The sequence below is a fragment of the Coffea arabica genome, chromosome 2e (assembly GCF_036785885.1).
Source record: "Coffea arabica cultivar ET-39 chromosome 2e, Coffea Arabica ET-39 HiFi, whole genome shotgun sequence".
Lineage (NCBI taxonomy): Eukaryota > Viridiplantae > Streptophyta > Magnoliopsida > Gentianales > Rubiaceae > Coffea > Coffea arabica.
Window position 1 is genome coordinate 68305291 of NC_092313.1, and position 114386 is coordinate 68419676.

A 114386-nucleotide genomic window follows, 5' to 3' on the forward strand; every position below is an offset into this window, starting at 1 on the left:
ACTTATTGACCATATTTATCACTTAACTATATAAAATCAAGTAAAGAAAAGAAATTTCATTAAATATGCAAAGAAATAGGCATAATTTTCTCCACTTCACAAGATATATTTTCCTACAAATGCAAAATTATAATCACATAATAGTCATTTCCAAGTTAAATGAGAAAAGAAGTTTCCAAATCATATATATTTATCTCAAATGTAGAAGGAATTTGAACTACTAATGGTATGGAACTTTGTTACCCCTTTGGATGAAATTTAAAATTTAAAATTTTTGGGGCAAATTTGCAATTTTGGACAAGATGTTAGAAAAATTTTGAATTTTAACACAAGTCCAATATTTGCAACTAATAAGTCAATCACATACAATATATATAATCTCAATTCTCCCCCCACACTTAACATACACATTGTCCTCAATGTGTAAAAAGGAAAATTAAGATAAAGAAAGTAATACTCCCCTATGATGTGATTGAGTATGAAGCTTCAAGGTACGTTGTTCGCCTTTCTTCATCGCTTCATGAGTTCCATTTGGATAACCATTACTAATAATAATCGAAACATAGAAAATAAGAAACAAAAGTGATAACAAAGGCTTAATAAAACAAAACGGCGATCCGTAATTTCAAACCTTTGTTTTGGTGATGTACCTATATAAAATATACAATAAGCAACTCAAGGTACAAGAAAATATATGAGGAAAAGAAGAAAAAGAGAATCAAGGTTTTTTTTTTTTTTTTTTTTTTTCAAAAAAAAAAAAAAAAAAAGTGCTCAGAAAACGTGACTTATCAAAACGCGCCACCAAGCCGCGTTTTGTGAAGTCGCGTTTCTTCACATATCTTGCAGGATCGAAAACGCGGCTATGCTTAAAAACGCGACTTCATGTCGCGTTTCTGAAGGCGCGTTTTCAATTTTTGATCAGGCTGGAAAACGCGAATTGGTAGAAAACGCGACTTCCTGTCGCGTTTTGAAGGCGCGTTTTCTTCAGTATAGGCGCAGAATTGAAAACGCGATTATGAAAAACGCGATTCTAAGGCGCGTTTTCAGCCCAAATGCGTTTTCTTCTGCGAAATTTTTGCAGAAAGCCAACTTTGAAAAATTACCATTGGTATCCCAACACTCAAAATGCATCATAGATCATTTGTTTGTTAAAATACTCAATACATGCACATGTAAAATGATCAAAACATGCATTTTAACCCCTTCTAACGAATCAAAAACAACAATTACTCAAATCGAGGGGTTGAGTTTCTTGATCAAACTTTGCCTTTTTCACCTCATTTGGTCACTTTTGCTTCCATTTCCAATACCTACAAATGAAAAATAACAAAATAACTCAAACACATACTTTAAACATAAAATCACCCCAAAATAACATAAACTTAAACAAACATTGGGTTGCCTCCCAATAAGCGCTTCTTTAAAGTCAATAGCTTGACTATTTCATCTCATTTTTCAAGGAGGCTTAGTTAACGAATAATCCACCATTTTAGGCCGTGGTGGATCATTAAAAGGTGGCTTTATCGTGAAAGCCACATAATCTAATGATGTGAGAAATGGAAGTGGCTTACCTATTCCAAGTGTTTCATAAATATTACCTTGAAAATACACCACTTGAGAACTTACCAACGGGAATGCCATGAGAGTATCTTGGGCAGCAATACCCTTAGAACCTATACTTTCAATGCACTCCTCAAGAGGGGTGAAAAATGAGTCATTAAAACTCACCTCTTGGGGCTCAAAATTAGTTCCAAAAATATTATCTTGTGAAATGGATATTTGCTCATTAAAACACAATTGAAATTCATCATTTTCATCCAAATGCAATCCATTTTCACATACAACATTCCTACCATTCATGCTAGGATCATTTTGCAAATTTTTAGAGGAAATAACTTCACACAATGCATTCAATTTCTCTTGTATTCTACTAAAGTGAGAAGTCAGTTCATCTATTCTCTCTTCAACCCTATCAAAACGGTTGGAAGTTGCATTAGCTAATTTTTCTAAAGCTAACTCCCAAAAAGGCTTAGAATCATTAGCTACCATTTCAATTGCCAACTCCCAAGATGATTTTGATTCATATTGGACACATTCAGGTTGGTAATCGTAAAAATATGAGGAATTATTATAAGTACATTGATTATCCCAACCATACACAGGAGAATTGTTCCAATTAGCACTATATTGATCAAAACAAGGATTGTAATGCTCTAATTCATCATAATAATCCACATTTTGTACTTGTATACATGTATTAGTAGCATGATAATCTCCACACAAGTCACAAATCACATGATAAGAATTAAAAACATTTGCATTCCTCATTTGTTCAATTTCCTGCACAATTTTGTCCATTTGAACTTGTAGCATCATAACATCAAATTCAGCCTTTAAGCACCTTATACCATCTTCAAAAGACATACCTTCAGTAATTTCTTGATTACCTCTGTTGAAGGAGCTTTGCACTTGGTAACCATCCATTGCCAAACTTTCATTTCTCAAGCTTTGTCCTCCCAATTCACCTAACCTTCTCATTACCTAAAATTGCTTTTAAACAACCTCAAAAGCAAAATTAGTAAGAAAAATAGGTAATGAAACACATACACATAAAATATAAAAATAACAGAAAATAACATTCACATTATAACTAATATTATGTCTAAACTAATAAAGTTGCTCTTCACACCGATATTGCCAAATCTTCCCCGGCAACGGCGCCAAAAACTTGACGTGCGCGGGGTATACATATAATATTAAGCTCATCCCAATCAAGTTTTACATTTATAAATTCCTAAATACCCCACACGCGATTTATCGCAAGTATACGAATCGTGAGCGAGTATAGGGTATTAAGGGTCGATCCCACAGGGAAGAATGCAATTACCGATGTTTTCAAACTCCTTTATTATTTAGACTACCACAAATATAAAATTTAAGAAAATAACACTAGAAAGCTCCTAGAGATATGGAATTCCTTACTACTCTTGCAAATGAGATTATCGGTTAAGTGAATGCTATTATCTTGATTAGTTATGGCGTAATTTCCTAATGTATGTGAAACCTACTTTCGTAGTGAATCAACTATACTTGTAATTAAGCCATACCTACTCTCGTGGTTATGAAATTAACTACAAGTTCATTTCTTCTATGAAATTACATGAAACAAGTCACTTAAGCCGCATAGGTGCACCTCTACTTTCGTGAGTGTACTCCCTAGGCTTATCACTTCTTTGAACTAGTGTTAAATTCCAATTTTCATTGCAAACTTAACACCTTAAGATTATCATAATTAATGGCCAGTTAATCATGATTAGATAACCAAAAGTGATAAATAGCTTGCTCAAAATAATATGACCAAATAACCAAATAAACATCATTAACAAAATATAGCAAGTTCAACCATAACTCTAGGCATAAACTTTAACTAAACATAATAAAAACACAAAGCCAACTTGTATTATAATTAAACATGAAATCCAATAAAAGAGAGAAAGTAGTAGAAGAGATATCACCCTTGTCACATGAGATCGACCTCTTCATCTTTGCTCCTCCAATCTTCATCCAAATCTAACTACAAATACAAGATAGATAAACTACTCTACCTATACTATACTAATGAACCAAGGAAACTCTAGTGAAAACTACATGTCTGGTGAGTTTCTCTAGCCTTCTCCCCAGTTATCTTGAATCCTGCAAGTCCATGGCTATATATAGATGAATGCAATCAGGAAATGAGGCTTGAAACATCCCTTTTACAGCTGCTAATTGATTGTCATACGTTCAACCATAGCTGTAAATTGTTGAAGGAGAAAACAGGTTGTACCAGCAGCTATTTCTGACCAGAATCTGGCTACTTCAACTGCTATTTTCTCTATGATGACGGCTAAATTAGCTCTTGTGAAAAACATAGAAGTTGTAGCCCATTGAAATAGCTGTCCAATGCCTCAAGAATCATCCAATTTAGAGCTGTCTAGACCGAGATATGATAAAAATACCACTGACTGGTCAATTCCGCGTTTTCAGCTCTCAGCAGCAGACTTTTACTTCTGTATTTTGACATTTTGACCATGAAAACAGCCGAATTGGACTTTGATGTCTTCATACCAAATGCAGATATATCTCTTAGCTTCAAAATGGTACCAAGATCACCTTGATCCGATCATTGTAGCTCCTGATATAGTCAAAATACGAAAATGTGTCTGAGTTGTCAAAGCTGACTTTTCTTGATTTTTGTCCTCAAATTGCATTTCTTCCTTTTACACTTCATATTTTATTTTCCCCACTTTAATCCATCTTCAATCATCCAAATATCTTCTCAATGCACTTCATTTGATGATTGAATCATTAAACCTACAAAATATGAAGTTTTTACCATAAAAATCAATAGAAATGCAATTTTCACACTTTAACCACAAAATGCATATTTTCATTAGAATCTTAGTTAATTATTTATAAAACTAAATAAAACACACCAAAACTAATTAATAAAGCACACTAAAAATACGTAAAATATACTCTTATCAGTTGGCTAAGTCCAAGTCCTATTATATATGTGATTCTTTAGTCGGTACGGACTTTTAAGTCCTTAGATAATTGGAAACCGGTGGTCTACATATTTGTAATAGTAGTCGTGGCGTGTGTGCTGAGAGTGGAAAGAAATAAAGAAGTTGTTGCCTACTCCACTTCGTTTCTTGCCGTCGCAAGTTTTTTTTTTTTTAATTTTCCGCTACCAAGATTATCAATTGTGTGATTCGTTTGTATTATTCATCCTGTGTGTTATTTTCTGACAAAGTGGTATTAGAGCTTTGCATGAAATCTTGAGAAATTGAAACATGGATCCAAATTATTTGCAAAATTATCACGTTTTTATCTTTGATAGTAAAAACGATTTTAAAACTTGGAGGATGATAATGGAGAATTTTTTCAAAATTATTGGAATTTGGGATATTATCGAAACAGGATACACTAAACCGACTGCAGGCACCGAATCATCAAGCGATGCATTTAAAGAATTAGAAAGGAATAGACAACTGAATTGCAAGGCATTGTTCTATCTCAACACTCAAGTCCAATTGCATGGAGCCAAAAAATTCATACATGCAAAGTTGGCAAAGGAGGGTTGGACAATTTTGGTGAACTCAAATCGGGGCGCTGCTAACGTGAGAAGAATCAGATTGTAGGAACTCAAAAGACAATTTGAGTTGACCCAGATGAAACCCATGGAGTCAGTTAAAGATTTTATTGGCACAATTAAAGAAATTGTCAATGATATGGAATCCAATGGTGAGAATTTGGAAGAAATTAGAGTTGTTGAAAAAGTCTTGTGATCTCTAACTGCCAAATTTCTCACCAAGAAGACGGTCCTTGAAGCCACAAAGGACCTTGATAAATTGTCACTTGCTGAATTGGAAGGTGAATTGCTGACGTATGACATGTCCCTGAATCAGTAGCCATCAGATACAGTAGAAGATGTGTTATAAGCATAGTTATTAAACCCGGCCCGGAGAGGAATCCGGTGAAAGAGGTGGGTTAACGGGTTACTGGTTCAACCAGTGGGTAAGTGGTCCAACCGGTGGGTCACTAAATATATTTAAATATTATGTCTCATAATTTTTTATGCCATAATAAATATTCAGTTAGTCTTATTTATCATAAAATCATTAATTCTTATAAGAATTAACAATCTAAATTTAATTAGTAATCTACCAAATTTCAAGTATAAAATTTTATCTAAGTGTAATTATCTAGTTTATTTATTAATTTTAAGTGCAAAAGTTTATTAACAATGATATTTGCCTTGAAAAGGAATTGTGTATTATGTTATTTTTTAAGTTAATTTCACAATTTATAGAGTTTGGGGAATAATAAAATGTTATTAAAAGATTCCAAATAAATTTTGTTTTGAGAAATAAAATAAGAATAAAAGTCTAATATATAATATAAAAGGACAAAATAATAAACATGTGGGTTGTTGGTCCAATGGTGATTGTAGTCCATTAACATGCATAAAATTTTTCATGTGGACAGAGTTTCTCATAAAAATCGGCCGGTTCACAGGGTCTACCGGTTGAACCGTCGGTCCGTTAAAAAGTCAACGGATTCAATGCATAAACGATCTAACTCATAACTCGGCCCGGCTCAATTGCCGGTTGACCGGTTGAAACGCCGGGCCGGGCCGAGTTTAATAACTATGGTTATAAGCCAAGGTGGATCATCCAAAAGGAAAAGATAACGTGAATTGTACGAACGCAAATCAAAGGGGCAAGAATTTTGAAGGCAGAGAATGTGGAGGTAGAGGTAACTTTCGTGGTCGTGGTAGAGGTAATCATTCTTACCAGCCCAAAAATAATTCTAATAGGAATCAGCAAAATAATCAACAGCAGAATCAAAGAAATAATTTTCAAAGGCGTGATAGATCCAATATCCAATGTTATAATTGTGGTAAAGTTGATAATTATCAGAATGAATGTTAGTCTAATAAAGAGGTGTAGGCTAAAGTGGCTGAAAATAGTGGTGATAGACAGGAGACTTTGTTGTTTTCTAGTTTTGTAACTGAAGAGTCTACGAAGAGTAGTAATCATATGTGTGGTAAAAAGGAGGTGTTTTCTAACTTGGATGAATCTTTTCGTACATTGGTGAAATTTAAAAATAACGAAAGGGTGCCTGTTCTTGGGAAAAGGAAAATTAGAATTATCTTGCAAGATGGATTTTCAAATTATATATCTGATATTTTCTATGTGCCAAGTTTATATAATAATTTATTGAGTTTGGGGTAACTGTTTGAGAAAAGTTATGAACTACATTTTAAATATGGTGATGGCACTATAAATGATGAAAAATTGGGATTAATTGCCAAGGTAAAAATGAACCGCAGTCATTTGTGGTCTCTTTCTCTTAATTGTGGTGATTTACCTTGCTTTAATTTCATGACTCTTTATGATTCTTGACTATGGCATATGTGTTTTTGGGCATTTGAATTTTGGGAGTTTGAAATTTCTTGCAAGAAAGAAATTGATTATTGGGCTACCTTGTGTTGATTTTTCTAACAAGAAGTGTGAGTCTTGTATTTTGGAAAAGAAGTACAGGGATCCTTTTTCAAAAGGCAAAGCTTGGAGGGCTAATCGATCACTTGAACTGATTCATTCAGATTTATGCACAGTTGAAGTTCCTTCCAATGGTAGTAATGAGTATTTTATTACTTTCATTGATGATTTCAGCAAGAAGACATGGGTGTATTTTTTGAGAAATAAATCTGATGCATGTGATGTGTTTAAAAAGTTCAAGTATTATCTAGAGAAGCAGAGTGGTTACTTTATTAAAATTTTAAGAACTGACAGAGGCACAACGTATCTTGTTTGTGATGATTATTTGGTGAAAAATAGTATAAAACATCAATTGACAGTCAGATATACACCTCAGCAGAATGGTGTCACAGAAAGGAAGAATAGGATTGTGATGGACATGGTAAGATCTATGATGCACTCCAAAGGTATTCCTAAATCCTTTTGGGTAGAAGCAGTATCTTGTGCTATTTATGTTTTAAACAGGTGTCCTACTAGATGCAATTTGAGGAAAACCCCACAAGAGGTTTGGACTATTATGAAATCAAATATTTCTCACTTCAAAGTATTTTGCTGTCTTGCATATGTACATATTCCAGATCATTTGAGGAAGAAATTGGATGACAAAACAGAGAAGTGTATTTTTATTGGTTATAATCATGAGACTAAGGGGTATAAATTGTTCAATTCAGACACAGAAAAAGTGATTGTTAGTAGGGATGTGACTTTCGATGAACATAGAGTTTGGGATTGGTCCAGGAAAGATCTTGAGATATTGTCAAAATATCCATCTATTTCTCTAGTTATGGGAGCAAGTTCCATTAAGCAACCAATAGAGCCAGTTGTGTAGTCTTATGGTGATCTCTCAACTTCTACTATGTAGGTTGAGATATCCAGTTGGCCACAGAGAGAATGTTGCATGCCACGCCGATTTGATGATTATATTATTGGTAGAGATGATGATTTATTTGATGAAGATATTGTAAATTTTGCTCTTTTTGCAGATTATGATACTGTCTCATTTAATGAAACTGTCAAAGATGATCATTGGATTCGTGCAATGGATGAAGAAATTTATACTATTGAGAAAAATGATACATGGGAGTTGACCACCATCCCACCTGAAAAAAAACCAATTGGAGTGAAAATAGGTATATAAGTCCAAGTACAAGCCAACAGGAGAGGTGGATCGCTTCAAAGTGAGATTAGTTGTCAAAGGTTATAAGCAAAAGGTAAGTATTGATTATTTTAAAATTTTTGCACCAGTTGCTAGACTTGATACTGTTCGTATAATTGTCTCACTTGTTGCCAATAATTGCTGAAAAATTCATCAAATGGATGTGAAATTTGTTTTCTTAAATGACTTTCTTGAAGAAGGGGTATATATTGAGCAACCTACAAGTTATGTTAGAAAGGGTCAAGAAGACGAAATTTATAGATTGAAGAAGGCGTTATATGGGTTGAAACAAGCTCCTAGAACTTGGTATACTCGCGTCGATGCTTATTTTGTTGAGCATAATTTTCTGAGATGTCCATATGAGCATATTTAGTACATCAAATTCAACCCTGGAGAAGATGTTTTTATTGTATGTATATATGTGGATGACTTAATATTTACAGGCAACAATCCCAAACTAATTTCTGAATTTAGGGAGGCCATGATCATTCAGTTGAAGAAAAGCTGAAATTGACCATAGTGGCACTTGTGATTTTGTTGATGCTACCTATTTCAAGAACTTGGTAGGAAGTCTCAGGTACTTGACTTCTACAAGGCCTGACATTACTTATGGAGTTGGTTTGATTAGTAGATTTATGGAATCTCCATGCCAATTCCACTTGCAAGCTGCTAAGAGAATTTTGAAATATGTTCAAGCTACGCAGTCTGACTGTATATTTTACTCATCTTCACATGGTAGCAACCTTATTGGATATACTGACATTGATTGGGTTGGTGATACAATACAAAGGAGGAGTACTTCTGGTTATGCATTTTATTTGGGATTTGGTGTATTTTCTTGGTTTTCAAAGAAACAATAGGTGATTGTTTTGTCCACAACAGAAGCAGAATACATGGCAGCTGCGAGTAGCGCTACTCAAGCACTTTGGTTGAGTAGAATGCTTGGATTTTTATAACACAAGCAAAATGGTCCTACCAAAATATTTTGTTATAACATGCCCACTATATTGAGTTGACAAAAAATTCAGCTTTTCATGGGCGCGGCAAACATATTGATACTGAGTGTTATTTTATTCGTGAGTTGGTTCAAGATCAAGAGATTGTCATTGATTATTGCAAAAGTGAAAATCAAGTAGCTGACATTCTGACAAAATTACTCTAGTTGGAGATGTTCATGAGGTTGAAAAATATGCTTGGCATAATTAAGTTTGAAGACCTTGGCTCAAGGGAGGCAATGTTGGATGTTAAAACCAAGTTCTTATTCTTAATTGATTTCCGTTAGTTTATGGTTTCTTTATAAGTATTAGGTTGGTCCAAGTTTCCGAGTCCAAGTCCTACTGTATATGTGATTCTTTAGTCGGTACGGACTTTAAGTCCTTAGATAATTGGAAACCAGGTGGTCTATATATTTGTAATAGTAGTCGTGACGTGTGTGCTGAGAATGGAAAATAAATAAAGAAGTTGTTGCCTCCTCCACTTCGTTTCTTGCTCTGTCGCAAGTTTTTTTTTTATTTTCCACTGCCAAGACTATCGATTGTATGGTTCGTTTGTACTATTTATCCTATGGGTTATTTTCTTACAACCCTCCTTTATCTCCCATCTGGAGTCTAATTGCTCCTGCTTCTTTACATATGTTTGTTCTTTTGATCATGGCAAGAGCAATTTCGATTTTTGAGAGACCGCTTGTAGGGGCTGGCCTCAATATGTTATGGGTTCCTAACAGAATTCTGGGCATGTATAGTTGCTTTAGGATCACTTGTCTAGAGGAAAATATTGCACCATTGAAGTTTTTATTCAGTGCAGGTGGGTGAACAATTATCGGTTAGACTATGTTAGAACCAACTGCCATAGCTATCTAATGGTTTAACTTAACTAACACCCCCTGTAAATATTGAAAATTTTGATTTAATAGTTTGGCTTTATACTGCATTCTGTTAACTGTATCTCTCCCAAATTAGTTAAACCAGAGTCTGGTTATAAGCTCCAACTAGCGAATCAGCAGTTATAGTCGAATAAACTACTTTCAACTCAATTATACCAGTTCAGAGCAGTTTTTAGTCATTAATTACTATTTTTTTGTCACAAACTACACCTTTTATTAAGATAAGGAAAAGGAAATTACAAATGGAGGTAATCCATTGTAGTACAGAACCGCAAACAAGCAGTAATCCTAACACAGGTAGCTAGACACTTTCACCTATTTATCAAACGCAACAAACGGCAAACTCTACTGCAGGACAAGTTCTCATGATTCCTTTGGATACCTTTTCGAGTGGCACAAGCCCCCTCTACTGTTGCACATCCTTCACAATGGCCTTGCTTACATGCACAACATGATTCACCAAGATTTGCTAATGGATTGATTTGTTCCTTCCTTTCCAAACATGTTAAACAAAGGCAGCTAAGGCCAACCTAGTCCTGCAAACTTGTGCTACATTGCATGAACAAGATACAATTCAAACTCTAGCAACCTCGAAAATATGCTATAAGCTCTGAGACTGATGAAATGGACAAGCAAAAAAAAAAAAGAAAAAGAAAAATGATTAGCTGACACCTCAACTAGATGACACAACACATAACCCTAATTAGTAGCAATTAAGGTTCTATTTCCTCAAATCTTCCCTTGTACGTTGTTATTCCATTTAGAAAATTAGAACCTAAAAGAAGATTTCAAAATCAGAAGCAAATAAAAAACAATTCCAACGAAAATACATAGTTGTTTTCAGCACAACTATGTGGAATTTCATTTAGTCTTTGTTCAACTATAAACAACCTTCTTATTATTCTGATAGTTAATAGTGTATTATTGAATTATATATGCTTCTTGTTCTTATGTAAAATCAACAAGTTTCTTTTAAGACGACTTTTATACATCCTCGGTGGAATGGTCAATCTTGGAAAGGTATGTAAGCACAAATTTCGTTGTCTAAAATAAAAGACAAAGAAACTTGCACAAATATCAAATTTACTAAATCAAATAATAAGTGGATTACAATCTCTGAAAATTCTTGAATCAAAGAAATTAATTCCCTGATTCTTCTCTTCAAATAACTTTAACCAAAGGGCCGAAAAGGCTTGTTCTCCGATCAAAAGAGTGTTTCCTACAGTTTCGGTGTAAAAAACGAATGATTTGATGATGGCGTTAAATACTCGAAACTTTAAGTCTTCAACATCAATGGCAGGAAGATTTATTTGGCTTGATTTGGACTTGGATTTGAGGAAGAAAGCTCTTGAGAGAATTTGACAGAGTTTTTCCGGAAGTTAGGAATTTTTTTAAATGTTCTTTTGCCTTGAGAGAAGACCTTTATTTATAGCCAAAATATGTAGGTTAAGTTTTCAAGAAAACCCTCAGAACCTTCCTGCATTTTGGGTAACTTGTGACTCAAGAAACCCATTTAACTTGGGTTTAAATAGTGGTCGGTCCAAATAGTTCATTGCGAATTAATGAAATAATTAATTCACTTCAATTTAAATAGACACCACAAATTTGATTTGATAGACCATATAACATTGGCCCAATTTGTCAGTCCAAAACATGATGGACTTCTATAATTTAATTTAATTTAATCAAGATCAATTTAATTTAAATAAATCTTGACCAAATAAACTAAATAAATTTTCTTTGTCTACAAATGCCCTCACTTTAAGACTTGGTGAGGCATTGCTTGACAATTGCCAAGGCGAAACTTGAAGTATTAGTCTTGATTTTTTTTTTGAGAGCAACTTGGATTTCCCGTCGACACCAAATCCAATATTTGAATTGCTAACTCCAGAATGAAGCATCAATAGGAAGTCTAATATTGCAATTGCTAGTCACATGCACGAACTTCCTATTGTATTAAGCATATCTTCTTTTGGAAACCGAACCCAAGTTGCTAAAATTGAAGTTGTATCATTGCAAGGACTTAGTAATTGCCAAAACTAATTTCATTGTCCGAATGGTTGCCTCGTTGATCTTTTGGAATTCCAAATGTCCTAAGAGACTAGGCACGGGCATTGGAAACTAAAAACTTCTGAACAACTTCGGAAATGGAGAGAAAAAAAAAATTAATGCTCCACTTTCTAAAATCACTCAAATGCTTAAAGTAACCGGCAATGCTTTGAAAATAAGGAATGGAAACATCCAATTGGGTATCACTGCAGCAAGTTGGCAATTGCTAAAATAAACAACTGGACACTTCCAACTCTTGGAACCACATTTGTCATGTCACAATGCCCGATCCTTGCAACTTCCAAATGAAATTTGATTTCCTTCTTTTTTTGTGCATGGTTTGAGCTTTGTAAAGGAAACAAATTAGTTCTCCACCTTCATTATGCTGAAGTTGTTGAATTCCAAGGAGAGAAGGAACAAACCAAGCATACGTAGGTAACAACTCGATTTCAATCCTCCCAACAACTTGGTGTTAATTGCCCTTAACTTCAAAAAGATTTTCGTTATAGTGTATCTTTGTACAAGATAAAACGAGGGGCATGACGGCGGATGTTAGCTTTTCTACATTACTCCCTAGGTAACTTTTGATACTTGAGATAATTAATGAGGGGTCGTCTCCAATCTTTTTTGTCAATTTCGTAAGTTGAAACTACATGAGCATCACTTTCTTCAATATCTTCATCATCAAATAGTGGTGGAACCACCCACTTTTGGTATACACGAAATTGTATATCATGATTTGGCACGGTAAGTAAAGAGGCAAGTACAACCAATGCGTCAGTTTGCTTATTTTCTCTTCTAGGGACATGGTTAATGTTTGCATCTTCAAGCTGCCTTATGAGTTGCATTGCATACTTGTGATATGAAATTAATTCGGACTTTTTGACTTCATAACTTCCCAAGAGTTGGTTAACTACTAATTGCGAGTCACCATAGATTTGAAACTCCAATTGTTTCATGTCAACAGCTATTTCAAATTCGAGTATGAGAGTTTGGTACTCAGCGATATTGTTTGAACAATATTAGTTTAGAGTAAAAGAGTATAGCAAAACCACTCCATCAGGAGTTATGAATACAATATCAACTTCAACTCCATGACGATGAGCAGTACCATCAAAATACATTTTTCATGGTGAGCGAATCTCAATAAGGAGTACATTCTCATCTGGTAGATCATCACTCAACTCTCATTCAGCAGGTATTGGGTAATCAGCAAGAAAATCTGTCAGTATTTGACCTTTTACAACCTTTTGAGGTACATAAGTAATTTCGAATTGTTGTAAGTGTAGATACCATCTGACTAGACGGTTGGATAGTACTGGTCTACTCATCACATATTTTATGGGATTCACCCTAGAAATGAGTCTTACACTATGTGTTTGAAAGTAGTGTTTTAACTTCTGTATTGCAAAAATAAGAGTTAAACACAACTTTTCAATCGGTGAATAGTTTAATTCGTTAGGAGTCATCATTCTGTTTAAATAATAAAGGGCAAACTCTTTTCCTTCATTATTTTCTTATGCCAGTAATGCCCCCACTAAGCATTCTTGGGCACCAATGTAGAGGAGTAATGGCTTTCCATGAATAGGTGCAGCCAAGACAGGTGCTTTCGTAAAATAAGATTTAATACTATTGAATGCATTACTGCATGACTCATCCTACTGAAACGGCACACTTTTCTTCATAAGGCCACTAAATGGTTGACACCTTCCTGCCGCATTTGAGATAAACCTCTGTAAGTAAGCTAACCGCTCTTGAAGACTTTTTAATTCATGAATATCACGAGATTCAGCCATCCGTAATATAGCATCAATTTTGGCTCTGTCAATTTCAATACCTCGACGGCGAATCACAAAATCAAGAAATTTTTTTGATGTGACTCCAAATGCACATTTGAGGGGATTCATTTTGAGTTGATACCTTCTCAATCGATTAAAGACTTGTTTCAAATCCTCCAAGTGATTATTTTTTTTCTTTGATTTAACAACTAAATCATTCATATAACATTCGATATTTTTATAAAGCATGTCGTCAAAGATATTTTGCATTGCTCTTTAGTATGGGACTCCAGTATTTTTAAGATCAAAGGGCATTACTTTATATCAATAAATACCTTTAAAAGTACGAAATACAGTGAGTTTTTTATTCTCAAGTGCCAGTTGAATTTGATTGTATCCAGAAGATCCATCCATAAATGACAAAACTTCATATCCAGTAGTTGCATCAATCATGAGTTCAGTGATAGGTAAAGAAAAATTATCTTTAGGACAAGTATTGTTAAGATCCCTGAAATTGAAACAGATGCAAATCTACCCGTTCTTCTTTCGTATAGGCACGATACTTGAAATCCATGTGGGATATTTAACTTCACGAATAAACCCAGGTTCAATGAGTTTATTGATTTCAATTTCGATCAAGGGAACCAGATCGGGTCTAAATCGCTGTTGTACCTGCTTTATAGGCCGAGCTCTCTTTTTAACAACCAAATGATAGATGGCCACTTTTGGGTCTAGACCTGACATTTTTTTATAAGTTCAAACAAAAACATTTCGATACTCTCGCAAGAGCTCAACATATGCCTTCTCTTCATCAGGACTTAATAAAGCACTTACATATATTAGACGTGGGTCTTCTGAATTATCAAGATTTATCTCTTTTAGATTATCTACAGTGGCCTTAATGCCTTCTTCAAATTCAAGTGGAACATCTTCAGCATCTTCTTTTTCTCCAGGAGAGTCGACATTAAATATAGTTATATGATTGTATGAAGCAACACTATCTTCATCATTTTCTTTTGGTCTTGTGCATACCACAGTATGTTCCCTAACCTTTAGTTCAGTCCCACACTTTATTACAAGACTTGTATATCTTCTCATTCTTGAGGGAATAATACTACCAAATTTATGAGGACATTCAGAGGGCTCTTCAAAAATTTTCAATGACTTTGTCATTCTCTCTTTACTCCTATGAGAGTTTTGAGGATTTTGCCTATTTTGTGGTCCCAATCTCTTAAAAATAGATATCCGTGGAGCTTTATTTTCGTTTTCATGAAAAACTTGAAATTTATCGGTTATTTGAGAAGACTCGTCCCCTACAGCAATATATTGGCTACTAACTCTATTGATTTTTATGCGAATTGGTGCAAGGGAAGAATAGTCAAGACCAAATTTGAGATTTTCAATAGCATATTCTTTTTCTTTCAACATCTTTTGGGTAGGATTCAACTCATGAATCATGCCACTAGTAACTTGAGAGGGTGAGATATTTAACACCACAGATTCTTTGAAATCATATCCAACCTTAGTGAGAAATTTATACACAATAGGATCAAAACCTTCTTTGATTCTTGACTTTGGTATGATGTCTTGCTTAATTTCAAATTCTTTACTTGTAAAGTTAGACCTTTTAAGTAAAGTAGACGGTACCTTCTTAGCCTCAAAATTAGCCACAAGAAGAGTCAAACCTTTTAGAATTTCGTGTTGAATTGAAGATGACTATCCTTATTCCAATTTTGACTTAGAATTGTAGCAAAAGACAACTGATTCATTTTTTGACAATGAAACATCAGTTTTTCATAAACTTTCTCTTTTGATTTTGGAATCATTACTTTCTCCCCAACGCTTGAAGATTTGGGGTTGTGGATTTTAACCATAGATAAAGGTTACTCAGAGTCATCCTTCACATTGTACTTTTGGATGTAAAATTTGGTATCAGCAATATACGTTTTCGTTTCAGTGAAAGGATTATTATCGATTTTCACACTTCTTGCCATTTCATTTCGACAATATTTGAAACATTGATGAATAATTGAAGGTACAACTCCATTTTCATGAATCCAGGGCCTTTCCAACAGTACATTGTATGTTGTTTTAACATCTATCACATACATAGTGCTCTGGACGACATATCATCAATGATTATTTTCAAATTTAGTGATTCAAGAGCTCTTTGCCCTCCTTGATTAAAGTCTTAAATTATCAGTCGGCTATTGGAGAGTTCATCAATAGGGATGTCAAGTTCCTTCAAAATTTTTAAAGGAAGAATATTGACCGCGGAACCCCCATCTATCAAAATTCTATTCACATTTTACTCTTTTCCATAACCTGTCACAAACAACGGACGGTTATGCGGTGTTTACCCAAGTAACAAGTCTTCACTAGTGAAAGTGATATTTGTGACATTCGCCTCTTCATTGCCAGTAGGCGTACGAGTTATCTTACAGGGAGATTCGCGAGTATTATCCTTTTATTCTACAATATCATCTACTTGCGTCGTGTGACTTGCGACCATATCAACATCAAAAAATTCTTTAGGCATAAATTCTTTTAGAGTGATAGGAGTTCGCGACTTTTGCTTGAAAACTTGATTTTTTTAAAAATTACGATAATTATCGCTTTTCTTCATATCCTTCTCTTTCCCCTTTCAGACCATTATACTTCTTGTTAAGGCCTTATTCACCTTATTAGATGGATGGGATTTTTACCTCCTTCTTCGCGTGACTAAAGTCCATCCTTCATCATACCCATCAGGTTGTAAGGTTTTCTCATTTTCATATGCATGTTCTTGAAGAGTTGAAAGAGCAACTTTTTTTCCGACTTCTATGGGATCAAATGATCCAAATTGAATTATTGGCAATACAGGTACCATGACCTTTTCAACTCCCTTGACAATCCTTTTAATCTCCATGGACTGCAAGGAATCAATGGATGTTTGATTTACACTTGTCTTGTTTTTTCAAGAAGAATTTTTCCTTGTCTCACCAACTCCATTACTTCGTCTTTGAAAACAAAGCATTTTTTAATAGGATGCCCAACCAAGCGGTGATACTTACAATAATTCGGATCATCAATGTTCCTGGCTTCGTTAGGTTGTTTCATCTTAAGAAGCATGATCAAATTTATACTTAACAGATCGTCAAGCATACCAGGGACATCAGAATCAAGAAAATGGTACTCTTTGTCTTGTATCTGCTTAAGAGTCAGTTTCATCTTTCCTTGCTCTTGATGCGTATTGATTTTGTTGTCTTCTTTCTTGGTAGTTTTGGGAACAATCTTAAAAGGTGTTATACTTGTAGTCATGGCCTCCTTCTTTTTATTTTTGACTGGTGGCTTGCCCTCTTTCCTCACTTTTTATCTCTCCTTAACCTTGCGAGGGTCAGGAACTGGCGGTTCTTGTCCATCAAGATTAATCTCCACCTTTTGAATTTTTGTGGATAATTCATCAAATATTTCTGGTTACACACCTTGCAAGATATATCTGAGTCCTCAGTGCATACCTTGAATACACATCTCTTGTTGAAAATTCAGAAATTCGATCCTTGCAATTTAAACTGAGATTCCTCCAGCGATCGATAAAATCAATGACAGATTCATTCCTCCATTGCCGTGTATTAGAGAATTCAGTCATACTGACAGTTTTCTTTATGCTATAGAAGTGGTTAAGAAATTCATGTTCTAACTGCTCCCAACTGTCAATGGTGCCAGGCTCCAGCTTTGTGTACCAATCAAAGGCATTACCCTTCAGTGAGAGAACAAATTGCTTAACAAGTAAATCACCGAGAGTGTTTGGATAGTGAAATTATCTCAAATATTATTTTGCTTGCATCATAAACACATTTTCCAACCCACCTTTTTATATTTTCAATTATCTTTTTATCTCACATACATCACATCACAAAAAGTATTACAGTAATTATTTCAAATAATACTCTATCCAAACAAACCCACCATGAGTGCCAGCATTGTTACAAGTTTTCACAAAGTGTGCAATATGTTGTTTAGAATTGGCATTGCCATCAAATTGTTGAAATTTTGGAGGTTGATATCCCACAGGCATCTTCGAACTTTTCATTCTTGCGGTGTATGGTTTGGTATAACCGCTATACGACTTGATACTTCCCCCAATCTTGTCTTTGATTGTACCTTCGATAAATTCCTTTAAATTCCTTTAAATTATCGACATGAATGATGCCATCAGGGGAGATTGAAAACTCCTTCAATGTTTGTGGCTTGGCGTCCTCTTTTTCCTTCTTCCTTGATAATGAGTCACCTTCATCTTGCATTTTGGATTTCGATTTGGACATGCTAAGGCTATTTTTCACCATAGCCATTAGTTTGATCATCTTGGCGTCTTGACCTTGCGTATGCACTACTAACCCTTCGACAATTTTAGCTAAATTCGAAATTTGATCTTCCATAGTTGTGGTGCTAGTCATCATGACGGGCATCACCACAGAGGTAGCTGAATTATTTGAACTATCAACAGATTCATCATGGACTCTTTTCTTGTTGGGAAGCATCTCCAGGTTTGTTTCTTCAATCACAGCATTCGCCTTAGCCTTCTCTGCTGATTTCTTGGCCTTACTCCTCGTTATGGGTGCAGTGTTTCGCATTTCTTGAGTTGTTGGGATACCAGCAGCTACGCTTTTAGAAGCGAAGTTCATCTTCTTGGATTTCATTGACTTTTGAAATAGATAAGTTGTTGGAAGAAAAGAGATGAGAGATAGATATGATCCCACTGGACGTGCCAGAAATTTGTAAACACAAAATTCGTTGCCTAAAATAAAAGACAAAGAAACTTGCACAAATATCAAATTTATTAAATCAAATAATAATTGGGTTACAATTTCTGAAAATTCTTGAATCAAAGAAATTAATCCCCTGATTCTTCTCTTCAAATAACTTTAACCAAAGGGTCGAAAAGGCTTGTTCTCCGATCAAAAGAGTGTTTCCTACAGTTTCGATGTAAAAAATGAATGATTTGATGATAGCGTTAAATACTCGAAACTTTAAGTCTTCAACATCAATGGCAGGAGGATTTATTTGGCTTGATTTGGACTTGGATTTGAGGAAGAAAGCTCTTGAGAGAATTTGACAGAGTTTTTCCGGGAGTTAGAAATTTTTTTAAATGTTCTTTTGCCTTGAGAGAAGACCTTTATTTATAGCCAAAATATGTAGATCAAGTTTTCAAGAAAACCCTCAGAACCTTCCTGCATTTTGGGTAACTTGTGACTCAAGAAATTCATTTAACTTGGATTTAAATAGTGGTCGGTCCAAATAGTTCATTGCGAATTAATGAAATAATTAATTCATTTCAATTTAAATGGACACCACAAATTTGATTTGATAGGCCATATAACATTGGCCCAATTTGTCAGTCCAAAACATGATGGACTTCTATAATTTAATTTAATTTAATCAAGATCAATTTAATTTAAATAAATCTTGACCAAAGAAACTAAATAAATTTTCTTTGTCTACAAATGCCCCCACTTCAAGACTTGGTGAGGCATTGCTTGACAATTGCCAAGGCGAGACTTGAAGTATTAGTCTTGATTTTTTTTTGAGAGCAACTTGGATTTCCCGTCGACACCAAATCCAATATTTGAATTGCCAACTCCAAAATGAAGCATCAATAGGAAGTTTAATATTGCAATTGCTAGTCACATGTACGAACTTCCTATTGTATTAAGCATATCTTCTTTAGGAAACCAAACCCAAGTTGCTAAAATTGAAGTTGTATCATTGCAAGGACTTAGTAATTGCCAAAACCAATTTCATTGTCCAAATGGTTGCCTCGTTGATCTTTTGGAATTCCAAATGTCCTAAGAGACTAGCCACGGGCATTGGAAACTAAAAACTTCTGAACAACTTCGGAAATGGAGAGAAAAAAAAAATTAATGCTCCACTTTCTAAAATCACTCAAATGCTTAAAGTAACCGGCAATGCTTTGAAAATAAGGAATGGAAACATCCAATTGGGTATCACTGCAGCAAGTTGGCAATTGCTAAAATAAACAACTGGACACTTCCAACTTTTGGAACCACATTTGTCATGTCACAATGCCCAATCCTTGCAACTTCCAAATGAAATTTGATTTCTTTTTTTTTTTTGGTGCATGGTTTGAGCTTTATAAAGGAGACAAATTAGTTCTCCACCTTCATTATGCTGAAGTCGTTGAATTCCAAGGAGAGAAGGAACAAACTAAGCATACGCAGGTAACAACTCGATTTCAATCCTCCCAACAACTTGACGTTAATTGCCCTTAACTTCAAAAAGAGATTGTCAAGTTACTTGCATGTTATGTGACTTTGTCAAATTCCTTTGGTGATTATTGTTGGACAAGGCCTTGCTCATCATAAGATTGAATGGAAGCTCTTGCTTTCATTGAGAATCAAGTCTTTTCCAAACCTTGAATGTCCTCGAAGTTTCCATGGTATAATCTTGCATTCTAGTTGTTTATCAAATTGGGTCAATGAATCACTTTACAATAGCATAGCTACCTGTATTCATGATTTCTAGAGGTCCAAAGTTTTCTTTTTAAGTGATAAACCTTGTTGGACCCGTTAATTTGAACATAATAAAACCCATCTTGCTGCATATTCACATTGTTTTCACCAACGCCATTGGGTAAGGCTACTTCCCAGATGGTTTCTTCATGCCATTATTTGGTTAATAATTGTTCCAATTCTAAGACCGCTCAAGCTTTTATTGTTGTTTTACATGCAAAATATCATTCCTTGTTTCAAACCACAATATATAGAACCAGGCCAAGTCCATGGTCCCCTTTTGTTTTAATACAATTCCATGCCGATTTAGTTGGTAGCTAACATGAAGTGCCCACCAACACATGTCATGCATCACGACTTTATTTCAAATGCTCCCTTCTTATGAAATAAAGCAAATTTTATTGTTGAAAAAAAAACTTGTTTAGGTTGCACCTTGTATTGATATCTATCATTCAAGGCAAATTGATACCCTCTCCTCTTTTATATTTATATATTTTAGTTTGCAAACAAAGCTGCATCTTTTCCTGAATAGTGGCTGTGATTCTACAATCGAGGATTTCATCACTTGGAGTACTTAGGTAATTCACCTACTCCATGGCTTTTACTTCTTGTCGATGCCGATTTCTCTCTTCATTTTTTTTTGCATAATGTGAAAGGAATATTCCTTGTCACAAACATATATGGTGGACACTCAATTTGAAGAAGGTGCAACCACTAACTCCCACGAGAGTCATATTACAGCTTAAGGAGTACAATGAAGAAGGTACGATCAAAATTTAAAGAAGGTGCAATCGCAAACTCCCACGAGAGCCATATTATGGCTTGAGGAGTACATCAAGAAGTGGAGACCAAAATTTAAAGAAGATGCAACCGTAAACTCCCATGAGAGCCTATCATGGCTTGAGGAGTATAAAGAGGATGGTGCAGCCAAAATTTAAAAAAGGTGCAACCGCAAACTCTCTCAAAAGCTTATCATAGCTTGAGGAGTACCAAGAAGATGGCGCAACCAAAATTTGAAGAAAGTGCAACCGCAAACTCCCACAAGAGCCTATTATGGCTTGAGGAGTACAAAGAAGGAGGCGCGATTACCCACTTCAATAAGAGCTTACCAAAGCTCGAGAAACCCTTTTACTATTTTCGACCATGCCATTTTAACCAACTTTCCTTTTTCTTGCTTTTGTTGCAGGTTGATCTTGATGCAATGGTGATGTTCAAAGAAGTCATATCTTCAAACGAAAAGTATCTCCTTATCGCCAACAGTCATGATGACTCTGGTGACAAAGAAACGAAGTTATTGGTGTATCCCTCCATACAAGGAACTTACTCTAGTAAGTGGCCTTCTCACCAGTACCCAGAATTAAAGAACTGGTCACTCGATGATGGCAAGAAAATTCACTCTTTGAATCCCTTATTCATAATAAGGAGTCAAGAACAATTCCCTTTCAAACCCTTGGCAGGCGAATCCTAGACGGAGATGCACCCTGAGGTCCTTCCTTGAATCTTGGTAGTGAATTTAGGCCTTGTTTGGCAGACAAGTTTTTTGTCAAATTTGTCTGTTACAAGTTTTTTAAAAACTTTAACTACAGTAACCTTAAAAAAAATTTTAAAATTTTTAAACCATACATTTCAAAATATTCAAAAAAACACACACTTCAAAAAAAAATTTTAAATTTCTACAGTAAAGTTTTAGACAAACACCCAAAAAATTTACTTGTTAAACAGGGCCTTAGTTATATCGAGAATTATTGGGAGTGGTTGGAGGATATACTCGGAAGGAGCAAACAAGTGCTCCGTGAAATCACTTGTTTGATTCCTTATATAATTCATTTTTCACATACGATAGAAATTCTCATGTACTTAGAGCATTTTGTGAGGCATGGTGTCCAGACACTAATACCTTGCATGCGTCCGTTGGGGAATTATCTCTTTTCCTTTGGGATCTGTACAAATTAGGAGGACTCCCAATTATCGGAGGCATTTATGACGAGGCGATTCCATGTCCAGCAGAGTTAACTGGAGTCAATGAAAAGAAATTAAGGCATATTTCGCAGAGTTGTGAGTATTTGTTTGCGGCCTTCCACCATTTTCAACATGGAGGAACCAACAAATATAGGATTTCAGCTAGCCAATGGATTAACTTCTGATTTAAAGGCAAAACAAGGTATTCAAAACCCAAGTAGAGAAGGATAAAGAGGGCATCTCGTGCTCAAACGACCCAAAATCCGGATGGAGAGATTGGACAACAACTCAAATTTTCAAATCAAGACAACGGCGTATTTGATACCATCGGAGTCAAATCTCACTCACAAGAAGAGACTTATCTCGCAGTATTTATATTTTGTTGGCTCTATGTCTTTCCTTTACCAGATGAAGATTTCCATTATATTAGACCATCTACTTTCAAAATGGCTAGTATGATGGGCGCCAGACGTAAGACTTGCCTTGCGGTGCCTGTCTTGTTAAGTATCTACCGCGGGTTCAATAAAATCTCAAATTCGTCTATCCCAGGATATGCTCGTGCATCTTTTCTAGTGCACTACGTGTATGCTTGGCTAGCGAGTTATTTCTCTGCCCATTATTTGACTCCGAATATCATGTCTGGACCAATAATGACCAATTATTCTGGAGAGGGTGGCGTGCGATTTTTTGATGAAAATGCTGCTCGCGACCTCATTCATCAAGGAGACAAGGTGACTTGGGGATCAACTTCCCTTGTGAAGAATCAAAATGAATTTTTTGTTAATGACGGCAAGTTAGCGAACCCAGAACTGAGTTATTTCGTAAGCGCCTGGCCGAATTACTTGATCTTGCATGTTGATGGGAATTTTCTTATTAAGCTATATAGTCCATATAGGTTCGCGCAAAAATTCGGGTTTTATCAAGTTCCCCCACAGGAACTTGGAGCAGATGTTCGTTTCACAAATTATAACTTGAGTCGGATACTTTGGCGCACTGCTATTCGCAGTAAAACAGAATCAAAAGTGCTTTTTCCTAGCTATCCCTTGAATGCTAGCAAACATACATCTTCAGGTTTTCAAACATAGTGGTCGATGGTGCATGATGACTATCTCCTCAAAAGATGTGATACTTTGATTAAAAGTGTCCAATCAAATAGGGATAGAAGAAATCAAAGGGAAAGGAACTTACAAACCTGAATGATCCTGAACTTGCAAACTTGAATGATCTTTCCAAAGTTGTCAAAAATCTTGAGACAAAGTGATAAGTGACTAATTTACGTAATAATTGTATGATATTTTATATTATTTTTAGTCACTTTATTATATTATTGGTAGAATATGAATCATTTTGGCTATAATTGGTGAAAAATGCTTTTAAGTGATTAAATGAGGTTTTTATCATTTTTTACTTGGATTTTGTGTATTTTGACAGTTTTGACACATTTTCGTATTTCGGCTATAACTTGAGCTACAATGATCAGTTTGGGATGATTCTTGAACCCATTTGAAGATAAGAGATAGATCTACAACTTTGGTGAAGACATCTGAATCCAGTTTGAAGGTTTTCCAGGTCAAAAGGCCGAAGTACAGAGTCAATTGCTATTGGTCGAAACTGGAACAAGGCATGGAGCAGGCAAGGGTATTTCAGTCATATCTCAGCCTACACAGATCCAAATGAGGTGATTCTTGATGCATTAGAAAGATAACTCAAAAGGCTACAACTTTCGTGTTTTAGACATGAGCTGGTTCAGCCTCTAACATCAAGAAAAGATTGGTTGAAGTTGGGCAAAAAATAAAGCAAGTGATCCACACTCGGATCCACTATTCATCCGAACCTTCGGTTGTTTCTGGGTTAGTGGATCCGAGCTCGGATCCATACGGATCCGAGGTACTGTAGCAGAACTTGTATATTAACTAAACTTGGAATCAAATACAAAAGATAAAGAGTTTGGAAGGAATACAACCCTTGTCACATGAGCTTTCTTCCTTGCCTTCTTCATCCTCCATCTTCATCCTAATCTAGATAATAAACAAGAATGGAAAAGCTACACTACTCTATACTAAGCTAAACTAACACTAGGGAGATGAAAGAGCTACATTTCTGCAACTTCCCGCTTCTCCCGTATGTCTCTCTCTATTTTTCTGCTATGAACTCCAATCTCTCTTTTTGCAATGAATTTGGCTATTTAATGATGAAAGGTGGTCAAGAAATGAGGATTACATCTCCCTTTTACAGCTGGGAATGTTTCTCACATGTATAGCATCCAATGTGAGTTGGTGGGGGTGAAATTGAGTTTTACGCGTACAGAGCAGCCTTTTCTGACCACAATCCGGCCAGGAATCCGGCCACAAATCCGGCCAAATTCAGGCCGGATTGCTACAGTAAATCTGGGCTGCTACAGTGATCCGAGCTGCTACAGTACCTCGGATCCGTATGGATCCGAGCTCGGATCCACTAACCCAGAAACAACCGAAGGTTCGGATGAATAGTGGATCCGAGTGTGGATCACTTGCTTTGTTTTTTGCCCAACTTCAACCAATCTTTTCTTGATGTTAGAGGCTGAACCAGCTCATGTCTAAAACACGAAAGTTGTAGCCTTTTGAGTTATCTTTCTAATGCATCAAGAATCACCTCATTTGGATCTGTGTAGGCTGAGATATGACTGAAATACCCTTGCCTGCTCCATGCCTTGTTCCAGTTTCGACCAATAGCAATTGACTCTGTACTTCGGCCTTTTGACCTGGAAAACCTTCAAACTGGATTCAGATGTCTTCACCAAAGTTGTAGATCTATCTCTTATCTTCAAATGGGTTCAAGAATCATCCCAATCCGATCATTGTAGCTCAAGTTATAGCCGAAATACGAAAATGTGTCAAAACTGTCAAAATACACAAAATCCAAGTAAAAAATGATGAAAACCTCATTTAATCACTTAAAAGCATTTTTCACCAATTATAGCCAAAATGATTCATATTCTACCAATAATATAATAAAGTGACTAAAAATAATATAAAATATCATACAATTATTACGTAAATTAGTCACTTATCACAAAGCGGCAAATCACCCAGGCTGTGAGAAGTGAGGAGAAAGTTTTGAAGAGCTTAAGCACAAGATTGCTACTCCTGAAATCTTAACTTCTAATGAAGAATCTCCGAAGGGTATTTCATTTCGTCTTCCTTCAATAATCGTAAAGGCCACTGATCACGAGTCTCGCAATTCCAATGAAAGAAGGAGAGCAACCCCATTGTTGAGAAGAATGAGCAATCTACCAGCACGGACCAACATTGAAAACGCAAGAGATATAAGGTAATAACTCTCCCTTTGGACGATATTGCATTAGACCCTAAGGAGTTCTTTAAAGACATCCAGGATATATGTGTGCCTGGTATAAGTCATACCACTATTGTAAGAACTCTTCTTGCCTTTTCAAGTTTGGCATTTGAGATTTAACTAATTTTATATTCATGATTTGTCTCATAACATCTTTCTTGTAGTTGAATGATCAAGACTTGATTTTTGTTGATGATGAGGAATCAAGCCAAGCATCTGTTGAAGGACCCACTGCATTTGAACTTTTGACAAAACAAGTGGTCAATTCTACCCAACAAAAGGATATTAGTGAAAACTCCAAAAAAACAGTAGATGATAAAAACATGATTCAGGAAATCCTGCCACAGAGGGAAGAACATACGACCCCACCAAAGAAAAAGAAACTCAAATTTTTTGATTCACCCTCGTGGTCAAAGGAATCTCAAGCGTCTGAATTTTGTTCCCAAACTGTAATTTCAACATGTCGTCGAGACTACATTCAAATGCTATGGAATAACTTGAAAGTGATGATATCCCAAACAGCCTTGGAACGCATGCCTGCTCTTGAGACGAAAGAAAATGAAATTATGGAGGAAATGCGAAGTTTCAATGTTATGGATATCTCAAACTTGCAAAGTCTTTTAAAAGTTTTCTTTGCAAATGCAACTCGTTACATCGTAGTGAAGTCTTCTCTCTCTAATAAAATTTCGGTTGAATCACATAATGAATTGTTTTCTACAACCACCAGCATCTTAGGGATGCTCAGAATAAGGAGAAACAACAAGCAGAAAAGATCTCAACGCACAGGTTGAAACTTAAGGAGATTGACCGCGAGAAAGTAGAGTTAAGGAAACGGCTTGAGTCCTTGGATACCCACAGGAAGGAGATACTTTCATTGCTACGAAAGAAGCAAGATGAGTTTACCCGAATTCAAGGCAGGATGGTCGACTTACGAAATGAAATTCGAAAGATTGAGGATTCCCCGCCTTTACTTGCTGAGGAGAGTCAAACCTTAGACAAGATGCAAGCATTACTTGAAAGTAATCGCAAAGAGCTATCGCCATTTGAACTCTAGGATCAGTTGCAATCTTTACTTTGTTACAAGTTTCATCTATTGTTAATCGCCCGAAGCATGTAGCCATGGGCATGAATATTTCATAATGAACTTGATTTTTTTTATAACATTCTTGTAGATGTCCTTTATTTTTCCTTATTCTTTCAATAGCCACCATTTTAGACTATCAACTGCAATATAAACGATTCCATCTTTGCATAATCTTGATCATACTTGAGAAGATAACTGCTCAAATAATATGATAATTTGAACAACACATTTTCAAGTGTATGTCGCAAAATAAGTTGAGCTGTCCTAAAGAGGAACATTTTTTTTTTCACAAAAGAATCATCAGGGTAAAGAATTTAGTTTTATCGGGTTGTAACTAAACTTAGAAGTTACCCTTTAAACTGCCTAGTATCCCAAAAGAGAATCAAGTCACACGTAGTTCCTACCATTCACAATTTAGACTCTTGCGGGTCAGGAGTATCCATTTGTTTATCACCTTAGATTTGGTGGAGTGTTTTAGCAGTTTAACCACGTGCTACACTATTGGTGGTTGCCGTCCACAGTTTTAACTCATGCGGGTTAGGAGCAACATGCAGTTTAGACTCATGCGTCAGGGAGTACTTTTTTTTTTATGGCATGTATAATTTCATGAATTTTCCATTTATAGGGCCAACTTTTACGCCATCTTTGTTCACTAATTTATACGCGCCATTTGTGTAAACTTTTCGAACAACATATGACCCATCCCATTTGGAGACAAATTTGTCTTTGGTACGATGAGTCATAACTATTGGCCTTCGAACTGCGAGCACCATATCACCAATTTGAAAGGAACGGCGCTGAACTTTCCTATTGAAAGCTCTAGAAAGGCGAGATTGATAGCATTCATGATTTTGCTAGGCTTCCAATCTCTTTTCATCTAAAACTTCTAATTCTTCAAGGTGCAGACGAACATTTTCTTCCTCCGTGAGTCCTTCTTGGATAGCAATTCTCAGAGAAGGAATTTGTTACTCAAGAGGCAGAATAACTTCTACACCATAGACTAAGGTATATGGTGTGACTTGCGTTGGAGTTCGATATGTGGTGCGATAGGTCCAAAGAGTTTCGCCTATCTTTTTAAATCTTTTTTTGATTTAGTCACCACTTTTTCAACAAGTTACACAAAGTTTTGTTAAATGCTTCTGCGAGACCGTTGGCGGGGGCATTATACATGAAGGACTTGCGTTGTTTGAATTTGAATTTCTCACACAGCTTGTCCATTAAGCTATTGGAGAAAGACTTTCCATTATCAGTGATAATGTATCGGGGAATTCCATAACGGTAAATAATATTCACACGAATGAAATTCACCACATCTTCTTTTCTAACTTGTCTGAGTGGTACAGCTTCAGTCCATTTAGAGAAGTAGTCGGTTGCAACTAATATATATAAACGTTAACTGGATAACTTTGGTAATGGCCTCACAACATCAAGACCTTAAGCATAAAAAGGTCAAGAAGCAATAGTCGGGTGTAATAGCTCGGGTGGTTGATGAATGTAATTTGCATGAAATTGACAAACTTGACACCTTTGAGTATGTTCCATGCAATCCTTGACCATAGTAGGCCAATAATAGCCCATCCTTTTAATCCAAAAATATAATTTGGGATCGGATTGATGAGCTCCGCATATTCCAGAATGTGTTTCGTGCATTGCCCGATATGCCTCATCTTCGCTCAGACAGCGCAAGAATACACTTTCAAATGATTTTCGGTAGTGTATCTTTGTACAAGATAAAACGTTTGTCTACAAGGTACATCCTAGTTAGTGACCAAACTCATGTTGGTTACGATTTAAGGAAGGAAGGGAGCAAATCAAAGGAAGCATCAATCACCTTGGAACATATGGTCAAGAAAATAGGGTCGTAAATTTTGACCTTCCCTGGTCTTGTTGAACAACAATTATGTATCTATTCATAGAGCTAGAATTCGTAACATCCTTGCCTACAAAAAGGGAACTAATGTTCCCAATCTCAACATACCTGCATAACCAATTCATAAATCCATTATTTGCATACATTTATGTTATTATTTTGCTTAGCTTTTGTTGTGGGTTTGTCAACTTATATATTTTCTATGGTCCTCATGAAAACAAGTTGAAAGATTGAATTGAGAAGATATTGAGAAAATTTGAGGATACTATTGTGGAAGTTATCAAGATATGATTAGATATATCATTGGGCACTTATCATGTGATTACACCTTGGCCAATCAAACAAGATCCCATTTACAATCCAACTTAACTTTGAAACGAAATTTGGTGTGAATTGGAGAGATTTTCTTTATCAAATATCTTATCTCCTAAGTTTTGACCTTGATAGGTTATCATTAATATCATTTTTCTTTTTTGTGTTTTCTTCTCTAGAAGATGAGTGGCTAGTTTTCTAGTTCAATTCAAGGAGAACAACTTTCGTCTCCATCATCGATTTTCAAAAGCATCGAATTTGAGAAGTATGGCTCGTTATTTGTAATTCCTTTATATTCAATTATTTATTTCATCTTTGTTCGATTCTAATGCAATTGATTATTATTTTTCGCTTGTTGAATTAGTTGTGGGATTGTAGACATGCTTTCTAGCTTCTTCTAATCTATAATTGTTGTTAGGGATTAGAACAAGAAACAGAGTGAATTAATTTGATTGTCAGACAAGTTAAATAATTATTTAGACTTTTGAATGGTTGCATGGATTAAATTTACAATATCTAATGCTATTATTGAATGAATGAGAATTGCTTTTCAACATTGAAATTGCTTGGTAATAAAAAAAAAATTGACCAGAAGCTTCTTCTATGTAATTTGAGTATTGAATGTCTCAATATTCCTTAGTTTTAAGGGCAATCAGATTTATTTACTTGAATTGAAAGGATGTCAGCAAAGTCTGTAGAGAGGATGCTTAACTTTTGAATAAATTATTTTAAATTGATTAGTTTCTTTAATATTTTAGAACTTGTTTATTAAATTTTTAATTCAAACCCCCCCTTTTCTTTTCTGATTACAATTTCCTGTAAGACATTTAAAGTTAAATTTTTCTTCAGTTCCACCTGGTTTTCATCATTGTATTACAAAATTTTCTTTGTTGTGATTGAGGAGTCAATATTATTTTTGGAGGTTTTGACAGTCGACCGCGAACCTATTGTACGGATTCAAATACTAAAGGTGAGAGTCCAAAATCAATTGAGAACTGATTCAAATACTAGAGGATGAGAGTCCAAAATCAATTGAGAACAACTTGTTGGGTAAACTTGATTTGTTAGAAATTGCTTTAGGCTCTAAAGAAGTTCTTGAAATTTAGATTTGTTTTGAAATTGATAATAATGGCAGTCTTATAGTATCTATTAGAAATAAATCTATAGGATGGATCACCAACAGTAATGTTGTGAAAAGGTTGTCAAAGGAAGAAATTTACAATCACGCAAAAGGACTTGAGTAGTGAGGCCAAGGATGCAATTTTCAGAAATAATAGATGTTTTTGAAGGAAATTTTATATATAAGTTTGGAAGGAAGGAGGTGTCTTGGTTCCATGTTTGCCGCACAATCCTCAGCAAATTATGCATCTGCAAGAAGATTAATTTGCTCTATCACTTTCCAATTCAATTGATCAAAAATTAGATATCATGGTGACTTCAGTATTTTGCTCTGTTGGTATTTGATAGCCTTAGAGCATGCAAACTGTTCAGAGCAATTGGCATCATTTATGGCTCACTTGTGTCCATGGTTCAAAGTCGTGGTCTTGGTCAAAATTGTGGTCGTCACTATTTCATATCGATTGAAGTGGAATCATCACAATCGTGGCGAGATGCATATTTAGTATAAAAACTATTTGCAAAAAATACATATATTATGTCTTACACAATCATTCTTTATTGTTTAGTAACAAATATATTTTTAACTCATTTTAGAGCATATTGATGTCCACTACTTAAATATTTTTGTGGGTCTCCCAAATATCACCAAATAAAGATTTGTCAGAAGTTTTAAATTTTTCTCCCTTCTTGTTAACTCTACAATGTTCATTTGATATTTTAATAATTATTATGAATCTCAAACCACTTTAATTATTGAGCAAGTATATTATTGTGTGCGCCATGTAGATGTAATCAAAATTGCAAGAGAACTCATAAATATATTTTAAAACATTTAAGGGTCATAACACAATATTTAAAAAGTTTAGTTTCCGTAGTCAATTCTTTTGTATATCTTGCTTCTGTTCTAATTTAATTATTGTTTTTTCATAGATATTCTACTTTAATTATGGGGGATTCAAAAATTCAATTAATTCAAATTTTGACATGGTACTATGTGAAATGCAGAATGATATTAACATAAAATTTAATTTTATTTATGTTTAACCCTGTATATCTCTAATCTTTATAGCATTCACCACAATTAAGATCTGCTTATCAATAAATAATCCAGTAATGCATTGTAATACATTTGGATTTTTAAGGTTTTTTTTTATACATATTTCATCCTTAATTCAGCATTTTTTTTCTTTTTTGTGATTGTGTAAAAATTATATTAAATATCTTAAACCATGGAAGGGTCATGACCAGTAGTGGAGGAGAACGAGAAGCCCATAATATTTGTCATGCTCATGGTTGGGGTGCACACAAACCAAACTAAGTCAAGTTTTGGCTTAATCGAGTTGAATCAAGTTTTGGTCTAATCGAATTGAGTCTCAACTTAGTTTTATGAATCTCGACGAGCTCAAAATGTAAAGCTCGAACTTGAGCTCGACTCAAATTAACTTAAAAAACTAAAAAATGATTATTTTATTTTTTAAAAAAATTAGTAAAATAATAATTTTTCTTAACAAATAATAAAATATTAGGGATATAGATGTAATTTTACTATATATATATATATATAATCAAACTGGCTCACGAGCTAACGAGTTAAATATCTTTGAACTCGAGTCGAGTTTGGACTCGAGTTGCTCATGCAGCCCTGCTCATGGCATTGAAGATTGTCGATGTAGGCTTGAAACCCAGTTGGAATGTGAAACTCTCATCCTTGTCCATGACTCTTCCTGGAGAAAACCTGGAATTAATGGTCATCCCCTTGTACCATTTGGGAGACCAGTCTCTCCTCCAACTCAGAGCCTTTTTGTTTTGATTAATGGTGTTGTGTATTTATTGATGTGATGCCACGTTTATGATCCTACAATTTTGATTTCGTTTGATCTCCGCAAGGAGGAGTTCGGGTCCGGTCAATCAAACCATCCCAGGATCCCTTGGTTTTGCTCAACCAGCTTGATTGGGTACTCGGTACAATTCATGGGATGCTCAGCGCTGTCAGGTCCTACTATAACTTGTGTTCCTTGAAACATTCTGTTTTATGCACTAGAAGATGATGATGGCGATTCCTGGAGGAGCTATGCTCTTTCCTTGCCCATTCCGCCTGAAAATCTAGTTGGAGGATCAGCACCACGTTGGGTGGCATTCCCATCTGGCAATCTCCCCAATGGCTAGATACCATTGCCCTCCTTATCCTGCATCTGAAGTCTGATTGCTTCTTTACACGTGTTTATTCTTATTATCATTGCAAAAGCAGTGTTGAGAGACTGCTCGGAGGGGGTGACCTCAACATGTTATCGGGTTCTGACAGAATTCTGGGCATGTATAGTTGCCTTAGGATCACCTGTCTAGAGGAAAATATTGCACCATTGGAGGTTTTATTCAGTACAGGTGGATGAACAATTATTGTTAGTACCTCCTGCCATAATTATCTGATTGTTGTAACTTAACTAAAGCCCCTGTAAATATTGAAAATTTTGATTTTAACACTTTGGCTTTATATGCATTCTTTTCACTGTATCTCTTCCAAATTAGTTTAAGCAGAGTTTGGCTATAAGCTCAAACTTGCGAATCAGCAGATATAGTCTAATAAACTACTGTCAGCTCAATTATACCGGTTCAGAGCAGTTTTGAGTTACTAATTACGTTTTGTTTCATCGCAAACAAGAAGTTTTATTAAGAGAAGCAAGAGGAAATTACAAATAGAGGTAATCCATAGTAATACAAAACTGCAAACGTGCAGGAATCCGACATAGCACAGCTAGCTACACACATTCACCTATTTATCATCACAGCAAACGGCAAACTCTACTGCAGGACCATAGACAAGTTCTCATGATTCCTTCGGATACTTTTCTGAGCAGCGCAAGCCCCATCTACTGTTGTTCATCCTTCACATTGGCCTTACATACACAACATTTGTTCATCCTTCACCAAGATTTGCTAATGGATTTATTTTTTCCTTCCTTTCCAAACACGTTAAACTGAAGCACCTAAGGCCAACCTCGTCCTGTAAACTTCTGCTGCATTCCATAAACAAGATATCACTCAAACTTTAGCAACCTCGAAAATACGCTATAAGCTCTGAATCTTCTCCCAAAAGACTGATGAAATGGACAAGCAAAAAAATAAGTAAAGGAAATGATTAGCGGACCCCTCGACTAGATGACACAGCGCATATCCCAAATTAGTAGCAATTGAGGCCCCGTTTGCTAAAATCTTTCCTTGCATGTCGTTATTCCATTCAGAAAACTAGAACTTAAAGAAGACTTCATGACGGAGCAAATAAAAAACAACTCCGACGAAAATACATATAGTTGTTTTTGGCAGAACTATGTGAAATTTCTTTTAGTCTTTGTTCAACTATAAATAATCTTCTTATTATTCTGAAAGCTAATAGTGTATTATTGTATATGTGATCTTGTTCTTATGTAAAATCAACAGGTTTCTTTTAAGACGACTTTTATGCGTCCGCGGTGGAATGGTCAATCTTGGGAAGCTACATCCTATTTAGTGACCAAACTGATAATGGTTAGGATTTAGGAAGAAAGGGAACAAATCAGAGGAAGCATCAATTATCAATTACCTTGGAACGTATGGTCAAGAAAATAGGGTTGCAATTTCTGACCTTCCCTGGTCTTGTTAAACAACAATTATGTATCTATTCATCATTATCATTATCATTACTGTATAAAAAGTATGATGAGTTTTGACAATAAGGAGTGTGAGTGTAAGCATATTTTGATTTTAGTTTTTGTTATGCCTAAATTACCTTCATGTCTTTTAATTAAAGTTATTGCATTTTAGTCATGACACTAACAAGAAAAAACGAAATGTTTCAATAAATTGCATCTCAAAAATGTTGGTAATTAAAATTAAAAACTACCCACTTACAACTATATTCACCAATCATTTTCTTCATCTTCAATTATTGTATGTGTTAAAATTATCTTCAATTATTATATTCTTTTGCATGGTAATTAAAGCTAACCATATTTTATACACATATTGGTTTAGAAGAAAATCACAATTAATAAGAAGACAAAAAGTTATAAACAATTAATGATCAAACTAAAATGTTAAATTGATGATTAAATTCACTATGTTATATCATATTGATTAATAAAACTTCAAAAAAATTATCAATAATTATAAAAATATAACAGAAAAGATTTACAATGACTGAAATTGATAAAAATTTGTAAATGTTGGTAATTAAAATTAAAAATTGCTCACTTACAACTATATTCACCAGTCATTTTCTTCATATCCAATTATTGTATGTGTTAAAATTATCTCTAATTATTATATTCGTGTGTGTGATAATTAAAGCTAACTGTATTTTATATACATATTGATTTAGAAGAAAATCACAATTAATAAGAAGATAAAAGGTTACAAACAATTAATGAGAAAACAAAAGGTTAAATTGATGATGAAATTCACCATATTATGTCATATTGTCTAAGAAAACTTCAAAAAAAATTTAATAATTATAAAAAAAATATAATAGAAAAGGATTACAACTATTGAAATTGATAAAAATTTGTTATATCCAAATCATAATGTTTTAGTATGTATTTTGCCTAGGTTTTGTTTTTTGCACTGGTTTGACACAACATAGAAAATCTTCTCTTCTTATTGTCACAACCCAAGTAAAATATGCAATAACTTAGTTTAAATATGATAATCTTCCATCTTCAAAGTTCAATAAACTTTTAATTATTTTGTATATAATAAACATTTTCTACAACCAACAATTGCTTAATTTTGTTTATTATATGGCTTCTTAGTCACTATTATACCAACAACTTAATTTAATTATGATAATTTTTCATCTTCAGAGTTTTTATAATTGTAGAATGCACAATAAACTTTTAATTGCTTTGTACACAATAAACATTTTTTACAATTACCAATTACTTAATTTTGTTCGTTATATAGTTTTTTAGTTTATATTATGCCCATAATCAAAGTTTGGCACAAAAATTTAATATATTAAAAATTTTATACCTTAAAAAAAAATTTCACATGCAAGTCACGTGAGTTATTACTTGTAGAACTAGAATTCGTAATATCCTTCGCCCATTAGTGACTAAAGTGTCTACGAAATTGTAAAATATAGCCAACATTTCCAAACTATGTTTTAGTAACATATCGAACCAACCAAGACCTGACTTCTATATAGCTATCACTATCAGGTTTAATATTCCAACAAACATTCCCACCATCTGTGGTGGATACAATCTGGGTTATCCACTTCTTCAAAATTCAAACCCCGCGCGCAGAAGAATAAAATGCAAAGGAATAAGAAGAGAAATCAAAAGGCGCTTTTCCTTACACGAGCCCGCAGGGTAATTGCCCACCATAAACTCCACATAACTTTGGAAGAGAGGTATAATAATTGCCAGTGCAATCAAGTCTAGAATTCTAGAATGCGGTGCACAATCTTTTAAACAGGTTCTAATTGACAGTAAAAAACTTGAATAATTTTGTTATAGGGATGTAATTTTTAATTACTGCTCACATGGGTTGTGTCAAAATTACGTATATAAGACAATGGTCTCTACCCTTGTCCAATAACTCCTAAACACTTACCAACGTAAGTTGGTTCAATTGGTAAGAACAAAACACTTTCCAACAATAGATCGTGTATTCGCATTTCACTGTCGATGTAAGGACTGTATTAGTGGACGATCTGTAAGAACTTCTTTAAGCGATCTATAGTTTCGAATAAGGTATGCCCTAACCCATAATAGTAATTGGAGGCAAACCCATTCAATCCTAAACAACTTTGACTTGCCATCTAAATTTTTTTTCCGCTATTGTATTGTCTGGAAGAACCGAGTATGTTTCTGAGGCACAGACATTGAGCTGATTCATACATTTCTTGCATTTGAAAACTTTTTAAAGTTGTACTCTTTTATGCATAATTTTAGATGCATTTGTCTTCTGGTCTCCACACACTTGGAATACAATATGCATGGTAAAGAATAAAAGTAGAAACCCACTTTCGAAGAAAATATCTATTGATAATACTTGAATTGTTACGTAAATACTGGGGCTCATAATAAATATGAAAAGTTTAATACTAAGTGTTGTTTGCTAATCCAAATACAAGCATAGAGGGATGAAGATATGCATATCACCTTTTAAACTAAGTTTTTTTTTTTAATTTAAGAAAACTACCAAGGGAAAGAATTATGAATTTTAGAAGCTTGATAAGAGGCCGGGTACACTGAGCAGCTAACAGTCTTATTGAAAAAACATTAATACTTATAAGAATTAAATAAATTGATCGCATTTATAGACCCTATTTTTGGGTCCAAGACCATACCCATGCTTTCCCTAATCTTTATGTCTACAAAAAATCTAGGAACAATATCATAGTAGATGAGTTTTTCTGCACAATATCATGTGATGCAACTATTAGTAGATATTTTCTCACAATCTATAAGCATTCTAGTATAGATTAACGGTCATCTTGTGATCAAAATAAGAGTACTCACATGAGTTAGGTGATACATGTTGATTTAAGAGGGTAATTAAGATAATTCTTGCAACCTAATTGATTACAGGAGTGGTGAAATTCTTGTGACTTAATCGATTACATATTGAATTATTGACTACTTTGCATTTCTGTTTATTGGTAATTACTAATTAGGCTACGAAAAACCGATATATACTAGCTGAATTTTACCATCACAAAGTCAATGTAAGATCATCTATTTTTTGTACTACATTATATTACACATAGTATCTATATTTAGTTTTCTTCAATTACTAATAACAAAACCACATCCAATTTCGTCATAAGCCATCAAGTTTCCTTTGAAAAAAAGGATTGAAATGATTTGAAAAAAAAAATAATTTGCTTCACAAATCCCAATCATCTTTTTATCTTCCCAATCACTTTTTATCTGACATATATCACACCACAAAAAGTGCTACAGTAATTATTTCAAATAAATCATTCAAGTAAATTCTTATCCAAACAAACTCACTATAACTCATGAACCGTTTATCTGTGGCATTAGCATTTGGCTTCACAACTCGCATAGCTCAGTTCGAATTCTCGATATCACTATCTAATACTAAATTCAATGCCAATTCCATTTATCATATAAAAGTAAAGAAAACTTGAGTTGAACCAAACTAATTCGATTTATTAAAAAATTAAAGAGCACATGAAAAATTAAATAAACATGATACTTGACATAAATATAAAAGTGAGATTAAATTGCCATCAAAAAATGACATCGAAAATCTCTATGTGCTCATAGCCTGGTTATTGCAATTGCAGGAAATGTGGTTCGAACGTCGTTAGACTTGGAGTTGACTGGTTTCACCCTAGAATTTTCTGATGTTTTCGGGTCATGTGTTCACATTAAACAGCAATGGATAGGGTTTGGATAAGATTAACATCGAACACATGACGCCAAGCCAGTGACGTTTCTTCCATTGGGCAAAGGCTTTGCCCAATTTTTTCCAAATTCTATGTGCCAATGCGATATGCATTGACTTAAGACTTTGACTGACACTTTTCCAACCGGAATTTGACCCTACAAATGTGATAGTAACTCCTTTGACGGGACGCGGGGACAGCAGTATCGTTCTTATTCTTATCAAGAAACAGTGGCGGAGTTATGGGAGAAAAGGTTTCAGTGGATGTATAATTAAAAATAAAGGCCTGCTTGGCACTTGAATTTTTTATCAAGTTTATCTGTTACAAGTCTTTTAAAAATTTTAATTACAGTAATTTAAAAAAAAATTTCAAAATTTTTAAACTATATATTTCAAAATATTCAAAAATTTATACACTTCAAAAAAAATTTTAAAAAACTTTTACAGTAAGTTACAGTAAAATTTTAGATAAAGACCCGAAGAACTCACTTGCCAAACAGGGTCAAAGTTCTCTGGTTTGATAAACATTACTGTCAATAATTAAACAAATAGTGAATAATATCAAGTAGTTACACAAATAAAATTAGTGAGACCACATTGATAAATTAGTGAGATCTTTTAAAAATTCTATGCCTAAAAATAGATCTGCCACTACTAGTACCAGCATTTTTACGTGAAGGTACATACTTCCCCATTGTCGAATGAATAGATCTGCCACTACCAGCACTTTTTTATGGTAAGAAATAATTTGGATGCTTTTGGCTCCGATCATCACCACGAGTCAATGTATAATTTCAGAATCATATGTAACTTACAAAGATTCTTATAAATCGCCCATTAATACAATTCTCACGTCGATAGAAAAATCCAAATACATAATTTTCTGTGAGCAAGTGACTCATTCTTGCCAACTAAATCGACTTGTGTTGGCGCAACTACTAGTACCTCACAAGCAAAAGTTAAGAAACCCCAAAGCAAGAGCCACCACCCCAACAAGACACCATGTGCATAGTGATCCACTCATAAAAATCAAAACTGAGGAGGTTTTGTTTACTTAGTCCCGTTATAATAAAGTTAGCTTCATGCACATCTTTCTTCCATATGGAAAGCTAAAACATATAAAGTGACAATTGTCACCCAAGCAAATAAACAACAATTGAAAGGAAATTTCGTTACACCGATTGCTTGTTTGAAGCACTGCTAGCCAGACTTCTCTGCTGGTCTTTTTCTACTCAGAATATACGAATAACACGTTCTGGAGAAAATGATGCATGTGTAATGCCACTTTCCAAAATTGTTTTCTTCTCCAATTAAACTTAGAAAAAGACCAAACTCAGACTTCTATGTGGCTACTTAAATTTGGAATTCCGGTGCAAATAGCGTAATTTACCTGCTATATTCAATTTTGGTCATTAACTTGCAAATCCTTTTCGGACGATACCATGCATCTACGGATTTATGACATGATTAACTATGTACCGCAGCTACTATACTTTTAAGTAAGTAATTATACTCCGCCATTAGCCGGCTAAAAAGAATTTAAAAGGTGAGTAGACAAACATAAAAGTACTTTTCAACTTAATTAATAGAAGTAATACAAGCTTTGGAAAACTAATGGCAATACTAATATAATAAGGTACGTGAAAGCAGAAGCTAGCTACCAATATGGAAGTCACCAACGATGATAACCAATTACTAAAAGACAAGGCTTTCTAGAAATTATTTTCAACAAAAACTACATGTATTAGAAAAGCCTGGGATGTAGGAGAGAAATTATTTTCTAGTAAGTTTCATTAAAATTTTAGACAAACACCTAAAAAACTCATTTGCTAAATAGGGGGTTTATTTTTAGTTTTTTTACCAGTACTTGTGTTAATGTAGGAGAGAAATAAGACTAGATTACAGTACGACTATAGCATTCAAATGACATCTAAAGGTAGAAATATTCAGGTAAAATTAAAACAAAATTTTAGAAGCCTAGGAGTGCAACTCTTCCAATAACTGTTCCATGCATAACTGTTGCAGGGACAAATAACAAGACACTTGAGAAGAATAAGGTTCCGTTTGATAAAACTGAATCTGAATTCTGAAGTTTGAATTCTAAAATCTGAATACTGAAACAATTAATTTGCTGAATTTTAAGCACTGAAAAGAAATATATGACTGTTTGAATTTTAATGTTAAATCTATTTATACTATTTGATAAATATTTATAACTGAATGTTTAATAAGTTTAATTTGACAATTTTGTCCTTATATCTTTTCAGTCAAAAAAGAAATAGAACCTACAATTTAATTAGCTTAAAATTGTTAGGTATGAAAATAACAATATTTATTTTTAAATCAAATTAATATAAAAAATGAAATATATTATATGAGGAGTATGGAGAAGAAGTGAAAGTCATTAAAAAGGGAGAAAAGAGAAATAGAAAATCGTTAGATAGAAAATATCAAGTTGTTTAATTAGATAAGAATTTTGAATACAATTAACAAATAATGGTAGATTTGGTAAATAAGATAAAATAGTTAAAGTAATTTTATTGATTATTATCAGAATTAAGCATTCAGTTAGGATTCTTGTGCTAAAAATAATACACACAAGTTCAGCACTTCTTAACAAGTTCAGTTGATGGATTTTCATTTATCAAACACTAAAAACATCTGAATGTCTGAAAAGTTTCAGTTTTAACACTTTTTTATATTATCAAACAGACCCTAAGTCGTTCTTTCGAATATCTTTCAAACCTTGGGTTTTAGGTTCAAATTTTAGATTATTTGGAATTAGAATTTTTGTTACACTTGATTTTGTTGTATAGTGTTCATTATCGTAGTAAAGGGTACATAGAAATGCTGTATTTTTGGCTTACATTGGTTAGCGTAGTTGTTAGCCTTTAACTTCAGGTCCAAGATTCTTGGGAAAAACAATTATTTTAGTTCTTTACACAAAAATCAGAAACAAATTGAAGTACCCTACGGCACCATGGCTGCGGTCCACTTAAAATACACAACGTCCATTCACTAAATTCAAAGTTTTCTAAGTATAGTCTAAAATATCGGAGTTATATATATATATAAATCCCCAAAAATGCAAAGATTTCCAGCTCCCTAGTCAACATTTTTTGTGTCTTACATTTTTCTAACGTTTGGAAAACCTTGAAGTAGTACTCATAGCATACTTTTAGATGCATTTGTGTTGTCCTCTCCACACTCATGGGTTAGAATATGAACTGGTAAGGAATAAAAGTAGAAGCACAATTTCAAATAAGTTTTCCATCTATGGTACTTGAATTGTAATGTAAATAGTGGGTCTTATCCTAAATATGAAAAGTTTACTGTTAAGTATTGTTTGCTGATCCACATACTAGTATAGGGAGATGAAGATCTGCATATGACACCTTAGAAAAACAAATAAATGCACATATCTAAGTCATGATCAACCGACATTAAATTTAAGAATTGAGGGAGGAAAAGTACGAATTACAGAAGCTTGATAAGAGGCTAGTAGTAGTACAATGAGTGTTACTGAAAAACATTAATCATAATAAGAATTAAATAAATTGATCGCATTTGTTAGGCTACGAAAAAGTGGATAAATTTACCTCCACGAAGTCAATACAAGCTCCATTCCGTTGTTGAACCATACTATATTGCACATATTGTATTCTATATATCCAGCATCAAGACTTTCTTTGTTAGTTGCAAATTTAAATAAAACAACCATGTCTAGCTTACAAAACGAAAAACAAAAAGGAACAAAATACCACCTCTTAATTTTATCATAAGCCACCAAGTTTCCTGCAAAAGAAAAAAAAAAAACTATCTATAACTCATGAACCCTTTATCTGGTTCGCAAAACTTTTGGTTTGGACATCTTTAGACTTGTAGTTGACTGGTTTGAGAGACAACACCATGGAATTTCCGATGTTTACTGGTCATATACTCGCGTTATTCAGCAATGGATAACATTAAGACCACTGAAGATATGACGTGAACTCAATGACGTTTTCAAAATTTGGGCATATATAGGCCAGTTTTTCCAAATTCGATGTTGCCATTCTGTTTGGATGGGAGTGTTTTTAAAAAACTAGTTTTTGAAATACAATAAAAACTTTTAAAAAGTACTTTAAAAGGTAATCTAAAAATTAGTTTAAATTTTTTTAAAATTTTTAAAAATATCTCAAAATATATTCTAGAAACTCTTCTACTCTTAAATATCCCAAAATATTTTTTGAAAATATCTCAAAATATAATCTAAAAACTCTGCTACAGTAAAATTTTTCAAAAACACTCCCAAAAACAGCTAGGATGGTTTTGTTTGCATGGTGTCCTTATACTAAAGTTAGCTTCATGCACATCTTTCTTCCATATGAAAAAATCATCGCATTGGATAGTAAATTATTTGAGATAATTTTATGAAAAAATATCGTAACATTTTTTGATGTGATGTATATTAAATAAAAAGATGTTTGAAAAATGTATTGATGATGCAAATAAGTTAGTGTGTGTAAATAAGATGAAAACAATATGTAATCCAAACATATTTTTTACAGACTCCTAAAAATAGCGATCCAAATGGGATTGCAAAGTGATCATCGTCACTTGAGAAAATAAACAACAACTTGAACGAAATTTCCACAACAATGCTTTTGGAATCACTTCCTGTCTGAAGCACGACTTGTCTGAATTTTCTGTTTGTCTTGTCAAATCACAATACATGAATAACGTTCCGATGAAAATGACGCATGTATATGTTATGCGTGTAGCTCTATTGGTGGTTTGACAGGTTTTATGAGCAACTTTCATATTCTCTCTTTTATCATGGAAAGTTAATAATAGATAATGACCAAACTCTGCCGTCTCTTTTTTTTAAACGTTTTTGGGGTACAATAAACGACTGGGCTCATGTGATCATGCCGGTTTTATAGAATGAACAAGTCAAAAGCAATCAACACTAATTAAAGTTAAAATTTGTAATTGACTTTCTGATTTGTTAACCCCCATAAGTCAAAAGCAATGTACATGAATATTACGAGATTTTGAGAATACAAGAACAAGAATCACTGCTGATGTTAACCCTGTGACGTCCATGAGATCGCAAAGGCAGTCAAAATTTCAAACATGTGTTTTCTTCTCCAATTAAACTTAGAAAAGAAAAAAAAAACTTTCCCAAAACTCCTTTGTCAAATTGTGAAATGATGCAAAAGCAAACGCGTCCAACGTGGAAGTCACCAACGAGTGTAACCACATACATTGGTGAGATTAGGAATTTGGGTCGTCTCCAATGGATTTTCTCTTCATTCTTCATAATGCACATTTAAATGAAAATATGTGTTTTCATTTATTAGAAAGGGATATGATCATTTTAAATTTGACTAATTCTAACCTATATTAATAAATGAAAATATGTATCGTGCTTTTAGATATCGGCTGCAGGAAATGGAGAGAGCATCCATTAGAGAAGAGGCAAATCCTCAGATTAGTAGTTAGCCCTTTAACTTCAGGTCCTAAATTAAGTTGTTGTGGGAAATAATTATATTTCTCTTAAATTTAGTCTCTTTTTTTAAACACAAGAAGTCAAAAATGAATTGAGGTGTTGTGATCTCGATTTGGACGCTACTTTTGTCTAACATTTGTCTAACTCCAAACTCAATTCAACAGAATGAATCATCATGAAAATTTGTATCCTTACCTTCACGACACTGCACAAGACTTTTACCACATCAAACTTCTCTTACATGACTTGCTAACTCACAAAAATTTCATCATCCTAATTCGCTTCTACCTGGTACTAACAAGCTTAAAAAGAGCTCCACAAGGCTAGAAATTAATATTGAGGTCCGAATTACACATTAGGGATTTGAAGCTGGAATCCCAGGCTTGAAGTCAAATTTTGCAAGATAGAATAGATGTTACCATATCATTTCGTAAAAAAAAAGAAAAAAGAATAGATGTTACCAAAAAATATTAAGTGAATGTCAATAAAAACCTTAGGTAGTCCACAATACTAATACCATACCCTCAAAATAGATATGGTTCACCAACTAAAATCAAAATCTTCTACTACATATCTACTACACCATTAAATATTAATGCTAGAATGCTATCTGCTCAACTTAGGTAAGGTCTACCCACCAAATTCAAATTCTTGTAAGCATAGTCCACATGTCTACAGTATAGAAGCTATTTCTTGTGTTCAATCCTATTTACATGCCTAATTTTGATGTCCAACATAACAACATTTTCAAACTATTATCTGTATACATGTAGCGTACCCCAGTTAATCCTTGGTTAGTTCTATCTAGGTATCTAACTTAATTAGATGCTATCTACTATTGATCCCTTACATAAAATCAATATCTTGCCAAACATCTTCCATCATATGTCGTTTAGTATAGAATTTTTTTAACAAAATTAGTTTATTAAACCCGAGTCTAGGCAAACGTCTTCCATCGAGATTCCTTGAAAACTCCAACCAATTACGGAATTGGTCATTAAATTAGTCTTTTAGTAGTATTAGAACTAGTAATCATATTCTTCTAATTATATATTAGGATGAAGAAGCAATTGGTTGTTCAACAACAAGACCAAGACCAAGACCAGGCAAGCATGCAATGTCTTCAACGCCATTGCAGAACTATGGCCAATAATTTCACGAACCAATTCAAACATCGAACAACCAACATCTGACTTCTGCAGGGCTAGCTACCAGCTTCGAAACTGCAAGGAACATATCCCATTATCCACTTCTTCAAACCCTACAAGCCCCACCCTAAAATATACAGAGGAACGAGAAAGAGAAAGCCAATTTCCAAATGGCGTTATCTCATTAATCACATTACCGTCTTCTCCACGTATCTCATTAAACAACTTTGACTTGACTGCTGACTCGCGGCCCCACATATATCAACTTTGTTTTCCCATCTAATTGCCCGAAACCGAGTGCTGGTCTTATTTATGCTTTTCGATGCATTTGGCTTGTGGCCTCCACACTCCTCTTGGAGTACAATATGAATGGGAAAGGAAGAAAAGTAGAAGCAGAACATGATACTTGACTTGTAAATGTAACGTGGACAATGGGGTCTTCTCGTAAATACCAACTGTTTAATATTTGGTAGGGTTTGATGAATGTGACAGAAATATGAGTACAGGGGGGACGAATATATGCAAAAGAAAATTACTAAGCTGGAAAAGGATGACTTTTAGAAGCTCGAGAAGAGGCCAGTACTAACCTGGCAAAGTACCTCTAAGTCTTATTAGATACACATTCTTAATAACAAGAAGATGGAGCCAATTAACAAATTGATGGCATAATTTATATCCAATTTTTGGGTGTAAATAAACAATAAAAAAAAGATTTTTCTAACAAATACTCAGTGACCACTCGTTAGTATAACTAAATTATATTTAACTGAAATACACATAATCACGGTTATTACATTTCTACATTTAAATATTTTTCCAAATGACTAGTTGCAAATTTTTGTTAGTGCAAATAGCAAATGATGGTTGCAAATTTTTGTATATATTTTCACCATTAGATACATAATGCATAATTCGAATTTGAATGTGAAACTCAAATTTTGCATATGTGTCGTATATCCAACCGTAATAGTGTATATACTGTTAGTGTATATGAGATTTAATCTAATGTTAATATTGTGTCAAAAATCATTACTTTGGCAAGAAATTTTCTACTCTGACAATATCACCACACGAAATATATAACCCAAGTAATGGACTTATAATTACAAGATATTAAGGATTTCGGTGACAAGATATTCATATATTAATAATAGCATAATATCTTAATAATAAATTTAGCTTTATAATTGAAGCAAATAAACAACAACTCGAACGAAATTTCTATTGCAATTCTTTCGATACCAGTTCTTGTTTGAAGCACAACTTGTCTGAATTTTCTGATAGTCTTTTCCACTCAAAATATATATCATGTTGCTTTATGTACACGCAATTGGGCAGGTTTCATTCATGTGACCAAACTTTTATAATCATCAATGGCTTTATCTTGCAAAGGTAACCATAAATAATGATCAAACTCTTGTCTTGTGTTTTTTGGTACAATACAATACAACGACCAGACTTATATTGTCTTTAAAGAAATGGAATCTTTTGTAATTGATTGTTGACTTGTATCAAAAGAAATTACCATAGCAAATGATACCCTGTCCTTCTCCTATCAAACATTTTATGAGAATATGAGATCATATGAAAAAAATTGCTGATGTCAACCTGATGACGTTCGTATGATTGCAAAAGCATCCAATACGTCTAAAGAGTCATTTCTGTGTTTCAACTTTTCAAAAATCCACCCTTCAGACAGACTTCTCTGTCACTATCAAAATTTGGAATTCCAATGCCCATAGCGTATTTTGTCTGCTATATTTGATTTTGGTGGACGAGGGGCCTGGGCGGTTGTCAGAGACAACCGTCCCAGGCAGTTCACGGCCTGGATGAGGTCTCAAAAATTTGTGCGGCTCAAATCACGTCTTGTAACTTGATTTTCACGCCGTGTGGGATCCACAAAAATATTGTTCTATTGTTACTTGCCGTTGTTTCATTGTTACACCTTATACAGATGATGTTACACCATGTACAAATGGTGTTACACCTTCCGAAGCGGTTGTCAGAACAACCGCTCCAGCCCCGCGTCCGATTTTGGTCATTTACTGGCAAACCCTTTTTGCACGATTGCAGTGAATCTGTATCTAAAAGCATTTGACATGATTAACGATGTGCCACGGATCCAATGCTTTTAGAGTAGGACGCGGGGCTGGAGCGGTTGTCAGAACAACCGCTCCGGAAGGTGTAACACCATTTGTACATGGTGTAACATCATCTGTACAAGGTGTAACAATAGAACAACAGCGAGTAAAATAGAACAACATTTTTGTGGATCCCACACGGCGTGAAAATCGAGTTACAAAACGTGATCTGAGCCGCACAAATTTTTGAGGCCTCATCCAGGCCGTGAACTGCCTGGGACAACCGTCCAGGCCCCTCGTCCTTTAGAGTACCGCAATGTGGACTTGCTTTAGGGAAGTAAACTCCACCATTATTAGCCCCCCTAAAAAGTTGAAATGAGTAGACGAGCATAAATTTTTTTTAAGATTAATTAATAAAGCTAAAAGCAAGCTTTTACAAAATAATGGTAGTACTAATAATTATAATAAGGTTCGTGAAAGCAAAAAATGGCTACCTACACGGGAGTCACGAGAGATAATGACCACTTAATTATACGACAACGCAATAGGGAAATTTCGACGAATGAAAACCACATGCATGCAGGGCCTTTCATTAGGGGTGGACGTACCTAAAGTTTAGGCACATGCAAAGAGAATGAGCAAGGACAGTAAAGCCTCCATAAATTGATAAACTCTATCAAATAATAATTTTTCTCAGTCCTGACTTGGGCTAACAAGTTAATTATATGAGTTGGATAAAATAATAAGATAATAATATTAATATTTTTTGAAAACCTTAAATAACTATTTGGTGCCAATCATAGTATAAATTAATAATTCACTAAAATTACACATCATATTTTCCTAAAATATGAGTCTACTATTAATTTGTGAATGCCTTTTAGATGGAAAGCCATCGTTTAACGTTTAACAGTGAGACAAAAGAGAGAACTTTATGTTTATTTATTATAAAAAGAGTTCCTTGTCATTTATATACATAATATTGTTAATATGATTCATTGTGTGCATTTAATAAAATGGCAGTGGGCATCTATCATTTAGTATTCCTCCTCTTGATAACAGAAAAATGATATTAGTTACATACGTACATTGAAGATATTAATAAAATTAAATTGTACTTGTAAATCAAGTAGATATGGATTGGTTTATATTTCTTAGATTTTTAGACCCCTTTTAATAATAGAACATTAGTTGATTAAATGAGTATTTTTTGAATTGTAAGTATATTCAATAAATTAATAATTAATTTATCGATTAATTAATACCTCCTTAAATTAATAGAGTTTGTATATATAGTCCAAGATTATTAATTTATAGAGATTTTACTGTACTTTAACCGTATTAAATTACAATAAATGGTTAAGAAAAGTGCGCGAGGATAAACAATAGCCTGTTAAGGACAATTCATGAGTCATGACACTCAATAGATGTTGGTCGTCACATTAACTACCTTATATATATCAAGTATTCCAGAAATAAACCACGAAATTTTGCAGTGCTTTATCTGCATAATAGGGGGCAAAAATCGACACATTTGGTAACTTTCTCATGCGTTGGGATAAAAAACATCCGAACCCACATGAATATCTCTATGTATAAAGTTTGAGTAGGTTTGGTGTTAAAAAGAAGTGTCATTATTTACTTTTTTAAATATATCCTTCCAATATTCACTATTATCTTTTTTTTTTTTTTTTTGACAAACGATAACTTCATATATATATATATATATCTATCACCCCTTGAAAATTCAAGAGTTAATTACAAAAAGGGGTAACTACCCCCATATCTTTCCTAACTAGACTTGAGAGCCAAACTGGGAAAGAACCTTCCCATTCAAAATCTCTAGTTGCCTTAACTGCAAACTGTGCTAATGCATGGCTACATTGATTCACCATTCTAGGTACAAAAGTGAACGTGCAGCTTTCAAAGTTTCCTTTCTGAACGTCAATGTCATCCAGGATTGTTTGGAGACTACAATCCTGTCCATTGTCCATGTTAATGAGGCTCACTACATGCTTGCAGTCAGATTGGACTTCTATAGTTGTCCATCCTGCAATCTGAGCCATTTCAAGCGCCCCCCTGATTGCTAGAGCTTCTTCAGTGGCTGCAATTCCTTTCCTCCTCGCAGTAATTCCTTTTGCTCTCACTACTTCTCCGCGCCAGTTCCTTGCAATGATTCCAAGACCTGATCTGACCATTTTAGCCGAGATGGCAGCGTCCGTATTGATCCTTATAGTTCCTTCCTTTGGAGGTTCCCAACGCTGCTGGATTAGTGTTGCCTTTTCTAAATCAGGATTTGAACCCCTGTCTGACTCCATTGCTGCCTCATACTCGATCCATTCCTGTTGTGCCTTTTCAACAATATTTTTTGCATCAGTTATCTCCTGCTGGAAAGTAACCTTGTTTCTTGCTTTCCAGATTTGCCATAATATGTTTGCTGTAAGTTGGATTCTGCCCACACCTTCAGACTTTTTTGCTGCTTGCAACACCGCCTCCCACCATCTCCACAGGTTGCCTTGAAGATTAGCTAGCCCTTCCCACCGAACAGGTGCAATCTTCCATATTACTTGCGCTGTTGGGCAGGTAAAGAAGATATGCTCGATAGTTTCCATGTCCTCCCCACAACATTGACAAACTTTGTTCCCTATGCCAAACCTTTTATAGAGAGCATCTTTAGTGGCCAAACCATTTTGTAGACATCTCCATAGGAAATGTTTCAATTTCAGCTTAATGTTTAGGCTCCACAAGGTTTTCCAAACTGTATGCTTTCTTATTTCCCAACTGGTTTCCGGATCAGGTGCTGGCCTTTGATTTGTTACCTCCATTTCCTCCTTGGCAATCACATATCCAGTCTTCACCGTGTAGATTCCAGACTTGCTGTGTTTCCAGAATAATCTATCCTTCCTGTTATACAAACTAAGAGGGATATTAGAAATCTGGTTTACTACATCATCATTAAACCAAAGCTGCAAACGACCAATGTTCCACTTCCCTCCCTCTATAAGCTCATTAACAATATTCACTATTATCTACTCACATCTTATCTATTAAACTTCCCACTCTCACATAACTCCCACAACAACCAACACGCACAAACACATACACATACCCCCATTTTTTTTTAAGGATTAATCTTTCCTACACTTAAAATCTATCACCCTTTTTCCTTTTTACCTAGTATTAAGAAACCTAAAAGAGTACATAAAAAAGAAAAAAAAAACTTAAAAGAGCTCCTATAAAGCTAAAAATTTTGAGATCCTAACTTTGCAGTAGGGCTTAGAAGTTGAATCTTACACTGGAACTCAAATTTTGTGAAGATAGAAGAGGGTATTAGTAAAAAATAACGAGTAAATGTCAAGAAATATATAGGTGTTAAATTCAGCTCGGACATCAACCTGGCAAGGCCAATTATTTAACGAGGTAGTAGTCCAGTCGTGGATTCATCAGTTGAATCGATGGCTAAATAATACAATAAAATATATATATCCAAATTTAAAAAATATATTTATAATTACAGAATTGGGGTAAAAATGGTAGTTGGATTGACCTATATTTAAGATTTTGTCGATTGAACCGATAGGTCATTCAACAAGTTACTTTTTTATTCCGTCCAACTACTAACCTAGCCTGACTGCGTAGCTAATTTATGGTATTATTAACCGGTTAAACTCCCCAGTTAGAACGGGGTTAATAAATATGAAGAAAAGCTTTAACAAGTTAGTCCAGGTCAAAGTAGGTATCGTTCCCCCACTAAATTCAAAATCTTCTAATACATAACTACTACCATAACATGAATGCTAGAATGCTATTTGCTCAACATGGATAAGTTCCACCCACAAAATTAAAAATCAACATGACATACTATTGAGAATGAGGAAAATGGGTTCTTTCGTTTTCCGTGTTGACTAGGGCTGCAAACGAGCCGAGTCGAGTCGAACTTTGAGCTAATCGAGCCGAGTCTCGACTAAATTTTACCAAGCTCGAGCTCGAGCTCGAGCTCGACGAGCCGGCAAATTTCGAGCTCGAGCTCGACTCGAATCAAGTCGAGCCGAGCTCGAGCTCGAGCTCGAGTTCGAAAAAAAATAAAAAATAATTATTTTATTTTTTAAAAAATAAATAAAATAATATTTTTTTCTTAATAAATAATAAAATATTAAGGATATATACGTAATTTTACTATGAAAATAAAAAATAAAAAAATATATATATATAATATACGTAATTTTATTATTAAATAAAAATAAAAAAAAATATATATATATATACCCAAGCTCGCAAGCCGGCTCGCGAGCTAACGAGCTTAATATTCTGAGCTCGAGCTCGAGCTCGAGTTTGACTCGAGCCGGCTCGAGCTCGACTCGACCTCGATTAATATCGAGCTCGACTCGAGCTTGACTCGAGCCGCTCGCGAGCGGCTCGATTCGTATGCAGCCCTAGTGTTGACACAGTTCAGGTTCAGGTTCGAATCGAAATCGAACTAGAATTGGACCAACCTCTTATTGAATCAGAATAATAATTAAATGTAGAGAACCGAAACTATCACTAAAACTTTGGTTAAATGTTCTCATTTAGGTTCTTAAAAAAAATTAGAGTTTGAATCAGAACGACAATTTTGTGAAAGTCATAACTCCTGAATCGTGACATTTAATAAAAGTTTGTGATCATATTACCTATAATATATATAGCTAATATTCGATGAATAGAAGTTGATCGTCATATTATCTAGGATACATATAGTCAATATCCAGCGGATAAATTACGAAATTTCATAGTGCTTAAGTGCATAGAAGGAAAAAAAAAAAAAGAAAAGAAAACATTGACGTACACTTGGCAACTTCAACATACTGTGGGTGTTCAAAACCCGCATGAATAAATTAGTTAATTAAATCTGCGTCTGGTGGGAAGTGGCCAAACTTGTTCTTCAAGATTTCGCAAACGCCAACCGAAATGATTTCCTTCTAGGGTCGAGAGAATGCGTGGAAATACAGAATTGGTCACGAGTCACCGCCTTAAGTATAATTAGTTTAAATATTTGAAAACGCAATTGCAAATGTTTCAAAAAAGGGGAAATTGCCCGGAAATTCACTCAATTAACGCGCGAGGGCTAAAACAACTGACTGGATAATGCGGTCGTGCTCTATATATATCTCAGACGATCGTGATGATTTCTGATTCCTTGATGGGAGTGAAGGGAGGAAGGGAGGGAGAGCGAAAGGTAGAGAGTTACTGGGAAATTGTTTGGCTGTTAGTTTGTTAGACAAGGAGAGAAGCAATGGGGGGATGCTTTTCTGATGTGAAAGGAGGGCAACAAGCTGTCGGAGGAGGCGGAATTGTGGGCCACCCAGGGGCCCAGGGCGTTCGTGGTGCTGGAAGCGCCGCCGGGCCCGCCGCCTCTGGGCTCAATGATGCTGTGGAATTTTTCTTCCAGACTAAAGGTGTCCAAGCCCTTAGCACGCAACTCGAGGTCTGTCTAGTACAATTAATCTTAAAAAAAAAAAAAGTGGTCAACATAGGAGCAATAAACTAAGCCCCTGTTCAGAATTGAATTGTCTCTGTTAAACGTTGTACTTACACGAATTGTTTACGCTGTCTGACTTTTCAAATTGTCTACAGTATGTATATATTGGTCTTTTATTTTTTGTTTTCATTTGTTTCTAATATTTGAGTTTTTCTTTATGGTATGCATACTTTGTTTTAGAATTCTTTTCAAGAATTTTGAATTATGCTGACTAGTATGCAAGGTACACTTTAATTTCAAGGATTCAAGATGAGAAAAAAGATTAAAAAAAAAAGGGGTTTCAGGAATGAGTATGATTTTGGAGATACAAGTAAGCACTTGTCAAAAGTGAAGATTCTCGCATTCAATAGACTAATGTGAAAGAAAAAACTAAGATCTCACTGATATTTGAGATGGAAAGTAAGACAGAGGATGATAAGTCGATTATTAGTGAGCTAGAAAATCATGATACAAATTTGAGAGAGAGAGATATGATAGTCATGAGAGTTTTACTTTTAACTTTTTTAACTTGTTGAAAGTGAAAAATTTTGTGTGCAATAGACTAATGTGATTAAGTTAATCTATCTGTGGAAAATAAACAATGGCCTCCATCAAAGGGCATAGTAAAAAACGTTTGCTGCCCTAATTTAATTCCATTATTGTGGGCTAGTAGGAGGATGCCTTGTGATTGCTCCAACTGAATTGTAGTGCTATAAGTTGATTACTCACTCCATCCTCATCAAATCCTTAGAAGTTTAACTTGGGGTTTATTGGAAGAGTTTACCTTTTGTTTGATTCTGGTGACAAATTGTAAAATATTTTGGTATATTAACTTGTTCCTTAATTGTCTTGAAGAAAGGCCACCAGAACAGGAGTTTCTTTTGTTCTTGTGTGCTGAAAAATCAAGGGTAAACTTAAGTCTTCAACTACTTTATAAATTGTGCTGAAAACAAAGCAAAAAAGTGGATTAAGATCATAATTGTTGATTTTATACTGCTGTTCAGCCATACATAAGGACAACAGAAGAATATGGTGTATTCCATATCATGCTAAGTTGTTTTCTTAGTTATGTATTTTGTCAGCAGTATCTTCTTCATATTTGTGCAACCCGACAGTGAATTCTGGTAGTAAATCTGATTTATGATCTTTTATCATGTTTCAAAAAATTACAGTATTGCCTTTATAAATATGCAAAAATGGAATGGGATGGAATCTGTTGGATTATCATCTAGAGTACATGAGAATGTAGGAAACTGTTCCCTGTTTATCCTTTAGAGTTAAGGATATTACCCTATGGTGGGATACATGAAGGGTTAATCATATATTGGGCTATATTGGACACTTTCATGTGATAAGTTTACCTGCCGATGGTTCAATTGATATTGACATCTTGTTTTGACATGCATATTACCACCAGCAACTTACTTGTCGACAGTTGAAGTATCACAATAAGTAACCTTACAGTATTCATAATTTAGTTGAGTATGGACTGATAGTAATTATTGTCATTGCTTCGTTAAACGCAACCAAATATGTTTCTCTTCCTTCCGTAAAATGAAACAAAGGGAGACAAAGTGGTAGTGATTCTTGAGTTTTTATGGTGATTAGAAAATTTGTCAAGTGTACCATGGCGGGCATCCACTTCTCAGCTAAATGTGGCCCATGTTCTGCTGTTGACTTATATGGCATGCTTAGGCATTGTTCTAAGGCCTTGTCTGGCACTGTGGATTGGCCTGGAATTGATCAATAATGTATTTTGATCTAAAGTTAGGTTATTCACCTAAAAGGAGTGGATTGTTTAGTCTTGAAAAGATGGTGATTATTTTGACTTTGAAGTTGTCCAACGATTGAAAAGTGTCTTAATCTATAAGAACTAGCATATATCTGGCGAGGAAACATTATAAATCTGATTCCCGATTGGTTAAAGCAATTCGAATCCATAAAAATGGTAATTTTGCAAATTATTAATACACAATGTGCTATTTGTACATGTGGTAATCGTTGAAAAACTGCTGCCTTAACATCGTTGATACCGACTAATTCTGAATATTTTGTTGGAAATAGATTTTGCATTGAATTGATATGTAAAGTGATATTTAGATCTTGCTATATATGTTGCATACTTTAAATTATTTAGTTATGAAATTTCTAGTACTTCTTGAAAAAGGGTAAAAGTCAAGTCACTCTAGATTGACAAAAAGTTTTACAAGTCACTAGAAAATGGAATAGGACTTATCTTTCGCATAACGTTTGGTGAAACTTATCCAGGGTCTTGTTCCTTTTTCCATTCCTGTGAACCATGCGACGCCGGAGGTTTTTGCTGGAGATGAATATTGGATTTTTGAAATAATGGGTCAATTTAGTTAATTTTCCCCTTATTAAGCAGTTGCAGAAAGTTATCTCATACTGGATTTCCAGTTGGGCCAATGTCTGTCTTGCTGACAGTAGAAAAAGAATGCTTACCAAAAATATATTCTTGTTTGCACTGGTTTCAGTATGTAGAAATATATGTCTTGCAGTGGAAACCTTATTTTTTCTGAAGAGACATGCTATTGCCATAAAAACTAATATTCCTTAGAAAGTGGCCATAGAACTGATGGTGGTCCTTATGTTGTGGGGCCATAAATCATGCAACGTTGATGACCATCTATCATACGATGCGGTTTCTTCCAGCATTATTATCATAAAATATGCTTGCTTCTGAAAACTCATCCTTTTTCTAGCATGGTTCAACATTAAAAGTAGCTTTCCTTCAGAAAAGACAGGACATCTACCTTTTATATAATCTGGAAAAGTATTGCAGTTACTAGTACTTGGTAGTTAAGCAATGGACTCATGAAAAAATTATAGGGGTTTATAATGCATGGGTTTGAAAGGTGACTACAATTTTTAGACTGTTGAAAATACAACAAATTCAGATGATCAATGTATTTTTCTGAATTTGGAATGCGTCTGCTGACAATAGGAAAAATACAACAGTTGGAAGTTGATTTTTGTATAGATTTATACGCAAACATATCTGAACCAGTTCTCTCTCCATATAAATATCATTCTTGTTTGTATTTAAGTTTTGTTTATAGAAGGATCCTATTTGATTTTGTTGTCCATCACGTAGACTGTGGTTTAAATGAGAGTTTGTCACCTGCAGTTATGTTTGTCAGCTTCAAAGTTGCGTGATCGTGATATTATCTCAAAGGTTCGTACATCATATTGAGTTTGGCCATGTAAATCTCTCTCTCTCTCTCTGTGTACATGTGTTTGTCTGTTTGCATGGTGTACATGTACATATATGTATATGTATTTCGTTGGTCATCAATTTTCCTCTGGGTCTAAATAATCAAGAGGCCATTATTTGTATACCCACCTAAACTGTAGAGTAACAAGTAATTAGTCTGGTTATACATTTAAATTTGGTCTCATGTTTTATGGATTTCTATGTAAGTCCATTTATTGCTTTGGCTTTCCTGGGTTTAAAATTTGAGACTGACTGTTGAAGATAAAAGAGTTTGGGAAGTTTTCTTATCAAGTACTTCTCTGGCTATGTAAATAGTTTTCCTCGGAAGTTACTGAAACCCGCTCTACTTCTTGTCATGTGGAAATTTTGTAAAATAGGGAAAGAGTCTGGATTTAGGAATTTCAAACTTTGGGATTTTAGAGCTGCAACATTACCATTTTCTCGAGTTAGTTTCAAGATCTTTGTGTTTTCAAGACCTTCATTTCATTCTGCTCCATCACCGATAAGTCAGTATTTGCAGTCAGCATTCAGACCTTATTGGCATCTTAGCTGGTGCTCTAGAACTGTAATCTTGATTAGTTGGCTATCAAAATCTTGGTCTTGCAAACTTAAGGATCTTACAAGTGAATGTTGTTTTCTACCTGGCAACAGAGCGATCCAATGGCTGTGGTTTATGCAAAGAAAAGGAATGGAACCCTTGAAGAACTTGGTCGAACAGAAGTGATTATGAATAATCTGGAACCTGCTTGGATTCAAAAAATCAGTGTCAATTATCAATTTGAGATTGTTCAGCCATTGATGTAAGCTTTTGTACAACCTCTTATTTGCTTCCTTTTGTGCTCATAGCATCTTGACTATCTTTTGTCACCCCTTGCAGCTTTCATGTTTATGACATTGATTCGCAATACCACAATTTACCTGTGAAGGTATGCTATGCTGTACTATCTGCTCTCGATGCAGTTCTTCTACAATTTTGTTTTTGGGTTGGGACTTGTCATTTGCCATATTTGCAATACACAGAGATGATATTTTGTGCTCAATAAATGTCTTGAGTTGTAGTCATTGATCCTTGATTTTTATTTGTTAATTGTTGAGTTAGTTTTTGGATTGTACAGCTACCCCTGAAAGATTGGTAAAGCTAATGATTTTGAAGAAATTATGCAGTTCCGATACTCCACTTACTGTGAGATTTTCACCATACTGAAAAAATGTGGGATTTTTCTGAATCACTGATACTGTTTGATCACTAGTAAAGAACAGAATAGTTCAACTTTTCATGCAATCAATAAGTAGTGTTCAATGCTGTACATCAAGCTTAAGGATTGAACGTGTTTGAATGATGTTTCTTTAGATTGAGATAGCATTCAATTTGGTTCATGAAATTTTGGAGCTTTTAAGCTTCAGATCTGTATGGAAGCTTATGCGGATCTTTGTCGTTGCAAACTTGCAGAACTTGAACTTGAAGGATCAAGATTTTCTTGGTGAAGCTAGTTGTGTTCTCTCTGAGGTGGGTTACTTGCATTTTGTTGACAACTGTAACACATTAGTGTTGCTGCAGACATAGTTAATGTGGTAGTCTATTTTGGGTTGGTGAATTGTGTTAGTACCTGGAAATAAGTGTCTTTTACTGTTGTGCTTGGGAATGATGCAGTCTTTACCCTTCTCCAATGCAACATTAAGGTGGGTGCCGGGGAATGGGTGGAGCGGCCTGTGTGCACACTATAAGTTATAACTGTTAGAAATCCTCGTAGACTTGATGCTGATTTTGAGTTTTATGCTCAGTTTCTACTTTTGAATTTTTTGCCATCCATAGTCTTATTCTAAACTGTTCGGTTCCAAGTTTAAGGATTGGTAATCTATATAGTTGGTAAATTCTCCTTTAAATCTCCATTCTCAATATTTTTTCTGATTAGTCCTATTAGAGAACTCCATTTTTGGAATGTTAGCCATAAGTTAAGATTATAGGGAATTAGCTAGCATAAAAAGTATTGGAAACAAAAGAGATGAAGATTGAAGTATCCTCAAATATATACAAAAAGTCTGAAGATAGTAGATTGGATTATTTTCTTGCTTTAATGCATTATGAAGTTTTTAACTGTTGCTCCAATGCGCCATGTATTAGCGAACTTGAAATGGAGATGGCATTGACTTTTTCTGATAAGAGACATTATGAAATTGGATTGCTTCATCCTTTTCGTTGTTGATACAGTCTATAATGTTGGGTTTTTATGGTTCCAGATAGTAGATTGGATTATTTTCTTGATTTTATATGATATGAAGTCTTTTTATTGTTGCTCCAATGCTTCATATATCAGCGAACTTGAAATGGAGATGGCATTGTCTTTTTCTGATAATGGACGCTATGAAATTGGATTGCTTCATCCTTTTCATTAACGATACAGTCTATAATGTTGAGTTTTTGTGGTTTCAGATTGTTACTAAAAGAAACAGAACTTTGACCTTGAATCTTCACAATCGAGATGGTCATGGCTTGAAAAACTTGGGTACTCTTACTGTCCAAGCAGAAGAAACTGTAGCTTCAAGGACTGCTGTGGAGATGACTTTTCGTTGTTATCATCTTGATAACAAGGATCTGTTTTCTAAAAGTGTTATATGGATTTTGTAAATATCAATTGTGATGAACTTTGAATCTATTTCAACTTTATTTTTACCTCAATCTTATTTTACTGTTTTCAGGATCCTTTTCTTAGAATCTCTAGGATTGCTGAGAGTGGGGGTTCCATTCCAATTTGCAAGACAGAAGTCATAAACAACAACTTGAATCCAGTCTGGAAACCGCTGTGTCTAACCATGCAACAATACATGAGCAAGGTAGTTTCCTGCTCGCTGTTTGCCGAATCAAGGGTCCGTTTGTTTGCCTATAGAATGTTTTCCCCTAGAAAATATGATTGCTGAAATCATTTTCTTGACAATATTTGGTTTTTCCAATATTTTATAATGTGTGGTTGACTTTTTGATAATAATTTCTTCACAACTAGTGATATGCCAGTACTATTTCCACCACCTTTTAACCACTACCACCCAAAAGACAATCGAAATTATTTTTGTATGCATTCATAATCATAGAAGGCCCAGGAATGATTCTAAGAAGTATTGAATAAGATATGTACCCAACAAGATGCCACCAATTGATCCAAGCAAATTCAATGCCTTACTGGAGTTCCCTCCCTCAAATCCATGAAGCCATAGATGGATTTCTTTGTCTCCACCTATATGTAAGAAGAGAGAGGAAGAGGAATAAGTAAATGTGTGTTAGAGATGAGAGAGGAAAAGGAAGCGATGAATTAGTGTGTTTGAGAGAGGATGAATAATTAAAGAGGAAGAGCCACTTAGAAGGTAAGCTTTTTGTTTCGGAAGAGGAATTAGTGTTGGTCTGGAAACTTCTTCAGTGAAAGCTTTATGTAATTGTTTTTATCTGATTGGGTAAAACCTTTTTCTTTCTGGAAAAATTTCCTGACATATCATGCAGCCTAATACCCAAATAAAGGGAAAATATTTCCTGGGAAATGTTTTCCAGCAAAACAAACTTGAGATTAAATAGAGGGAAAGAAAAATCAGGGAGGAGGTTACAAGAATGATAAATTAGGAAGATATATGAAGCTAGAATCGGAGAAAATGGACCCAGGCTAGATTGGAGAAGTCATAGACACAGGAACAAATGAAGTTACAGCACGGATAACCCCCATATTTAACATTTGCATGCACTCTATATATATTAATAAAGATCTGCATTGCAGGATAACCCGTTGATCATTGAGTGTTTTGATTTCAACAGCAGTGGCAATCATGTCCTCATTGGGTAATTTCACTTTTCTCATTCCACTTTTTTGGTACTCTATTTTATGATTTCTAATGTTCCATTATTTTATCCTCAATGGTTCTGCTTAATGTTCAATGTTCATTTTTCCTCCTTCCACCTGTTCCTCTTGAGTCATAACTATTGACATAACTTCAAATCTTAACAGGAAACTGCAAAAAACAGTGGCAGAGCTGGAACACCTTCACAAAACTAGATCTGGTGTAAATCTTGTTTTACCTCCATCTCATTTGCGGCGAGTTGAAAAGGTTTAATTATCTCCTCTATGCATGAGTTATCGGTGCTTTATGGATCTGTTTCCATTAGCCAATGGATATGACCTTTGTCTTGTGTGTATGTCTCTGTCATCCATCATCTCATGCATGTTTTTTATATCCAATCTTCTTGCATTACCTATTTGTAGATTACTGAAGGTCAGCTGTTTGTGGATGGGTATGTTGAGAAGCAACTATACAGTTTCCTTGATTACATTTCGAGTGGGTTTGAGCTTAATTTCATGGTTGCAGTTGACTTTACTGGTAAGTAATCTTAAACCCTTTTTAGGCCTTTAACAATTTGGTTATATCTTTCTTATTTGGTCAATCTCCACATATTTCTATTTAAGTCTACTGTTCCTCTTTTAACTTCCTTTTTATTCAGCTTCAAATGGAAATCCTCACAATTCAGACTCCTTGCATTATATTGATCCTTCAGGGCGCCTGAATGCTTACCAGCAGGTAAAGCTGGTCTTACCTCTCTCTTAACTTCCTTATACATTACCGGTCATCTCTTCTGTTGTGCTTTTTAGAATATCTGAAATTTTCTAAATTAACCATATACTTAAAAACTTCACTTGTATTAAGTAGATGGATGATGACATAAATTGGACGTATATATTGGCCATAATTTTCTAAAACTTATTATATTGTTGCCAGGAAATTAATTGGATCAGTTCACAAAGCTAACATAATGCCCTTAGTTGTGTGCACGTGTTTCAGTTTCCTGTGTCTGCATTTATGACTTATCTGGAAGTAGCTGAAAATTTTATGAAATGCAATCCTCTTTTTCTTGTACTTCAGATGTTAAAAGCTTATAGTTGAATTATTAACTGAAAATCATTACAGGCTATAATGGAGGTTGGGGAAGTTATACAGTTTTACGACTCTGATAGACGCTTTCCAGCTTGGGGTTTTGGTGCAAGAACAATTGGTGGTTCAGTGTCCCATTGTTTCAACTTGAACGGAATCCCTACTGATTCTGTGGTAACAATCTCTTTTATAGTTACTATTTATCTGAAAACATCTTGTGCGTTATCCATATCACTTGATTCCATTTGCAGTGCTTCCTGCATTCAGTTATCTTTATCTTGGATTGGCTGATAAGCAACAGAAAATTATTTTATGCTAGCGTTTGATTATTTAATTTCAAAAGGCCCTCACAATTATGTGATCTTAGATGGTACAATTCACTTTCAAGTTACTAGAGAGACAGATAACTGTGATTGTATTCCTGATGTTCTATTTGATGATGGTCCCATGACCCGCAATCACTTTTTGTAGACACACATTTTGGCTAAGACCAGTGATACAGGCCTTAGGAATGGGTTACAGACATTAGTACATATCTAAAACTCCTTAACAATGATTACTGATGAGCATATTCATGGTTTATTTCTTTTTGACTATCAAAAGATGGATGAGAGATAATGTCTATTATTAAAATGTCAATATCTTTTGTCAGCGCAATTTGCTCACACAGTGTTGATATTTTGGGGAAGTCATAACCCTGGAACTTTAAATGTTATAAATTTCAGGGTCTAGAATATTGGTATTATTAGTCGCTTCTTCAGCATATCCACCTATGCCAGGACAAATAAGCTCAAGCAAGAAGTAATATAAATTCTTTTGCCAAATTAATCAAATAAGTTATGAAAGCAGCCGAGGGAATTAAATATTAGTTTAAAAATTCTCCCATGTTATGATGTTTTGCCATTCTAATTTGGGTAACGGAATTCACTTCTCTCTCACATCAATTTCTCCATTGCACGTTAGCCGGAACGTTGATTAGATTGAAAAAAATGTTTGATTCAAACAGGGACACCAGCAGAGTAAAATTGTAGTAGCTTGAGGATTTTTCTCCCGCTTATTTAAGAGTATCAGAATTAAATGAGATCCCCTATTGCACTTAATCCTTGTCGTTGTATTGTTGGGTATACCACTTGACCAATTGAGAAGTCAAGGAGATGCCATTGAAATTGACTATATTTATGCCAACTTTGCATATGTTTTGTCCATCTATTAATATTAAAATATGAATTTTTTGTTAATTAAATTTTGAATTCTGTGGCAGTGGTTTCATTTGATTGGTATTCTTTATTGTAGGTTACTGGTATAGAAGGCATTATGGCTGGTTATTCAAGTACGCTGTATAATGTCACCCTTTCTGGGCCCACATTGTTTGGTCCAGTTATTAACAAGGCTGCAGAAATTGCTGGTGGCTCCCTCTCTGTCAACCAGAACAAGTATTTCATCTTGCTAATTATAACGGTATGCAAAATAAATAGTTGACGTTTACTGTCTTTGCAGCATAGTTTCATGCTTTGCTCCTGAAATCTGGCAAATTTTGCTTTCTTGTAGGATGGAGTCGTAAGTGACATCCAAGAAACTAAAGACGCTTTGGTCAGGGCATCTGACCTGCCACTTTCCATCCTTATTGTTGGAGTTGGCGGAGCAGATTTTACGCAAATGGAGGTACATTCTTACTGTAATAATTTTATAACTTTTTTAGCTGGAATTTGACTAGGTCCATGTAACGAGTTTGCATGTGAAAAAAAAAAATCATTTCATTTGGCAGGTCCTTGATGCTGATGATGGACACCGATTAGAGAGTTCAACTGGAAGGGTAGCTACCCGTGACATAGTTCAGTTTGTTCCTATGCGTGAAGTACACCGTAAGTGCTTGTTCACTTGCTTTATATTAGGATATGGTTCTTTTCTAATAGAAAGACCACTTGTTATGTAAATATACCTATTCTTCTTCTGGCGGTAATTTTAGTGGTTATTTTGCATCTTTTGGTAGGGATTCAACACCTCGAATTTCTAGCTTTTATATTAACAATTTAGTTGACATAGGACAATTGCGATGGAACTACCCTATTACAAGATAACTTGTTATTGCCTGTTAGAACTGGCCAAGCTCTTATAGGCATCTAGTCACTTGGCTGTTGTTAATTAGCTCGTGGATTTCATTTCATTGAATGTTGAACTTTTTACTCTGCATGGTTCCTTTCTTCAGTTACTGTGTTTTTTGCTTCATTTTTTTTTTCGGGTGGGGCCCGGGGGGGTGTTGGGGTGTTTGTGACAGCCTATCAATGGACTGTGAACTGTTGATCCAAGTCTCCAGATTGTCGAGAAAGCTTATGGTTAGAAACTAGTTTATCTTTTACTCGCTTTCAGTTTGTAGTTGGTGGATTCAAAAGGCACTAAAAATCTTGAACTTGGTGGAGAATTTTGTAGTTGGATTTGGTGGAGACTTTTGTAGTTGGATCATGCTCAAGTTGTTTAAGCTAATTGAAGTGGTATGGTTTATAAGTGCTTTACTTAAGACACTGAGAACTTATTAAGAAACGAGATGCATGGTAGCAAGGGAATGTTATGACCATCTTGAGGATATACTTGGTCCTTAGTCTGAAGTAGTCTGAAGTTCTGGTTTTGGCTTGATAAATGGATTGCATGCAAGATGAGTTAAGATTGAATATGGGTTCTGATGCCTGAAGACTGACTGAAAAGTATATGTACACTAAGAGGAATAAAGGATATTGAAAGAGGCACAATATTTTTGGTACTTGGAGAACTTGAATGATTTCACAAATTAATCATTTTCGTACTGTGTCTAGTACTTACAGTGAAACTATTCTAATTCTCCATTCTCATTGTCTGCAGAAGTAATTCTAACCTTTGAAATGTTAACGACTACCGTGTAATATATGATCACAGATTTATTCAAAGTTACTAGTAGACTCTTGACCAATAATTAAGAAGTTGGACTAAATACCTAATTGCAATTATTGCCTCAAATACTTACTAAACACAATGTGATCAGGAGTGTAAACTATGGTCGCGACAATAGTTATAGGTGCCTTGAAGGTTTGTTGTAAAATCCAATCCCCTCGATTAGTTCCACTGCCCTCTTCAAGTTCTTGAACATCTTCAAGGAACCCTCTCTGAAGCTGGAGCCTGTTTTTGAAGATTCTTCTCTTATTTACTCTTCCTGGACCTCTGACTGGTTCACAGTTGGCATTGCATTGATTGTCATCATTAACCATGAAGCTATTTAAATTTCTATTTATGAAGTTATATATTAAGTGGAAGACAGGCTGTAGAAATAATCAACTTCCAGCAAGATTGTCTCGTGTCATGAATGGATTTTTGGGAGTTAAGTTGCCAAGTGTTAATGAGAATTACAACCAACGTTAATATAAATTGTGTTGAAGATCTTGGAGATGGATTGGTGGAGTGCATGTTGTTTAAAATGACAAATGCAATGCTTTTATAGAGCAGCATAGGTCTCTGATTAAATTCTGCTTTAAGAAGTTAGTTTTAAGTTGTTGGCAGCTTCAGCACAATTTAAAATCTCTTTGCTTGTCAATCTTTCCTTGTGTTTTTCCCCCTTCACTTGCTTTCCTCTACCTAATGTATGACCTGATATTTGGCTAACTTTGTGTAGGTGGAGAGATATCAGTTGTTCAGGCTCTCCTGGAAGAACTACCTGGACAGTTCCTGAGTTACATGCGTAGCAGGGATATCAAACCTCACTTTCCTGATATGGTTCATGCTTCAGGCCGGGGAACCCTTTATGGGGTTTGAACTATTAAAATGCTCAAAAGTTGCTTAACATGTAATCTTCTAGGATTTTAATCTAACAGAAATTTCAGAATGTAAATATCTAGGGAGAAAGAGCAGAGCAAAAATAGATGTTTTTTTCGGTGGCAGAAATATGTCAATTCTTTGATTCTGTTGGTCTTCCTCAAGTACATATGAGTAGGTAGTAGAGTATGGATGTCTGTCCCCATCTAAATTTGTTTACAAGCAAGTGCAATGTCTTATAGCATAAACCTTTCTACATTATTTATTGGTTTGAGACGTGAATATATCTAGTAAAGAACTTAAAATACTGCTGGGAAAGGGGTTTGCAAGTTGAGCCCTGGCGCTAGATCATTATCCAGCATGGTGTCTTCGCCAGAACCTGATTCCTGATATGCTGTGGTCTAGGTACCTATCTGTTTTCATTCACTTAAATTTTAGGACACAGGTATTATCCCAAAAAGATCAGAAGAGAGAGCTTTTTTAGCGTGAACTTCGCTGGATTATTGATGTCTGCCATGCTATCTGTTCTACCATTTTAAAGGATCACAGAGACACTTGAACAAACGATAACAGTAGATGAACATTACATCAATATTTTCTGCGTTTCTAGGGGTTGGGATGATGTAAGAGGGTAGGAAATTTAATTTCTGTGTGTGTGTGTGTGTGTGTGTTTTTTTTTGTTCTGTTTGCAGCATGAACTAATCTTTCCAAGTTAATTAAAATTATGCAATGTTTTCCCTTAGAAATAAGACTTATAGAAGATGTTCTCAGATTCTTCTCCGATCGAGTTGTTAATGCAAGGATGATAGCAAAATGATCATGGAAAGTAAGATCCAAAAGACCTAATTGGATGACATTACCAAACTTTTCAGGCATCTTCTTTCTGGCGTTTCGGAACTTCTGCACTGCAAATTAATTGGAGGAAGTAACTGATAGTTTAGAGATAGAGACTACCACAAATTCGCAAGTTAATTACTTCTGAACATTTAGCTTACTCGTTGGTTGAATCTGGAACACGAAACAACTCGATAGAGAGTCGATGTTTTGCAGATTCATTCCACCTTAGATGGTAGAAATGCTATACGATTTGCTGACCAAAGTACCATAGTTGATGTCTTTTACTGCTGCTAATCAATTCTTCGAAAACATAAATGTCTGGAAAACAATGTTAAGTATGAAGTAGGGGGTTTTGTCCAATGATATTTGTAAAACAAGTTTCCAATAAAATTGAGCCCAATCGATTCTAACAATGAACGGAAAGGGAAAAAATACTTTTTGCCTTTTCTTTTTGGTATTTGCTTGGACCTGCAGAGTCCTAAACTGCACCTCCTGGTGCCAAAAAGAATACACACTGTCCTGGCAATATGATGTTGATATGCGGTCGATTAAGGAATTGAATTTTCACATTTTCCGCGTGGATTTCTCTGTAACAAAGAAAAGCATTTGCGGATCAATATGGGTGACGGCAATATTCTCAAATATGCGGCTCAGGTAAATCAGATCACATTTACTATAGTTTGCAGTAATATCTTAAATCTCTAGTCCAAACAAGACAAATTCTGAACTTGTAATCTGAAATTGTTCATTGTGAGACATTTTACCCCCACCTCTCTTCATGACAAACCGACAGATTACGGTGACCATTTTAAGTTTCCCTATGCCAGAAAAGTGAGCTCTTTACATTCTTTTTGCCCGTTCAGGCATCAACAAACCTGATACTGCAGAATTCAGTAACAGAAATGCAGCTCGCATCACAATGCAGCATAATCCTATCAATGATGCCTGCGGCGATCCTTCTCCCTCGATGAATAAGAACTGTGGTACTCGCGATCTACAACAGATGAAATGCAACTCAAAAAAGGTCTACTATAGCAACAGTTTGCCCAAGAAAAATCATCAGATAACTGATTTACTTACCTCGAGAAGAGTGATGTTTCGATTTCTCCCCATGCCCTGAAGTGCGAGGGGAAAATATCAAATGACGAGTCATTCATTTTCACTAAGACAGAAAAGTGGCAAAGAGATTGCAAATCTGCAAATATACTAAAAGATACTTACCTTTGTCCCTTGAGCGATGACTCCTGTCCTTAATTTTATCCCTGTCTCTCTCACTGTCCTGTCTTTCCCTTTCTCTTTCCCGTTCCCGTTCTCGTTCCCGATCAGATTCCCTTCCCCTATCACGGTCCCGGGATTTCACTCTCTCCTTCTCCTTGCTGCGATCCCTGTCCCTTTCATTCTTGTCCCTTTCCTCACTTGCCTCTGTTTTATGCTCGGACATTGATTTTGAAAGAGGTTCTTCTCTTGACTCTCCATCGATAGGCAAGCTTCTAGATTCCCCATCACTTTTCTTCGAGTCATTTAATTTGTCTGAAGCACCTTTGGATTGTGCATCCTTGCCTGATTCTTGATTGGCTCCAGTAGATGTCCCCCTGGGGCTGGTATTATTATCATTTGCAGGTGGGACACTCAAGGATCCTTCCTGCATTTAACAAAGAATAAATCAATTCATACATTTATAATGCTACACGATACACATTTGACTGATTGAACCACAGTAAAAACTAAAATTTAAAAACACAAAACATGCATGCCTAAGCATAGCAAAACAGAGAAAACTAACCCTTGGTGGCTGAGGCGATAAATCCCATGATTTGTTAGATGTTGTAAACGACCCTCCATCCTTGCATACAGGAATGTACTGTGCCTTGGGAAGGCTATACAAGTGGGCAAGTACTCTGCAAACCTCATCTATCCCAGATTTGTCTGCATCAAATGCCTTCCACCAAGGAGGATTCTCAGGTAGGGGTACCTGAAACCTACGAGCTGCTGCATAAACAACTCCACAAGCCACGACTTCACTTTTGAATCTCACACACAAAGTAGTTCGCAAGCTGCTCGAAGATGCATAAGCAATGCAGGAAACTATCAGAAGAGAGAGATGCACAGAAAACCATGAAGTCATATCCCATATCCCATACAAAGCAAGTGAACCCAACTTCTAGTTCTTTAGAAAGTAAATAGAATACTGAGATAAATTCAATATTCACTATTCAACCAAGACATCAAGCTTTTAAATTTTCATAAGGAAATGCAATAGCTAAAAGTGTTGCTAGAAAATGGCAAATGTCATCAAGGCAATTGATATAAACTTCTGAATACCATTGAATTTATATTCCTTAGTGAAAATTTCTGAATCCTTGCTAGCACACTTGAAGGTAGGACTTGGAAATATTGCAGTTATTTGGGTCAAATCTGTCTTATCTTAAAGCTTGATACCTATCCCAAGTTTTAACAACCCAAGTTATGTATGCCAAGACCAAATATGTCCTAAGTCTCTCAAAGTCCTAGACCACGTCCAAGGTCCAAGATAAAGCTCAGGTTTCAAGCCTGTATCCAAGACCAAATATCAGATATAATGTTTGACAAAGTCCAACTTAATGACTGATAAAACCCCATAACTAATAATGAGATGAATGAGAAACTCATGTCACCTTAAATCAGACATCTCTGTAATATTTTAATAAATCTGCAGGAGGAGACGGTTTGAGATCTGCCTGCAATAGAGGCTGTTTTAAAAGATGTTGAAGCACCTAATTCCTGAACTGGTCTTTTGGTATTACCTTTAAGTGATATCCCATCAGTAGGTCATTTAACTTACCCTTCTACTTCTGTCACTGACACATCTTTTGAGCGCCGTTCTAGTCTTTTTTCTCCTTATGCTGTGGTAAGTACTTAAGCTTTCTACATTATATTATCCAAAAGCTTCTACAGCTAGATGGCGGCCCTAGCGAAAAACAACATATAATAATTCCTGCGGAGAAATTCCAAAATTACTCAAACCCTATTTGTGCTTCCAAATTTCAAACCCCCCCCCTCCCCCCATTGATTAGTTCATCCTTTGTTTATTTTACAAAATCTACATCATCTATCCCATGTGCTGCATCCCAGATCTACAAGCAGAAACAAATGAAAATTCATTAATTAAATGTCAATCTTAATCTTTAAGAACTAAAGTTTTACTTGACACATGAATTTCTTAATTGCAGATTTACTGGCCAAGTGAGAAACACAAAGAAAATCCAAGTGCTTGACATCAAGGTCACATGAACAAGCATACTGGAGACCAAAACTACCATACTTTAGCAACAACTCAACCGTACAAGGGAAGACATCAACTTAATCACTTCCTTTCTCAATAAAATGTACCGTGCAAAGAATCTGTTCATCAAGAGGAAAATGTTGTTTTTCGAAAGCTGAAAAATTCAAGCTCTAGTCTTGGAATCACTCTTTCAAATTCCCTGCATCTAAGAATGAAATCACAAAAGACATACGTGCAAAAAGCTTGATGTTTAGCTCCATTGATAAAGATCAAACATGTTTCCAAATATGAAGACCCCCCTTATGTTCAATGTGAAGCTATAGCTTAATGCTTTTCTGAGATTAGAGATAATTCTTTTTTGCTATTATTTCTATTGACACTTTCAGGTTTAGAGAATGAATACTATACACATTGAAACACTTCCGCATTGTTTAAGTTCATGAAGCTTGCAAGATCAGAAAAATTGCACACCTCCTAAGACTATAGTTCAGTTAAAATTCAGACGACCACGTGGCAACACACACACACACACACACAAAATGGCAGAGCTGAATGTTTCTCAGAATTCAGAGACATCCAAGATATTGGAAAAAAGCATCTAGTTGGTATCAAAATCGTTGTTAAGGGATGCAAATGGGCTAATGAGCTGCCAAATTTTGCCATTTTGCTACACTAAATTATGTAAGTCTCCACGTTCAAATTCAACCAACAACACAGCATATCAGTGCATTAGGTAACCCTTTTTTTCAACATTGGTTAGACTTGTCTTGAATTACGAAGTAGATTGTCCTTACAAAGTAATACCACTTAGCAACAGGAATTAATTTCAGGTTGATCTTTACCTATCATTTGCCAGATTCCAAGCTTCTTGACTCAGTTCAGGTGTTTCAAGCACCCGTAGGTAATTCGATATGAATTTGTGTGGATGCTCCACGTGGCAGATGAAGCCCATCTCCTTCAAAAGATGTCTTTCTGTTCTAACCAAATCTGCCTTCAACTCCACATATTTCTGTCCTCCATAAAAGAAAAAAAGAGACCCAAGAAAGTATGAATAAGAAAGGGAACTTTGTTTAATGGACATCACCAATATCCTTAAAGATGAGTCAAATTCACAATCACCGTGTAAAAGAACTAATAAGTCAAAAAGTGTCCTAACCTTCAAAGACGTATCCAGATGCTCAATTGGCAGGTTCTCCCTTCTACATTCCATACGATGAAAAACAACGAGGACTTGTCTCGCTTTCCTAGGGCTTTCCTCAAGCTTTGAAGCAAGCCAGACGCAGCTCGCAGCAACCCTCTGACAATTCACAAATAAAGCCATTGTATCATCATAAACAAACATTGCTGCCCATCTAGATAAACTTAAGAAAGTAAAATATGAAGAACCGAAGTTGGATGGGATAAGAAGATGGAAAAATACCTTCACGTTGAAACGAGCAAATGTTTTTTTACAATAAAACCGGTGGAATAAAACTTGGCCAGTTGCCATGACAGCCTGAGGTCTGGAAACAACCAAATGAAGGAAAACCAAAAATCCAAAAGCAACAAGAAAGAACCTCAAAAAAAAAAAAACTTTATCAGAACCAAGAATTTTCCAAAAACTATATCTAGGAGATCCATAGTAGTTTACCATCCACAATCTCATATTTGAACAGAACCAAATAAAAGTAGCATAGCATTAAAATGAAATTAAAACTGAAAGAAAAAAGATAAAAAAAAAAAAAGAGGCAAAGAAAGGATACAATCTGAGCAAAATCCCGCTCTCCTGGATGAGATCACAACCATAGATTCGTAATGTAGTTTCAGTAGCTATATCGATCCCATCCTTCCTAGAAGGCGAATTTTCTAGTTGCTCATCAGTTAAGTAAAATGTGTCGATGGCTGTGTAAATCATGGCTGATCAACACCTTCAGGAAAAACCCTTAACAACCTGCTGCAGCGAACCCAATTGAATGCTTCATATTTCAATCATAAACTATTCTCTCTAGTAAAGAACCAACATTTCCATCGACCCCTACACAAAAGTACTTGTATATATCAACCATGAAATCGACTTCTGGTCCTACCCCTACTAAATTGGCAATCCTACACTACTCCAAAAAGTTAATCAAAATGCAATAATTCAACAAATTAACTAAATTAAGCATACCCAACTTCCTACTTAATTAAGCGATAACTCTAAAAAAATAATCAAAAAGTAATAATTCAACAAATTCATTAAATTAAGCATATCCTTGATAACTGAAAAGAAAATTTTAAAAAATTTAAAAAAAAAAAAAAAAAGGATATGAAGAGATGAAACTTACTACTAGTAAGCAAACTGGAACGGCCGCGGAGGAGTGGAACCGGTGGCCACGTTAATAAGAGAAGAACGACGTCGGATGGGACACTTGGAGAAGAGGGGTCTCTGGTGCCGGCGAGGGATTTAGAAATTTTGGAGGCATCGGACGTTGAAACCGTTTTCTTCTTGTTTCAGACGGGCCACAAACTACATCCAACTATTAGGCATACCAACCCGACCCGTGTAAGGGATAAAAAAGGATTAATATGTGCGACTACTACTCTAATATTTTTTTTTTTTTAATGTCAACATAACTACATGTGTGATGTGTAGTTTTGACTTTGAGAGGGGAAAAGAAAGCTAGATATCCACTTAGTAGTGCATTTTGTGGAGAATTCTTTCTTGTATTAGTAGAGTTCATATTGATCTAGGCCATTTGAACATGAATTTTTAAATTGATAAGATATTTTGTGACTATTTGAAAAGAAAATTGCCAAAGGAAGAATATGTAGAAAGGTAGGTAAGCAATTGATTGTGTATTAATAGATTATTTGCAAAACAAAATTAACTAATATAGCAAAAGAGTAAGAATATAGAGGTAGAGAACAAAGAGTGCAAACCTTTCTATATAGTATGGATAAAATTAATTATAAAATATAGAGTAAATTGTTTAGTCGACCCTAAACTATTACTTTTGTACACTTTTGGTTTCTAAACTATAATATACAACTTCTAAATGTTTAAATATGGGTGTAAACAAATATAATCAAATCGAACACTTTAATGTTCAAACTTGTTTGATTATTTTAACGAGTTCGAATTTTTGTCCAATTTTGGCTTGTTTATTTACCAAATTGAGCTTGAACGAGTTTTTTTATCCAACTTGAATGTTATCGAACATAAAATTCTGCTCAAATTTGGGTTTGCTAATTGGAAAATGAAGTTCGAACAAACTCTTACCAAGCTAAGTTCGATTTGAGTATCGAGTAGTTTGGTTCATCTTTCAGTGTTAAATGTTTAAACAAGAAAAATGTGTAAATTTAAAAAAAAAAAAGGAAGAAAAAAAAGAAGTTAATGTGCAAATTATAATAATGAAACTACATGTAGTCCCTTGTATTCTACATTCTTGAAAAGGGCATCGAGTTAGCCATGCAGAAAATAGGGCATTCCCATATACGAGGCCAGACAAAGTAATCTGCACCAAGTTGGACATAGATCCTCTAGAAATCAACCTTCAATGAGAATTTGAATGCCATCCCATAAATGTGAATCATCTGATATAAGTCAATCCATGTATAGACAAAGGTACATTTCCCAACAGAAGGAAAGAATAAAAGTACATTTTCAAGAAGAGGTTATGGCGAAAAGATAAGGTCTCTTGTAATATATCAGAGAGGACGTATACAACAAAAAACGCAATTAGTCATAAGAGTCTAACAAGTATAAGAAGCAGAGGCACCTAGTCAAGAATTCATGAAGTATCTCCTTGTAAACTGAGTTGCTGTCAGATAACTAGGAGGACAAACTAAAGTATTGCATGCCAAAAATTAAACAACTAATTATTTGGAGGGCAAGTGCTATCTTGTTGCATGGGAACACAGATGTGCTATGAATACCTTTTTCCAAATGCTCAATCCATATCATCATTCTTTTTACCTTAAAGTGAGCTGTCAAAGCTGCAATAGGGCATTGAGTACCATGTAGCAAAAGGGACCTATATTACAACATGACAGATCGCATAGACAAGGTAAAACCCCATATGACCTTCCATTTAGATTGTTCTCCGGGAGTAAAGGTCATCCAGGAAGCATAAGAGCTAAGAATAGCTAGCAAGCCACCTCCACCAGAAGTTGAAGGGATTACTAGCGCAACTTTGATTTCCTTTACGAAAATGACTTTCTTGTTGAATAAGGAAAAGTTATCCCACATACATTGTGGAAGAAGCTTTTATTATAGTATATGTTATTCTGAAGAGCCTCCACTTCTTCTAGGCAAGATCTCCTGAATATGGCCTCCCATTTGCTCTGCGGAAGTTTCTTTTCAAGGCTGAGTTCACTAAACTTTCTTTAAGGGCCGCCTCGCTTGCCTTTGCCTCAAGTAGCTTCCTCTACCTGTTTAAGTACTCTTGCCACTCAAAAGAGAAGAAAGTTTAATAGTTCTTGATAGAGAATATTTGAATTGTTTGTTCACTGTTCAATAATCCTTGTTTAGATGCATAGCTCATAACATACATGCATAGTGTTCTGATCTACGATTTAAATTTTTCCATCTTATAGTAGTTGTTAAATAATAAAAAAAAAACCTCCAATAGAGATCCAACAGGACAAGCATCATGCCGCAAGCGCGTACCCAATTTCACATGGTTTATGAAGCTGCCTAAGTTGTAAAATTTTTCTCCAGCACCAGCAAGCGGCATTTGGAATTTTAACTGCCCACTTTGATCAGTTCATTATGAATCAGGTGGTATCCAAGGAATCCTTGTTTTAACAAAGTGACGATTGATTAAACCTCGAAGAAAGAGGTTTCAAATATAAGATAACTAGTGTTGTATTTATATTAATCTTTCCGTGCTACAATAATCTGAGATCTAGATAATATCGATTCACGTAAACAAATATATAGATTATTGATCCCTGAAAGCGAATTTGCAAAAGGATAATCCGAAATACACACAGTGGAAGATATACAGTAGGTAACTGGGAGGGATCGTGCTGCAGTAATGACAAGTCACCTCACGGAATACTAAAATAATGTTAGTTACCAGTAGTTGTCTAAGTTATTCACCTTTAGCGACAATTTTGGTCCTTTAGCATCTTTTCTGATTCCATTAAAATAATGATTATAAATTTTGCGTATTTTTTTTAACTAAAATGGTAAGTTTGTTCACTAAACTAGAAACTTTAATCATTCATCAAATTTACCAATTTATTTGTAAAACTTACCATTTTTTAACAAAAGCTTACCATTTTTTGAATTAAACTTACTAATTATAATTATTGTAACTTTCTTAAGTAAAATGGTAAGTTTGTGAAAGAAAGTAGTAAGTTTGGACAATTCACCAATTTACCATTTTATTTGTAAAACTTACCGTTATGTCAATTAAACTTACTAATTATAATTGTTGTAACTTAAGTAAAATGATAAGTTTGTGAAATAAAGTAGTAAGTTTGTATAATTCACCAATTTACCATTTTATTTGTAAAACCTACCATTTTTCAACAAAAAACTTACCATTATTTGAATTAAACTTACTAATTATAATTGTTGTAACTTAAGTAAAATGGTAAGTTGTGAAATAAAGTAGTAAGTTTGTACAATTCACCAATTTACCATTTTATTTGTAAAACTTACCATTTTTCAACAAAAACTTACCATTATTTGAATTAAACTTACTAATTATAATTGTTGTAACTTAAGTAAAATGATAAGTTTGTGAAATAAAGTAGTAAGTTTGTATAATTCACCAATTTACCATTTTATTTGTTAAACCTACCATTTTTCAACAAAAAACTTACCATTATTTGAATTAAACTTACTAATTGTAATTGTTGTAACTTTCTTCAGTAAAATGGTAAGTTTGAACAATTCACCAATTTATCATTTTATTCGTAAAACTTACCATTTTTCAACAAAAACTTACTATGATTTGAATTAAACTTATTAATTATAAAGTAGTAAGCTTCGTTGGAGAAGTAGTAACGTTCCATATTTAAAGAGTAAACTTCATATCACACTTATAATTTACCAACTTTATTACCAAAGTTACCATATTACTACCTGATGTTACTTTGAATATTAGAAATCTGAATGAACAATAGTGTAATTGTCACTAAAGATACCAATCTTGGATGTGAGAACCACTATTAACCAATTGTACTAATATTTTAATGTAAAATATTCACAAGTTACGGTAACGATCGGCACTGGTGCGTTATCCGGACAAATTACTCTTTAAAAAAAATAGTACAAAATGAATAACTCAATGTTAATTTATCATTTTCATGCGAGGACAAAAGTACATCTGCAAACCTAGCTAATCCGAATATTTCCGGCTTGGTTTACATGTAATAATGCAGTAATTATTTGGAATGAATACGACATAGGAGGACCAAGAAGCTAGCAGAAGATCGCATCAGGGAGGACAGCGACTAATTAATGCAGCTTGAGTCGATCCAAGAGGGGCTTCTCGTGAAGTCTGGTCACACGTTGTACATTCACGTATTCCATGTACTTCATCGGACCATATGCTGCCGGAGCTTCACGCAGCAGCGGCGCGGCTGGGGTGACAATTGTATCAGGTGACGGACCATTCGGCACCACTAAGGTAATTCTAGTCTTTTCGTTGTTCACAACCGCTCTGTGCCACACACTCTTGTGCTTCCCGTTGCTCAATATCTAGTAAATTAAGTTCATGCATCCTTAGTTTTTTCATATATTAGGGTAATTTTCAGTCAATCTTAATCAAACAGCCCAGAAAAATATCAACCCTGCTCAGTAAAACTTGAATAGCATACCTCGAGCTGATCGGCAGCGTTGACGAAAATGGAGTTGGGAAGGGCATTAACGTGGAACCACTGGCCTTTGTGTTGTATCTCAAGGCCTCCAACTCCATTTTGCAGAAGAAAGGTCAAAAGGCCATGATCTGTGTGAGGTGGTATGCCTATTGCCAATTCAGGTTGAGGACAGGGTGGATAGTAATTTGCAGCGAAGATTTGGGTGCCATGATCCAAGTCCATGGCTTTCTGGATCTTGTCTTTTTCCATGCCCAAGCTTTTTGATACTCCTTGGAGTAATTTGCTAGCCAAATCTCTGGTTCTTTGTGAATACTCCGATATAAGATCCCTAGAATATAATCAGGGTCAAAGAGAAAGCGATTGGAACCTTTCATAAGAAAAGAAAGGAAAATGTAAGGCTTAGATCACTTGGTATATACTCCTATTGTTTTTAACGAAGCATGGGGAAACAAAAATTTATACCATATTACATTGTGTTGCAAGTGATTTACATTCAGTTGAATTGAACAAAACTAATTTGGGGAACCATCTGTGCCCCAAGTGATTGGAACCTTTCGTAAAATAGATTCACACACATTATTAATTTATTACTAAAGATAAAAGCTCATGTAAAATTTCTTTTTAATTCTTTGTGAATGTCTTAAGAGAATTAGGGGCAAGAACAGTGGTTGCAGGTAACAACCGTCTCTGAAGGTTAAGGACTAAGATTCAGTAAAAGAAAAAAAAAAGAAAATGTAAAATTTAGATCATTTGGTATACATTATTCTCAACGTTGTGTGTGAAATTCACTAAAATTTATACTGTATTTACATTGCGTCGCAAATGATTTACATTCAGTTGAATTGAACAAAACTATTTCGGGAACCGTCCGTGCCCCAAGTTTATCTGAAGAATATGGTTCAATGGAATAAACAAAGCATTCATGTTTTTATACTATTCAAAAACCTGATTTATAACTGATCATCTAGAAGATTGGTATTGCTTTAGTGTTTAAATATTGGCTTATGATCTAATTATTGCATTTTAAGAAATTTACAATGCTTGTTGCCTTCAAAGTATATTTGGAAGTCAAATACGTGGCCTTGTAATAACAAACTTCCTTCCTATCCTACCAAATTTTTTTACCTTTGTGGCAGAACAAGAAAAGAATTGCAAAATATTGGTGACAATATTGGAAAGGGAGAAAATATTATCGCTACCTGAACTCTTGGGGTTTATCAGGACAGTAGAGCTCTGGATGCACAAAGAACCTTAGATAATCTCTCCAGAAGAGGACTGTTTGGTTGGATTTATCGTGGATTGTGCTGCCAGACCTGACCGTGACAGGATACAGGGGATTTGTGGTTTCAAACTTAAGCTTCGCCTCCTCCGGCATATCGAAAAACTCATTACACACGTTAAACAATGCGTACGTTGATTAGGTTTTCCGGTATGCCATGGTTTACCGCCTGCATGCATACATTCGCTATCATCCGATCACATGCATATACTACTGGAGAAGTGATACACTAAGTGATTAATTAGTACCAAGTGAAAAACACGGTGTCTGTATACTTAAATTTTTTCAGATAATATTTCCCTTGTATTATAAACACATTTTCCAACCCACTTTTTTATATTCTCAACTACATTTTTATCTCATATACATCATATCACAAAAAAAAGTGATACAATAATTATTCTAAATAATATTTCAAATAATACTCTATCCAAACAATTAGTTGCATTAGTCAATACAGATCCTTGTTGGGGTTTTTACATATATTTTGCTCTTAGAAAAGGTTTAAGGTGAAGAAGAATACCGAGTGTGGTTAAATAGGTAAACATTATTTTACTTGCTTCATAAATTCATTTTCTAATCATCTTTGTATATTTTTATGATATTTTTATCTCACATACATCACATCACAAAAAAACTTATAGTAATTATTCTAATTCAAAGGGTGTACAGTAATGCACTCCTTTGATCTAGACGTGGAATCCTCTCTTTCTAGTCCTCCGTTCACCAAATTGCATCCTGGTGAGGAGGATCGACAAGAACATTGAGGATTGAACCCGCTCTCATTCTAAAGCGAAGAATAAAACAAAAGAAACTCTTATACTTAACTAGTTTGCATTGGTTAGATTGTATAGATTCAATTCTCGAGTAGAATAGCATGTTTGCTAACTCTACCAGTTCATCAAGAAAGGACAAAAGAAAAGTGTACCATGAAGAAGCCCCATTCCTCACAGGCTTTTCCAAGGTCGTCGATGACTTTGGCACGTTCATCAGGATTGGATGAGCTGAGCAAGGAAAAATCAATGACAGGAAGTGCAACTTCAGGGCCTGCTACAATGGATTTTTAGCTATCTTTGAAGTGTGCATAATCAGAAGGGAGGGATTTGAGGTCTTGTGATTGGACAAGTGCTTTAACGCTTGTCATTTGGATGAATTTGCAAGTAAATACTATATTGCTCAAAGTTAAACTCTAAAGCTGAGAAGCCCTAAACTAAGCAAACTAAGCAGTGGAATGAATGGTGCTGGTAAAAAACATGGGCTGTGTCTCAATTTATATAGAGAGGCAAACAAACAAAACTCAGGTCTCAAAATTGGACAAAAATATTCAAAAGGGTTTGAAGCAAAATCGTTTAAACAATTTGTTTCTCCCCACTGCCAACCAATCTTAGCATCAAGGACGAGACTGCTTTCATTTCTTTCTTGATTAATTAGTTTATTTATGCTAATAGGGAACACTAGAATTGACTTTTCCTTCCTAAAGCAGATAAGAGAGTATCAGATGGCTATCTTTTTCTGTTGACTAAAATCACAACAATCTTTTTCGAGATTAATATTTAGCAAAAGATTTTGTGTCGTTAGTTGCCACATTTGGAATTTTAGATACGAAAGTGCATTATAATACTAACTTCACTTTTACGTGGCTTTACTAAATAGTCCCACCAATTATTTTTCTTTTTCGATAGGTTGTAGGCTGGCATGAGAATATAGTAGAACAAACATATGTGCTAATAATCAAGTGAGAATTGTATGTGCTATTTTATTGATAGAAGTGGAAGCCATGTAAGGAACGTTTTCTTTTAATCTTTTCTACACTGTCAGCGGTGGATGAATAATAATTATGTAAAATTTAAAGTTCAAATTCAACTTTTACACACATATTATAAATTCAATGATGATAATATATGCACTATCAGTTTATATAAGGTATACTCTTTAAAAAAAAGGGGCAGATCAAAACATTTTTTAAGGTACACATGACTCCTGATAACGAATATTTTTAGGTTATTTTGGATATAACGCCAAATGACAAGATGTTCAAGGAGCATTCATTTCTTCACTGAATCATTACCATTTGTCACATTGTAGCGTACATCTGCTCATATATCAAATCTACGTGCTTATATTTCAAGTGGCCTAGCTATTTGGATCAGGGCTTCTACTGTTACTAATAGTGATAGTGTCGTACAAAATAGATACAAACTCAATAAATATATAATTCCGCCTGGATTAATTATTTTTAGAGGTATTTTTAAAATATTTTACTATAATAATATATATGAAAAATATTTTATTGTAAATATTTTTTATGATATTTTTGAAAATGTTTTGGAATATATATTTAAATATTTTTAAAATTAAATTTTTGTGATACCTTTTAAAAATTACTATCACCGCCCATCACCTTTTCCCTTCTTCTCCTCCCTCCTCCCCCTCCCTCTTCCTCCTCCCTTCTCTTTCTTCCTCCTCCTCCGCTCCTCCGTCTCTTTCCTCCTCCCTTCCTCCCTTCCCTTCCCCTCCCTTTCCCTTGAAAGGAGAGCGGTGGGGTGTGGAGATAAGGGAGGAGGGGAGAAGGAAGAGGGAGGAAAAGGAAAGAGAAGGAAAAAGGAGGAGGTAGAGGAAGGGAGAGGAAAAAGGAGAAAGAGAGGATGATGGCGGTGGGGGTAGGGATGGTGATGATAGGTGGTGATAATAGATGGAAGAAAAAAATAGAGTAGATTTTATTTTTTATTTCTTTATATATTTGAAATTATTTTTGATATACTATATGGGTGTGGTGTTTTTGGAATTATTCTTATTTGTATATTATTATAATATTATATATAATAAAATTTGTTTTTAAAAAAATGAGAAATCCAAACAGAGCCAACACTAAAACAACAAGAGTGTAGACACTAACACAACAAGATAAAATATAACAATTTTTTTTATACACTGAAATTTGCACTGTGCATTCAATCTCCTCTATCCAATTTCACAACTCCTCATCTACCACCGTCAGCTATTCTCTGAAGTCACTACTGTGGCTACAGAGGATGTGGATCCCAAATTCCCAATTAATTGAACCTCATCGCGCGTGACATAACAACACCTTTTGTTTTAAAATTAATAACACAATAAACAGTCAATTCAAGTTTTATCCAGCTAGCTTAGGTCAAAAAGATTGATACGAATATTCTGTCTCACTCTCTACTCCACTATTTATCCCACTTTTGATGATTATATCATCATATCTTCTTTATAAATGTCATATTTTAATTCTATTTTTTTTCTTTTAAGTTCCGAAAACTATTAATAGGATAATACATGACATTCAACAAATTAGAAAGTCAAAATTCACAGGAAAATAAATTTTTTTGTAAATTTTCTACTATAGTTTTTATTTTTCTATTATATATTATCTTTTTAAACTGTTGTATTTTATTTTATTTTTACTTTGTTAAGAGTTATTTGAATTTAAGTAAACAAAAAAGAATAAAAAATATAGTGTTCATGAATAAAAAAAATATAGTGGTGAAATAGGGAATGAGATAGAAGACGGAAAAAATACCATAATTTTAAGTCAGCAACAATGTACGATGTGGCAATTTGGGACTTAGGATAGGAATGATTGTCAGATCAACCGTCCCTGAACGATATAACACTATCTTTATAAATTACAACTTCTTGTACATCATTATATATAATGAAGGTGTAATATTTTGTCTGTGAATCTCGTATATAATAGTTACTTATGTGTTATAAAGTTTTATAAGTAATTCATGTAGAGTTACAAACTCTTTAAAAAAAGTTACATCCCAAGTCCGGTAATTTGACTGACTGCTGCAGCCTGCAAAGTCGTGACTTCCTAGATGAATCAGAATTTCCTCCGCAGAAAAAGGGTGCCGTTTGTGCCTTAAGAAAATTAACGGCATTCTATATATAATATAATAATCACCATTGTTGAAGAAGTGTCACCGGTCCAAGCCCGCGTGAATTATGAGAGACATGCCAGAGAACTAGTTACCACATGTGTTTTTTTTTTTTTTGGTTATAAATCACAAGTATATGCATATATTTATGATTTGCAACTAATTCTATTCAAATAGAATCAAGTTCCTTACCATGAAAAAACTTTCTCAATATTATTCCTTTCATTTTTATGGATTTCAAACCCAAAACCTCGTGGTAAAAGATAGAAACCCATTTCACCGGCGCCAACATCCTTTGGTGTTAGCCCATGGTTTTGACTTTTACAGTCGGCTGACTCAATTGGTGTTAGCATAAGGTTTTAACTTTTAGACTTAGTTGGTAGCTGATGCTACCGGATAGATTTATTTGAACTTGGAAATCTTACATGAATAATTTGGAAATGATAAGTCAATCCTTAAGACGAATTGTTAGAAATTTATGACTATAGAGCAATATTTCGTTTGATTAAATATTTTGATATCGCCAATTTATAAACTATCCACATAAATAGATTTAAGAACATACAAAAGCAAAAAAAATTGTATCGGATTGTAAATTTAGCACTCACCGCCAATTTTTTTTTATTTTTATTTTTTGTCTATATTCACCATCTACATCTACTCTTACTCCTATTCTAATCTATACTAAAGGAGTGACCCAACAGGATCACAAAAAATCGATGAAAACTGAACCACCATCAAATCATATGAGTATAAGAGACACCCATAAGAGAATTTAAGAGAAACCACGTTAAGTTGCAACTTTTGTTGATGGGAAACAAGGTTTGAATCCTTGAACTCCCACCTCACAAAGACATCTGATAGCCAACAACTTACCACCGCCAATTCCTCTGATCAATTTTAGTTCAATTGATTTCCATCATGTCTTTAGAGATGGTAATGTCCCTGCTGACACTTCAGCAAAATCAGGAATTCAAACTACCACTATTATTTTGATGGAGAAAGCTCCAGACTTTGTAATGCCAGCCAATTTTGGCTGATACATCAGCTTATTAATAAAATGTTTTATTAGTTTAAACCCAAAAAAAAAAAAAATCTTAGCCACTAGAAAAAGGGCACTAAGTTGTGAGTCTAATCTAATTATATATTTCTACCTGTATTATCAAGTCTTACCAAATTGTCAATCTATTCTAAATATACTATATTAGTAGAATTTTTCCTACCAAGTGTGGGTGCTAGTTATAATTTGAACAGTACAGCATAATATTTGAGTAACCTATAACTTGAGACTGGCAAGATAGATTCATGTTAGAGGTCATACATCAAGATACTACTGTTCTCAAAAGATCATTCATATGCAAAAACAAAGTTCATACCTTTGGTATTTCAATCCCATTAACAAACCGTCCGGAAACTATGAAGTGTAAAACAGTTAAAAGATGAAAGATGTGAATATTCATGCAATACCTCTCTATCTTGTTCAACAAAAAATTTAAATTTCAAATTCAAATTTTACATAATTATCATTCATCCAATACTGACAGTGTGTGTAAGGAAGATGAATCCCAAAATAAATTCATAGAATACCATTTCAGCTTCCAATTTGGAAAAGCAAGAATTTGAGAAGAAATCACCAGAAACTGATGATAAATTAGCCCTTTAATCCCCTCATCATCCATCCTTCTCGCCTCTCAAAACCAAACGACAAGGCTGGATTTTCTTCTCAAGTTCAGCAGACGGTTGGCACTGCACCACATCATCCACTGTGGTTTCACTGCTTATTCAGACAAATTACTCTTATCTATCACCTCCACATTAGTTGCTACATATGACTGCTCTCTTTTTAAATCTTGGAAAGAATGTGTAACGAGTAAAAACTCCTAATAGCAGTTCCCTGTAATATAGAGTAGACACTAAGCCATGGTACCGAAACTACTAGTAGCCCCTTCCACTCTATATATTCTGAAAAAGCACATTTAAGTTGGCCATGCAGAAAATAGACCATTCACATACAGGAGGCCAAACAAAGTAATCTGCACCAAGTTGGACATAAATCTTCTAGAAATCTACCTTCAATGAGTATTAGAATGCCTTCCCATTAGTGTGATGAAGCGTCTGAGAGAAGTCAATCCATCCATAGACAAGATACAATCCCATCAGAGGGAAAGAATGACTGTTAATTATCAAAGAGGTTATGGCGAACAGATAAGGTTTCCATAACTAGATATATCAGAAAGGACGCATACAACCAAAAAAATCAAGTTGTCATAGAGTCATAATAACAAGTATAAGAAGCAGAGGCACCTAGTCAAGAATTCATGAAGTATCTCCTCGTAAAACTGAGCAGCTGTCACACAACTAGGAACACTAACTAGAGTATTGCCTACCGGAAATTGGAGAACAACTGCAGTATTGGGAGAGCGAGTTCTATCTTCCTTTGGTCATTCTAGTATCTTCATTCCAAGCCACCAGTAGAAGTGACGCGCGTTGCATGGGAATGCTCATGTGCTATGAATACCTTTATCCAATTGCTCAACCCATTTCATTCTTTTTACCTTAAAGTGAGCTATCAAAGCTGCAACAGGGACAACGAGTCCCATGTAGCATAGCGACTTAGATTACACCATGACAGATAGGTTAAAAAGGGTAAAAACCCAAATGACCTTGAATTTAGATTGTTCTCCAGGAGTAAAGGTCATCCAGGACGCATAAGAGCTAAGAATAGTTAGCAGGCCACCTCATCCAGAAATTCAAGGGATTACTAACGCAATTTTGATTTCTTTTGTGAAAATGACTTTCTTGTTGAATAAGGAAAAATTATCTCATATAAATTGTGGAGGAAGCCTTTATCATAAATGTTATTTTGAACAACCTCCACCTCTTCTAGACGAGATCTCCTGAATATGGCCTTCAATTTGCTCTGCGGAAGCTTCTTATCAAGGCTCAGTTCAACTAAACTTTCTTTAAGGGCTGCCTCACTTGCCTTTGCCTCAAGCAGCTTCCTCTGCCAGCTTAAATACTCTTTCCACTTAAATGTCTGCAATTCATATTGACCAGCAAAAGAATACAAGTTTTACAATCTATGCAGCAGCAATATCACATCAGGAGCTACCAAGACAGATAATATTGTACCCGTCTCTAACAGAAAAGCTAAAACTTTGAGGTTGTTTAGCAGCAACAAACTGTATTCCCTGTTTGGACGTCTCATTTCTATGGTTAAAACATTTAATTTTATTTCTCTTGCATGAAAACTGTTTTAACTAATTAATATCGTTCAGGGGCTACACTTAGCAATGCCTAAATTAACTTGTATAACAATGTCAAACTGTGGGCCAAATGAACAAAACAAAATTGTAAGTATATAACCCCAATGAAAAGAAGCCAGACCTCATTTGTTGTGGTGTTTGTGATGCATAATTTAGCATGGTATCCAAAGAAACCAGATAGTAGTAGAGAAACAATGGCTAGAAACGCCATGATAAGTATTTGTGTATTGTAGGAGCTGAGCAACCACTGCATGAAGACAATAAAGAAACACCATCTTAGAGCATTTTAGTGAGAAGAAATGCTTGCTTAAACACAAATCATATACCAGAAAAGGTAGTAAAAGAAGATGAAATACATTAAAGACCGTGAGAACAACAACCAAGCAAAAATCACAAGACTGATTTCAGAAACACAGTATTTTCTTAACTAGTGCCACAGAAAGGAAAGCAAGACCACACCTAATAGCAAAACCTGAAATGCAACTAAACAGCAGGGATAACACAATTATATTTTCACTCAATCACCAGCCAATCAGAATCAGCTCAAACTTTAAAACTTATAAGAACAAAGTTTGCAGAACCAGTTTTAAAGCAAATGCAAAGGTGAACCACTCTAAAAAAGCATAAAGCCACACATGAATTTGTTGTTTTATCTTTTTTAGTTGAACCAAGATGAGATAAGAAACCACCCACTGTGTGTGTGTGCGCGCATGCATGCGCAAAAAGATACCCCTTTCTAATAGAAGCAAGTAAATTTAAGAATATCTAGAGCCAAGAACACATGGCTTTTGCAGCAAGGAATTAAGATTGCTAGTAAATCAGATTTAAAAGAAAACAATTAACACTCCTTGGTAAAAGTCCAAACACTACTAGAAGTCCTATTTCCTATATCAATACATTCAGTTATTGAGTTCATAACCATATCATCCAGCCAAAAATCCAGAATAGTGAAAGGCATTTCTCGTCTTACACACACTAGCAGGAGATAAACAATTTTATTCATTATTCTGCATCTCTTTCACACAATAGCTTTAAACAAAGATCAATTTCAGACCTCTATCACTAAGTTTCCAAAGATGAGCATGAATTATCTGGCTATGAAAGAGGAAAGCCAAATTGAGAGGTTCTGTATTTGGCCTTACCTTAAAGTTCGTAGACTAAATTATGTATCCAAATTCGATGAAATTGAAATACAAACCAACTCTTGCTTGATCCAACTTAAAACATCCAGAACTATAAATAATTGATATTTTCACAAACTTATAACACATCAAGCATCCTTTGAGTCAAATGTAATCCACCAAAATATCTTTCTCAAAGAAAAGCTTCTGCTCATTCATTTTTTGAAGCTACAACTTCTCCATAAAAGTTCTAACTTTGAGAGCCTTTTACCTTTTTGTACCCCACTTATTATCTCAAAAAAAGCATTTAAATTGTAGTTCTTAAATGAAAATCATGAATCCCACATGCTCAATCCACCAGAACTAAATGGGGCTAGTTCAGAGGTCAAGTCAATTACAGATGGACTCATCATTCCTGAAAATCTATCGTTCTGCTCTCATAAAAAAACCATCTTCATTGCCTTTTCGCTTAGCTTTCTCAGAATCTAGACAAACAGAGGAAGAATACTACACCAACAACCACAATTTCAGAACAGAATTGTTGCAAGCATTCTTGTTACAGCATTGCATAACCTATCCCCATGTCTCCAACTACTTCTTCATTCCATTGGTAAAGTTACAAGAACAGAATCTGTTATTTTGAAACCAAAATGGTCAACTAAGATCAACACCACCAGATTATTTCATTCTTTTAGACCATTAACAGGTACATGGCAACCATATGCACAACTCAAATGTTGCCATCAACTTATATTATTTAACAAAATGATCAGAAATAGGATTCGTTTCAGCTTTTTCTGGTAACATTAGATACATGCTACATGTTCATTAAGTTATCGTCAAGAAAACCATTTGCTAGACTTATGTGATGTCTCACTGCGTAAGCATGAAAAATTAAATGAACAGGGCCAAACCTATAAATCCAGCAAAACTGGCAAGTATTGAGATTTAGATTAATCAGAGAGGAGAAAAATTAGTAAAGTAATCTGTATAAGGAGCTTACCTGTACCACATGTGGAGCCAAGCTTCTGAATGAATTTGCAATCCCATAATACACTACAGCAAGAAAAGACAGATTACATTTGTTGTACTTTGATATGCAAATCAACACAATGAGAAACAGAATGGAAACACATCCAGTTAACCTGTCAATATATGTATCACTTGTAGTTCTTTCAGCCGACCAGCAAGAAGAAACAAAATTGCAATCACTCCATAAACACAAAGAAGAAAGTGCCTGCAAAAGCTCTGAATGAACATTACAAAAGAATTTACTGAAGAAAAGCATTACCTACAATCCATTGAAAACCATATGGGAACCCCTATCTTGTATGCATTACCATATAGTCCAACTTTCATATCTTCCCAGAATTCATTTTACAAATAATTAAATATTCCTAATCGACACAGGGAACAAACCCAAATTAGATTTTTTTGACAACAAACCGGTCCGGAGAAGAATGAGGAAAGCTACTGACTGTGTGATAGGTTCTTTATGAGAATATTTTTACTCACCAAAGAAGAAAAGCCATGAAATATCTGGTGTTCTTCTCGCCAATGCAATTGTTCTGCAGTAGTAGGAAATATAGCATAAAACTTCGACAATAAATGTAATTGAGTAATTATGAGGAAAGCCCACAGTTCATTTATTACAAGGAAAAGAAAGAAGTTATGATTAACAAACCATCCATCCACAATGATGGTCAAATCGAGCAACACAACGATTGCACACACTGCAATGCTTGGACCTTGCAGGTCTGAAAAAGGAAGAATTTATCCAATCAGTTTGATAATAAAAAAAGACTCAAAGCTCCAACAACCAAACGAAGATATAACCTTGGAATCTTGCAAGTTGAACAATCTTTCTCAAAAAATATAATGTTGTCATAGGGATAGGCAGCAAGATACTGAGATACATTCTCAATATTCACAGTTCCTGGATCAGAAAAGCTTGTCACAAGAAAAAGTAGGATACCCACGGCTACAGCCAAAATGCTTGTGTATCTGCAATAACATGTATATTACAAGTTATGCACCTAGTTTATGTCATAAATTAAGGACAACAATGAGGTTTACTACCTACCTGTGGACTTCACCAAGGTAATATCCTGGAATATAGCTGAAAGATGACTTCACAAGGATGTAAGACGTACCTCCGATTATTCCAAGATATATTATCTGCACAACAGAAAAGATGCTAACTATATTTCTTTGATGTAAAGATGAGACCGTTTTCACAATTAAACTAAGTTATTATCGTAGAATACTGTAAAGAATACATCTTTATAGCTTCACCATCACATTTTTTACGTAACATGGACTATCAACTGACCTTTATACCAGTCAATATCATCACTTTAGTTTTCATTTAGTACCCAAAAAAAAAACCCAAAATTCTTCTACAAAATCCAAAAATAATATAAATACACAATCAAATACCAAGAATGTAATAAATAAATAAATAACCATAATCCGGCATTGTAAACCACTGCAAACTGCAAAGCATGGTAGTCCCCAGAGCTACAATCACTAGTGCAGTATCTACCTACCTCAGATTTTACTAGGGTATTGACTGAACTATCATCTTAATCTACTTCCAATTGCATTCAAGAAAAAGAAAAACAAAAAGGGTTCTTCAAGTCTGGAGAAACAGGTCAAAAAAACCTGTAAAATTGGGTTAGGGCGATCACAACAATAGTATTCCAGTGATGCCAGCGCTCCAGTTCCTTTAGGCCCAAACACAAGCACGACAAACCGCCTGTGTAACATTGAACTGTTAATTAAAGCATCACAGTCTATTGAAACCCACAAAGATAGAATTTGGTAAAAACAACGCCCCCCAAGAAAAGAAAAGAAAAGAAAAATGGGTACCTGAAATAATCATAAGCTCCAAAGGTAAGAAAAATATGGATACGTTGAATGAAGGTGCCCTGAAAAATTGGCCAATTGCCGCAGAGGAAGGATACAATCACCAGCAGTGTGACCAGACCGTGGCACACCAGAAGCCACTGTACTTCCATCAGGAATGGCTCAATGATTAAAGCCAGAGGGAAAAGAGAATACTGGTTCAGAACCCATTTAATGGCGTATGCAGCAATAAAAAGTTCTTCGTTGTGGAAAAATATCTAGCGGAAGTTGCAAATATTCTTATTTTGTTTGTCTTACTTGCACTGGAATAATGGGTTTGAGGTCACAAGGTTTGATTGGAAAAAGTAAATCCATTTGAATTTTGACCCCTTTTGGGCCTGCGAGGTTATTTTGGTCCAAAAAAAAAAAAACTTTTGGATGTTAAAAGCAATTTTGAAGTATTTGATTAATATCATTTCATAAAATTAAGTGTAAAATTTTTTGTGTTAAAAGTACTTTTATCAAAAGGTTAAATTTGATACTTTTAGAATAGTTTTGTATTTTAAAAAATAAAATATTATATTTAATTATTTTATCTTATATTATAAACTAAATATAGAGATAAATACATTTAAAAAATTTAAAATTGCACTTTATCCAATATAATAAGTACTATTAAATTATGTATTCAAACAACATATTTAAAAGTATTTGAACACTTAATAAGTGATTCTATTAGATAAAGTACTTTTCAACAACAATCCAAAACAGGTCCAGAGATGAACAATAAAAAAATTAGTGTATCTTATCTATTTTATTTAACTAGCAAAGATGAATGGCAAAAAATTAGCATATCTTGTTTTTTTGGGTTTTTTTTTTTTTTTTTTTTTTTTTTTGTCGACGGAGTGGGTGTCCGGGTCAAGTCCGTAAAGGCGGCCCGACTAATCCCACTCTGGCCCGGTCCAGCGCCCCAACCAGACCTAGCACGTTAGATGCACGGAGAAGCCAATGTTGCTGCGGAGGTTCGACCCCAGGACCTGACGGTCCCGAGGAAGAGGCGCCAACCACCAGCCCATTCACGTGGGGGCTGTTTTTTGGGTTTCACCTTGGCCTTTTTCTTTCCCTTTTGCATACTAAGTTACTGTGGGTCTGTGTCAATAATTATCTGCAACAGTGAATTTGAATCTGATAAGTGAAGTATAATAAAAGTGTCAAGTGCTTGGCACCAATTACAATAATAGTATTAGTATTTGTGATTTAGGTCTGGTTTGGCATTACGGTGACTTATAAAAAAACACTTATGATTTAGGCTGATTTGGCGTTACATTACCAAACCCCCACCCCCCCAGCACTCAAAAGGGTTTTTTTTTTTTTTTTTGTGTAAACACACTACAGTTTCAAACGGGATGTTAGTAGTTTATAATATTAACTTCTACCCTTTAGTTAATCACAAAACAAGAACACTTGTGGAGACTTATGTACAAAATATACAGTTTATTACATAAACCTAACAGTATAGTTTGCACACAAGTTAATACAAATGGTTTACTGATTAATCATCTCACAAATGACAAAAACCATCAAAGAGGCTTCTTTATCCACTTCTAAACATAAATAAATAAATTAGTAAGTACACTATGCCTAATTTCATAGGAGATCTCTCTCTCTCTCTCTCTCTCTCGTGCAAGTTTCAAAATTTTCTCTCTTTTGAAAACTGTGCCTTGTCTCCTTGCTTCAGGAGTTTGAAGCTCCTATGTGAAAATCAAACAAACTTCCAAAGCAATAAACAACTCTAAAACCCAAACATATCCAAATTAAATACATTGAAGTACGATAGTCCTAACTCAATAAATAGCGCTCTTAAAGGCAAAGACAAAGATTCTACCAACTCCAGTCCTGATTGGCGGAAAGAGGGTGTAATAAACCAGCTAAGTATTCCTCCATTTTTGCTCCACTTTATCTTGACTTCAGCCTGGACAAGTATTTCGAAGCATATCACCTAACAGATCTAGTCTTGAATTTGTAGTACTCATTTTAGCTAAATTTTTCTAACTTTTTCAGATAAAAAAAAAAAAGTAGTATGAATATCTAAGAAAGTGAGAAAGAAGTTAGCATCAGTTTTTCAGGAAACTAAAGAGGTCAAAATATCTCAGGGAGGAGGAAAGGAAGATAGGCATATCAAATTACTGGTAATGGTGAATATTTCTTAGCCATTAAGGGAAGGTGAAATGGATAAATTTTAAGTATGAGAGATGTCTTGACTTCTGTTATAAATGTGGAAGAATAAGACATAGTGAAAGAACTACAAGGAAATAGTGCTAGTGAAAAAAAAAGTCAACTGGAAAACCAATTCGGTCCATGGTTAGAGCAGGCAGTGGTAAAGAATCACTCCAAAAGAATTGAGAGAACAAGGTATCTCACATGTTTCCCCAAACAAACAAAGATGAGGATTCAAAGATGGGGAATTGATTCAAAAATCAAGCGGAAAGGAGCTGACAAAGGTAGGACAAACTAGCAAAAACGAGATAGAAACAGAGCTCCAAAAAGATGTTCCTCAAGCATACATGAAGAAATGTCAAGATGGACAAAGGAAAAACAAATGACGAAGAGGCCAATATGTACAGACTAGACCAAAGAGGAAAAGATGAACAAAGAACAAATGCTATGGGAAAGCAATGTTTAGAGGAGTTCAAGAATGCATAAAAAGGAATTTGAAACAAAAAAGCAAGGTAATAGAGGGTGAGGAAATGCAAGTGGATGGAAAGTTGGAGGCCCAAGGGGCGAAGAGTAATCAAAAACCCACAAGAAGGACCAGAAAGCAATTGAAATCACCAACCATCATTAAACAACCATTGAGAGAAATACAGAACAGTGTGAATACTTGGAAAACTTAGGCAAAGGGAAGTTCCAGTTAGTGGATGAAGATATGGTTGATGCAAAGGTGGTAGACATGATAGATAAAAAGGTCAGAGTGGAGACAGTTCAAGAAAACTATACAATTGTAGGAGAGGGGATGGAGACAAGCATAGGCTGGTCTCCAAAGAACAAATGAGGTTATTTGTGTGGAATTGTCAAGGAGTAGGGAGCCCCTTGACAATTCCTCAGTTGAAGGAGGCTTGCAACCTCCTCTCCCCAAATCTGATTTTTTCTGTGAGACTGAAAATAGACAACCTTTTTATGAAAAAAAGTAAAAAGATAGCCTATACTAGATGGATGATTGCAGTGGACTTTAATGACATCACTTCAAATGAGGAAGAATGGGGTGGAAGAAGAAGGGAAGAAGGAAGTTTTAGAGAGTTTAATGGTTTCATAGAAAGGAATGAGCTCATTGATCTAGGCTTTGATGGTAATCCCTGGACCTGGAGTAATCATTGGTCTACTGAAGGAGAGATCAAACAAAGGTTGGATAGAGCTTTTGGAAACAGTGCCCGGAGCCAAATGTTTGATAGAGCTAGAGTGAAGCATATAGAGAATCTTGGCTTAGATCATAGTATGATTTTTCTGGACTCCACTCCCCAACCTAAAAAGAGGAAAAAAAGAATTCTGTTTGACAAAAGATGGTTAAAAAAGGAAGGCATTGAGCAGGTAATCAAAAGTGCTTGGAAAGAAGATCAGGAGGGGTCAAACATGTACAGAGTAACAAGAAAAGTAGCAAATTGCAAAGTGGCTCTTCTAAAGTGGCAAAATAATTTCCAAGAAAATGCTAGGCAAAGGATAGAAAGAATCAAAAAATAGCTAGAGGACATCAAAAAGTTTGATTGCCAGGAAAAAAAAGATAGGATATAGGAACTGAAAATTCAATTAAAAGAAGCTTACATGAGGAACAACTTTTCTATTTCCAGAAATCAAGGATCCAATGGTTGAAGAAGGGTGATAAGAACACACACTTCTTCCATTCCAATGTAAAGGATAGAAAAAGGAGAAATAAACTGCAGAGAATCCAAAGGGAGGACAAATCATGGGCTAACACAAATAAGGAAATAGGTGAGAATGTGGGAAACTACTTCAAAACTCTGTTCAGCAGTAAGGGAGTGGGTCACTTGGATGTGATTCTTGAAAGAATACCACATACCATCACAAACCAGATAAACACTAACCTCACCAAACATATAGATGAGAAAGAAATCAAAGAAGCATTGATGGAATGACAAATCACCTGGCCTTGATGGGATGACACCAATGTTTTTTCAAAATTTTTGGCACATTGTTAAAACTAAAATCATCAAAGCCATTATAAGCTTCTTTCACTCTGGTATCATGTTGAGAGTTGTCAATCACACCATTATCACCTTGATCCCTACGATAGAAAGCCCCATAAGGGTCAAACAGTTTCAGCCAATAAGCCTTTGCAATGTTTTCTACAAGATTATTTCTAAAATACTTGCAAACAGACTCAAAATGTCTTAGATAATTGCATTCACAAAAATCAGGCAGCCTTTGCACCTGAAAAACAAATTTTGGATAATGTTATTTTGTCTCATAAGTACATGCACTATCTCAAAAACAAAAGGCAAGGATCTCGAGGTTTCATGGTTTTGAAACTAGATATGTCAAAGGCTTATGACAGGGTGGAATGGAGTTTCTTGGAAGCAATCATGGCAAAGATGGGTTTTTGTGATAAATGGATTAACTGGATTACGGCTTGCATCTCAACAACTTCTTAAGGTACGTTTGATAAAATTGAAATTTGAAAATTGTAATCTGAAATTTGAGTTCATTAAGATATTGATTGTTAAGTACTAAATCTGATATATTTAAATGTATATCACATTAACTGATAAGTGAATAACTCATCACTTATTTTATAGAGCAAGTTTTGGCTAAAAAATTCAGTACTACATAATTAATTCAGATGTTCAATATTTGGTTAGTAAACGAGTTTAAACATGTTAAGATCTGAATTCATTAAATTTAAGTACTCAATTGTGATATCAAATAAGGCCTTACTCTTTTAACATAAATGGAGAACCAAAAGGATGCGTCATTCCCACTGGGGGTTTCAGGCAAGATGAACCATTATCACCTTACTTATTCCTCCTAGTCTTTGAAGGCTACTCAAATCTATTGGCTCAAGCAAAGAAGAACAAACAACTGATTGGAATGAAATTAAGCAGGAATGGACCCTCAATCATCATCTTTTCTTTGCTAATCACTCACTGATTTTTTTTTTGCAAGTTAGAGACCAACCAAGCAAAAGAAGTAATGAGAATTTTGAAGATGTATGAACAAGGCTCAGGTCATATGATCAATTTGGACAAATCATTAGTGATCTTCAGCAAGAACATGGATAAGGAAAAGCAAAGAGAAATCTGCAGAGGATTGGGCAACATACAAGTGGTGAAGCACGGGAAGTAATTAGGATTGCCCGTAGTAATTACAAGAACTAAGGAACAGGTGTCTGGGTTCATCAAAGAGAACTACTAGAGAACTGTGAACAGTTGGAGGAATAAAAATGCTAAGTGAAGTAGGAAAAGAGATCCTCTTAAAAGCTATCACTATGGCAATGCCAATGTACGCAATGTCAAATTTCAAGTTTCCAGTAAAATTGTGCAAAGAAATAAATGGAATGATGAATTTTTGGTGAAGGGAAGAGAATGGAAAAGGAAAAACTCATTGGTGCTCCTGGAAAAAGCTCACAGTTGTGAAGGATAATGGTGGACTAGAATTCAGAGATCTTCGAAAATTCAGTAAGGCACTGCTTGGTAAATAGGTATGGAGGTTACTTACATGCCCAAATTTTCTGGTAACTAAATTCATGAAAACAAAGTACCATCCCAAGGATTCAATACTAAATTGCAAGGTGAAGAATAATGCACCTTGGATATGGCAAAGTATAATGGGAGCAAGAGAAGAGGTAAATAAGGGTGTTAGAAAGAAAAATGAAAATGGGAGAAGCACAAGAATCTGGGATGATGCATGGATACAGGATTGAAGGGGTGGAAAATTAACTTCACCGAAGGCTCATGATTACAAGTTTGACAAAGTGGAAGAACTGATCTCAAACTTTAGATGTCATACAACACTCATTTTTAGGACTGTAAAATACTTTAAATACCTATAAGCCTAGCAGGAAGGCCAAACATTTACTTTTGGAGTCACAGCAGCACAAGACAGTATATAGTTAGAACTGCATATGAAGCAATGACAATCGAGGAAAAACAACAGCAAAAAAAGGCCAACAATGAGGGAGAGACAAGCCTTACGAGAGAGAAAGAACGGGCATGGAAACAGTTATGAAAAATGAAAATCAAGCACAAACAGAAATTGTTCATCTGAAAATGCCTAAATCAAGCACTGCCAGTTAGAGAAACAATTTTCAAAAGGACTGGAAAAGGAGAACTAATTTACAAGAACTGTGGTGAGGAAGCTAAGACATTGGAACACCTTTTCTTTCATTGTAGAAAAGCAACAGATATATGGAAAATGGTCGCCCTCCAATGGGATGGATTATATGAACATATAGGAAACTTCAACAGCTAGTGGATAAGACTGCTAGAAGCAAGGAGAAGGAAGAATGGCAAGAAACACATTGCTTTGACAGTGGACATACCGTGGTAGATATGGAAGGTAAGAAATGAAAGGAAGTTCAAAGACAAAGATAGACACCCTATGCAAATAATACGAAAAGCAGTGAATGACTGAGAGGAGTATAGACAAGCTCAATATAGATGAGCATTTCAGAAACTGAAGTAGCCAATGAACAAGAGCAAAGGTATGCAGAAGAAGAAGTACACTGAAAATATGCGTGGAAGTAGAACAACACAAGAAAGGTCAAAACATGGGGATTGGGATATCTACTGAAAACGACCAAAACCAGTTGCAGGCAGCATGGAAACTAAGGGAAAGAAGAACTGGTTCTATGATTCTAGACAACCTTTAGGCCATTAAATTGGCCCTGAGGGACAAGGATGGTAGAGTGTTAAAGTCCACATATCCTGTCTTCAAATCCTAAACCTAATAAAAAAAAAACCATCCTCATGCAACATCAAAATTGCTGCACACCTGGAGGACATCAAGAACTTCAGCTCAATATTTAGGAATTACTCATTTGATCGTCCAAATGTTGAACAGAATAGACTAAGTAAAAGATTGAGCAAACTTGCTCAAAACATAGCTTTTGATAAGGAATTCTTAGATCCTCAGTGTCTTAGTACACTTTTGTATAGCTCATTTTGAGCTCTTGCTCATTAAGTGTATTATACTTTTGTCATTAATAATATCCACTATCGTTTCAGGAAAAAAGAAAGTACACTATGCCTAATCCTAGACCTTTAGGTGACTGATTTACTTCATGGACATATCAATGGGAAAGCAACAGAAAAAGGGCGACCTCAAAACACAAAATTGGTCCTTGTCATAAAAATTTCAAGAACAGTTTGTACAAAGGGGAAGGAAAAATTACAAGTTTAGGGAGATTGATTGAAGGGGCGGTCAGATTATTGACATAAACTAGATATCGTCATCATCTATGGTCTCTTCTATGATGTTAATGCAACCTCCTACGGATTTTCCCTCAGACATAGCCTGTGCGAGTTTTGATCTTGCGTCTTCATGGCGACGCAGAATTAGGACAGTATTTAGTACAGCCCATCTGACTTGAGAGTCAGCTTTCTTCTGTGTAAATCCCAAGCTTTTCAATAGCAAGTCCAACTGCAAAAAGAATGATCTCATCAACCATGTAACTGAATCATCATTAATCTTAGAATTAGTTCCAAAGACCAACAGCAAGACCAGACTTCAGCTAAAAAGAACTGTCAGTTTTTCAGGATTTGATCCAATGTTATGCAAATGTCAGGCATTACATTTTGCTTACAATCCATGGGAGGGAACGAGAATGTTAACATCCTTGTTCTAATTCCTTTTTCCTCGCAATGATAGAAATATCAAGAGATGATTGTCTCTATGCTTTCTACCTTTAGCACAAGAAGAGATGCAAAGTCTTATAAAAACTGAGGGGCTTCCTTTACCGCTTACAAAGTAAACATAGCCTTAATGTTGACACAGGGATATCAATAGGAATCCTCATCCTGACTTACTGGTTAAGCTTTAATGTTGAAATAGGGATATCAATAGGAATCCTCATCCTGACTTACTGGTTAATACATCAATCACGAAGTGATAAACAAGTCAAACAGGTGACTACGAGTACCAACTCATTCAACACTGTATTAAAACCATAAACCCGCGCCTCAAGCATTTATCTTGATGTTGCTGATATTAATCAGACAATTGAATTCAGAGATACTAGTTAAGTTGACATGCTCAAAATTCAAAGCCAAAAGAACAGCCTCATTAAGTGAGATATTCACTAATGGCCCTTGTTTTTATTTTTAAAAAAAAAGACTAAAAGAGACTTATTTCAATTTGTAAATACAGCATGATGAGAGAATGCATACCTGTGATTTAATTACCTGAATTGAAAAGGAAAGGAACAAAAGGTTTGAAAATGAATTCTCCCGTTGACATGCACCAAGAAAGCTCTATAGGTTATTAGATTAAATCAAAAATATACCACAGAGATCATCACTATGAAAAGCAAAATATTACGACTCATCTCGAAGAAGTGCATTCATAATGACAGTGGGGAAATAGTTCTAATGATTCAGTGCATTAACTTAATTGCTTGGAAGTGACCAAGTCCTTGACATTCACCGTCATGTTACTGAAAATTATGACATAGCATGAGGTTATATCATTCCTATTAGCCTTTTGCCACATCTACACTTTTCAAAAGGAAAGGTAATTATTGCATGAAGTCAATAATATGTTCTTCCACAAAAATTCTGACTTAAAAGCTGCCTACAATGTTCTCTTACTTTATCTTCATTTTTCTGGAAAGTTAATCAATTTACAGCAATAGTCAGCTCCCTACAGCTTGTATTTAAGTGTAATATTTAGTGGGAAAACTGAAGAAGCAGATTAATAAAGCAAACCTTGTCAATATCAGCAAGACCTCCCTCAGCATAACCAAAGAGAAGATATTCTGTTGCAACACCAGCAAGGGCAATACATGAAAACCTGTTCAGCATCTGAGAACAGCATGACATGAGAAACGTTATGCCTGGAGGATGTCATTTGAAATTCTATGTGTCATATCAGCTAAGGGGGCTTACCGTGGCTGATAATTTTCCTGAATTTACCTGTATGAGAAAGTAATGGAGCTCGTGTTAAACTGTTCAAAACAAGCATGCAAAAGCCAAAAAGGTATTTCATTACAATTTAGCAGATAATATACAATTACTTCCGGAACACAATTACTCTATAAGAATTTAACCTGTAGAGTACAACTCTACTGGAAATCCAAGATATACAATTTCAGTTCTATGTCCAGGAGTGCATCTTCTGAGATCTATGACCAGATTAGGAGAAAACTTACTTCTTCATTAAACTCGAAATCCACAAATGCAGTTCCTGCTTGAACATTGAGTGATCCTTCCTTATTCAAAGCATCCAAGCTGGTCAGTGTGTACCCCCTTGGGAGAATTCCTAGCAGGTAGGCAGTCAAGAAATGCCCAGCTTCATGCTATATCACATTTCGGCAACAAGCTACTTGTTACAAGATCAATTACGGAGACACAACAAAGGAAAAAATAAAGAAAGATATTCCTAAAGATAAATAATGATTTTTAACGGCAACTGGAATACAAATGCTAGGTGGTCGAATAAAGAAGTAAAGAATCTCTATGCCTGAATGTTTCTTGACAATAACGATTGCTAGACAAATTAAAAAACAAAAACAAGAATGTTTCTTGACAATAATGATGGCCAGACAAATCAAAAAAAAAAAAAACAAAAACAAGTTTCTTGTGTGTGTGTGTGTGTGTGTGTGTGTGTGTGAGAGAGAGAGAGAGAGAGAGAGCTCTCACTTGAATAACCCTGCTATGATACTTTTGGCTGAAGGTGTGACCAATGGTATCAAGAAGCAAGCCACTGACTCCTCCATTGAATGAGACCTGAGTATATTTAATTTCAAAGTAAAAAGATGTATGATAGCAAAGTCAAGTTCAGTAGTTTCAATCAGCATTTCACCAATGTTCGAAATAACTTGTTAAGCTTCAAGAGAATATTTGGATGTGGTGAGCTATCATAGCCTTAATTTCACTGAATGTTACTGCTAGACAGTAGGCACGATACAAACAGATGATCTTATAAAAAGGGAATTTCTTAATCCCATTTTACCCCTGCATCAGGATTTCTATTCATGGGAAAGCATATGCTTTTAGCATCAAAAACTGGATCAAAGTCAAATTTGTGGCTCCAATTATATAGTTTCACACAACTTGGAAAGGCAGAGGATTAGCATCATTCATATGTTTCATTTCATGCAAAAGAAAAATGAATCCATTTAACTGTTCATTACATCAAAGGGAACAAAGCTGGTGACATTTGATTTATGATATACCTAAACTTGCTCAGCCTAGTAATGTACAAATAAAAGGAAAGGGAGAAAGATAAAGAAGTATTGACCCTAGTAGTTACACATGCAGATAGAAGCAACAGTAATGTCTCAAGGCCAGGAAGCAATCTATTGAATATCATGCACAAGACGCAAAATCCTTTGATAGTACAGAACAGGTGGCTCAAACAACTTAACTAGTTTTCTCAGAACTTACACCATCTAGTGTCCAGAAAAACAACAATCCTAGTGAGAAAAATAGGAGTTGTTGTGGGCTTAAATCAAACACGTTCCATGCTGCAACTCCTCCTAAAAGAGCAGCAACCTGCAGATTCCTTTCTATAGAGCCTAGCGTTGCATCCACTGGTGAAAGTAGGGATGCAGTTTCAATCCCATTCAACTTTAGCTCATCCAAGGTATAGAGCCTCTGAGGTACCTGCACAAAATCTACTCAAGGACTTCAGACACATTGCCAAATATCCATCAACGTTACACAACTTTGAGTACATACAAATATATACGAGATAGCCCTACTTAAAATCAAGCAAACCAAGTATATACAAGAAAAAGAACAATCATCATTACTATGAAAATGTAGCAATGATGTAATCCGACGCACAAAGAATGTCCATTCCAACATTACCACAAGTTAACCTTAAAAGTTCATCAACCAATGCACCAAAAATGCAAGAGAAAGCTCCTTTTCCTCTGGGAAAAGAGCGATAAGTCAAGCAGTGACTCTCCAGACAAACCACAAACAATCTATAGTCATCCAAAATCAAGTGTCTAAGAATTCAACTAACTAGCCAGTCAAATTAAACACAGTTTAAATTCAAACAAAAGAAAACGAAGATAGTATTGAGTTTGAGCAATTAAACCTGCCGGGCAGCATCGAAACACCGGAGACCACCAGGTTTGCCTTGTAAATTCTTGACCAAGGACAATGCAGCCCTCTCATCCCCCTTGCTTAGCTCCTCATCCACTTGCTCCAGTACTTGCCACCTTAATCTTACTGCACCACCTGTATCCTCAGATAAGCAATTCACTGTCCTAGAATTCTGCAATCCAAACCTGGAATATGAACAGGAATAGTGAAAGGATAACATCCCTCTATGCCCACCATTGCCATATACCACACTAGCCATCCAAACAACTGAAAATTTCACCTAACACTGCATAGAATAATTAGCTTCTAATCTATAATTAATCTATTCTTATAATGTATTTATACTCAAAAAAATGCATTTACATAATTATGCAAAAAGGCTTTTATTTTCAGCCACAAAAAAGTCGAAGAGGATAAAATGCAATGGGTCCAGGCGACGTCGTATTCTCCGCATAGCCGTTATCTTTTTGCAACAAAACTTGAACTTTAATCATTCGTAAAATTCCTGAATTGATGAATATTTTGTCTAAAGAGATTTGCGCGCCAGCTGGAACCCTAAGGGTATGGGGGATATTGAGAAACAAAGAAGACGAGGCCATACGACGTCGGAGAGGACTGAAGAGAGTGGATAGAGAGCTGGAGAAGGGGAATTTCAAGGCTGCGTTGTCTTTAGCAAAGCAGTTGCAGGGGAAGCCTGATGGACTACGCGGCTTTGGCGCAGTCAAATTGGTAATAATATATACCATCTAATTTTTGAAAATATTTTGATGTTCTTCGATGAAGCTTTTTTTGTTCTTGGGATTAATTATGTGTCTGTACTTGTCCTGTAAAGAAAGGGAAGAATTATTGGGTTTTCGAAGAAATTCTGTTTTGGCGGGAAATGCTGATTGAGATTGAATGAGGACAGGAGAAATGCTGATTGTAAGTATTGAAATTTGGTGTTAAGACATAGAAAAAAGAACAAAAAAACCCTCCTCCATTAGACCATATCTGATGCTCAATAATTTGTAAAACTAGCTTGAAAGAATCATGTCATTCAAGTCTTTTTGTAGGTTATAAGAAAGCTATTGCAGTCTGTATTGTGAAGTATGAAGCGAAAAAATTAGCATGTTAGGGTCCAAACACTTGATATATGTTCTGCCAAATAGGGCGAAGATGGGAATTAAGGCTGGTAATGTCTCTGTATGCAAAGTAGAAAATTCCCCCATATTTTGTTGAGGATTGTTCCGACTATCGAAAGTGCATATTTTGGTATGTGTAGGTGCCAAAAAGAATCTCAGTCGTGGATGAACTAGAGCTGAATGATGCTGATAAAATGTCTCTTCACTCATCTGTTGATTCCATTCTGCATTTAGTCAAGTGCTGCAGGCAGTTTGCATTGGAGGAAAAGGTAGGTAAGTTTTATTGTACTCATAAAAAAGCTGCCAGATTAATTTTCTTCCTCGATTTTGCATTGCCATGTTTCTTATTTGCTCTATCATGTTTCAGAAATTGTAACCTTAATAGGAGAATGTATGGAAAGCTTTTATTTTGTGTCCCACGTTTATAAGCTTTTCAAGTTTGTTGGCACATTTAAGGAAATCTACCATTAATCCACGTGCTATACTTTGTTTAAATTGTGGCATACCTACTTCTGATGGCATGTTCAAGGTGACAACATGGACAACTAATTAGTAGTCATGCTTTGCTCTGTTCTCTTTCAGGATATTCACCAACTTACTGCCTAACACGGGGATCCCTGGGGACCATATAATGGCCTTTAATCTGAATTGGCATCCACCCAAATCATTTTGAGATTGATATGGTGCTGCTTTAAGATACCACCATACTTTGTTCCCCTGAAAGAAATGCAATGATAACAGAATCCTGTGATATGTCATCCTGTTTTTCTTTTTCTATTCATGATATACTATCCTTTGACCTACTAGTCATGTTAGAAGACATTTTCTATGTGAGTTTGCATGTGAATTGTCTAATCTTATTGAAAACATGGAAGGATAGAATTTTGTAATTCCAGAAGGGGTATTAAATAGATACGTAGCTAAGGGAGGCACTCAAGGTGCAGTGCTGGATGGATAATCTCATCCGCTGTTGCACTTAGGTTACACAGTGACCAGTATGCATGAGACAAACAGGTTTGGTTACCCTGCAGCAAGGAGGCTCATTTGGGTCATTAGCCCAGCTATGAATAGAATTAATAATTGTTTCAAATAAAACATGCAGTTAAGAAATGGGGAAGTGATTGGTGGGAGATATAGGCTGGTTATTGCTGAACCTGATTACTGCTTAGTGTCCAAATGATGTCAGTGCCTTGTAATGTACATGCCACTCATATGCATTTTTCCTCCCTTTTTTATGTTTCCATGTTTCTGACACAAATTGCAAACTTGAAGGCACTTTCAGAATGATGATCTGTGTGCCAATTCTAACTGTTTTGCTATGCACTTTTCCATTGTTAGCTTTCTACTCAAGAAATATATGATTTTTACCTGTGTTGCACTAGAAAAGCTGATATTTATTGTCCAATGATGCTTGTAAGTTTAGCAGGCCACAAATCTTTCATAGTTTATAGGAACTCATCTCTTTTCTCAGGAGGATGTACATGCCTTACTATTTTGGAGAGTACCGCACAATTATGCTGATTAAGAAAATGGCAGTTATGGTAACTTTTAGGATGTAAATAGAGTTGGATGCTCTCTTTTTACACGATTTACATGTTCTTCAGCACATATTAGATTTGAATATCTTCAGCTTATTGTCAGTTTCAGCCATATGTTCTTAGTTGCTGAATCCAATATCTTTTTGGCAGGAGCATTTTTAGGACAAGATAGCCTGACTAATGGTGACTGTTATGGTTCTCTGTCAGATGATCGTGTAATGTGCCTGCAGGTAAGATTCATCAGCTTTCCTATCTCATAATGGCAACAGGGTCAAATACCAAGGAATTTCCTTTACTGATACGCTTGTCCCACAGGGACAACATAAGAGATATTGGAGAAAATAAAGTTGCTAAGTTAAGCTGAGTCTTCTCTAGAAAGATGTTGAGTGATTGCAGCATTTATATGCGTATATCTAAGTATCTAGGTTCAAAAAATTCCTTTACCATCTCAAAGCAGGCGCATCTCTGTGTTTAAGGCTAATACCTCCCCTATGAATACTTTATCTTCCATGTCAACAAGATAAGTAGGATTCTAAGCTTCAACTCTACTATTTTTTGTTGTTTAAATCTTTTGCCCCTTTTTAGGAGTCATCTATTTAAAATGGATTGGACAATACTGGATTGAAGATGGAATCCCAAAAACTTTAACTTCCAGCAGAACACTAACATATAATCATATGACCTGGTCCTAGAATGCTTCAAATATAACCAGTTGCAGCATCACCATCTGCAGTCTGCATTGAGAACTGACATCAAGGAATTACTTTTCATCTTGTATCTCATGCATTCCTGTTCTTTTGAATTTTTAGGTGTTCATGTTCTCAGTAGTTCCACTGATTGATAAATTGGCTAAAACTTTTCAATGTTTTCATCTGAGAATTTCCAAGTTTCATCCCTTGATTTTTCACTAAATTACCACGCATTTTTCTTCATGTGGTTGATATTGTAGCAATGACACATGGAATTTACATGGACATTAGTTTGAAGAATGAAGAATTATGCTTGTTATGTTGTTCTGGCCAGTGTCCTCTAAATATGTTATATGTCAAAGAACCATTTGGACTGTGAAAGATTGTATGCTTCACAAGTTTAGAGATCACTAAATGAGACTGGATATGTGACGTGATACTACTTGAATATTCCTTTCTTACTGGACTATGTTCTATTTCCTGATGATGGCACACACCAATTTAATAACTGTTGTTTTGGCATGCATCATTCTTGTACAATTGGTCAAAGCAAAAAAAGAATCAAACCTTGCTGTAGTATGTTGTAGTTTTGTTGTTATCTATTGTAGTTGAAAATATTTTGCCTGTTTAAATCTCAGAAACTGACCTCATGCAGCATGAAGCTGGCCATTTTGTAGTTGGTTACTTGCTCGGGATCTTACCTAAAAGATATAGAGTTCCAAGCATGGAAGAATTAGAAAAGGACAACTTAGCTGGAGGGAAAGTTGAGTTTCTTGGATTTGAGTTTTTACATGAAGTAAGTACACAATCTTCATCTTTGATCCATACTTCTTGATACAAGCTACGTGGGTAAGCACGTACAGAGGCTATAACAGTCGCTTCTTGGACTGAGAAACCGGAAATTTTGACATTTAGGGCATTTTGTTAGGCTTCAAAAACTTAATTGTCTCCTGTTCTAGTGAAAAGTGAAACCTGCATCCAAAAGAATCCTTGGCTTTACCATTTGCATGGCACAATTTGTACCAGTCAGACATTGATCAATCTGCATGGTACATTGAGAAAATTTTGAGCATGTGAATTAAAAAAGAATGCACTTGTAGCTTCATTCTGTTGGTTTCTATACTTTCCACATTTGATTTTGATTTTTACCTCAGACAGCAGTTATTCTTGACTGATTTCTGGCATTGCATCTTTTCAGGTTTCTAATACAACTCTGCCAGAAACATACTTTACCAATAGGAAGCATAGTAGCAAGGTCAGATTGCTTTTACTTTAACTTTATTCAGTTCGAAACTGTTGATACAACGCCTTGTGACCATTTTGTGGGGCCACTTTATACCTATGATGATATGCTCAGAAGTATACAAGATTATTTCGCCAAATAACCTAGTCCAACTCATTGTTTATGTCATATGTCCTTATCATCTCAATTAGCACTCAATATACTGAAACAGACGACAAGAAAGATTGTAATTCTAATGGGTTCTACATTAGTTTGCAATGTTAACTCCGAAAAAAAAAAAGGGTTTGCAATGTTCATGGCATCTAATAGTTTTGGTGCATAACACTTGCTTCTCAACTCAGGTGCCCATTACCAGTTTTACATTCGTGTCCAGAAAGGTCTCCATTTCAGTCAACCCAAGTCATCCTCTCTTGAGATATTGATTCTTTCGCCTCTTGGGTTGTTGACCTTAATTTGCTTCCCATATTTTGGACCTCATTACTAGACGTCAATCTAGCAATTTCAAGGCTTAGAAGCTCTAAAGCAGGATGCATTTAAATTAGAATATAAAATGTCCAATTTGTGGATTTATGGATGAAACTTTTACAGATTAAATAAGATTTACATTGCTTTTGTTCTTACCAAATAAAAGCATCCCAGAAATATATCAAGGGCATTTAGCACATATGTGCTTGACCTACTAGTCTTGAACATCTAGTACCATTTTGAGAAGAATGTGTGTTAAATGGCATCCAATTCTGTACCTAACACATAGTAATCTTAAAATACTTTCAGCCTGGCAATTGTCTGGTATTCACTCAATGTTGCCACATAACCACATAATTTAGCAGATTCAACATAGTCCAGATATGTATTATCGTTGTCACTTGAATTAAATCATTGATCTCTAATACAGTTCAACATCATTCAGGAATATGATGGCATTGTCTCCTCAAAGGTTAGCTATGCTTCAAGTTTCTTATGAATGCTGACTCGGAGAAGGTTATCTCAGTCTCCTGACGTAAATTAAGCCAGCATAAGATCAGGGGAACACGAGTAAAGGAACTATAAGATCACTACTCACATTACTGGCTGTTCATACAGTCTTATACCCTTAATTATGGCATGAACATGCTGGATAATTGTTCTGTCTGTGTTTATTATGGATTAGCTTCTTATTTATCTAGGTGGCTCTCCAAGACTTCTTCTAGACTTAGTATTTATATGGACACATTACAGACAGTATCAGTAGCTAATCTGACTTACATTTAATGGCTGATATGAAAAGTTCTCCTCTATCAGACTTTAAACAGATTTTTATGCGTAATTCTTGGAGGACTAGCAGCAGAGCTTCTCATGTTTGGGTACTCAGAATTACTTCACTCGGATGTTGATCAGGTAATACATCTTATTTAACAAGGCTAAAGGTGGATGTGCTGCTGCCTCCAAATAGTTCACTAACACTGTTTTGTCAATCAGTTGGACAGAGTAATGAGCCGCTTAGGCTACAGCACAGACATGGCAAATTCACAGATAAAGTGGGCTGCAATTAACACACTTTTGATACTAAGACGGCATCATAAAGCTACATCACGGGTGGCAGAAGCCATGGCTTTGGGAAGGTCGATTGGTTTCTGCATTGATGCAATAGAGACTGACTTTGGTACAACAAACGGTGGTAGACATTTTGGATCTCAAGCCAATACACAAGCAAAGTCGCCCTTCCTGACTAACATCTATTAAGATGAATAAAGTGCTTACTGATCTGTAAAACAGAAGACTAGTAAACCCTACAGAAGCTCAACACAGTCGTGGATTTCTTTAGGTATGGCACTTGCACATGGATTGCTGAACTTTATATTTCACAAGCTTAATGACGACTACAATAGCAATTTTTGTACAAGCATGCAGTATGAGATATTCAATACAGATTTGAAGCAAATTATGTTTTCATAATCCCTGGCATAGCAGATTTGAACAAGTACAATACAATGCATTCATGTGGAAAACTGCAGAAAAGATGCTTCCATATTCATGATCCCTCCAATTGCCATCCGATGGATTGGTTGCACGACCTTATCAAACTCATTCTTCCTTTCTGTCGCTATTATTTGCAGACATCTGTAGTCAATACAGGCATCATTGCCTACAGGACCTGTCCAAAGCAGGAAATCTTCCGGAATCCATCTCCATTAAGCTAATCAAAAATGAAAGGCAAAGCAAGAGCAAACACTTAAAAGACTAATGCAGAGAAAATTTCATAATTTCATTTCTCAGGGGGACCAAATCATTCCAAGAAACAAGCCCAAATTCACAATCCATAAAGAAGAACACAACTAATAAATTACATTAACGCCTACAATTTTCTCTTCAACTAAAACTCCTGAGAAGCAGAGCCAATGTCCCCTTTCCCACCTTTCCCAACCTTCTTAGGCAGCAAGTTTTGATGAATATTAGGCATAACTCCTCCATTAGCAATAGTAACCGACCCCAACAGCTTGCTCAACTCCTCATCATTCCTCACCGCCAACTGAATATGCCTAGGCACTATCCTGTTCTTCTTATTATCCCTCGCCGCATTCCCCGCCAACTCCAACACCTACAAATTCAATCAAACCCAAAAAAAAAAAAAAAAAATCAATCATGCACCACGAACAATCAACAAAAATAAAAACCCAGAATTTTTATGGGTTTCTTTGTATACCTCAGCGGCAAGATACTCGAGAACGGCCGAGAGGTAGACAGGTGCTCCGGCTCCGACGCGATCAGCATACTTCCCGGCCTTGAGGAAACGGGCGATACGACCGACGGGGAATTGGAGACCGGCTTTTTGAGATCTGGAGACGGATTTTGATGCTTTTGGCTTACCCCTGCCGCCCTTGGTTGAGCCTTCTTTTGAGCTCATTTTCTTGGATTAGAGGATGGAAAATTGATGAAAGACTAAAACCCTTGAAAGCCCTGGTGGAGAAATGAGGCGTAGCAGTTCTGGGAGTACTAGAATTATGCAGAAAGCAGGAGGGGCTTTTGTTAATGAATGAAGGGCATGGGGTTGACGTGGCTTACCAAACTGGCGGTGTATTTTGGTTTTGTGTGAGGCGCAAAGGTGTATTTCTCTGTGTAGCGCTTTGGTATTTGGGCGGCAGAGGGATTTGGGGGCAGATTTTGGGGGGTTTTGTTTGATTTTTTTTTGGCTTTTTGGAATTCCCTCCTTTGCCTTTTTGTCTTCTCTTTCGGTTTTGTGATTGTCCCTATACACTTTGACCACTCTAAAGAATTAGATCATGGAATTTTTTTTTATTGGAGGGTTATAAGATCATGGATGGATTTAATCATTGCTTCATTTGGATTAGCTGTTTTTTAGGATATTTTTGAAAAAATTTACTGTAACAGTGTATATGAAAAATTTTTACTATAAAATTTTTTTGAAGTATATGATATATTGTATGGATGAGATGTTTTTTGAATTATTGTGTATTACTGTAGCATTATATTTGAAAAACTTGTTTTTGAAAAAATGATCAACCAAACGAATTAGTTATTAATTTTAGTAAACAACAATTAGAAATAGAATTTCTAAATGATTGGAGTCGCCCAGGAGGACTATTAAAGTCTTTTCCGCTGTCAAGTTTAAAGTTCGAATTCTATATCTAACAAATGGAGGTGAGAGAGTAAAAAAAAAAAAAAAAGAAGTAGAATTTCTAGCTCAAGGATGGATTTAGGATGGTAGGAAGGGCGGCCACCCTCAAAAACTTTTTGAAACCTTTTTGTTGTAGCATCAATTTTAACAAAAAAAAATTTCATAACCTCATAATTCTTTCCTCCTCAAAAACTTTTCACTTTTGTACTTTGTCGCCCTTTCTTAACGATTGCGAGTTTTTTGAATAGATTTTTTAATGAGATAATTAGGTAATGAGGTGAGTAAGAAATGTGGAAATTATAGGCAATCATTAAGGAACTAAGAATATGGATAATAAATAAGGTAAATTTTCTAATAATTTTAATAAATCAACTATTATATTTGAAAGGGGAAAATGTAATAAATAGAAAAAGTAAGGGGTAAGACGTAAGTTGAAGTAAAAATGAATTGGATAAAATACCAAAAAACACCTTGTGATTTGCTAAATATTCAATTTAACACGTTTTGATTTGGAAATCTACACTATAGTTTCTTGTGGTTTCGACTAAATTGAAAATTGAACGAAATGCATCCAACCTAACAATTGTAGGTGAAATGTAAATATTAGCTCCTGCTATACGTGAAATGCTTTCCATTTAATTTTCAATTTAATCGAAATCACATGGAGTTATGGTATAGTTTTTCAAAGCAAAATGAGTTAAATTGAATATTCAACAAACCACAGGGATTTCATTTATACAAGGACAAATTTGGTATTTCATATACAACCATTAGATCGGATGCTTGGCGTCCAATTTTCAATTTAGTGGAAACCACAAAGAGTTATCGAGTAGGTTTTCAAATCAAAGAAAATTGAATTGAATATCTGGCAAACCCTAGGGAATTAAATCACAGCGAATTTTCTAGCATTTTACCCAAATGAATTTCACTTCAATATTTTGGTCATATAGAATCCAACTGTTGGCTCAAAGTTTATTTTCTTGGAACATTTTGAAATGATTAATATTTACTATTATGCTATAATCTTGGAGAATCTTTTTTCAATAAAAAAATCTTGGATAATCTTTATTAAAAATATTCCCTTTTCACAAAAATCAATTTAAATTACATTAAAAAGATGGTTTGTAATACAAAGTTGCACTGTTATTATCCTACTAATTTAGAAGGACTTAAAGAAAGTCGAGAGTTGGAGGTTTACAGCTATTGTTTTTCAATTAGAGACTTCAAACTTTGGAAACGGAGAGTTTGAAACTCGAACCACAAACCTGACAATCACTAACTAATGTACTTCACTACAAATGCTTGTATTACTTCAAAAAGTTAGTCAAATTTTGATCCAAAATAGAGTAGGCTTGTATTTTCATATATTTGGTGTTTGCATCCCAAAATAAAAATCTTTGTTTTATCCCTATTTATGTTAATCATATGATCATTCCAAGTATCTAAATTATGGATATGAGAGTGACAATAAGGCATTGGTAAAACGATGACATTAGATGTGACGCCCCGCGGCAGAAGAAAAGGGAAAATTTTCTGGTGAATAGTATTTTGTGGAGAATCCGGCCAGAAGCCGTGCAAATTCCTTATATTTTTCTTAAAAATTCCCTTTTCTTTGACAAATATCACTTTATAATGGCCCTACTACTCAATCACCCCACAATAAGTGCCAATGAACTTAGAAAGTAGGGTTTCACTTTTGGTTTCAAGATTGGAGCAAAATTAGGGTTTTCGCGATTTTCGCCGGATGAATTTTCGGTACGAAGCAAGGATCAAATTTGGTGATTAAAAATGACTTTTAAGTGAGAAATAATATGTGATTAGAAGCAATGATACAAGATTAGTGAATAGGAAGTGAAAATCCTAGTACGTGTGTTTTTAAGAAAAACGGCGCGAACCGGCGGGTACCGCGCACTAATGATTGAACGCACCACTTGACCACTACTTTCTTACCATACAAGCTCATTACTAATTGAGCAAAATATCTTCCCCCTCATAGCTATCTCTTGACCGAAATATGTGGCCAAAATGCAAGGAGAAGAAAGAGAAAATTTTGTGGTGGAGGGTGAGCCAAGTGTTGGCAAAGCTTGTGGTCAAGATTCATCCTAATCTCTTGCCTTAATTAACACCATGAGCAGCCTTTCTTCTTCATTTTTTTCTGCTCCTTGGCCGAGAATAGAGAGAGAGAAAGGGAGAGCAAGAGTTGCACCATTTTCTTCTTGATTTACATCATCCAAGTGAAGAATCAAAATTCTAAACCGATTAAAGTGCGGGTTGTGAGTTGGGAGGCTTGGGGAACTAAGAAATTCCAAAGGAGGTGAAGTATCACTCTTTCAAGCTTTGTTTTTGAGGTATAAAGTCTGATTTATGGCTTTGATTCTTTTATTTTGGTTTAAGATGCTATATAGTTCATGTTTTGGCTTGATTACAAGATATGCAAGTTGTTGTGATGAATTTTGGATGATTTAAGCAAGTTAGGGTTTGATTAATTTCTGCCTAAACTTGTTGTATGGTTGATAGATGTTATATATAAGATTATATAAGGGGCTTTGGTAGAGTTTGGAACAAGGAATTGAAGAGAGTTTCATTGGAAACCAAAAATTTCAGATTTCTGGAATTTCCTAATTCAGTTCTGCCCGGTTTTGGAACTCATATTTAGAGGCCAAATTAGGCTTGGTCTAAAACATGAAAGTTGTAGAGAATGGTATTTTATAGGTTCCTACAAAATTTCATCTCAATCGGAGCTATGTATCTTGTGAAAAGACGAAAATACCCTTGCTGTTCTAGGGTACATTCCAGAGTTCCGCGTGGACAGTTTAGTCTATTTGGTTGTGTTTATTCACTATAATCCGTTGGGATTTAGCCTTTTGACAAAACATGAAAGTTTTAGTATTCTATCTTAGCTTTTAAACACCTCCAAGAACACCTTAATCGGACCTTGGTAACCTGAGATATGACCATTCCAGTACAGTGCGGTTAATTAGCCGACTAGTTGGATTTTGGTTCTGTAAATTGGGAATTTGACTAGGTTGCATTGGAAACTGGACTAAGTGATCTTCATGAAAATTGTATCCCTGTGTCTTAGCTTCGAAATGGTATAAGTTATGCCTCAATCCGATAAGCGTAGCCTCGGATGTGTTCTTTCCGCAACCACACGTCAAATCTGTCTTTTGCTAGGTTACATTTCCACACTTGTTATCACTTTGATTTTTGTTTCTTATGTTGTTATGAGCCTATGGAACGGCTATTTACTTGAATCTATGATATGTATGACTTTAGGATTGGCTGAGGAAAAATAATTAGGCCATAAATGGCTGGAAAATTAGGTAAACACAAGGGGCATGCTGCCAAATTTTCACGAGAAAGATAAACTATCCTTTGGAGTTCTAGTTCTATATTTGGCAAATTTGACTTGGATACACTGAAAACTAGGTTGAGGTGTCTTCATGAAAGTTGTAACTCTTTGTCTAAGCTTCGAGACACTGCCTAGTACATTTTGATCTGATAATCACAGCTCCAGTTATGGGCAAAATCGTGTAAACCGTTTTGTACCATTTTCATTTCCGCGCACGCCCGATGCATTCCTTTACTGTTTTTCCGCTTTGATCGTTTTAGTCCTTATTTCCATTTGTGATCTAGGGCTTAGACTTGAGCAAGACAATAATAAATGATGGATGAGGTTCGTGAGTCGTGGTTGGTGAGTGATCCCTTAACTATTTCCAAAGTTACTTTTGAACTAATTCTTGCATTTATTACTCCATTGCATATCATTTGGGTTTGGGTGTGTGCCATGACATAATTTGGCTCCAATGAGATCCTGGAAAGTCTTGTGCTTAGAACCAATGCCTCCACTACTGTTTACACATTCTTTGGAGCACAATGGCTCCTTACTTCTGTTTCTCGGTTACCTGATCTAAACGAGCGTTGGATATTTAAGTACAAGAACTTCACTGGCTCACATGAGCAATAAATGAACATTTGATTACTGCATCATGACATCATATCAATGTTTTATTGTGAAATATACTTGACTGTTGATTTTACTAGTCACTCACTGAGCTTCTAGCTCACCCCCTATTATCTTCTTCTCCCCACAGGGATCGAAGTAAAGGAAGAACTTGTATTTGGATCTTTGTGTGGCTGGATGGCGTACATCTTGTATAGTTTAGATTTGGTTTTGGTTTATGTACTTTTGGACCTGTATGAATATTTGGAATTGAATCGGATGTATATCTACATTCGACGCTTAGACCTAGTTTCCGCTTCGCTTATGATATGTAATTTTTGGAGAATTGGATGTATTATTCGAGTTGTACCTTGTAATTTACTTGAGGAATGTAGTAATGAGTGAGTCCCGGCGAGAGCTGGGCAGACGGTCCGCTAAACCCTTTGGTTCGCCTTAGGGGGAGGTGGGGCCGTCACATTAGAGGTTTGAATTTAGTTTTACTATACATTGGTGTTAATTTTATCATGTGGACTAGTTATAATATTGTTGAGTTGTAATTTTTTTGTATCTACTCGAGAATTATTTGTGATATTACTAAAAAAAAATTTTGTGGAAGATGTTAAGGATAATACAGGAAAAATGGCTAAAAGTTACAAAGTAAATATTATAAAAAAGACTTCAAATCGTGACTCAAAATCACTTTCCTTTAGACTTTATTTGTCCAGAATCTTGTGTGCAAAAATTTTGGACAAATATGCTTTAGGATAATTTGAAGAGTGTTTGTTTTAACTCTTGCACAAAATTAGACAAACATACTTGAATTATGGTATGTTTTACCAGAGAATTTTAGTAATAGGAAAATGATTTTCTACAGCAAACCATTCCTACTAAACCTTTATATAGTTGAAATTGAAATGATCAAAAGTTGCAACCTTTTACCACTAATTTGTGTATTTGTGTTGGTCAATAGGTTTTTTAATATCAATGCAAGTGTTCAAACAGTTTTTGGGTGTTTAAACACCATTTAGATGGTAATTAACAATCAAAAACATGAAAATGTGTCAAGTAGACTTGAATAACTTCTGAGTATTACAGGAACCAGACAGTGATGGGTCTTATCTTGACTTCTAAGACGGCCCCGTCTTGCAACTGATCAAATTTTAAATTCTCCACCATTTTCAAAACTGAGAAAATAGACTTCCAAAGGTTACAGAATAATCTGACAATCGTATGTATAAATAATAATGTCTTTCGATTAAATCACTATCTTAGTGAAGGTTCTTTGAAACTAATCAATACAAAATAGTAGACCAATTTTGAACCACTTGTACATTAAACTAGTCTCATAAACACATCACACATAGATCAATACACAACCATATGCTATTTGATGATACATTTTATAGGCTTGTATCACTATCATTTCATGAATGTTTTAAAACAATGTCCTTAAGTTTGTAATTTGCCAAATTTACATTCATATAGGCAATATATTAGTGCTCTCGAAATTAATAACACTTTCAAAATTCGTGAAGAGTTAATAACTCAATCTAACTATAATCAGGTGAGAATAAAATGCACTATTTTATATTGGGATGAAAAATGATATAGTGCACCAATCATTAGAATGATGCACTTTCACTCATTAAATTTAAAACTAGACGTTGTATCTAACGTTAAATTTAGATTTCACCATTAATGGTCATTAAGTTTGGATTTTAAATCCATCCCCCTTGATGTCTTTAACACCAAGTCTCTTAATAATTCTTTTGTTAAAAGATCACTTAATTTTTCACTAAATCTCACGAAGTCGATTGGTATGAATCCATTTGTGATCAAATTTTTCACATAACTATGTTTCAAACCAATATGTCTTGATTTGCCAGTATACACTTGACTATATACCTTAGCAAGTGTAGTTGCACTATTGCAGTATATTGAAATAGGTGACAACAATTTTGACCACAATGGTATATCATAAAATAAATTTCGTAACCACTTAATTTCTTTACAAGTTGAAACAAGTGTTACAAACTCAGCTACCATTGTTGAATCAGTAACACGTGTTTGCTTCTTAGAACCCCAAGAAACCGCACCACCACCTAACATAAAGATCCAACCACTCATTGATGAGTGATCATCTCTAGTAGTGATTCAACTAGCATCTGAAAAATCTTCTAAAACTGAAAAATAACCTGTATAACATATACCATAATTTTTAGTGGCTTTCAAATATTTCAAAATTCTGATTACACCTTATCAATGTAACTTATTAGGATTGTTAGTATATCTACTTAACATACCAACAACATATGCAATGTCTAATCTAGTATATGTCATTGCATACATTAAACATCCTATAACCTTGATATATTCTAATTGAGAAATTGAATTCCCTTCATTTTTCACGTAGCTTATTTTGGGATCCAGTGACGCTGAAGTTGGCACACAATCACTTTGATTGTTGGCTTCTCTTGCTACCTTGGGACTTGCTAGATTGTGTCTCTTCAATTATATGCACTTTTGTAGTAGAATCTTTATACTCTTCAAGGATCTAATTATCCTTTTTTTCCTACATGCGAATTTCCTCATCTAGACGAAGGGACTTAACAAGAGTCCCAAGAGAAATTTTCTCTTTCTTATGTTTGATGTCTCTCTTAAAATCTTTTCAAAAAAGTGATAATTTATCTATAATGGAACACACAATAATGGCTTTATCCATGTGAAAGTTGTGCTAATTATAATGATTAAAAAACCTATAAAATTCAACAAATTATTTCATAATAGGTTTATTGTCTACCATCTTGTAATAATTAAAAAATGAAACAAGAAACTTGTTATTTGTTACGTCCTAACGCATGTATTTTACCTTTAATCGGTTCCAAAGTTCATTTGCGATAGCAATGATGTGGTAGACATCAAACAGTCCGTCGCTCATGACGTTGAGAATATGTCCACAACAAATCTCATCATCGTTCTCCCACTTTTGACACTTTCGAATGTCATCAAGAGTCTCTTCATCAGGGTTGACAATGAGTAGTTTTGGAGTGGTTAACACATAGACCACTTGCAGGGATGTGAGAAGAAAACGAACTTGTTTTTTCCATCTTATGAAGTTTTCTCCATCAAATCGATCAAGTTTCACAATGTTGATTGCTAATTCCTTCGACGAACTTGCCATTATTTCGTAGAAAGGAAAATAAAACCTAAAAATTGTTGGGGATAATACAAGAGAAAATGGCTAAAAGTTACAAAGCAAATGATACAAAAAGACTTCAAATTGTGATTCAAAATCACTTTCCTTTAGACTTTATTTGTCCAGAATTTTGTATGCAAAGATTTTGGACAAATATCCTTTAGAATAATTTGAAGGGTGTTTGTCTTAACTCTTGCATAAAGTTAGACAAACCTACTTAAACTATGATGTATTTTTTGCAGAGAATTCTAGTAATAGGAAAATGATTTTCCGTATCAAACCATTCCTACTAAACCTTTATACAATTGAGATTGAAATGACCAAGAGTTGCAATCTTTCACCATTGATTTGTGTATTTGTGTTGGTTAAAAAGTTTCTCAACATCAATACAAGTGTTCAAACAGTTTTTTATGTTTAAACATTATTTAGATGGAAATTAATTATCAAAAATATGAAAAGGTGCCAAATAGATTTGAACAACTTCTGAGTATTGCAAGAACTAGACAGTGATGGGTCTTATGTCGGATCTTAAGACGGACTCCCATCTTGCAACTGGTCAAATTTTGAAAATATCCAATAGAAAATGAGGCTTAAAACTAACAAGTATTTGAAATGGACTCAAAAATTTTATACAAAAATTTAAAATCAGTTTAGAACATGCTCAAAATGTTATAAGAAACCAAACCAGCTCATCACTAGCAGTTAGCTAATTATGAAAAGTTTGGAAACACACTTAGGCTTAGTTTGAATGAAGGGATTTGGAATGATAAGAAGA

General features: G+C 35.0%; 8 protein-coding genes across 25 annotated transcripts; 3 read left to right on the plus strand and 5 right to left on the minus strand.

The window, feature by feature from the left end:
* Window positions 1-6939: 6939 nt before the first annotated feature.
* On the plus strand, window positions 6940-9101 carry LOC140036432 (uncharacterized). Its single transcript, XM_072077840.1, has 4 exons — window positions 6940-7492; window positions 7664-7905; window positions 7948-8215; window positions 8809-9101. The coding sequence occupies exons 1-4, from the start codon at window positions 6940-6942 to the stop codon at window positions 9099-9101; spliced, it is 1356 nt and encodes a 451-aa protein (XP_071933941.1).
* Window positions 9102-47994: 38893 nt separating this feature from the next.
* Window positions 47995-70327, minus strand: LOC113732758 (cyclin-L1-1). Of its 10 annotated transcripts, XR_003458875.2 has the most exons (11): window positions 70074-70295; window positions 69510-69781; window positions 69188-69269; window positions 68924-69064; window positions 68610-68776; window positions 66289-66559; window positions 65727-66147; window positions 65586-65621; window positions 65381-65499; window positions 64941-65092; window positions 64755-64823 (listed from the first exon to the last, which is right to left on the minus strand). XR_003458875.2 is itself a non-coding variant. In XM_072080767.1 (9 exons), the coding sequence occupies exons 2-9, from the start codon at window positions 69659-69661 to the stop codon at window positions 65441-65443; spliced, it is 1329 nt and encodes a 442-aa protein (XP_071936868.1). In that variant the 5' UTR covers window positions 69662-69697; window positions 70074-70295; the 3' UTR covers window positions 65156-65440. The 10 variants fall into 10 exon arrangements, 3 of the variants coding, with proteins under 3 accessions (XP_071936869.1, XP_071936868.1, XP_027114509.2); XR_003458874.2 differs by having other exon boundaries at window positions 64755-65092; window positions 69510-69697; window positions 70074-70327; XR_003458876.2 differs by having other exon boundaries at window positions 64755-65092; window positions 69510-69697; window positions 70077-70295.
* On the plus strand, window positions 51076-63929 carry LOC113732757 (protein BONZAI 3-like). Of its 3 annotated transcripts, none has more exons than XM_027258705.2 (16): window positions 51076-51718; window positions 54900-54975; window positions 55638-55786; window positions 55864-55912; window positions 56437-56493; window positions 57418-57594; window positions 57684-57818; window positions 58745-58806; window positions 58973-59072; window positions 59228-59342; window positions 59464-59540; window positions 59928-60065; window positions 61185-61349; window positions 61440-61553; window positions 61657-61753; window positions 63529-63929. In XM_027258705.2, the coding sequence occupies exons 1-16, from the start codon at window positions 51657-51659 to the stop codon at window positions 63666-63668; spliced, it is 1713 nt and encodes a 570-aa protein (XP_027114506.1). In that variant the 5' UTR covers window positions 51076-51656; the 3' UTR covers window positions 63669-63929. The 3 variants fall into 3 exon arrangements, with proteins under 3 accessions (XP_027114506.1, XP_027114505.1, XP_027114507.1); XM_027258704.2 differs by having other exon boundaries at window positions 54900-54947; XM_027258706.2 differs by lacking the exon at window positions 51076-51718 and adding an exon at window positions 51848-51866 and having other exon boundaries at window positions 54900-54947.
* Window positions 70328-74200: 3873 nt separating the features above from the next.
* LOC113729376 (2-oxoglutarate-dependent dioxygenase 19-like) lies at window positions 74201-75937 on the minus strand. Its single transcript, XM_027253680.1, has 3 exons — window positions 75762-75937; window positions 74563-74890; window positions 74201-74443 (listed from the first exon to the last, which is right to left on the minus strand). Exons 1-3 carry the CDS (start codon window positions 75935-75937, stop codon window positions 74201-74203), a joined length of 747 nt encoding a protein of 248 aa, XP_027109481.1.
* Window positions 75938-81189: 5252 nt separating this feature from the next.
* Window positions 81190-87308, minus strand: LOC113732759 (probable protein S-acyltransferase 17). 3 transcript variants are annotated; one of them, XR_011840899.1, is made up of 11 exons: window positions 87008-87308; window positions 86801-86894; window positions 86220-86314; window positions 85973-86140; window positions 85821-85893; window positions 85652-85704; window positions 85282-85373; window positions 85140-85192; window positions 83137-83262; window positions 81820-81922; window positions 81190-81643 (listed from the first exon to the last, which is right to left on the minus strand). XR_011840899.1 is itself a non-coding variant. In XM_072080770.1 (10 exons), the coding sequence occupies exons 1-10, from the start codon at window positions 87154-87156 to the stop codon at window positions 81875-81877; spliced, it is 951 nt and encodes a 316-aa protein (XP_071936871.1). In that variant the 5' UTR covers window positions 87157-87308; the 3' UTR covers window positions 81190-81874. The 3 variants fall into 3 exon arrangements, 2 of the variants coding, with proteins under 2 accessions (XP_071936871.1, XP_071936870.1); XM_072080770.1 differs by having other exon boundaries at window positions 81190-81922; XM_072080769.1 differs by lacking the exons at window positions 81190-81643; window positions 81820-81922 and adding an exon at window positions 81942-82786 and having other exon boundaries at window positions 87008-87306.
* A 7009-nt stretch (window positions 87309-94317) lies between these two features.
* On the minus strand, window positions 94318-98524 carry LOC113732738 (uncharacterized). 4 transcript variants are annotated; one of them, XM_072080773.1, is made up of 8 exons: window positions 98258-98524; window positions 97597-97815; window positions 96850-96936; window positions 96360-96506; window positions 96097-96123; window positions 95917-96012; window positions 95380-95394; window positions 94318-94633 (listed from the first exon to the last, which is right to left on the minus strand). In XM_072080773.1, exons 1-8 carry the CDS (start codon window positions 98522-98524, stop codon window positions 94433-94435), a joined length of 1059 nt encoding a protein of 352 aa, XP_071936874.1. In that variant the 3' UTR covers window positions 94318-94432. The 4 variants fall into 4 exon arrangements, with proteins under 4 accessions (XP_071936874.1, XP_071936873.1, XP_071936872.1 ...); XM_072080772.1 differs by lacking the exon at window positions 95380-95394 and adding an exon at window positions 95395-95463; XM_072080771.1 differs by having other exon boundaries at window positions 95380-95463.
* Window positions 98525-98778: 254 nt separating this feature from the next.
* Window positions 98779-104873, plus strand: LOC113732737 (uncharacterized). 2 transcript variants are annotated; one of them, XM_027258677.2, is made up of 8 exons: window positions 98779-98994; window positions 99527-99659; window positions 101075-101154; window positions 102269-102409; window positions 102812-102868; window positions 103767-103793; window positions 104138-104233; window positions 104315-104873. In XM_027258677.2, exons 1-8 carry the CDS (start codon window positions 98779-98781, stop codon window positions 104576-104578), a joined length of 1014 nt encoding a protein of 337 aa, XP_027114478.1. In that variant the 3' UTR covers window positions 104579-104873. The 2 variants fall into 2 exon arrangements, with proteins under 2 accessions (XP_027114478.1, XP_071936878.1); XM_072080777.1 differs by lacking the exon at window positions 98779-98994 and adding an exon at window positions 99175-99186.
* Window positions 104874-105080: 207 nt separating this feature from the next.
* LOC113732740 (histone H2AX-like) lies at window positions 105081-105956 on the minus strand. The gene is made up of 2 exons (XM_027258680.2): window positions 105540-105956; window positions 105081-105434 (listed from the first exon to the last, which is right to left on the minus strand). Exons 1-2 carry the CDS (start codon window positions 105738-105740, stop codon window positions 105210-105212), a joined length of 426 nt encoding a protein of 141 aa, XP_027114481.1. The 5' UTR covers window positions 105741-105956; the 3' UTR covers window positions 105081-105209.
* Window positions 105957-114386: the final 8430 nt, after the last annotated feature.

Bases quoted from the DNA above. Each gene is read 5' to 3' on its own strand.
- LOC140036432 (XM_072077840.1), top strand. From the start codon at position 6,940: ATGATTCTTGACTATGGCATATGTGTTTTTGGGCATTTGAATTTTGGG. The intron at 7,493-7,663 runs GTATTCCTAAAT...TACATATTCCAG, and splicing joins ATCTATGATGCACTCCAAAG to ATCATTTGAGGAAGAAATTG. The intron at 8,216-8,808 runs GTATATAAGTCC...AGAACTTGGTAG, and splicing joins ACCAATTGGAGTGAAAATAG to GAAGTCTCAGGTACTTGACT.
- LOC113732757 (XM_027258704.2), top strand. From the start codon at position 51,527: ATGGGGGGATGCTTTTCTGATGTGAAAGGAGGGCAACAAGCTGTCGGA. The intron at 55,787-55,863 runs GTAAGCTTTTGT...CACCCCTTGCAG, and splicing joins GAGATTGTTCAGCCATTGAT to CTTTCATGTTTATGACATTG. The intron at 61,350-61,439 runs GTATGCAAAATA...GCTTTCTTGTAG, and splicing joins TCATCTTGCTAATTATAACG to GATGGAGTCGTAAGTGACAT.
- LOC113732758 (XM_072080767.1), bottom strand. From the start codon at position 69,661: ATGATTTACACAGCCATCGACACATTTTACTTAACTGATGAGCAACTA. The intron at 69,065-69,187 runs GTATTTTTCCAT...GTGAATTGTCAG, and splicing joins TTGCTCGTTTCAACGTGAAG to AGGGTTGCTGCGAGCTGCGT. The intron at 68,777-68,923 runs GTTAGGACACTT...TATGGAGGACAG, and splicing joins ATCTGGATACGTCTTTGAAG to AAATATGTGGAGTTGAAGGC.
- LOC113729376 (XM_027253680.1), bottom strand. From the start codon at position 75,937: ATGCCGGAGGAGGCGAAGCTTAAGTTTGAAACCACAAATCCCCTGTAT. The intron at 74,891-75,761 runs GTAGCGATAATA...ATTATATTCTAG, and splicing joins GATAAACCCCAAGAGTTCAG to GGATCTTATATCGGAGTATT. The intron at 74,444-74,562 runs GTATGCTATTCA...TTAATTTACTAG, and splicing joins ACGCTGCCGATCAGCTCGAG to ATATTGAGCAACGGGAAGCA.
- LOC113732759 (XM_072080769.1), bottom strand. From the start codon at position 87,156: ATGGAAGTACAGTGGCTTCTGGTGTGCCACGGTCTGGTCACACTGCTG. The intron at 85,894-85,972 runs GTTATATCTTCG...TTCCTTTTTCAG, and splicing joins TCAACTTGCAAGATTCCAAG to ACCTGCAAGGTCCAAGCATT. The intron at 83,263-85,139 runs GTAAGCTCCTTA...GTCTTCATGCAG, and splicing joins TGGCTCCACATGTGGTACAG to TGGTTGCTCAGCTCCTACAA.
- LOC113732738 (XM_072080771.1), bottom strand. From the start codon at position 98,524: ATGGCTAGTGTGGTATATGGCAATGGTGGGCATAGAGGGATGTTATCC. The intron at 96,507-96,849 runs GTGAGAGCTCTC...AATGTGATATAG, and splicing joins ATCATAGCAGGGTTATTCAA to CATGAAGCTGGGCATTTCTT. The intron at 96,124-96,359 runs GTAAGTTTTCTC...TTTCTCATACAG, and splicing joins ATTTCGAGTTTAATGAAGAA to GTAAATTCAGGAAAATTATC.
- LOC113732737 (XM_027258677.2), top strand. From the start codon at position 98,779: ATGAATATTTTGTCTAAAGAGATTTGCGCGCCAGCTGGAACCCTAAGG. The intron at 98,995-99,526 runs GTAATAATATAT...TGGTATGTGTAG, and splicing joins GCTTTGGCGCAGTCAAATTG to GTGCCAAAAAGAATCTCAGT. The intron at 104,234-104,314 runs GTAATACATCTT...TTTGTCAATCAG, and splicing joins TTCACTCGGATGTTGATCAG to TTGGACAGAGTAATGAGCCG.
- LOC113732740 (XM_027258680.2), bottom strand. From the start codon at position 105,740: ATGAGCTCAAAAGAAGGCTCAACCAAGGGCGGCAGGGGTAAGCCAAAA. The intron at 105,435-105,539 runs GTATACAAAGAA...TTGAATTTGTAG, and splicing joins TCGAGTATCTTGCCGCTGAG to GTGTTGGAGTTGGCGGGGAA.